This window comes from Gymnogyps californianus, chromosome 5, assembly GCF_018139145.2.
Source record: "Gymnogyps californianus isolate 813 chromosome 5, ASM1813914v2, whole genome shotgun sequence".
NCBI lineage: Eukaryota > Metazoa > Chordata > Aves > Accipitriformes > Cathartidae > Gymnogyps > Gymnogyps californianus.
Window position 1 is genome coordinate 21,889,814 of NC_059475.1, and position 144,179 is coordinate 22,033,992.

Below are 144,179 nucleotides of genomic sequence, written 5' to 3' on the forward strand. Positions count from 1 at the left end.
GGTTTTTATACTAGAAATGCCAGCTATTTTGACAGAAACAAAATTCCATTCTTCCCCCCTTTCAATTATTCCCATTTGATAGCGAAACCGATCTCCATTGTTATCATTTTTTTCATTGTAAATTCAGGTACATTCACTTTCTGGTCTGTCCATATAATGAAATCCAAATAAATATACATTATAGGGAGAGGCTGCCCCGCTGAATTCAGTGGAATTTTGGCCTTCGACTTCAGCTAGGCCAGACTTTCATCCTCGATGGGGATTCCCGCAAAAACATCTCTTTATATCGCTGTAAGCAAGCCATGCATGTTCCTTTTCTAGAGCTCCAACACATGTCCTCCCTAATAGGATTTTTATCAAAATTAATTGGTGCTGGCTACAGTTCACATATGTGATAAAATCACAAATGAGTTATTTTGGTGTTCCTGTACTATATTGCACCATCATAGATTCAGTATCCGCTGTGTCAAAGGCTTCACAGAAAAACACTTTTTTAGATGCTGGGGTTTTATCCTTTTTAGTTGTATTGTTTCATTTTCTTTTGAAAACTTAATTCATTTGGTACCATTTATTATTTTACAAATTTTTAGTGCCAGTAATTTAACTGCTTGTTGCCAAGGGAGCAAGCAAATTCCAAAAGCTCAAACATTTAAGTATGTGATTTGTGTTGTTAACAATAATGTCATGGGAACAAATCCATAATGGGAATAAACTGATAGGCTCAACTTAAAGCAATGCATTGCTGCATTTCCTCAGCTGAAGTTTTGCTTTAGGATTTTTCTGTTCCTATAGACTAAGATTATCCCAAGCTAAAGGAATAGTTATGTATTTCTCACAAAGAAACCTCCAAAACCAAAAAAACTTTTCCCAGAACTATACAACTCCTTTGACTAAATTTTCTGGGTAGCATCAGGCCCTGCACCTAGGCCAAATTTGGGCTGCTGTCTACCTCAGGCCAACATATTTTAGGGGAGAAATTCCATGTTTGGGTGGGAAAGAAGGAAATATTTTTGTGTCAGCTTTTTTATTTATTTGTTAATGGCAGCTCTTTGAAGTGCTCAGTGCGTTGGAATGCAAGTGTGTGTCCTAGGCTGGCGTGTAAGCAGGCAGATGGCATGTGAAATGGACAAACTTACGTGTTATATACATAAAGTTCATTAATTATTTCTGTGGTTTATCACATGAAATGATGTACTGTGATGAATTATTTTTCTTGTATACATCTATCTTTTCCTTTTGCATTAGGTACTAGCACATCCATGCACCCGGTCTAAACATGCCTAATCTTAGCCCAATTTTATAGGGCAACAAGCAAGAGAGAGACTTTCCAAAGTGCAATACCACCCACCCCCGCCAAACACATGCAGAAGTACTGAGAAGTCTGAGATGCATATCAAATAATATTTAGTATTGAGAAAACAACCTGTTCATAATCTGATGTCAGAAGGGCTAGAATTAGAAATTTCAGACCATGAAGAGACTAGGAATTTCCACTCCTGGTAAAATAAGACTTTTGCCTTTGTAACACTTGCCCACATCCCTGAAATGGACATTATTCTCCATTTACCTGTGCCAAAGGAAACTTATTTTCATTTTTTCATTCCATATAATTGTGAATACAGGACATTAACAGAGAGGTATTTTATGTTCATAAAAAAAATAAGACTCAAAGATACCTAAATTTTAATTAAATATTCCATTCTTTTGTTTCATCCATAGCAGCGAACTTTAAAAGTCATTTAGCAATTGAAGAAAAAGGTATGCTTAGTAAACTTACAACATGCATTAACTGTGCACCAGCATTTAAAATCCCACTAAACTTCATTCATATATTTCGATGCCAAAATATCTATAGCTATAAACATACAGGAATTCACAGAACTATTTCTTTTCCACTGCTATAAACAGTAAGGTGTATAGGAGATTGTTTTTTCCTTGCTTTTAAAGCCATTTGTTTAAAAAGTAGCATATTCACTAAATAAAACATTTTACCTGTAACTTCAAAGTTGCTAGCTTCTTAATAAAAAGATCCCATGTGTTTTAAGGAACGATTTTCACTTTAACCTTGTCCCATCAGATATTCTAAACCTGTAGGAAAAGCCTGTTGGAACCTGTTGCTAAAAATTTGGCTGATTGAGGAAAGGATAGCCAACCATCTCTAAGTCAAAAGTCAAAGAAAAGGCAAAGTCCTGAAAACCTCTTTGTGTAATGTTCTTGTGCCTGTGGCTGGAAAGACCTGTCTGTATTTTTCCATTGTTTGTGTTAACAGAGATTAAAAATTAATGAGAAAATTCTTTCAAGTGGGAGGATCGACAAAATGGTAATCTGATATAGAACTATTCACTTCAAATTTGCCGAGCGAAACTGAAATTGGGGCATTACTGGCTGTCAGTCATTGCCACATGTTAGTTGTTAAAGGTGAGATGTACTGGCTTTGGTGATCCATGACCAACCCCTCATTCCACTGCACACAAACCACTGTCACAATTCTGCAGCTCTGAAGAGAGGCCAGTGTATGGAGACACCACGAGAAATCGCTAAGGCACACAACAGACATGCCTTTCGCTTGTCTACAGAGGCTTTGAGGTTTTCACCAGGGATTTCATGTGGCATCTTGAATCACACAAAACCCCACACTGCAATGAACATATGTCCCTCAGGAACTGAGACTTTGTCTGAATGTCAAAGACTGTCATACGTTCTCATCCTGTTTCTCTGCTTTGTGAATTGGGAACAGCAGGAATAATTCCTTCTGTACCTCATACCAGCAGTACAATAAAATATCAACCTTAGTGCTCAGTATCACTGCTGGCACTGGCATTAGTTACCACTTTTGTTGGAGCAGCCTGTGCAGAGAAGCCAAGGGTAGAATGGGCTGTGGGAGACTGAACCGCCTCGACTTACCTTCTACATGAGGTTATCCTCCAGGGACGAACAGAAACATTTTAGAAAGTTTCATTGCAGAGCAGGCATTTTGCTTCCTCTAAATTGAACTGCAAAAAGAGAAAATGGTGAGATGGGACAAAATAAGCAAAATATTTTGGGGAAACAGCCAGGCAGGATGGGGCTTTGCTGGGGTTCAGAAACTATAGTGCTTTATGTTCACCTGGTTTGCAATAATGAGGAGATTTTAAAATGCAGGAGGGGAAGCTTATAACAAACAGTGCCTTTCTGAGCTAACTCACAAGAGATTACGCAAATTTTCCTGCAAGCACAATAAGTATAACTTTTGACTGTACTTGTGTAAGAACAGGAGGTTTAGTGCCTCTTTAAAAGTCGAGTGTGGCTGCTTAGTCAGTACTAACTCCCCTCCCACCCCCCACCACCCCCCCCCCCCCCCCCCCCGCTTCTTCCACTGCTGGGTAACTTTTGTTGCAGTATGGGTGTGACTTTTGATGGAGCTCCCCCTCCCAGTTATGTCATTACTTTAGTTGCTTTGAATCAGAATAAAAAGTGCAGCAAAGTTCAGACTCATTGACTGCAGGCTTAACAAGCGTCGGGGCTTTTCTTCTTTCCACAGCTTGCAAGGATCTCTGGTTTTTGCAAAACAGTTCTGAGAAAACAATGGCCAACTTCTCCTTATGGGCAACTTTTGGATTATGTTTGTTGAAGCTCTGTCTAACAGAAACACGTAAGTTTTTTATGAATGAAAACACTTATGGTTGCTACTAAATTTATGCTTCAGACAGCAAGAGCTCTTCTGTTAGATAGCTAACAGCTTTCTTGTGTCCATCTTTATATAAAGTTTTATTATTTGTAAGAGTTATCAGAGATGCTTTAGAACTGTAACCTCAGCTGTGCTGGTCTATACAATCACGGAAAGCTGTGTATTGCTTGTAAAGGGCAATTCCAGATCTATAAAAAGTGAATTGTAGATCATTAAAGTTAAGTTTAAACTAAGAACAGAAGTACATTAGGGAATTTAGAATAGCTCTGGCAAAGCTCGGTTCGACAGTGTGACTGCTGTTACATATTTAGTTTGCTCTCCCAGCTCTGTTTCAGACAGTAGAGAAAAGAGGGGGGATGGATCCCCCCCAGCAAACAGCAACTGCATTCTTGAGTTTACATGGGCTGAACTAACAGCTAAACTGCATTTGGACACAGCCTTGCTGAACAGAAGCAAAACTGCAGTGATCTGTGACTGAAATTTGGAGAGCTTTTATGCCAAGCATGCTTGTTTCTGACTTCCTAAGGTTTCTTTGGGGTTGACTGATGAGATTTTGGAACAAAGGGGGTTAGAAGTGACCATAAAACTCAGCTGTTTATCAATTAACTTTCTGTAGCTTGATTATCTGTTTCAAATATTTGTATTTAAAAATGAAATGTTAATACAGAGAAAAAAATAAAAATTTTATGTCCAAAATGACAAAATGCTTTTGAAATTTCACGTGATGCAGGCTCAACCATGTTTGAGGGAAGTGGCCATGCTTTTAACTGACTCTCACTGTGACAGCAGCTGCCTTGAGATATTTTGTGGTTAGGGATAACAATTACACTTCTACATTATTTTTCTACTCATTGGTTCCAGGAGTCTAACAAAATACATTTTTCATGGCCATTGTCACCCAAGGGCTGTGTGTGTGTATAGTAAATACGTATCTCATTTGTTTGAGCAGCAGTAGATACTTCTGTAATGGTTGCAGTGCTGCTGGGCTGTGAATGGGTGTGTCGCAGTGAACAGTTCCCAGCACATCTGTGATAGCTGAAGCACCTTCATTGCTTTTCTTTCTGAAATTGTCTGTCCATTGTACCAAAATGCTCTTGCTAAAATCAGGTATATGGATAAAGCCCTTAGAGAAAGGGCAGGGGTACTGTAGGCAAATAAAGTATGTCTGAGATGTGTTTAAAACCTTGGCTTGGTCCAAGTCTGTATGCTGTGTAAGTATTATAATTATTTGGTTACTGCCTGCTCAACTAATTTCTCCTTTTATGAGCTGCCAGGAGTGTCCTAAAGAAGCAGGGTCTGCACTGACTCTGGGAGTAATGCATTTTTACAGTGAGACATAGCAGAAAACCCCAACATCTAGTCTTTAGCATAGTTACAAAAAGTATGTCAAACTTCACATATGCCTCACAGGGAAGTTTCTTTAATGGCTTAGCAAGCTATTAGACTATAGCTACAATATATTTTAGTTGGTATCTGGTATATTCCAGCATGACTTCGTAGTCAGTAATGACTTCAAAACAGCAGCTGACGGTGATTTTATTTTCTTTTTTAAACCAGTGACTTTGCTGTGTATCACGTACCAGAGTACTGGCCATTGCTGTTGGGAAACACCTTGCTTGAAGACAAAATTCAGATCTGCTCCTGAACTAGAATCTTGATTCTCTTAGTACAGAATTTCGCAGAAATAGAAAGGATCTGGGATTACTGTTAACATGATTACTAAAGGAAAGATGAGATATAGAGAGCAGCTGAAAAACTTATTCATCCTGAGTTCTGTGCTGTTGTGACCATACTGTCACTGACATGTGAGCGAGGTGTATGCGATGTAACTTTTGTTGTCTAAGGAGTCTGGATCCAGGAGGATATAGATGCTGACATCTTGGTTAATGATGATTCTGGGGGAGATTTTCCCCTGTGAGCATTATGTATTTGTAAAAATATTTCTCTCAAAGTTTTCTGTGATTAACACAAAGCGAATCCTAGAATTTTGACCCCCAAACTGGAAGAAGCTGGAATAGAAGTAGTAGTAAAGATGAAATGAAAAGAGGGAGAAGAATTCACCAGTGGGAGGGAGGAGCTTAGCTATTAGCACTGGAGAGGTTGCCAGAGTCTCAGTACGAGGTAAGGATCTGAGACAGGGCTACTATAGCTATCAGTCAGTCACAAAGGAAGGGACCTGCCTGCCTCTTGGCTTATATATCCATCATGTAAATTTGTAAATAGAGCAGTTTGAAGAAGCTCTTTGTGCTAGTTTATTTTCACTTTGTCCTTACAGTGTGTATCTTGGCTATTTTCCCAAAGCTGCAAAGTAACTAGACTTTATTAAAGTTCACTTGAACTTCCATCATTGTTTAATGGAAAGGTTATATACCTGCCCTTGAAATACTCTCACACACAGAGTCAACAAACCATGGCAGAGGATTGTCTTGCAGTTTTTGGAGAAATGGTTGTTGATTCTTTAGTTACTGGTGTTCACCACAATGCAGAACCATTACCTAGAAAACAGGAAGTCAGAGAAAGGCTTCATGAGGAAAGATAGCATCATACAACTGAGGAAGAACTTTTTAAACTAAATACTTTTAAAACCACTGGTAGCTCTAGCCAAGGTTAAATGAAATGTTCCCCCATACCTGGTGTGTCTTTCTTTCCAGAACAGTTCCCATGATTTTTATAGGCCAGGACTTGAAGACAGTATTAATATTACAGTTATTCATCTAGCACCTAAACATGCATGAGGCTCTACTGTAGCAAGAGTGTGCCAGCAGGATGAGATGTCCCGAGATGCTGATAGACAGGTATAAACAGCAGAGAGAATAATGAGCTCATTACTGCTAAAATACTTGTAGAAAAGACAGGTTCTCAATAATTTCATGAAGGGGTAAAAAAAAATGCTTTCATTGAAGGACAACTGCCATCTCAAATGAAAGAACTTATGGAAGAGAGCAGGAAAATATAGTGAGGAAAAACTTACATCTCAAAGGGATGTTTGGTTGTATGGCAAGGAGCATGGTGGATTGCAGGAAGCCACTAAAATTAGTTACGTAGACAGCATGAAGTCTTGAAGAATTTAAGTAAGAGAAGAAATCTGAAATGTATCCTAGCAAGAACCTAGTGTAAACCTCCACTAATTTGGATAGCAACTGTCAGGAACAGGGGAAAATAAATGAGGAATAAAAAAAGATAGCAGCAGCAGCAGCTATCAAGTTAATGTATAATAGGAGTGGAGCCTATAGATATGTGAAAAGTTAGAAAAAGTAAAAACTGTGTTGCTGATATGGCAGAGGAAAAAGCTCTGGTGAGCTCTGTGGGATATAGGTTAATTAAAAAAAAAAAAAGGGCAAACAATGCAAGATGGTAGTGTTCTTGCCAGAGAAGAGATGGTATTCAGAGGGAGTGGCTAGACAGCAGCAGTAATCAGGTTTGAAAACAGGGTTGCTAAAAGACATTGTTTTTAAGGACAGATTAGATAAGGACAGACTAGATAAATATTTTTAAAGGACAGTTTGGGTATTGGTGATTGTGGTACTGGGTAAGAAGAAGGAGTAGAAGACCTCTGGTAACTCTGTTTCTTCTTTGATAAAAGGATAATTTTAGTTCTGAATGTAGTTGACTGGTAGTGGAATACACTGTAGAGAAGAAGGTAAAAAATGATGTAGAGCTTCTTATATAAAGAGAGCATAAGTCAGCCCAAGAACTTAAAAGTTTTTCGGAATTCCAGAGATGCTGTAAGCCTTCTCCATTTGCTTTCTGGTCTTTTTGCCTTGCATTTCTGTTCCTGCACTAATGGATAAGTGTTTGAAAATATAGTCAAGTTAGAAGATGATAATTCTCAACTTCATATGACACGTATTCTGTTATTTACAAAATATTGATTTTTTTCTTTAAAAAGATAACCCTATGCAAGAGAGCGAGGGAAGGTGTTCTGCCAAACTCTCCTCTAAAATTGCTTTTTCCAGGACCAAGGCTAAATGTACACAGTTACATGTGAACTGTAACTTCACAGAGAGGATAATCATGAAACAAACATGACCCACCACAGTAATCTTGCCTACTTTGAAAACAATACAACATTGTACTAGAACAATTCACGATGTTCAAAACACGTGATATTTTAGTATCAGCTGGTAACTGAGAGCATCTTTATCAAATTTCGTTTTTCAGCACTAAATTGAATTTTTAATCTATAGAAGCTCAAACTTCCAGTTGAAGACCAGCAAAGTGAGAGGAGCAAGACAGAGGTCACCAACACGTCTCTGATAGATACATCATGGTTGCTACCAAGTAAAACCCACATCCACAGTCTATTTTGTTCTTTGCCTTTACCTGTAAGGGTTTTTTTATGATATATCTGGTGGTTTGGACCATTCTTCATGGGTTATCAACAACTGTAGGCGTGAAGCCAGTTTGGCATAGCTGCTAGTCATTTTCCAGACTAGACCAGAAGTTCATCAGCTGTTAACATGCAGTTATCTCTCACTCCCAGGGAGGTAAAAATCATTTCAAAGCTATCAGACACTGTAATTATCAGTGACCATTATGGCTGCTGCTAATATTGGTGGCAGAGAAGATTGTGTCAGTCCTGAATGTTTATTAGTTTCCTCCCCACCAAATCACAGGCCTCCCTACAGTGGCATCAGCAGTAAAATCAGTAGCAGCTGGCTGTGATTTTCCTCCCTTGCTGCAGCTGCCAGAGCTGACCCCACCCAAGGGACAACAGAGCAGCTCGTCATATGAATGAGTTTGCAAGCAGTAATGTGAAATGGCAACTGAGAGAAAGAGGGGTTTTCCTTAGAGAATCTTTTCAGTCAGACTGAAAGTTCAGCTAATTGCGATTTAAAGTTCAAACCTCTGTGACTGTTTCCTGCCTAACGAAACCTGCAGTCATTTTTGGAGTCTGTGCCTACAATTAAGAACATAATTGAACTCTCTTTTGTACGCACTGGCTTTGGGACTTTCCAGTTCCTCTAAATGACAACACTGGCTGCATTATATAATGCAGCAATCTTATTTCAGTACAATAACCTTCAACCCTCACATTGTGAAACAGAAAAAAAAAAAGAAGACAGAAAGGAGTTGAAGAATAATCTACAGTTTTAGCAGTTACTAACATGGAAGCTCAAGCAACCACGCCAATTCAAAGTAAAAATCACAGAGAAGACCTGAATTTTACTTACATTTGCAGTTTGAAAAATACATTGCTTCACTTTTTTTCTTTCCTTCTATTGATCACTGAGCTAGGCTCAGTAGCTGGAAGCTCTAAGAGGCTGTGTTGTGTCTTTGTGAGGAAAAAAAAAAAAAAAGAAAAAATCAGACATGCAGCAGCTGTGGTAAAACTTCCGTCTCTGTTTCTGCTAATGATACTGTTCCAAAAGCAATGTGAGATGGTTATAAAAGAGGTTGCCAGGGTACAGGCTAACAGCTGCCTAGGAAAAGGGCATTCGCCAACGATCATCAACTACACAGTTAATGTCTGTTTTACTAAATACCTGCTTTCGTAAATAAGAAGCTACCCTTGACAGAATGTATAATAGTAAAAAAAATCTGCTGTGACATAGCTTTTGTTGATTATATATGTCTCACAGTGGCAGCATGTTAGCAAAACAGGTTCTCAGAAGTATATTTCCCTAGGGGGCTTTTTTATTGTTATTTTTGTTAATGGATAGGTGTCTGTAAAGAAGCAGGGTGTGGTATGTGTGGGTAGATGTAATGAATAGTTTCTTGCAGCATTCCCATACAGAAGTGAAAGGTTAACTGGAGCTCAGCGTATGGTCTATAGCCACCCAGGACCCTGTGGGCAGATGTGAGTGAGCTCTGTCCAGGCAGCAAGCAAGCTGCTATCCAAATTGGGGTCTAAAAGTCAAGCACCAATCTTAAGTTGGCAGCCTCTCTGAGAGAACATATCTTGCCGCCAGGGAGGCTTATCAGCAAGGGATTGGTATCATGCTTGCCAGAGCAGCATGACTGCAGCCGTTTTCAGAGAGCAGGCAGAGCCCACATGCCCACTCAAAACAGTCTAAGCAAGCTGGCAGCTGCTCTTTCTACAGCATGTAAATGCAATAGTTCAACAGTGCCATAGGGGTGATTGTGATGGTAGTAATTAGTTGTTTACCTACTCTTTGCCATTGGCCAATGCACGGTAAGATGGAGTATCCCTATCGCAGAATGAGGAGACTAAGGCAGTGATACAGTACGTCACTGCTAGGGGCAGCCAGGTCTTCCCAAATCCGTCATGGTGCTCTGGGTGAAGCTTCTGCACAAGGACTATAGAATAGTTAACTGGGCAGGTTCAAGGGAAAGTAGTATTTGCCAATTGTAAAGAAACATGATTCATTAATAATGAAGACATTGAGGGTGAGGCCTGAACTCATCTTAATGTTTTGCTTTCACTCACTTCCCTATTCTTCCTCCTCCTGCTTGATTAGGTGTCCTCCATTAATTTACATGTCCTTTCCCTTTTCCATCATTCACTCAGGCATGTAAGTGTAGAAAAAAAGCCTCTTTTGCTAATGAGTCTTCATATTTATAAATGTAGGTTTTTGTTCTCTGTTCCTATATATTGCTTATGCATAAATTCGACATATAGGAACATTTAGAACGTGGAAATGAAATAATATGTATTCTGTTCAAATCAATTTCTCCAGTAGCAGTGCTATAAAAATCAGATGATAGAATTTTTCTTTGTCGCTCTGACAGTTTTATCCTGTTTACTTGTGTGTGTGCTATCTATATGCACACTGAAGACTGGCAGCTATTTTCAGTTCAATAGCACTTGGTTCCTGTTAGACAGCAGCGAATGCAAAGTATAGTTTTCTTGAAAAGTTCTTATTCAAGACTTATCTTTTTATGATTAGGGATGGTTGAAGCTGTTTGGCAAATGAGAACTGACTTAAATCTTTTGTCCTACTGTCAAACTTAATACTGCTTTAGGTTCAAGAACTTTAAAATTGATTTAATAATTAACTGAAGAATGATGTCTTAAATTTAGTTAAGTTTCTCTCCTGTTTGAAGCAATACTTCCTAGTGATAACTATCAGCTGTCTTCTTGAGATCTTGGAGGTATTTGTACATAAAGGCTTGATACTCTGGGAAAGCCAAGTGCCGAGAGACATAAAATGACCCAGCAAGTCAGAGGAGGAGCCAAGAATAGACCCACTGTCTCTAACCCAAAGGTGGGCCACCTGGTCACGATGCCAGAAGGCCATGTGGCCAGAACATTACAAGTCCAGAGAACTTTGAGTGTCACTGTGCAGCAACTATGTATATCCAGGTGGTACCCAGGTATATCTTTTAAATGTCCACATCTTCTTTCCAACAACTTTTTCTGTTTCTCGCTCCTATTTACTGTTTTCCCCACTAATCCATCTCTGTCCCTCTGGGACATCTGGCTGAAGCAGTCCAATAAATCTGATAGACTCTTGTCAGCCTCTGTCTGTGATAGAAGGTTATATCCATTTGATCCAGTAAAACTTCTGCTCAGCAGCTTAGGCATTCTCAGGCACAATGAAAAGTAAAGACCAAGTTCTTATTCCAAGAGACAGGCCTCAGAGAAGACTCAAATGACAAGAAAATTCCCTTATTCATGTTTTTTATGATTTTCTTTTGATTTTGGCCTACTGTGCTGGCAAGTCTGACTTACTGCCATTGACTGTCATCAGGCTAATAGAGCAGGAGCATCCAGTGACTTCAGAACATTGGTATTAACAAAATACCACTCTTACATTGCATGAGCAAGAGTCACTTTGCCTTCTTGGGAGGAACAAAAACTCTTCTAGCACAGGAAATAAAAATACTTTTCTTGAAATCTCATATTGAGCTCTAAACTCTTAAACTCCTCTTTTCCAGAATGTAACAATATCATTTTATAACCTACAGAGAATAGATACGTGGTGGTTCCAGTTCATCACTGAATGGGCACAGCTAAGGTTTTAGACAGCCAGCTCTCCAATTCACAATTCCTATATTAAAAGCAGTAACAGGCAGATGATGTGAGCATGTGAGACACCTTCCCATGGTGACTGCCTAGAGAGAAGTTTCTTTCCTGCCTTTGTGGCTTGCCTCAGAAAATCCTGGATCCATTTACTCACTGTTGTGGTGTAAAATGTTGCAGAGCTCTTCTCAGAATGTGTATGATGATTTTTGTGTTTCCTGACATTTTTATTAGATCAGTCCTATTCATTCTTTTTCTTATGGCTGTAATTCCTGGCTGCTTGTTGGGTGGGAAAAGATTGCAGTAGTTTTGCTTTATTTTCTCAACATCTCCTTGACCTGCCAAGTCTCACACATTATCTAGTAGTGATATAGTTCATGTTCATGCTGAACAGAGCACAGCATTAACTGGCTTTTAAAACAGTGAGGCAGAGGCAATCTTAGAGCATCATGGAAGGGTAAGACCAGCACAGTTATTCAGTTTTTTCAGACCGTCTCTAGGCATACGTGCTAGACAGCATTTTCTGTCTCTGGGTTCATGTGGATTAGAGAAAAGCCCGATCGTCCAGTTTTCCAGGAGGAGGCATATCCTGTGACTTGGAGATTATTACGGCCAATGACTGAATCAAAATTTGTTTTCTGTTAACACTTTGCTGAGAGTATATTTTTATCCAGGTAGTTCATATAACAAGTAGTTTGTGTTTCTTTCTGGAGTTGGAGATCTTTTTTTCTTTTCTTTTATACTTCCTAACAACTCCTATTATTTATATACATGCCAGTGGGGGCCAGCCCTATCGTAAATTAGTGTAGAGTACACAATATATTACATACAGAACAATGCAAGACTGGTAAAATGTTGCAACAGTGCCCTTAAAGATCAGTGGAATTTCTATGCAAAATTTTGCATTTGCAAATGAATGAATTCTTTCATTAATTTCCTTTGCTGAGCAAAGGAGGAACAGTTCAAAAAAAACTCGCTCTACCTGACTAGGTTACCCTTCAAAATAAAATATAGGCAATGTTATTTTCTTCAATTGCTTCTATGTTGTCACAATCCCATTTAAAAAATATAGCATAGCCACAGCATTGAAAATCTTGGGCCCAGCAAGGGTTATATCCATTAATAACCTACAAGAGTGTGGATAACATCTATCTGATGATACACATCCACATCTTCAAAGCTCAAGCTGGGCATTAGTAATAAAATGCAGTGGTCTCTCCTCAATATATCCTACAGCACCTTAAACATTTGAACATTTTTACATCAACATATGTCTGAGATGTATTCCTTCCACTTGTCATCTGCTGGATTCTTCCGAGTACCATAGAAGAAGAACTTGAATTCTTCTTGAAAGAGATTTGACGTCTTATGCTTTCTCAAATTATCATTTCAGAAACAGGTGGTGTCTCTGATGAAATTTTGTTCTGTGTAGTGTTTCTTTTTCTTGTGTTACATGGAGTTCACATAAATATTACAACATTTGGTCTAGAGGGGGTTACTGTCTTATCTGGTGTGTTTCATCAACACATTCAGCACAGTTGGAATCAGGCTGAATGTGTTTAAATTACCATAGAACTTAAAATTTCAAGTCTAGATACAGTGTTATTTAACAGAGTAAAGATAATCCCAGCTAGTGAGAAAGAAATGAACTGACAAATATGCTGATAGCAGACAATAATAACTAGGGTTTTTTGTAGCCCTTTGGAAGTCAGTGATTTTATCCCCACCTCACAGGTGGGGAAACAGAGAGAAAGCAAAATAAGTTACCCAGCAACATAGCTGTAAATAGAACGTTTTCTCCTAAGTCCCAGCCTGGTGTTCCATCAACAAGATTAGTGCCTCTTTCGCTTGAATTTCTGAAAGCAGCTATGATTTCACGCACAGGGTTATTTCAGCTAAAGTAAGCATTATTATTATTCACAAGAAAAAAGTCCTTGTGCAAACGTTCTTCTACTGGTGCAGAAATGAACAAGAGTACAGAGGACGAGAGCATTCTCTGGAAAGCTGTTCTCTTAAAAACAGCAAACTCTCTTCAGTTACTAACTGTTTGGTAATCCATCATTGAGCCTGGCTATGCAATCCTTACTTCAGCTGGACAATCCATGTGAGAAAATACTCTTTATGAGTAAAAGCTAAGTATTTTCCTAATTTTTGATACACCCTTACAACCCATTGTTTGCAGATCTGCACTGAATGTCTTAACAGTATCAGTCAAATACTTTATCTGACTTTATTACTCATACTTACAGTGGTCAGGTCATGCCACTTTATCAACACCAGTCACAATCACATTACTGTTGACTCACAGCGATTGCAAGGCAACATATTAACACCTTTTTTCCACCCCTGACATGATACAAATATATCCACAATGATAGTCATAGCAACATGTTCAAGTCCGAATGTAAGTCTGTCTTTTGCTTTTTAACTTACTGGTTTGGTATCTTGAATTGATTGCTATATTGGGAGATATCCCAATATCTCCCATCCTTCCAGAGCAAATAGTTTTAAGAATCAGCTGAATTAGCAGTGTTTCAGGAATCGATCTAGTAAAGTGTGTCTAAGACACACTTTCAGACTCTTCAAGAAAGACAAATGGGATCTATACAGAATGACTGGTAGCAGATCATCTGGAAAAGTGGTTCCATGCTGTGTCAGCTACTTCTGCTGTTCCTAAGAGAGATCCCTACTTTGTTTAAAGAACTTCTGGCTTTTATTTTTTGCAAGTATGTGATGAGATCTTCTTACTTCTGATTTCAGAGTCCTTTACTGGCTTGCTTTCCTTTTCAGCTCTGATACAAGCTTACTGGTCTCAATCCATCTTTTGTACTGTATATAGCTCACTGTTAATACTCATTATCACATGGTAATAATGGGTCACACAAGATCAGTTTTTTGCTTTGTCTAGTGTACTTGACAGACAACTCAATGAATTTGTCTTCAAGAATGTAAGTAATTTCCTTGGTCGGAAAAAAAATCTTGTGGTACTTTATTAATAATAAATTACTACCTATTTAGGATTTTCTATTTATTAAGATGGCTTATTCCTGATTTGCTATTTGAATTGACTGTTGCTCAGAGTGAATCTGACTTCATGATGCTTTCCAATGTCATGAAACTCACAGTACCTGAATTGAGGTCTGTCACTGTATCATTTGCCACTCAAACATTGATTTAATTCTGGATCTTTTTGTAAAATCCAGCTACATCTCGTTAAAATAGAAGATTACTAGAGTCAACAAGCATCACAGCAAAATCACTGGCTTCACAATGATTCCAGCACTTTTGGGAGACAATGATGCTTCGCTATTTGAGGATGATTACATGCACACAGTAGTGCATTGCCCTTACATATCTCCACTGCCTAAATATATGTAGGATTTAATGTAGTATTTGAATTCACAGAATATCAAGGCCATGCTGCCAATGCCTCTTTCCCATTCTTCCCTCACGCAAGTGAATCTTTACTGCCTCTCACGAATTGTTGTTTAAATAAACTTTTTTTTAAATAGGAAAAAATATATTAAACCCAAGGCATATCATTATTCTCACCACATTTGTGATAGCAACAGCATTGTGTACATACTAATGTTAATTGCAAACTCTAGTTATTAAACATACCTTTTTATTAAACCAATTATAAAAGATTCAAAACTAAGACTGTGAGAATTATTGAAGAAATTTAACTGAACATCTAGCTTGGGATACAAATAATCTGCATGCATCTTAGGAAAGTTTCTTGCTAGTCAGTATTTTCAGTATGAATCTCAAGATTCTTGAAACTGTAGTATATGGATGAATAGAGTGACAGACTCCAGAAAATGGAAACATTTTGCCACCAAAAATTCCAGTAGATGTTGCCTGCTGGCCTGGGCATTCTGGCTACAGACTATGGGATCCCTGCCCTTCTGGTATTAGGGGAAAAAAATGAGTAGTGGATGTGATAGTGTTCTCTTCCATCGTCAGAAGCTTGCACTGATTTAAGGTAGCGTAAGACCTTTCTCATTGATTTCTGTAGATTCTAGATGAGATTTGATTAAGTAGATTGTGTTAATCATTACATGTTTTTTACAAAGTGATCATTTCCAAAGGTAGCTTTTTGTTTGAACTATACTTATTTCAGATCCCAAGCCAAGTCCTTCTGCCAATGAAAATCTTAAGTTTGGGGTTTTTTCATTCTTAGTCTGTCCTAGTATTTCTGGAGTAAAATTTCAAGGTCTTCAGCAAATAAAAATGAAATGTGCATTTCACAAGTTTTACTTTTTTCAGTAGTGTGTAGTATGCTTCCCAATGCTTGTAAGAGCACCATGGTTGCCATCCCTCTATTGAAAATGTACATATGGCTGGGTACTTCTTGGGATTTATGGAGAGGAACACATTGAGATCAACCCACTCTCCATCTCTGAAACTGCAGTAGCTTGTACACACAGCTGGATATGCAACTTTCATCTTTCATTATTGCCTGTGAATTAAGTTCTTCAGACTTCTTCCATGATCTGTTCTTCAGAGAACACTTTCTGCCAAGATTGTTTCTTTACTTACTTTTTCATATCCGGCATTTCTGATGTCTTTAAATCACGCCATTTGTAAGGTCTCGTGGATAACAATGACCAGACAGCACTGCTAGCAGAAGTTACTCAAAATCCCACTGTGGAAAGAAAGCAGGGTTTCAGTGTAACATCACAAAGTGAGTCAGCTGCTTTTTGCTAACCATTGAATCTAATAAGTAACTTTCTTCAGTTTTTGGTTTTGATTTGATTATCATTTATCCAGTAATTCGTTAGGACTTAGAACTCTGCCATATTCTGGAGACCTTCAGAATGCAGATGATGCTATACCTTATTCTGCTTTTTTGTGAAAATCACAAATATTCAAAAGTAGTGTTTATCCATGTTTAAAACTGCAAAGTTACATACAAAGGTTACAGCTATAATCTGAGAAATCTGAATTTAGTATGTTGTTAAATCATGCATTACATTGGAGGTTTCAGTTCTCCAGTTTGATTTCTAGCAGGCCAAATTCAACGGATTATGGGACAATATTTTAATCAATATGCAATTAACAACTATGATCCCTGATCTAAGTGTTTAATATTGTGCTACTTTGTACAAGCAACTTCTACAAAAAGGTTGGGTTTCATCTTAATTTTCCCAGACATTTGAAAAAAAATGGAAAGGGATTATGAAAGAAACTGGGAATGAGTTAATCTGCATTGTGGGGAAGCTGATTTGGGAATAAGTACTGATAGGTCTTCTGTTTGGGCAGTCCTGTCCTGCCATTGTTTGTCACTAGGAAGTCTGCATGGGTCATTTGTCCTTTGACGTGTCTTACATTATGAGGCATATTCTAAGCAGCCTTCTTCTTTTTAGTATGTCTGCCAGACTAATGTTATCTTTGTTTTAACTGGCTGGCTGGCTTTAAAAAGATTCTTGGGGTTCCTTTCTCTGTTTTCTTATGAAGTGGCCTTGTTAAAGTCAATAGATGTTCTACTTCTTATTCAACGTGGTTTTTTCTCTTTTTCAGTTTTGATCATTGGTTGCCTTTCCGTAATGAAATTATTGTACAAATGAGTTTAAAATGTTGAGAATACTTATTAGAGGTTTTCCTGTATAACTCAGAGGAGCAGAGGAAATATAAAAAGCATAGTTTTTTTAGTTTAGAAATTGTTTACCAAAAAATAAAAAAAATATTTTAATATCATGTGAAAAATAGTTTCAAATCACACCTGGTATTATTATTGAGTAGCAGCCTGCAAATAATTAAAATTCAAAATCTGTCATTTAATTGGACTTGTTAATCATAGGTCTGATTTTGTATTAATTTCTTATCTAAATAACCACAGAACTTAAATCAGACTTCCTGTGTCTTGTCAAAACTTAGATGGAGGCTGAATGTAAAAGCTGTAAGAACACAATAAAATAAGAATGTAATAGCTCTTTGCTTTTACAGAATTCTTTATCGGTAAATCTAAAATTGCTTTATTAAGGAGGTTAGTTGCAAACTGAGGTAAAGAGAGATTAATTGGGTTATCCAGGTTATATCAGCAGGTAAATGACAGAGCAGGGAATAGGCATAAGGTCCTTTGAGCTCCAGGCTGGGGATCTGTCTGCTGACCAACACTTTGTCTCACCTGCTTTTATCCCAAATGACTAAACGATTTGATTTCAGTCAAACAATGAAAATCAGACTCCAACTATTATTCACCAGCTTTGTTTCATGTACGTTTCTTCACCTGGATTGCATGGAACTGATCCCAACTGATTTGCTTCACAGTCCCTGTTACTCAGCCTTTGGGGTTAGACTACTCATTGTACAGCCTGAAGTTTTCCTAGTATCGACAATGATGATTATGTTTTCATCATGTCGAGGGGAGCATATCTGATAACTGTCTAATTCCAGGACTATGATTTCACTGCCTGCAATTTTTCCATTGAGGTGCTGCACAGCTGCACTATGTTCTAGTGGACTCTGAAAACATTCAACTCACTATTGGGTGAAACTATTACAAAAAGAATAATATTAATGTCAGCAGCAAGGAAGTTTATCGTAAGTGATGACACTGTATAGGCTCACTCAGGATGTTTAGCAGAGCAACAGTTGCCAAGCAGATAAAGTATGTTTGGAAGCTGCATTAGCAGACTTTTTTCTTCCCACAGCAACTGCTGAGGAATAAAACATATTTCTTGTACTTACTTGCATTTTGAGTGACTATATGAATGCTCTGAATGCTTGATTCATTAATAGTGCCACCCCCACTTTTTTAAATTAGTAGCCAGGAAAGCTATCAGATTAAGAGACTGAAGATTTTTGCCCATTGGTAAACAGATACAGAGACAATGACTTTGGTGGCCAGTAGGCAGATTCGTTAAGAACAATTTAGAAGGAAGTAAACAGCTTGAGCTTTGTCCCACATCCCGTTTCCAGTGTGCACTTACTGAAGTAACACAAAAATGTAAGGAATACTTACTAATATTTGGTGGAGAAAGGAGATCCTCCTACTGCAGTGTATCTCTCTCTGGCTACTGTCTATATTCCCAGCCACATCTCTCCTTTTCATTTCAGAGATCCATTTCAGCCCACTTGGATCACAGGGTTAGCATGGTTGCGTCATGACTTTTTATGTAGTTAACAGCATACAGGAGAGTGAGGAAGCTACTATCTTATTTGCCTTTTCAGCCCAAATTACTAGGTACCCAAATATAACTGGGTAGTAGGAACAGCTTTGGCCCAACTTCAAAGAAAGTTCTGATTTTATACCTTTGGATCTATGGAGAGACATCTTGACTTTCTTGTCACCACACTCAACTACTGAGAATATGTTGTCTCTATTTATAGCAGGCACTCCTTGCGACATTCAGGTAAATTCTTTTTAAAGTGTTTTCCTGGACTTTACTGTCTTTAAAAAGCCAGGTGTGCAGAGATTTTTTTTTTTTTTCCCCTGAATATCAGCAATCTATCATCAGGGATATAGCTATGTTTTGTTTTTCTCTCCCATGAAAATTTCAAGACTTAGAACATTTCCCTATGCCAAACTGAAATGAAAATATGAAATTTTAAAAAATTCTACAGGGAAACTTTGGACTGGGTTCCTTAAACTATCTACTTGTATTGCAACCATGTAAACATTTAAACTTAACTTTCTTAAATTGTTTTATTTTATTTTGTGCAAACTAATTAATTAAGTTTCAAAATGAAAGGCAGTTTCAAACTGAAAAACAAACCCCTTGTTTTGCTTTATTTAAGTATCCACAAGGGATACTTTGAAAACCAAAAATATTGTTTATTCCCACTAAATCTGGAAATGTATTTCCTATAAATCATTTTAGGTTTCACAACTTGGCAATACCGCAAGGAAAGTATTTCATGTGACAACTCCCAAGAATCTGTAAAGACTTACTTTCACTGTCACTGTTTGGACAAGCCTCGCTTATGGTGTAGGTGGCTTACTTCCAGGTTTGTTTCTCTTTCTGTAGAGAATGGTGGCTAGCAGAGCAAGAATATCATAACTGGGAGAACAGAAAACCATCACCCAGCCACACTAAATGACTACACATGTTGCTTGATCCTTGGTGCTTTTTTGTTGTGATGGTGAAAGACTGCAGCCTCATAGACAAATGCTTGCTTAACTCACGTGGATCCTGCAGAACTTGACTTCTAAATTTTGATCAGTGTGTAGTCATCCCAGTTTAGAGTCGGATTTTCCCAGCACAATTTTCCTTTCCCCATCAAGCCCTGAGGGATTGAGGTATAGGTGTGTTTTAATGATGTCGACACGTGTCTATTAGTGACTGCGGCTGCGATTAATGAATCATTTTACATAACCTAACAAACAGCTATCCAGTGGTTTTCATCACTACTGACCTGGGCGTTAGTCCAACTTCTGACATAAAGGTGGAAGCCTCTGTATCCTGTTACAGTTGTCTGGGCTACGAATTGCTTTAGTGAATGGTTTTACTAATAGCCTCTAAAGGAATGGTGGAATACTCAGCGAATAATGCCATCCAGGCCTGTGTGTATGGTAGTGTATTAGGTAAACACTGAATGATATTTTTGTACATCCAAGTTCTCCCAGATGTCAAAATGGTGGTAATTGGGCTATCTTAGTATATCTGTTGACAAAATGTCTTGGATCCTGAAATGTTTCATGAATCCATCCCGTATGAAATTTTGTATTCCGAGGGTATTTCCTCTACTCAGGAGTAAAATATGCATTCTTATTCAGACATGAAGTAGCTTTCCTGAGAAACATTAAAAAACCCAAACATCAACTGGAAATAGGTCTGAACTGAGAGCTGAGATCTGAACTGTCCAGATCTCCTCAGATCTTAGGACTCGTATGGCCCAATTTCTAGATTTGCCTGGAGAGGAACCATAGTTACTAGGAGTCTCTTTTAAACAGATGTTAATCTGTTTCCAGTATGCCACTTTTCTGTACTTCATTACTAGCACGCATTAAAGCAGGTGCTAATATTAAAAATGTAGATATCAGTGCTAAGCTAATGGTTATTCCTGTTCAGAAGTGTCAGTACAAGATTAAATAATCTGTGATCATAAGGAAACGTTTACCCATATATATCTGCCTAGACCTTGAAATCTGCTTAATAAATTTAGAACAAAGTTCTTACAATAAATGTAAAAACTATATTCTATTAAAGCAAACAGAGAATGAAAACTATCATCTACACCATCACACCCCTAGTTCTGTCCCTGTTTTCAGCCCCAATTTATCACATCCTGGTGACCTATCAATAATCTTGAACCACAAACCGAAAAGGAAAATCCCCATGAGAACAGCACACTAACATTTCCTGGTTGCCATGCAATGCAGACTGTGGTTTTACCAAGAAATCTGTTAACAACCTTGTGTCTGAGTAGTATTCTACAGGTTTTCATTTACGGAGGGCAGGGTTTTTGCAAATCTTCCACTTAATTTGCTTTATTGTATCTCTGCAGTTATTAAAATAACATTGTTTTTTTAATAAAAGACAGCATCCACCTTGAGAATGAAACCTCTAGGTGTTGTCTTGAAAACAATGAAAAGCAGGGAGCAGTGCATGAAACATCCATACAGTGGATCAAAAATCTTTATGGAAAATTGACTTCAATGGGAAGAGTTTGCATGAGTCAGTGTTACTCATTACACATAAGGGTTGCAGAACCAGTGTGAAAATAGAGATTGCACCTGGCTTCTTACTGTGACAGCTTCTAACAAGCCTCTAGTATTAATAATCAGGGTGTAACTCACACTTTCATGAAAGGACAATGCTCTTTAGTCTGTCTCAGCCAATTCTATCACACCAGTGGGCTCTAGCTAGCAAATTGTCTGTGGAACTGGAGTTAGTGATTTTGGCTGAAAAGTATTAATTGAGCCTGGTTTAGATACGTGAATGGCAATAGCACAGAAGGGCTTGCATGCAGCTGCTTGAGACAGAGCACCAGAAATCCCAGGAAAGACAGGGAGAAATGGCCTGTGTGAAAGTTAATGATGTTCTCCATGCTCATAAAACTCAGCGCAGGCTTAGGGGCATTCCATGGCTTTGGGCTGAGTCACTGAAGTCTCATGGTCTGGATGAGATTAATGATGATGACAATTCAGGCATGTCTAGTACTTTTTGCCTTTTTTAAGAGCTATTATTAAAAAATTTTGTCTTTCAGCTGTAGCAAATCATGTGGATGTCAGGTAAAGATCATGGCCTGTCAGCCCCGAAAGCTGTAAGAGGGGGCAGAATGGAAGGTTTGGGTGCTGTTTGTGTTTCCACTGTGAGTCCGCTCTGAATCAGCTCCTTTGAAACTTCAAAAGGGTTGAAGGTATCAGGAATAGTTTGGCATATGGTATGAGTTTTGCATTGCCTTGTCTCTTGAAACAAAGAAAAAAATCCTTCTTTTGCATAACTGTGTTAAAGCCAGCTAAGTGACATCAACATAAAATTAATGGATTTGACCTTCCTGCACTATGGGAAAAGGTGGAATATGTGTTTAGATTTGGATTTGGCAATCATGTTTCTTCCTTAACTCAAAATTAGTCTATAAGCCTCAGCATGGAAAAAAGAATTTAAGGTGTTAATTTAGTTTAGACCCCATCTTTTATTTTTGATAAGTTTTGTATTGATATGACTAGAAATGTTTTCATTAATTCAATTAAGGGTCCCCATTGTCTGGATGTTAAAATATGAGACCATAAAGTAAAAACTCTGGGTTCCCTGACAGCTCTGGGCAGTATGTTCTGCATCTGTATTTTGCCATTTTTAAAATGTGGTAATTACTGTCTTCACAGAGGAGATGCTAGGTTTATGCAATTTGCTTAGACTGTGAAATGTCATGCGAGTTCTAGGTACTGCTGTAGTCCTTTTCCTGCACTCACTGCTTCATGAACGGTGTCTATACTAGAGCAATGTTACAAACATTTTTAATAGTACTTGTAGAAGGTATCACCAAAATAAAAACAAAGCATGCTGTCTCAACATTACTTTAGGGCAAAGTGCCAACTAATTGGATGGCCTCAAAACCAGTTTTGAGAATTGGATTGCCACATTTTTACCCAGGGTTTCCTGGACACCCACGTGATCTCCCATGCTGCATGAGTGAGGCTTCCTGGGAACTTTGGCTGTTCTCTGCGTGCGTGCAGTGCAGTTGATCAGCACATGTGCAATAAGCCTGATACTTCCCAGAAGTGTCCTGGTGTAGAGCCAGGCTGAGCATTTCCATGGAAAACATACATGCGCGTAACTGTAGCCCACAAGTAGTTCCAATAAGCCTGTTTGTGTAAATAAGCCTATTTATTTTCAACAGTTGGAGTTTAAGGAATTGGCTGCCTAATAAGTGGGATTCTGACTACAACTGGATCTCTGGGTGGTAATGGAGCATATATTGTAGTGTTTTAAAACCATGAATGGGCTGAGGTTTGATGACAGCTGAATCAAACTCACTCTAAACAAAAGTGAACTTTGCTTAATATTTCAGTGAATCTGGGATGAGCTGCAAGATTCAAATGCAACCCAAAGCAAGCAGATGTGGCAGCAGCTTTCATAGTGGAAGTTCTTCAGAAATTAGCCTAAAGTTATTGGAAGAGATGTTGATGTTCCAAACAAATCTAGTTCCAAAATCACTGAGCTTGTTACTTTTAAGTGATCTAATAGATATTTGTGATCTGATCCCCAAATTTAATATTAAGTCTTGGGCTTCACAGGGTATGTTTAATTATTAACAAATTTAGGCCTGCCTTGTTCTACAGGGAAGAGGGAATCAAGAAGGGAAAACTAAAGAGAAGTCTTTTTCCTGTCTAAGTCATTTATGTTAAATACAGCTACTGACTGGACAGCTTCCAAAATAATGTCAGGCTTTGAATATGGAACATTCGGAGCCAAAGTAGAAGTCACTCATGTGGCAGCTATGAGAGCAGCTCCATCCCATAGCAGTAGCCATGAGCCACATCCTTCTGTGCAGAGTAGCTATATGTTGTGTTGTCTTAAGAAAACATCTGTTGGGATCTGCAGCCTGAACATCTGTTGACTACATTTGTGACACTGTGTACATGTGGCGATGGCTTTTGAGCATGCAGTGCTGTTCAGTGAGGGCTGTGGCCGCAGAAGGTCTCTAGTCCATCAACTATCCCCAGGACCAGTGCTGTGCACGTTTGCGTCTGGCACTTGTGGAAGCACTGCGACTATTTCAGAATCATGTGTGGGAACTTGCTGAGACTATCATTCTATGTTAATCCACTAGCTTCTCCTCAGACTGTGAAACTCAGCCCTGTTGCAAGACATTAAGTCCTCCAGGAAAGAAAAATGCATTTGTTAGTGTCCTCTTCCACGCAGGTTCCTCATTCTTGCCTTCAAAACCTCTCATGACATGGCTGTCATCAGAGAAATTTTAATAGAACTGTTTTTCTGTGGAAGAAAACAGCTGTGTCAAAATAAAGGCATTTTGAGAAAACATGTTCATCTTGCATAAATTTTACAAAACTAAAAATTATGTCCTCTTGGCATTTTTTATAACATATGATAATAAAAATATTAAGAACTGTAATCATCAAGACTGTTAAATAGCTATGCAATGTATATCAATTTTGTCCACATTAAATGTTTTTGTCAGCCTAAATAATTGGGAGGGCAGGTGGGAGAAGAGATATTTTTTATTTTTTTTTTTTTTTGTGGAAAGGCAATCCAAGTAACCATAATGATTAATTCTGTTACCTATGGTAAAAGTATTTAAGATTGGATGCACAGCTTTTGAGCTCCTTTGGACAAGCAGTCATCAATGCTATTGGACTCCTACCTATGCTGCGAATAATGGTTGTCTTCTCATACACCATACACTCCGGATCTAATCTGGTATTTTTTCTCCTTGATTGTTTCCTGTTATCTGTGGAAAGGAACATTCCTTGCAGTTTACACTGAATAGACACACTGTAGATGGAACAACCTCAGTTTACCAATGAACAAAAGCAATTGAAGGAAGAGTGTATGCCTTGATTACTATCATTTGCTTTCACACCTATGCTACAGAAGAAAACAGACTGTCAAGCAAAAATGACATTAGGAAAGTTGCTTGTTATTCACATAGAACGTGTCAATGCAAATGTGCATGAATTGCATTTCGGGTCTTTTAGTTATTATATGGCATCTTTTATTTCAAATAGATGGTACAGACACCCCCTTTTAGTATTTGAAGACTGGCCTATTTTTCCCTTTCTTGCACGTAGAACTCCCAGTAAAATTAAGATAAAAATGAGTCATGCTCCTCTCTTCACTGGGAATAACAGACTACTCCAATTAAGTGTGCTTTGCAGTTGTCATTCTAGTCTGGAGTTGCAACCACCTTTTTCTCTTGAGGGAAAGGTGGGGCAGGAGCAAAGTTAATTCTCATTGCTTTGAAGCATCTTGATCTTTCCCTGCTTTCTCCATGCACATGATTATTCTTATTCGTAGTATTATTATTATTAACTCTTTCTTAGCTGTTCCTGTTAAAAAAGATTATATACAAACATTTATTTTTCCTCTCATTTTACTCAGTCACAGGCTTTCCTTGGATTATACTGTTTTCTCACTGTACCTGTTGCATTGTGTAGGTAGTATCTTTCCAACATAAAGATGAACGGAGTGTGATCTCCTCAGAGCCTCTAGCCCTTATGCCTTTCATTCAGTGTCTGTAGTGAATTGTATGAGACTCTCCCCTCCCGTAGGCTTTGCATGTACTGCTTGTTCAGGGTTCCCAGGTTGAAGGCTGGAAAACAAACTGCACAACATAACTATGGCACCTAATTTTTTTTTTAAATTTTATTCATTATTTTTATCCTCATACTGCTTGCCATTGAAAGCTACTTCCATGTGCAAACCTTTACAGTATTATTAAATTAAAATCCATCTAAGACATCCTTTAACATTAAATAAGTTTACTGCAGTACATATTGAAACTCTGACATGGGTTGGCAGTAAAATCTTTGTGTGTGAGTGTGAACTCAGTAAGAGGAAGCCTTTCAAAATGGAGGGAAATACTGTCAAGATGAATGAACAGGGACCACGGAGTTCATTCATGTGAACTCTTACATAATGTGTATTTGATGCTTCTCTATCTGCCCCAGCAGGCTGAATAAGAAGAGCTTAAAGATTATCTTTCAGGGAGTATTTAACAGCATAATGTTGTTCTAGTTCAGAATATGTGTGCAGCTCACTTTTAGTTTTTGTCTCAGGTACATCATGCAACATCAAACCAGTGCAAGCTTTCTGCTTTGTCTAGCTAATAATAGGAACATGTTGCTTGAACTAGTTCTGAAACTGGGGATTGACGTATATAATCGTTTAAAAGGATTCACTGTGAAGGGATCGCAATGAGATAATTAAGGAACCTTATATTCATAAAGGCTCTGATTATACAACATTTCATCTTTAAAAAATGCTGTTATGAATTAAATATTTTGTTTTCAAATACATTTGAATATTCAGTTAGTTTTGCAGTAATGTGGCTTCCAAGACTTTCACAATCTATTTACATCTTCTGCACGTTATTGTTAATGGTATGTTAAAAGTGCTAGATACCTCACAAAAACATGTTGTATTGCTGTTTTTGGAAAGGCTGAAGATTTGGCTTGTGTCTCAGTCCAAACAAGGGAAGTATGAAGATGGTTATTGAAAGTGCTAGTGCTCTTTCTGAACGAATTGGTAGCTGGTACTAGTTGCTGGTTTGCATTGAAAGCACTGTACTTGAAAATAAATAATTTCCAGGTCTTCAGTGAAGCATTAAGTCCAACAATTTGTAATTCCTTTTTTCTTTTCTTTCGATGACAGAATTCAATGTAAGTTGCAGATACGGAGGAGTTTTTCATGTGGAGAAAAATGGTCGCTACAGTCTCACACGATCTGAAGCAGTTGAACTCTGCAGAGCTCTCAATAGTACCTTGTCAACACTAGAGCAGTTGAAGAAAGCTCATGAACTTGGATTTGAAACTTGCAGGTAAAGAAATTCTTGAAAAAATAATATATCACAGTAAGTCCATCATACATGCTATAGTATAATAACTACAGTTGACTTCATATAGCTGTTAATTAGATGGCCGTATCAGTCCTGAAGTAAGTTATATTCTATGGTGAACAAAACATCTTTGTGGATGTATATGTTTGCTCTGGGTCTGGTAATAAAAAGTCCTTGACTGCATATACTTTTTACCAATTATCTTTAAAAAATCATAACCTCTTACAGATAACATCTAAAGATAACAAAAGAGTGACAGTATAATAAACTAATTTGGAAGATGTTCAGGTCATACTGTATCACTGACTAATTGGTAAGATAAGTATGTGAAAAATTTTCCTATACAGTATAGGGAACTCTGTCTTGTCAAGAAACAGTAAAAAGCAGCAAGTGGTACTGTGAGGGATGAACTCTTGACATCCCAGTGAAAAATTGGCCATAGTATTCATGCATTCTTATAATCTGTGAATGGAGAAGTTTCAGAAGACAGCCATAAAAATGATTAAAAAACCCAAAACCACATTGTCAAGTGACTTAATTACCCTCTGTAATTAATGATGTATAGGACAACAAATGCGGATAACACAGACTCTTCAGTTTAGCAAAAAACAGCTAGACCAAGAGACTGGACTCACAGAAAAATCTGGATTCAAAAAATTAAGTTAATACTAATACAACAAAATATGTAAGAATAACAATTATTGGCTGAAACAGCTTACAAGGGTTGTAGTAGATTCTTTGTCACACCAAAATTTCATCAAGATGAAATATTTTCCTCAAGGATGCCCTCTGTTTAAACAGTAATCAAGTCAGCACAGTCCTATGGCCTGTAAATACATCAGACTAAATGATCATGTGATCTTGCTTTACAAAATACATAATACACTTAGTATGCAAGTCATCCTGAACATTCATATGCAGAAAAGAGATTGAACTCAGGAGCTGTAAATTTGAAGTTTTTTGTTTGTTTGTTTGTTTGTTTTTAATCCAATAACATATTCATGTTGGTAAATCATTATGGAGTTGAAATAAATTTCAGTAGATTTCCAACTTTACTACAATCTAAAATAAACAGCAAATATAGAGAAATGGAATTTATCTTCTGACTGGAGTAGAAAAGTTCAGTGGACATTTCTCCGATATTTTAAGACTTTCATTCTGGTACCATAAGAAATAGTACTAGCGTCAGTAGTGCCTGCAACTGTTTCCTGTGAATTATTTCATTTCAGTTTAGTCAGTGGTGCTTTACTTTTTTAATGCCTAATGCATGAATGTTCTTTCCCGCTGGCTTGCAAGCCCATGAGAATTGAATAAAGCTCCTTTCAAATTAGTAGTATCCATATGAAGTAATTTATAATCATGGAAAGATACATGTGCAGTGCCTTGAAAACATTCTTATACATATAAACGTCATGCGCTGCCATTGATGACAGCGTATGGCATGTTCATTTTCACAAGCATTACGCCCTGCACAGTGGTGAAAGAGGTGGACGATAGTGCCAGGGAACAATGGACAGAAAATTTTTAGAAGATTCTTCTGTGAGAAGTGGGAATGTAATTTAAAATAGTACCACATAAAGACTAAAGACAATTCTTTACTCTGAGGGAAAAGTTCTGCACAATATAGTAGGCATGTTCTTTCTCTAACATTAGCATATGAACGTACTTAGCATTCTGAATTGTCCAGCACTACACAGTATATACAGACTAAGGATCAAATCCTAACTAAACGTGTAGGGATAGAGATTTCTAGCGTTAGCAATTATGAGTATTCTGCAATGTGGAAAGTCTTTTCTGAAGTTAAAATATAAAGATAATTGAAAGAAGTAGCGGGAAATGATTTTTTGCAGTGGGGAGCTGTAGTTTTTCATTAATGTTACAATTCTCCCTAATTCACAGTTTAGCAGAGGACAGATTTGGACATGTAAGGCATGTAGATAGGATTCCTTCCTCCCTTCCTTCTGGCCAGCCCTCCCACCCTCTTACTTTCATTTGTTGATACTGTGCTAGAAGTCCTTGTCAGTAAGGCTAGGCTCTTATCAAGCTTGAGCAGGAGAGAAAAAATACACTGCATATAATCATCAAAATACATGTGGAATGGTGAGTGAATAACATGAATCAACAGACCATAACACAAGTAGGTGATTAATGGATTATAAAGTGTCAACATTGTAGGCTCAGTTGGAAGTGTGAGTAAAGCAGTTTATAATTCCACCTACAAGAGAGTTTCAGAATTGCAAGTATCTGCACGTTAGACATGTAACTGCAATGGGGCTCACAGATAAAAAAAATGCAAAGCTATGAAATTTACTCCTCCCTGATAAATTGTACCTCTCAAGAAGTAAAACAAAACCCAAATCAAACCCCAGTTCTCGTTACCATTCTATCACCCCTCCCAGCTAAATACATTGGAATTAATCAGGTGTTACAGGATTGCAAAATAGTAATAATACATTGTGCATTATGTAGCTCTTAACCACAGTCTTCACTAAAATTTGTGAGCTCTGTACACAATAGCCACATTGTTCGACTGAAAGATACAGTAAGAATTTGTGGATGAGTAAGTGTTGTATCTGAATATTTTACTAAGCTGTCAGCTTTTGCAGAAAGTGATGTGTCTTACAATCATTCTCTAAATTTGCTCAGGTACTATAAATTGAGGCCCCAGCATTTCTGTGTGAAATGTCACTGAGCAGTGTGTTATGCTCAAAGCAATGAAAATGTGACTCCCTGAAGAAAAAAGAAGCCAGTCTTTAGTGTCAGGTAATACAACCTCACACTGAATAAAAAGTGTACTTGCCTCCCAGTCCCTCACTTTCACTGCCTTGCTCTGGAACCGATCATCCGAGCTAATAAGAAGCTCACTTAATTAAAATGGATTTAGCTCTAGAAATTACATGCAAAATGGTGTTGAGTGGCTGGAGACTGATGTAGCTACATGTGAGAAAGGAACACCCTTCATATACAAAAAGTATGCATAAATGCATGCACTTTTAAAAAAAAAAGTCAGATGAAAATAATGGCTTCTCCGTAGCTTCTTCATGTTTGAGATATCTAGAACATTTATGCCATCTGCTATAATATGTAATATGGTGTATTTTCCTCTGTTCTTCACAGGTATGGTTTTGTAGTGGGGAATATTGTTATCCCACGAATCAATCCCTATTATCTTTGTGCAGCAAATCATACTGGCATTTACAAACTTTCAGCAAACACAACTGGTCGGTATGATGCATACTGTTACAATGCGACAGGTATGTTTATGCTTTTATGATGTGTTTTAGATATAGATTAACTAACATATGTAATCTCCTATTTAAGGTACTGGAATGAAGGCTTCTATACTAAATATCATCTGTTTTTCAGCTGAGAAGAAATACATTTTGTCAGCCTCTAGAAGTGTATCTATAATGCCAGCAATTAATTTGGCCCATTTTGTCATTAGTGTGTTTTGAACTAAACCATTTTCTGCCCTTGGGACTAACTTAGTAGCTTCAGAATGGTTCGTTATAACGGCTTAGTGCACTGAACCACTGCAGCAGTGGATCTAAAAGACATAACTGTTGTAGGTGATGGTGCTCAGCTCTTCTGTTCATGCACACATGAGCTTCTGTAGCGAACAACAGTTACTTGTGTTAAGAGATGCTAGGAGTGGCTGCCACCTGCAGCAGCTCCAAGGCCCAGGGTGGCCATCCCAGGCCCATGGACATGGCTGCTGCTCTCCTGTTTGCAGGTTCATCTAGTATTTGCTCTCAAGCAAATCTCCGTTCAGACATTAGGCAGTTAGATAGTGATGTGGGTCAGAAGCAGACCGCTTTCTTCTAACGTTTTGAACTTTTTAATAGTTGCAAATATTTTACTAAATTATTAGGAAAATATAAGTAATCTTATGACAGATGCTGAACACAGTATTTGAAGATAAAATCTGGACTAACTTCAAGTGTCTTGAATTTCAGTAGATTATTACATTCACAATGGAAACAGATCTTACAGAAAGCTGTAGGCAAAATTCATTGATGATTTGAATGGCAGTGACACTTTTTGATTTTGTTCTTTGTAGTCATATCATTAAAAATCATCTTTGCATTGGCATAGTATCAGGTGAGCTGCCATCCTCTGTCACCCACGGATGACTCTTCTCCTGCTACAGCAATGTCCATCCCCACCAGAGCTTTATAATGCCTTCTGATTCTTATTCCCTTCCGGCACTATGAGCAGGAGGGTCACACATGGGCCCTGAGCGTGGCCCTGCAGCCCGCTGGAGCAAGCAGTGCTCACCAGACCAGGGCACACTCTGCCTGTGCAGAGCCCTCCATGGAGGGGACAGGGTCTCTCCAGCTAAAAAGGATTAGACCTGCCACTGCTGCCATGACAGGGGGGCTGTCTGCATTGAAAGTGTGTCATAAGGCTATTTTAACTGACGTTGATTGCAACCATTTTCTGGAATAGTTATGGAAATGGAGAAACTCGTCATTGGCTAACAGAACAATCTTGAAGTGCCCCACCTGGGAAGGAGCAAAAAGGGAATGTAGGTAGATCAGTGAATAATGTTTGATTTGGAAATTTGTTTTCAATTGTCCACATCTGAAGCTGACATTTTGTGATTATGTACAATTAATATGGGTATACACGTGACTTTTCTCAATTTTCTCAAATCAATATTTTCTATTTTCCTTCTTTTACAGAAACAAGGGACAAAGCATGTGAGCCAATTGAAAGACTAGATACTTCTTTCCTCAACAATCAGGGTGAAATAGGTACTGTATTGATTAGAAAGACCTGCCACTTGTTTCATTTTTGGGATCTGGTTATCTTTTTTTACATAAACAATTGCTAATATTAAAAATCAAGCCAGACATAAGAAAAAAGTCAAGAGATGTTCAACAGCAATTAAAGCAATTAGTCACTTGTCATCCGCTAAATCCTATGGAGCTTGGTTTGTCTCAAGGTGCTACCAAACATTTTTTTTATATAGGTTTTTGACATTTTTTAGCACCTCAGAGCTGCTAGTGTTTCTTTGACATATAGGACTTTGCTTGAGACAGCAACTTTTCTACATCTCATTTGAGCTGCTGGTTAGGAAAGCAGCTGGAAGTAGAAGAAAACTCTCGTAATAAATTATTTGTCCAATTCTAAAATTCTGATTGACCTTACAGAGGCCAAGATTTTATGTTCAAAATCAAACTGTCTGATCAAAATATCATTTGATGCAGAGTAGGTCCTATATGTTTGACAAATATATACATTAGGATATATACATTAGACATAGCTTAGTGATGTATGATCTAGACAGATTAGATAGGATGGCAAAAATGGATTAACTGATATTAATCCACCATTGTTTCTCTTTAGTTTTTTGTTATAGGACTTGAACTGTTTAGCATTACTGAAATATAGCTATGTAGCTCCTTGATATTATCAGCTGCTTAATTTCCTCTTTCCAACAGTCATTGACAATGCAGATGGCTCACGTTATAATGCAGATGGCACACGTCATAGCGGAGAGTCCTCAACCTCAGGTGCAGATGATGAAAATGTAGGTAGTGGATCAACACATGACACAACTCCCATGGATACCTCCATCAGGAGATCCAGCCCCTCATATTATGGAAGTGCTACTCCAGTCTCACAGCTGCCAGATCATTCTTCTGGAGGGGGTGAAAAAGAAATTCCTAGAAAAGATTCTGGTAAGGACAGTAGGTTGCCACTATATCCCCTTTAAAATAACTGAGTGAAGGATTACATTGCTAGCTAAAGGATATCATGAGGGAATGAGAAGCACTGTCTCTAATTTGTATCCTGGAGAAGTAAAAGGAGAATGTGTGTCTTTGAAAGAAAACAGAAGCATTCTGAATTTCTAAGGATTCTTTTGATTGCACTGGAGTACAAAGCAGCCACACATCAGTATAGTTTCCCACATAAACCTTCCCAGAAGTGGAGAATAGATGGTTCTAAGAATTTGCTCTTGTTCTTATTAAAATACTTATTTCATTAAAGGCTCAAAAACATATCTAGCAGTGAACACAGAGAGGTTAGTGAGGCTGAGGGTATGGGTATACAGAGATAAGGATAACATTCTTATCTGTTCTCTGAAAGGATGAATTGACATTAAGTAATAAGAACAAGGAGGAGTTTACAGTACAAATGATTTCCCTGTACAAATACAGGGGGGGTTTTAGGCCATCTTCTTACTACAGCATATTACAGAATGCACAGAGACATAAAAATGTCAAATTAAAATGTTATTAATATCTTCTTCCTTTAGATGGTAAAGCCAGATTCTATTTTCATGAAGCCCTACCAAATACAAATGCCATACTCTTTTCTGGGGCATTCTGCAGGGTGGCAAATTAATGAATTAGAGTGCCTTGCCTCTATCTTGCTTTCTTGTGAAAGTGGCATGTATTTTATTTCAACTTTTATGTTGCTTGTGTGGCTGAAATTATCAGAGGTCTGAAAGACTAGCTCCCATTGAACCTAAGGGATACAAATATAATTCATTCTCTAAGTACAGTAAAGTTTACTGTGTGACCTCTGACTACAGGCTTTCTATCAAATCACCAATAACTTACCAGTAAAGGATACCAGTAGTTTGCATCATTATCCTCAATAAATACTGAAATTAAAAAAAAAAAAAAATTGAGCAGAAGCATTAGGATTATAAAATGACTTTTCACTGGTGGTATACTCATGATATGTTGTGCTTGTTTTTCTATGTAGTTAGCATCATGAAAGGTAAATTCTAACATTCTCTTCCGAAGGAACTGGGATCAGAGCCATTCCTCAAGGTGTATGCCATGTATTTCAATTGCTTGCCATGACAACTCATATCAACTCTGCTTACATGCAGAGTTTAGATTTTTTGGACTAACTCTCAGAATATATCTCATTAAAGAGGAGAATACAAATAACTTGATTCATTGCTCTAAAATCCCTGTCTAGATGGTATACAGGTACAATTAGAGCTTGTATCAAATGAACAGATCATTACCAGAATGTTCATTATCACTGTAATACATACTCCTCTTGAAATAATCTCTTTTGGTGCTATCCTTACTATGTTAGTAAAGTAAGGCTATTTGAGGTTGAATTATATGAAGAACCTAGTCTGTATCTTTCTTCTCTCTTGGACAAATAAATGAATTCCATGCTGAGGCTTGCAGTATGGAATAATTGAAGTAGTTGTGAGTACTGAGTTGCAACTCAGTTAATGAAATAGTAATGATTCATCCATCACCATACAGATGATGAAGTTTCTCCTGTATCACCTGACATCTCTTTGGTGACGGCAGCTGATGATTCCCCTGAAAAAGACGGTGGACAGTATCCTACGAGTACTAGTAAGATTTACGTTTTATAATAACTACATCAAACACAGATTGCATTAAAAGTGCTTTCTTCTTCCAGCAGGGCATTCTGGTAAGTGGTGAAGTATACATCATCTCTAATTTTGGAAAGACATTGAAAGACAGTACTTTCCAGACTGGTTAAGTCAGAAATAAAGTTCACTCTCTGGGACAAGGGGAGCAAAAACATTTACTGTGTGTTTACTTCAATGCTTATACATGAATTCAGAAAGATTGTTGTTTTGTGTTTTCCACTGCTTTTTTATCATACCTATTTACTCTATGAGGCACCACAAATTAGTGCACCCAATTATCACCTGAAGTCAATTTATTTCTGATGTAGAAAAGGACATTTTTGTCAATTTGTGATTAAAGTGTCTGTGATTCTAATATATTTATGGTTGTGAATGTGGGTAATCCACGTCAAAACCATGGCCTTACTCACCAAAGCAGTGCTTTAAGTGGCAGTTCCAATTGCCAAGCTACCTGTGCACTGCAAAAACTAATTTCATCCTTGTTGTTGGCAATATGCATGAGAAAAAATTGGGGCCTGTGGTGGCTCCACAGGCTTTCAGGGCTCAAAAGAACAGTAGCAATTTTCTCTGCTTTGCCCTTAAATAGCTGTACTGAGTGGGAAAAACTGATTGTGATGTTTTTATCAAATATGTAGTGCACAGCAGCTACAGCAAATAAAAAACTTTTAAAGTCATCTTACACATTTTAAAGTGGAACTGTACATATATTCACTCTAGTTCTTAAGTTTAGAGTGGTAAAGATCTTTGCCCCAGAAAATAAAGTGAACCTAAAGGGAGAACATTTTAATTATACAGAGGAGATCTACAGAGGCGTGTTGTAGTAAAGATTGAGCTGATAGAAATGAAAGTTTCTTCCTGCTGACTCTTTTTTTCCCCACCATGGAAGCCCGTGATAGTGAGGAATTTGCTTAATTGTTTGTTGGTTGCTGATAGATGGTCAAATGGTCTATGTGACTTGGAGGGACGGTGCCCTTGTTTCTGTATTTAGAAACCACAGGATAGAGTAAGAATGATTGTATGTCTTACACAGTTAGCAAAAGCTTTACTAAAAGACAGAAATCATTCAACCAACCATCTTGTCTCAGAGGATGTGAAGGTTAGTAACACCTTATAAATAGGTAGATGGAAAAAAGAAATATCAGGTTGATTTTCCCCCAAACCCTGAAAGCAAGTAAAGAATTTTCTGGTACTTGTTTCAAGTGAAAAGTTTTGCTACAAAGTATTGCCGGGGGGGGCGGAGCGGAAATCCCACCTGGTAACAGTGGGGAGTTTGTCTGGTTGACTCTGGTGGTGATTTTTCCTTCATATTCATTTGCTTTTGTATGCGTGTGTGACTTAGTGCTTCCTTGTACAGGTATTTCTGTACTCATTGCAAAAACCTATGCATTGTTTCTAGGCAGGAAAGCTTTTGGTTTTCCTTTTACTACTTATCAAATGTATTGATCCTAAATACATATGTCTCTTCTGGTTGCTAACAGTTCTCTCTCATGGGCATGACTATGTTACAGAGGGAAAACTAGAGGTATTTAAGATTTTAAAAGATCAAAATAACTATAGAGCTATGTAATAAAAGATGTCAGTACTGATATATGTGTATCACAGAAGTGATGGCATTGGCATGATTGCTTATTGGTTTAGGGTTGATAGATTGATTCTCTGGAAATAAAGATTATGAAGGTACTGCACCTGGACTTTTCTGATAGCTTTAGCTATTACTTAGCAACATCACTTTAAAGCCAAACAGACCCGTTTCATTTAATTTTACTGCATTACAAATGAATGAGTAATTTAACACTCCTTTCAGAAGTTAAGTATAAGCTATGCATCTTCATGAGAAGTCATCAAATATTCAGTAGCATAGGAGAAAGTTACATGGAGAACAAACAAAAAAGAAGATAAAGCCATGCCCCAATGTCTGCTATTTACATAGTGCAACAGTGCAGGCTCATTGGAATATCCCAGCCACAATTTAATTTCCCAGAGAAAAATTCCACAGACAGGACACTAGAAAATTAAGAAATAAGTAAAGAAAACTATTTAGCATATATCTTCAGATAGATGGCTAAAAATATATCTATCTAATTTTATAGTGTGTGAAAGTGAGAAACAAAACCAGTGGCTCTCCATCTATATACTACACACCATTTGTAAACTTAAAGTTTGGTGAAAAGGTGTCTAGCTTGATCAAAACACTTCTTTGCTATGGGTTTGAAGTAAACAATTGCCACAGCTCCTTGTTCTTCAGATGGTCCCCTTTCATTATTGGTCTGGCTTTGGACATTATTGGCGATGTTCTCCATCAAGTTCACGGTCCAGATTAATACACTGCCAGCACTTTGCCATTGACTTTCTCTCCTGGCTGAAACAAGTTTTTCTCTTTGTTATTAACAAGCTGTGATTCATCTGTAGATGTGCCATGGACCAGATGTCATAAAATTCTGTTGCTGATCGATGAGATGCTTCCCTAAGTTATCAGAGCTAGTTACTCAAACAGTAACTGTGACTGATTTTGTTCATCCATATATAATAGACTTTTTTATGCACTGGTGGATTTTCCTTTTATTTGGTTTGGAGCATTCCCTTAAAAAAATCTCATCAATAAAAAAGTCTTATGCCCATACTTTGGCTGATCTGACAGGAAAGCATCTGCATTGGTATTTTGTATGTGGAAGGAAGCCATGAATACATATTCATCAATTACGAAAATGAGCTCCTAAGGCTTGTTGTGGAAAGCAGGTAGAGGTGAGAATTTTGCTGTGATTACAGCAAGTCAGATGGCAATTATTTAGTTATTAATTTATTTTCTTGTTAACCAATTTTTTGGCATTATCATTTTGTTCACAGTTCCATCTCAAAGCTCCAAATCTGAGACCACCTGTGTTTTGATGGTCTGTTGCTCAGAGATCAGATTTTGAAAGTCAAGGTTTCCCATTTTCTGACACCAGTGTCAGAATACTACTAGTAGTACTAAGTTTAGGGAGCAATTAGTAACTGTGAGAAGAGACAATATTTATTCAGTCAAGGACAGCTTTTCAGAAAGGCAAAATCTGTTAGGTTTTACTGCCAAAATAGCTACACCTTGAAAAAGTGAAGTTCTGAGTTTAAGTCCATACACTTTGTACACTTTGGAGTTTACAGGTAAGCAAAACATAACTACTGCAGACTGAAGAACATCAGTTTATCCTGTTTGATCATTAGAACTTGATTCCTAGGCCTTGCATTTTCCAATGCTTTCATATATTGCACAAAAATTCATCAAAACCAGTGTCTTTGTTAGTCTTCAAGGTAATTTTCTAAATTAATTATTTAAAGATTTTTTTCTGAATGAAAAAGAGTACATGATATCTTTTCTTCATCTTGAAGATATAGAGTAAGATGGTCTAAATGCTGATAAAAATATTGCTTGTGCGGAATTGCCAGAATAAAAATATTTCCAGAGAAACATTTTGAAGTAGATTTTGCTTTCTTTTGGTGAATATGACTTGAACCGCAGCTCTTCTTGCAAACTCTGCTTCTCAATTTATTGATGAATAACTTACAGAGAGAAAGGTTAAACTATCAGCTGGCTTGCTTAAGGGATTTCAATTTCTATGGTGTGCATGCTTCTATTAGCTTTGAATGCTTTTTGTCAAAATATTGGGACATATGTCACATACAGTATATAACTTGATCTCTCACATCTAAAAATGCTGTGCAGAATTCATTGACTTTACTGGATTTTCAGAGCTGGTAACACACTCTTATACTTTAGTAGAATGTTTCAGACTTCACTTACACTAAAAGCATTGGATATTTCTGCTGTTGAAGGAATGTAATGATACCATGGGTTCATACATTCGCCTTGCACTCACATCCATCTCAGTGGCATGAGCATGCTCAGGGTGCCGGTGCTGGTGGACTTGACTTTGCTGGAGGAAAAGTGCTTCTCAAGAAATAATAACAAGATCTTGGTTGAATGAACCGTGTCCTAACAGCTCCAGGGCCTCATCATGACAACCTGGAGAAAGCCACCACCCAAGCTCGGTGGAATCCGTTCTCAAACCACTGGTGGTGGTCAAATCCTGGAGAGAAGACGCAAGAACCCACACAAGCAACCAAGGGTAAAGAATGTCATGCTTAAGAGGGCACTTTGATTAGGGGCTGAATAACCAGAGCACCAGGGCAGCAAGCTTCAGCAGCATTAAGTGGTGGGGGGTTGAATGTGTGGCACATGTCACTGCTATTCATTACCATATGTTTGAAGTGGGAAAAGCAAAGTACTGGGCTATCTCTCACTGACTGTACATTTGGTAGCGATTGAGCAGTTGTCCACATTGTTCATGTACTGCAGAGGTATTCCGCGTGTCTGAAAGGGATGAGTATGTGAGTCATTTTATAAAGGACGTACTTGGGTTTTTCTTTTTTCCTGTTTGGAGGCAATTTAGAAGTAGACTATTCCAATGGGAAGGAATTGTGCGAGAAAGGAAGAAAATGTTTTCAAGTCAGTACACTATGCTCACTCTGGTAGAAGAGGACAGAGTATGGTTAGTGCTGCGAGCATGCACAGGGCACTGAAATGTAGCTAAAAGAGCCACATTGGTGCAGCTTCAGCAAGGCCATGGCAGAGTGGTGAATCCCTTGTGGGTGGAAGAACCAGGAGAAGATATGGGCCGTGGGAAGCACGGTGCTGTACACTCTCCTCTGTGATTGTAAGGCTGCGTGCAGGGGAGACAGGAAAGCATAACTGCTGTCAGCAGAAGACCTTGTGGCTTAGGGGTTCATGGCAGATTTAACATCATCACGGCAGATGTGACCTCAAGTGGCAATGGTTCAGACGACGAAGACTCTTCAGAGGAGACAATTTACCCAACAGTGTTTCCAGGCTGGGACAGGAGTGTGGCCAAGGACGAGTATGCTCCAAGTACTAGTAAGGAACTTCCTTTCTCTTTGGATGGTTTCTTTCTTCTTTTTCCTGTCCTACTCGATGTTCCTCCTCCTTTGCCACGCTTATATTGTGTGAAAATTGAATGCTGTCCGATCGGCTCTTGTTTCAAACACATCTCCTGTGCCACAGGAAAAACCCGTTTAGATCTTGTGAGGTCCGTATCCTTAGAAGCACCATCTTCCATTGCTTCTAGAACTGATGTCTGGATTAGTCCCACGACCGATAATTTTATCGTACCATAAACCAGTGTTACATAGTACAACAAAGCAAAAACCTTAATCCACCTCACCTTATGGGTGATAAGCAGCAGCACAGGGACTATATATGGCAAGTGAGGTGATATATAACACAACTCTAAGAACGAGCGCCACAACACTTAAGAGCCAATAAATCAATATTGTGACCAGCGACTATTAAACTAATATAATGAATGCTTATAGCAAATTTGTTGTAACATGTTCTGGTCAGATCTGTCATTATCTCAACCCTTTGGGGCCCCACGTTGGGCGCCAAAAAAGGACTGTCCTGGTTTAACCTCAGCCAGCAACTAAGCACCATGCAGCCGCTCCCTCAGTCCTCCCCCCCTCACAGCGAGATGGGGAGGAGAATCAGGAAAAAATGTAAAACTCGTGGGTTGAGATAAGAACGGTTTAATAACTAAAGTAAAATATAACACAATAATAATAATGAAATATAATAATAATAATAATTGTAATGAAAAGGAATATAACAAAAAAAAGGAAAAAAAAAAGGAAAGAAAAAAGAAATAAAACTCAAGGGAAAAACCAGTGATGCACAATGCAATTGCTCACCACGTGCTAACCAATGCCCGAGTAGTGATCCGCCCTCCTGGCCAACTCCCCCCCATTTATATACTGAGCATGACATTCTATGGTATGGAATATCCCTTTGGCTAGTTCGGGTCAGCTGTCCTGGCTATGCTCCCTCCCAGCTTCTTGTACACCTGCTTGCTGGCAGAGCATGGGAAACTGAAAAATCCTTAACTTAGGATAAGCGCTACTTAGCAACAACCAAAACATGAGCATGTTATCAACATCATTCTCACACTAAATCCAAAACACAGCACTGTACCAGCTACTAAGAAGAAAATTAGCTCTATCCCAGCCAAAACCAGGACAATGTCTTGTCTCCATTCATATCTGATTTGTGGGCTTCCCTCATGGCATGTTGTGTCTCAAGGAATAATTCCTCTTTGAAGGGAGTTTCCAGCCTCTATACAAGTGGCACAATTATTTCTGTTTGCATGCCAATACCTGTTCGGCTTGCCTAGCACGGTGGATGAAAAGGCTGTAGATTCCTGTAATTTTTCTAAACAAAAATCTCTTTCCATCCTTAAATGCCTGTCACAAACCTATGGAACATTACTATTTGAAATGCTATGTTCTGAGAAAATATTGTGCATTGGTAATGTGATAGGAGTAAAGCTGTGCCTCTCTCTCCATGCTGTGCTGATGCCTAACTGGAAAGTGTTACTGGTGTGGATTTTGCTGACAGCATCAGGCCAAGGGGAATGCATGTGTCTTTTGAGTGGAATGGCCGTAGTTCTGAGCCTAGGTCCTTGGCAGCATTGGCTTCATGGGGTTGTCAGTAGAAGAGAAGGTTAAACTAATGGGTGTGCTTATCTCTGGATGTCCTTTTTGCCCATCGCGGATACTTCTTTCACCTTTTGTACGTGATTTTATGTCGTCTTGGTGGATGTTCCTCATTCTGGAGTCTATCTAAGGCTATCTGCTCTCTCCTGCTGGCAAAGCCTGTGAGGAACTCATTAACCTTGTTGAATGTGAAGGGCTAGCAAAGACCCACAGGGCTTTTTGACGACTCCTCTCAAGGGACTATGTTCTTTCTTGGGACTGGCACTAGTGCTTGCATCTGGCTAAGTGTTTGAGGAATGTAATGATACCACGGGTTCATACATTCGCCTTGCACTCACATCCATCTCAGTGGCATGAGCATGCTCAGGGTGCCGGTGCTGGTGGACTTGACTTTGCTGGAGGAAAAGTGCTTCTCAAGAAATAATAACAAGATCTTGGTTGAATGAACCGTGTCCTAACAGCTCCAGGGCCTCATCATGACAACCTGGAGAAAGCCACCACCCAAGCTCGGTGGAATCCGTTCTCAAACCACTGGTGGTGGTCAAATCCTGGAGAGAAGACGCAAGAACCCACACAAGCAGCCAAGGGTAAAGAATGTCATGCTTAAGAGGGCACTTTGATTAGGGGCTGAATAACCAGAGCACCAGGGCAGCAAGCTTCAGCAGCATTAAGTGGTGGGGGGTTGAATGTGTGGCACATGTCACTGCTATTCATTACCATATGTTTGAAGTGGGAAAAGCAAAGTACTGGGCTATCTCTCACTGACTGTACATTTGGTAGCGATTGAGCAGTTGTCCACATTGTTCATGTACTGCAGAGGTATTCCGCGTGTCTGAAAGGGATGAGTATGTGAGTCATTTTATAAAGGACGTACTTGGGTTTTTCTTTTTTCCTGTTTGGAGGCAATTTAGAAGTAGACTATTCCAATGGGAAGGAATTGTGCGAGAAAGGAAGAAAATGTTTTCAAGTCAGTACACTATGCTCACTCTGGTAGAAGAGGACAGAGTATGGTTAGTGCTGCGAGCATGCACAGGGCACTGAAATGTAGCTAAAAGAGCCACATTGGTGCAGCTTCAGCAAGGCCATGGCAGAGTGGTGAATCCCTTGTGGGTGGAAGAACCAGGAGAAGATATGGGCCGTGGGAAGCACGGTGCTGTACACTCTCCTCTGTGATTGTAAGGCTGCGTGCAGGGGAGACAGGAAAGCATAACTGCTGTCAGCAGAAGACCTTGTGGCTTAGGGGTTCATGGCAGATTTAACATCATCACGGCAGATGTGACCTCAAGTGGCAATGGTTCAGACGACGAAGACTCTTCAGAGGAGACAATTTACCCAACAGTGTTTCCAGGCTGGGACAGGAGTGTGGCCAAGGACGAGTATGCTCCAAGTACTAGTAAGGAACTTCCTTTCTCTTTGGATGGTTTCTTTCTTCTTTTTCCTGTCCTACTCGATGTTCCTCCTCCTTTGCCACGCTTATATTGTGTGAAAATTGAATGCTGTCCCGATCGGCTCTTGTTTCAAACACATCTCCTGTGCCACAGGAAAAACCCGTTTAGATCTTGTGAGGTCCGTATCCTTAGAAGCACCATCTTCCATTGCTTCTAGAACTGATGTCTGGATTAGTCCCACGACCGATAATTTTATCGTACCATAAACCAGTGTTACATAGTACAACAAAGCAAAAACCTTAATCCACCTCACCTTATGGGTGATAAGCAGCAGCACAGGGACTATATATGGCAAGTGAGGTGATATATAACACAACTCTAAGAACGAGCGCCACAACACTTAAGAGCCAATAAATCAATATTGTGACCAGCGACTATTAAACTAATATAATGAATGCTTATAGCAAATTTGTTGTAACATGTTCTGGTCAGATCTGTCATTATCTCAACCCTTTGGGGCCCCACGTTGGGCGCCAAAAAAGGACTGTCCTGGTTTAACCTCAGCCAGCAACTAAGCACCATGCAGCCGCTCCCTCAGTCCTCCCCCCCTCACAGCGAGATGGGGAGGAGAATCAGGAAAAAATGTAAAACTCGTGGGTTGAGATAAGAACGGTTTAATAACTAAAGTAAAATATAACACAATAATAATAATGAAATATAATAATAATAATAATTGTAATGAAAAGGAATATAACAAAAAAAAGGAAAAAAAAAGGAAAGAAAAAAGAAATAAAACTCAAGGGAAAAAACCAGTGATGCACAATGCAATTGCTCACCACGTGCTAACCAATGCCCGAGTAGTGATCCGCCCCTCCTGGCCAACTCCCCCCCATTTATATACTGAGCATGACATTCTATGGTATGGAATATCCCTTTGGCTAGTTCGGGTCAGCTGTCCTGGCTATGCTCCCTCCCAGCTTCTTGTACACCTGCTTGCTGGCAGAGCATGGGAAACTGAAAAATCCTTAACTTAGGATAAGCGCTACTTAGCAACAACCAAAACATGAGCATGTTATCAACATCATTCTCACACTAAATCCAAAACACAGCACTGTACCAGCTACTAAGAAGAAAATTAGCTCTATCCCAGCCAAAACCAGGACAATGTCTTGTCTCCATTCATATCTGATTTGTGGGCTTCCCTCATGGCATGTTGTGTCTCAAGGAATAATTCCTCTTTGAAGGGAGTTTCCAGCCTCTATACAAGTGGCACAATTATTTCTGTTTGCATGCCAATACCTGTTCGGCTTGCCTAGCACGGTGGATGAAAAGGCTGTAGATTCCTGTAATTTTTCTAAACAAAAATCTCTTTCCATCCTTAAATGCCTGTCACAAACCTATGGAACATTACTATTTGAAATGCTATGTTCTGAGAAAATATTGTGCATTGGTAATGTGATAGGAGTAAAGCTGTGCCTCTCTCTCCATGCTGTGCTGATGCCTAACTGGAAAGTGTTACTGGTGTGGATTTTGCTGACAGCATCAGGCCAAGGGGAATGCATGTGTCTTTTGAGTGGAATGGCCGTAGTTCTGAGCCTAGGTCCTTGGCAGCATTGGCTTCATGGGGTTGTCAGTAGAAGAGAAGGTTAAACTAATGGGTGTGCTTATCTCTGGATGTCCTTTTTGCCCATCGCGGATACTTCTTTCACCTTTTGTACGTGATTTTATGTCGTCTTGGTGGATGTTCCTCATTCTGGAGTCTATCTAAGGCTATCTGCTCTCTCCTGCTGGCAAAGCCTGTGAGGAACTCATTAACCTTGTTGAATGTGAAGGGCTAGCAAAGACCCACAGGGCTTTTTGACGACTCCTCTCAAGGGACTATGTTCTTTCTTGGGACTGGCACTAGTGCTTGCATCTGGCTAAGTGTTTGAGGAATGTAATGATACCACGGGTTCATACATTCGCCTTGCACTCACATCCATCTCAGTGGCATGAGCATGCTCAGGGTGCCGGTGCTGGTGGACTTGACTTTGCTGGAGGAAAAGTGCTTCTCAAGAAATAATAACAAGATCTTGGTTGAATGAACCGTGTCCTAACAGCTCCAGGGCCTCATCATGACAACCTGGAGAAAGCCACCACCCAAGCTCGGTGGAATCCGTTCTCAAACCACTGGTGGTGGTCAAATCCTGGAGAGAAGACGCAAGAACCCACACAAGCAGCCAAGGGTAAAGAATGTCATGCTTAAGAGGGCACTTTGATTAGGGGCTGAATAACCAGAGCACCAGGGCAGCAAGCTTCAGCAGCATTAAGTGGTGGGGGTTGAATGTGTGGCACATGTCACTGCTATTCATTACCATATGTTTGAAGTGGGAAAAGCAAAGTACTGGGCTATCTCTCACTGACTGTACATTTGGTAGCGATTGAGCAGTTGTCCACATTGTTCATGTACTGCAGAGGTATTCCGCGTGTCTGAAAGGGATGAGTATGTGAGTCATTTTATAAAGGACGTACTTGGGTTTTTCTTTTTTCCTGTTTGGAGGCAATTTAGAAGTAGACTATTCCAATGGGAAGGAATTGTGCGAGAAAGGAAGAAAATGTTTTCAAGTCAGTACACTATGCTCACTCTGGTAGAAGAGGACAGAGTATGGTTAGTGCTGCGAGCATGCACAGGGCACTGAAATGTAGCTAAAAGAGCCACATTGGTGCAGCTTCAGCAAGGCCATGGCAGAGTGGTGAATCCCTTGTGGGTGGAAGAACCAGGAGAAGATATGGGCCGTGGGAAGCACGGTGCTGTACACTCTCCTCTGTGATTGTAAGGCTGCGTGCAGGGGAGACAGGAAAGCATAACTGCTGTCAGCAGAAGACCTTGTGGCTTAGGGGTTCATGGCAGATTTAACATCATCACGGCAGATGTGACCTCAAGTGGCAATGGTTCAGACGACGAAGACTCTTCAGAGGAGACAATTTACCCAACAGTGTTTCCAGGCTGGGACAGGAGTGTGGCCAAGGACGAGTATGCTCCAAGTACTAGTAAGGAACTTCCTTTCTCTTTGGATGGTTTCTTTCTTCTTTTTCCTGTCCTACTCGATGTTTCTCCTCCTTTGCCACGCATATATTGTGTGAAAATTGAATGCTCTTCTCATCAACTGTTCCTTCCTAAATGTCTCTTTTGCTACTGTAAAAATCATGAGGTCCATATCAATAGAATGAGTATCTCTTCTATTACTACTTAACTTCTTAGTTTCATGCCTATTTGAATGCATGCATTCACTCATGATTTTCCAAGATAAAAAGTGTTTATCTTTTTTTCTATTTGTTTCTTTTTTGGGAAAACAGTGTTAAAATACTTCCAGTTCATGTTATTTTTATTCTATATCTATGCAAGAGTAGACTTCCTGTCTGTGGAAGATGATGTTCAGGCATAATTTGGGAGGTCAAACCTACATGCCCTTTTCATTGGGAAGTGTGAACAAAACAGTCTCATATTTGCTATCTTCCACACTCTTCTTATGCACTGTTCTAACATCACCTCATTTGTTTTGTGACCTCAGCTGTTCAGGCATGATCCAACACCACAACTCAGATATTTTACTACATAGCCTTATTTTTCTGATATGAATAGTCCCACAGTGATCATCTAATAGCTCTTTTTTTATCTAAAAAAGCCATCCATACCTAAAATCATTTTGTCTCAAAACCAGAAAACCACCACATATGAGGATCAAAGCCAAATGCTGTGTGTCACTGAAGCACACAGTCTGCTACTTGGCCTTATGACCAGGGAATGACCCCAGCCCTGGTGGTTTTTTTCAGTATAGATGTTGCCATTAATGACTATACTCTAACGCTATTATTTGTACAAAGATAATAATCTGTTCCTTTTTTGTAATTTAATTTAATTTGAGCACATCTTAGTGTGTCTTTTGTCTATGCACTTATTTACTCAGTAGTGTTTATAGATCACTGTTTATAAGCATTTTTCTTTTTTTTTTCCTCAAGATTGAGTATTTGGTTTTTTTCAGCAGCTGTCTGTTTTCAGAAGAAAATACAAAATAAGCAAGTCATCTTGCTTTGGGATTTTTTATTCTTTTGCCTAAGTTTTGGGTATTTCTGGTGTTAATTTATTTATCTTTGAGACTCTGCATTGGTGACTTATTCCACATGGTGTATTGCATTCCAACTACCTTCTGTGGCCTAGTGGTGTCTGCATGCTCCATGAGTGAAAATGTGTATACAGTTTCTGATCATAGAATCTTGTGGAGGTTTTATTTTATCTATTCAATTGTACTATAACTTTCTTCAACTAATATTGGCTTCCTGGTGGCTGTCAAGGTGCTTTCATTTTTTTGCTGACCATAGCTTTTGAGCTCAGTAGTGGATATTCTAACATGAATCTGCATACTTCTTGAGTACTTAGCAAGCATATTTTACATGTATTCAGACATCTACCATATTCTTTAGGTCCAGCATTATTCTTCAAACTTGATTTTAAATGTGTATAACTGCTGTAATGGTTTTGCACTACTCTCCCTATACATTATTCTTCTATTGTTTGTTTTCCCCATTCTTATTGGGAAACTTTGCATCTGTCCAATGCAAAGAAAAGAACTGGTTTGATGTAAAGGGATTTGATAAGAAGAGTAGAGAGACTACAGTTAAGCTATGCATGAATTTCCACTTTCCATCACCTTTATGGCACACACTAACAGTAGAGTAATAGTGGTAGATGTAGAGCATGGTCAGCGTTGAATCCTCCATTGTCCTAACAGCTGTGGACTCACAACATGAAACACTTCTGGAAATCTCCACGCAAGATCACTGGAACCCTGCCTATACAGATGAAGAGGAGCAGTATCCTAGCTCTGCTGGCAGGGGTAAAGCAATTAAGCATTTCAGATAATATTCAGATTTGTGACATAATTTGGTGAAGTGTAACACTGTTATGGTGCAGCTGGTTGTAATTCCCATAGCATTAGCTTCAGTTCAGTATAATACCTTCATATTATTTGTACTAGAGCCCTCAGAGGTGGCATCTATAACATTCATCTGTCATTCCAAGTCTATGTTTTGCATCTAATCTTCATTACTTGCCACTTTTCTTCATGTCTCTGGGATTTTTAAGCTTGCACTGCCAGTAGTGTAATAAAACTGAGCAGATTGTAACATTTGGTGACCCACCTCGGTGAGAAAAAAAAATTCCCTTTTTTCCACTTCAAAATTTCTATTGTAAAATCTGAAGACAAAAGACAAAAAAGGGAGCTAGTGATTCAAATACATGAAACTGCTACAAAGGATAACATACTACCTCCAGATGAATGTGAACATTCTGCTACCAATGTTAGTGCCAGTAGCCAACTGAGATACTGAAAGTGTGCTCATGTTCCTCAAGCCTAAAAACCTCTGTAGGCAAAGGCTTACAGAGTGCATTCCCCAGCTATTTTTGCTGTGTACCTAAATAGTTTCCAGTTAAAATTTTTTCAAAAGCATAGCCGGATATGAGCTTCAGTTTTAGGATGTTTTGGCTTTAATGCAGAGCTTTACCCTGTTAAGGAGAGGTGCAAAACTGAATAGCTGGAGGCACAGCTATATACAGCTGGATAGGGGTCCAGCCTTGTAATTGCATAAAATTAGATTATACTGAAAAGAAATACTTTTCACTGGGTCTTGTGGAAAGCCTTCTTATCCCTCTGTAAAAACAAGCATTTTCTACATCCTGTGATAGTTCTTTGGATTTATACAATCTGCTTCCAATAGCTAGATACCTGTCTTTCTGGTTCCAAGATTGTTTTGAACAGTGAAAGTTTATACAATTGGCATCAGAACAGGTGTTATAATCACCCAGAAATAATTTTTGTGATAACTTTCTTTTAGTTCTGAAGTATTGTTAGATCATAGATTAGTTAAACTTTTTTTTACAAGATAATCTATATGTATTGGGTTTAATTACAAAAATAATGAATTACATTTGCATGAGTGCCCTCTTTATGAACATTTCATTGCCTGAATGTGAAGATAAATATTCCTCCAGTTTTGCTTTTTTGGGGAAATAGCGTTTCTCTAGCTGGTGACTTACGGCGTATGTAACAGATCCAGCTCATTCTTTGCGTGCTCTGATTAAGGACCTTTGCTTTACCTTTAATACATCACTCATGGAAATGTGTGATACCTAAGGCAAATGTATTTCAAACTGAGTTCTAATGCTCATCTTAGTGTTACAGGTGTTCTTTTTTCCTAGTGTATCTTTTCTAAGCCTTTTAATGTTCATTAGAAAATCTCTTATGGTGGTGGTACTTCAGGTAATTTCTGACTGCACCTTCTGCTGTGTAAACAGCAGCAAATTAAAGAGTAAGCAATTAATTTATCAGTAAGAGCTTTATTACCGAGTTCAAAAGAAGTATGCTTTTCAACTTCAAATATATGAACCTACTTATTTCATGCATGCAGTCCCAAAAGAAATAACAATTTCCTTGTGTCGTGGTTTAGACCCAGCTGACGACAAAGCACCACGCAGCCGCTTGCTCACTCCTCCCCCCTCGGTGGGATGGGGAGGAGAAAATACAACAAAAGGGCTCGCGAGTTGCGACAAGGACAGGGAGGGATCACTCACCAATTACGGTCACAGGCAAACCAGACTCGATTTGGGGAAAAAGAAATTAATTTAATTTGTTACCAATCAAATCAGAGTAGGATAATGAGAAATAGAACCATATCTTAAAAACACACCTTCCCCCCAGCCCTCCCTTCTTCCTGGGCTCAGCTTTGCTCCCGGTTCCTCTACCTCCTCCCACCGCAGCAGTGCAGGGGGGCGGGAATGGGGGTTGTAGTCAGTTCATCACACATTGTTTCTGCCGCTCCTTCCTCCTTGGGGGGAGGACTCCTCACACTCTTCCACTGCTCCAGCATGGGGTCCCTGTCACGGGGGTCAGCCCTCCATGAGTTTCTCCAACTCAAGTCCTTTCCATGTACTGCAGTCCTCCGTGAACTGCTCCAGCATGGGCTCTCCCAGAGTCACAGCCTTTTCTGGGCCCAGCCACCTGCTGTGGCATGGGGTCCTCCACGGGCTGCAGAGGAATCTCTGCTCCACCGTTAACCTCCATGGGCTGCAGGGGGACAGCCTGCCATCTCACCACGGGCTGCAGGGGAATCTCTGCTCTGGTGCACCTCCTCCCTCTCCTTCTTCACTGACCTTGGTGTCTGCAGGGTTGCTTCTCTCACATCCCACTCCTCTCTTCACTGCAGCTCTTCTTTTCAGTAGTCTTTCCCCTTCTTAAATACGCTATCACAGAGGCGCTACCACCGTTGCTGATTGGCTCAGCCTTGGCCAGAGGCAGGTCCGAGTTGGAGCTGGGGAAGGTTCTAGCAGCTTCTGACAGGAGCCACCCCTGTAGCCCCTCCCCCACTACACAAACCCAACACACCTTGGAGCCAGCCTTGTAATTGTGTAATTGAGATAGTAACTCCAAAAGAGAAAGTTCATCATCTTTTTCACTTTTAAAAACCCAGAATACACAGACTCAACAGTTAAGTTAGTATTAATAAATATGAACTAGAGATGCAAGCTGTTGTTTCTATGTGTTCTTCCACTGCTTCTCGTATAGCTTTTCTCTGCCATTGGTCATTGGAATACTTTCTAGCACACTTAAATCTTCTTCCAATCCTGGTGATGCTTTTGTGTGATAGGGTTTCCAAAGGACTTTTGTTTTCTTTCATTTTTCATTTCACATCAAATGCAACAATGAAAAGAAAAAAACAAAACACAAAAGCTGAGCACCCTTGTTGTGTAGACCATGAAGATGAGAATAATATGACTGGTGTTGGGTATTTTGATCATTATTGATTCAATCATCATCTTATCAGCACTAGTTACAAGTGAAAATGAAAAACGTCAAGGACCAACCCAACATCCCCTATTACACAGTGTTCATTCTGGATGGATCAGTCAAGAACAAAATCCTGCAAATACCACTGGGAGTATTGAACAACATGAATTTACTGTTGCAGGTGAAAATGATATTGAAAAGGAATCTTCTCATACAGGTAATACTACAGGTCACACTTTAGTAAATTATCAGCGTTTACTAAAGGTTTAGTTTTAGGATTTTTTTTCTAATGTTTTTGCATTCTGAGGCCATAACAGAGGTTCTGCGAATAAACATGAGCAATTCTGATGTCATATTCTATTTTTTTAAAAAATATTCTATTCTTCAGACCTGTTCCTGGAGGTTTGCTTTCTCTCCGATTTGGATTGCTTGTCAAGACCTATAGTAGATTAATACTGTAACTGTCTCCTATGTTTTCTATTCTGTGTCATGCAGTCACAAGGTTTTAACAGGCTATCTACCAGGGTTTTATCTATAGGAAACAGTGAATGTTTAAGTGGAAAAATAATAATTTCTGTTGTATTTTTCACATATTTTGGAGCTGTGTTCACTCCCCTGTTGCAAGTCATTATTGGACCTGGGGTTTTTTTTCAGTTTTTGTTAATATGGCAGTTATAGCTAAAAAAATTTTTATCTAAAATATCTACTCACCCCACTTTCGAACTATGACAGGATGATACTGGTGATGAAGGGAAGAAATCAAAGCATAGTGTAGAATAAAAGAGAGCAACTGAAACATAAAAGATCAAATTATATTATAAAGCCAGTAACTGAAAATTGACATATTAGTTTCTGTTCCTGTGAGTGTACTAAGTTTACTAGTTAATGACTGATGTGCTGTACTAAGCACTGCCAACAGTGAATTTAACACAGTCATCATCTACTCTTGCAGATTATCAAATACAGGCCCCTGAAGACAAGCATATCATAAACATTATTTGAGATGCTGTATAATGTGGATCTATTCCTTCAACTAAATGTAATCTTATTAGCAAAAGTTTTGTGTAGCTCACTGCTTCAGCAGTCCCTAAGCCCACATTCCTCTAAGAGATCAACCCCAGGTATTTCATCAACATCCTTTAAAAATCTGGTGATGCAGTACAATGTATTACTGATATATATAAATGCTATACTATACTATACTACTATCGCAATATAATTTGGCCTAGTTGCAATTAAAATTTTAACATACTGTAGCAATTTTCTTGGGTTTTTTTGATTGGGTTGGGGGGTTAAGGAGGGTTATGCTAGTCTCTTGCTGTGACTGTCTAATAAAAGCTACAGATTGGTTGATATGGACAATATCATATTTTTCTAAATAACTGCAATATCAAATATTCTCCAGTTGAATGCTGTCTTATTTATTGTGTGCACCATTCACAAATCTGCAGCATGTGCTAGCCTTCCCCTCTGTCAGACTTCCTTGTCTATTTTCTGGAGATGCTGCAACTAATAAAATGAAATTTTGAGAGGAATAATTTGAATATAGTCAATACACTCAAATTCTACAATTAAAATCTTACTGAGGAGTCATATTCTTGCAGTAATTTCTGCCTTTGCTGTTCTTAATTCTGCATCAGTGGATATTGGTTTGATATTCAACCAATACAAAGTCAACAGCATAATTTGGCGAAATACTTTTGAAAAACAGTGAGATATCTTGATTCTGAAAACCGTGTGCTCAGTTTGAGGAAGGAGTCAGTCCTATTGGTGACAGTAGGCAGTCTTCTAAACATAAACCAGAATGAGAAGGAAATCTGCTTTACTTCTCTTTGCCGTTAAATGTAGTAGACATGTCAGCAAGGCCTGTCATAGAAACAAGAACTGAAGAGGAGAATAGTATGAGAAATGGATCTTTATATACTGAGTTCATAATTGCTTCACCATCATCATAACAGCTATGGCCTCCAACCATGGGGTCAAACAGAACGACTCGGCGCAAGACCCATTGGTGTATCCAGGTTGGGACAAGGGCGAGGATTATGCCACACAACCTGCTATAATGGATAGAATTATTCCTTCCAGAGAGAATAATCATGAAAAAGAGTCTTCCACTACAGGTACTACTAATAATGTCAATTATGTATATTTCATCACTTCTGTCTCTCAGATGGCCTGTCTTGGAAAAGGTATTGCATGAACTTGAGAGGAGTAACTTACTGATCTAAAAGACATTATACAGTGATTAATTTTCTCTGTGCTCTGCCTGGATGGTGGTGAGATAGAAGTTTTCAATTTTAGCTCTGTATAAAACATTTATTTTTTACTTACCAATACCACTTTTAGTGCTTTCTGTTCCTTAGTGAAGCATGACTGTGGAATTGTGTCTGACTCATTACATACATTATATTATTTGGTGTTGCCTAACTGTCTTTACCATAAAGTTGAATTCATACTTATGTATATTTGCACATTCAACGGGTTAATGCTTTTAATTTGTGAATATTCATCTGGGGAAAGAGTGTTCTTTTCATAGATTTTATCGAAACATTTGTCCCTCTGGTTCGTAGAATGATGAGAGAAAGGAATTTACAAAACTGGCATGACACAATATCATGATGCAGTCTCATATAACACATACCATTTATACCATCAAAATAATGTTCTAAACAATACGAGAAACACATGACTTATTCCTGAAATAAGAGGAAAGGTAACTTTAATCCTTTCTTAAACAGACAATGCTCAGAACCTATTTTTGATTTTCTGACAACTAAACGGTTGCTGTGTGTTCCTCTGATGGTATCTCTTCTGTCTCATTGCTCCTACCATTATACAGCATTAGCCAGTTATTCTGAAAAAGCAGGACAGCTTAGGTTACGAAGCTGGAAAGCTGATGACAATGAAAATAAATAGAAAAGCCTGTTTCCTTTTCTTCTTTATGATCCAATTAGAATAAAAAACATAAAGGCTACTCTGCATATGGAAGAGAAGAACAGTGTGGGTGATGGGTTCAGTAAACACCACACGACAAAGTAATCCTAATAGGTAAAATCCTTCAGTAATGCCAAAATTTGAAGCTGATTCTGGGAGGAAACCTAGTCTTACAACTACCATGAACAGAACAACGAATTATAACCATTTTCTGTAACTTGTCACCACTCACAGATTCTTGAGCAACAAAGGAGAATCCAACGCCTGTAGAAAGGGTTCTTTACTGTCAGTACTGATATCTATAACGTAAACCACACTGTAGCAGCACTTGACAGTGTCCCTGAAGCTGAGGATCTGTGGTCAGCCTGAGACGCAAGTCAGGGAATTCTCCTGACTGCTGTCTCTATGTCCTTTCCCTGTGTCCACTGTCCTTGGGAATCTTTTGGATTAAGTAAAAAAGTGCATGAGAATAGCAAGTGAAAATATCTGATGAATACATTGAGTGAGCAGAGATGATGTATGGGAGGACAGAAGGTCTCCCTTCTCTTCCCCTTTTGTGGTGAGAAAAGGGTAGCAGTGGTTTAAAGTGAACAGGAAACTTGAATGTGGTGGGAATGGGGGGGGCACGGCAGCACACACTTGGAATTCACAGCTGATTAAATCGTCATGGTAACAGCTGTTGCCTCTCCTGATGGTGCCCACCATGAAGACCCAACTCAGCCACCTCCACCTTCAAATAATGAACCACGACAGGGCACTGAAGGCATCACGCATCCCACGGACGCCCCTGGGAATGAGGTCCTCCACAGGACCACAGCTAGTACGAACAAAGCTGGTGACGACTCTTCTCTGACGGGTACCAGTAAGAATAATGGGTCATACTCATTTCTCATGCCTGTTGCGAAATGAGGCATTATTTCTTCTGAAATCAACTCCTTTCTCTGTCTGTCTCATCCTGGGGGGTCTACATTCTCGGTGTGGACTTGCAGTGCAAAAATCTGTGGTGGGATCCATGCTGTTGATAGAATTATCTTCTGGACAAGGCATAAGGGACTCCTTGCTGGTACACTTGGCAGTTTCTGTCCTTTGCGGAAGCATGTTTCTGGGTGGCCTCCTGACTGTTCTGCAAGACACGCACTTTGGTGATTCTGAATCCCCAGCGGCATCTTCCTTGCGCATCAGTGGGATCAGGCTTGATATGCTTTGGCACCGTGACTGGTGTGGTGGAGGTGCTCTAGTGGGTTAATCAGATGGCTTGCTCCTGTGACTCAGCAGCAGCACCGTCACCGGGGAGCGCTGTCCTGGTGGTGAGGGCAGGGCAATCATAGAAGAATTATGTCCCATAGATTCTGCCTTCAATTCCTTACTCCTCCTCACTGGTGGATTGCCAGGCAAGACCACCACAGATCTGGCTGCAGTACGGCCGCTCACTCCTGAGTTACAGGGTCAGGTTGTTGCTGCTGTGGTCTCTTCTTCTGTAGGTCTTCCCTCTCCATCTGTCACTGGGATCTGTATGTGTAGCCAATGCCTCCCTCCAACATGGTGAGCATGTATGTGGTGCTTAAGGATCTCTCAGAAGCCAGTGACAGTGTGGAAGAAGAAGGGGAGGCCTTCATGTCTTCTCTCCTTCTGTGCTTTGAATGAGGAAGATGGACATGCTTTCTGGCTTGCTGTGGTGCAGGAAAGAGGGAATAATGTGGGGGGTCGTTTTGTGAGTGCTCACTTTAAATCTGATCATGCCGTCATCATGGCAGTCACAGAGTCCGTGGATGATGTTAACCAAGAGAAAGCAACCAAGGAGCCACTGGCACCTGGCACTCCACCTGGAAGTGAAAGTCAACAAGCAAACACCACAGATGGTTCCCATGTCAATTGGATACCTGGAGTTTTTCCAGACATTGAAGATCATCTTAACCAATTGCAGACCCCTCTGCCTACGAGTAAGAACAACGAATTATAACCATTTTCTGTAACTTGTCACCACTCACAGATTCTTGAGCAACAAAGGAGAATCCAACGCCTGTAGAAAGGGTTCTTTACTGTCAGTACTGATATCTATAACGTAAACCACACTGTAGCAGCACTTGACAGTGTCCCTGAAGCTGAGGATCTGTGGTCAGCCTGAGACGCAAGTCAGGGAATTCTCCTGACTGCTGTCTCTATGTCCTTTCCCTGTGTCCACTGTCCTTGGGAATCTTTTGGATTAAGTAAAAAAGTGCATGAGAATAGCAAGTGAAAATATCTGATGAATACATTGAGTGAGCAGAGATGATGTATGGGAGGACAGAAGGTCTCCCTTCTCTTCCCCTTTTGTGGTGAGAAAAGGGTAGCAGTGGTTTAAAGTGAACAGGAAACTTGAATGTGGTGGGAATGGGGGGGCACGGCAGCACACACTTGGAATTCACAGCTGATTAAATCGTCATGGTAACAGCTGTTGCCTCTCCTGATGGTGCCCACCATGAAGACCCAACTCAGCCACCTCCACCTTCAAATAATGAACCACGACAGGGCACTGAAGGCATCACGCATCCCACGGACGCCCCTGGGAATGAGGTCCTCCACAGGACCACAGCTAGTACGAACAAAGCTGGTGACGACTCTTCTCTGACGGGTACCAGTAAGAATAATGGGTCATACTCATTTCTCATGCCTGTTGCGAAATGAGGCATTATTTCTTCTGAAATCAACTCCTTTCTCTGTCTGTCTCATCCTGGGGGGTCTACATTCTCGGTGTGAACTTGCAGTGCAAACTTTTTTATGATTTTGTTGCATGTGAACATCCCAACAAGAATTGCTAACTGTTAAGGATATTTTTTCCCTGGGTCCCCTGTTTTTATGTCCCCCAGCTTTTCTCAGTTTTATTTTTAGTAGAAGGTGATACTGAGAAAGCAATTGCTTTGTGGGGGTGGTGGGTGGTGTAAATGAATCATAGATTTAAAAAAAATTTTTCATGTCTGATCGTTCCTGGTCTTGGCGTTGCCACAGGTTCTCTTAATACTACAAACTTTGAAATAACTTACTGCAGTTTGTTCATGTAGTTCTGCAAGGTTCTAACTTCAATTCCTAAGCTCTGCATGTTATCCAATTAAAATTATCCCCAATCAAAGTATTACTTTTTTATTCTAATATTTTTATTGTTTATTAATGGATTTTTATGACATCGTAGTGCTTTGAAAGTTTTTGCATCTTTCTTGCATTTAAAAAAAAATTCTAAAGAAAAATTAGCATTTATGCTTTTCCTTTTCTTCTTCAAAATCCGTTTTCATCAGGATTATTTAATCTGCCACGCTTAGGATTTGCCAAAGAGGTATGAAAACCAAAGATGGTGTGGATTAAAATACAGTTCTTTTCTCTACTCCCTACTCCTGTTTTCTAAATATGGAAGAGATCCTGTAAAGCTTCACTGTTCATTGCCATCAGCCTGTTAAGCTTTATGTGGTTTAACAGATCAATTGCAAATATGAAAGCCCAAGTATGATTTTGCAATTTATTCGAATGTTTTCAATCAAGTAATTCTAATCTTATTCCTATGTGATGACAGGAATTCTTATACTCATTTTATTCTGAAAATACATTTTTTTTTCCTCCCTTCTAAATAGGATTACTAGGTATTTTCAAAGCTAACACTTTAGGCTACTGTTGTTTGGAAAGGCATCTTTTGGTTTCTCATTTTGCTTAGTGATGTTAACTTTCGTTGGTTGAATTTTGAATGAATATTAACCTTTATTATTCAGTTAATATTTTGGAGCACTTGGAAATTCTGAAAGTGCATTTAGTTAAGCTATGCCTATTTCTTTAGCATGCTTTTGTGATATCCTTAATCTTTTGCATCAGCAGCAGTCTTAGCACTGCCAGAATGATGTGTGAAGGATGTTCATTAAATAATTTCATTCCTTAATTTTCCATTTGAATTAATTTTAAATTCTTCTTTTGGGAGACCAGCACACATTCTTATGATCATCTCATGGAAAAAGAGAGATGCCTAAATAAACTTAAAAAGACATTTTTTAACATGATAGTATTGTCAGTCTCAAAAAGTCAGCTCTAAGTAGCTGCTACCTAGTCTTTGGAAAGTCTTTACGTGCTTTAATCCACACTGAAATTTAGGAAGTGAATAAGCAAGTATTAAAGAGATCAACAGAGTATTAGTGAAGGAACAGACAAACCAAAAATAATGTGACATATACAGAAGATATTGCTTGCTTTTGGGTTTTTTTTTTCCTCACTGTATATTCTACATAGGCTAAAAAAGAAAAAGGTAGAGCTTGTTAAATAAAATAAAGAAGGCAAAATACGTAAGGTGGGGGTTTGTAAACATCTTTGAAGTTAACATAGCCATCATCACAACAGTCACAGCCTCCACTGATGTTCTGAAACCAGAAGATATAACCCAGGAAGCATGGGCACCTCGCATTGTAGTAACAGCTGTTGCCTCTTCTGATGGTGCCCACCATGAAGACCCAACTCAGCCACCTCCACCTTCAAATAATGAACCAGGACAGGGCACTGAAGGCATCACGCATCCCATGGACGCCCCTGGGAATGAGGTCCTCCACAGGACCACAGCTAGTACGAACAAAGCTGGTGACGACTCTTCTCTGACGGGTACCAGTAAGAATAATGGGTCATACTCATTTCTCATGCCTGTTGCGAAATGAGGCATTATTTCTTCTGAAATCAACTCCTTTCTCTGTCTGTCTCATCCTGGGGGGTCTACATTCTCGGTGTGGACTTGCAGTGCAAAAATCTGTGGTGGGATCCATGCTGTTGATAGAATTATCTTCTGGACAAGGCATAAGGGACTCCTTGCTGGTACACTTGGCAGTTTCTGTCCTTTGCGGAAGCATGTTTCTGGGTGGCCTCCTGACTGTTCTGCAAGACACGCACTTTGGTGATTCTGAATCCCCAGCGGCATCTTCCTTGCGCATCAGTGGGATCAGGCTTGATATGCTTTGGCACCGTGACTGGTGTGGTGGAGGTGCTCTAGTGGGTTAATCAGATGGCTTGCTCCTGTGACTCAGCAGCAGCACCGTCACCGGGGAGCGCTGTCCTGGTGGTGAGGGCAGGGCAATCATAGAAGAATTATGTCCCATAGATTCTGCCTTCAATTCCTTACTCCTCCTCACTGGTGGATTGCCAGGCAAGACCACCACAGATCTGGCTGCAGTACGGCCGCTCACTCCTGAGTTACAGGGTCAGGTTGTTGCTGCTGTGGTCTCTTCTTCTGTAGGTCTTCCCTCTCCATCTGTCACTGGGATCTGTATGTGTAGCCAATGCCTCCCTCCAACATGGTGAGCATGTATGTGGTGCTTAAGGATCTCTCAGAAGCCAGTGACAGTGTGGAAGAAGAAGGGGAGGCCTTCATGTCTTCTCTCCTTCTGTGCTTTGAATGAGGAAGATGGACATGCTTTCTGGCTTGCTGTGGTGCAGGAAAGAGGGAATAATGTGGGGGGTCGTTTTGTGAGTGCTCACTTTAAATCTGATCATGCCGTCATCATGGCAGTCACAGAGTCCGTGGATGATGTTAACCAAGAGAAAGCAACCAAGGAGCCACTGGCACCTGGCACTCCACCTGGAAGTGAAAGTCAACAAGCAAACACCACAGATGGTTCCCATGTCAATTGGATACCTGGAGTTTTTCCAGACATTGAAGATCATCTTAACCAATTGCAGACCCCTTTGCCTACGAGTAAGAACTATAAATTACGAGCTTTTTCATTTATCCATCAGTCAGTTATTATTTTGGACAATGGCGATCATCAAAAAACATGTGTGGTAACCATAATTGTAAATTATTGTCATTTTATTATTTCCTTTTTGGTTTTTATTATTGTTTATAACCTGCTTATAAGATGTTGTTAAAGAGAATCTCTTCCTGTGCAAAGCAGAGGACATTTGCTAAAAGGCTGCAAATAGTGTTTTGCAAATAACCTTTTCTTGTATTCTGTTATCTGTATGTGGTAACACAACTATTAAAGTGAACAAGTGTAAACTTTCTCCTCATGCCCATACATGCATGATAGCATTTTGTCTTTCTTTTTTGCTGGGCACAAATGATAGCTATGTCACACTTAACTGTCTGTCACTTTTTCCCCCATCTGTATTCCCTCTACATTAGTTGAATATATATCAAAAGAAAGGTAATTCTGTGTGAAACCTTTTTTTCTAGGTGTATTTGCTGTTGGTATCTTGCCAGTGATTAATTATAGCTATGTTACTGGGCTGTAACTGACATTTCATTTGTGAACAACTTCTTTTTTTTAAAAAGGTTATTCTTCTGATAGAGTTAGTGCAGTTAACAGTAACAGTTTTTACTTATTACACTACATATAGCCTTTCTTTTTTTGTGTGTGTGATCACATAGTAATAGTACGGAAAATGAAGGGACTTTTCCTTATTCTGAAATGCAGTTTCCATACAAATAGTCATCCTAACAGTAAGGTTTTTCCAAATGCTACTTCTCATGCACACTAATCAAAATACTATTTTCATGCACTTTCTTGGAAGTTAGTGGAACCATCCCAGGATAGATTTTGGTCAATGCTGTGTGGACATTATTTGCATATAAGCAAGATTACATACCTATATTTTTATAGCATTATACAGCAAACACTTTAAAGATAATTCTGTTATTAATTCATTAATGTTAATTCACACATTGTCAGGTAGAATTTGGCCTACTTTTTTTTTTTTTCAGAATTTTATATAAACCCAGTAAAATCAACCCTATTAAAATTGCCTGAGTTATAGTATTTTGACACAGGCATAGCAATATAAATGCAAATATATATTTGATAGAATTTTATTGGAAAGTTAAATCTATTTTTAGTAATGGTTTCCTACTACAACAAGCTCATTTATTGACTTTTGCTGCCCTATTTGTTTGATTAATCCAAGCTGTGTCCTTAATTTTATGTGCACACATTACACACTATGAAAAAATGTTTGCTACCTTTCCATTTTGAGCCCTTAAAACCTATAAGAACTGGTTTGAAGATCAGTTTCAAGGTGAATGTCTGTGTCGAATCTTTGCATTGTCAGTGCCCAGGCAAAGGCTCATATTCCTAAAACTCTTCCTTTTTTCATTGATCTTCTTGTGGTGATTTTTAAAAACACAATTACTAGGACACTACCATCATCATAAAGCAGTTTATTTATTGAAGGGTTCATTCACTTGTAACATTGCCCCATACAGCTGTAATGGAATGGAGAAGATTCATGTGTGTATTGGCAGACTATTGTTAAAGGTTTTATCTGAACAACTGAATGGCTTGACGTACTATACTACGTTCTTTCACTTGCTTTTTCTCTACAGCAATGGTTAAGCTGTGGTCTGACATCACACTAATGACTGATCTGTTGTCCAAGTGTCCATGGAATAACAAATCAGTCCACTGAAGGAACCCAAAAAATAACTGTCAAAAAGAAAAAATCTAGTATGTCATCAAAATGAAATGCAGGGAGCTTTTGAGGATCCTTCCCTGCCACTAGCAAGCACCTCCGCAGAACCAGAACAGCAGGGGACATGACTGAATCCTGCTGCTTCTTCTCAGTGCTCAGGGGAGGGGAAGGGTGAATGTAGCAGTTCTCTAAGCACATGAATTTTAATAAATGTCTGAATGCCTTTCTAAGGGGCTTCGTGGTGGAAAAGCTCTGGCACTTCTCAAGGATGATATAAAGCACCTTAAAAAAAAAAATCTGCTTAGATGTGGGGTAGGCAAGTGAGTATGTTCCTCGTGGTCAGCTTTCTTGGAGGCTAAATCAGGACCCTTAGTTGCTGAATTAGTGCTTTGTCCTTTGTGGTAAGATAGCACAAAAAACCTCACCAGTCAATAAGTTTCTTGTTAATAAAAATAATGAAATTATCTGGAAGATTCATGAACTACTTGCTGGCTAAGCTTAACAGAGGGAGAAAATGTGCTTCTCAGTTTTGTATTTGTCAGCTGCTATTAGGAAATGAGATCAGAAATGCTGGCTAGGAATGAATTGCAATGTGTGTTGAAAAAGAAAAAGAACTTTACAGCTGATTAGATAAGTGCTTAATTTGCTCTCTTAGAATCTGGAAGAATTCAGAGAGGTAGAGATCTGTAATATCTTTTTTGTAGTGATAATGAAGTAGTAGTCCCAAATAAAATCACTATATCTATAGTCTGCTGATAATTTTAGACTTGGGATACCCATATGGCAACAGCATGGGCCAGAAATGTAATTGCATAAAAGTTCAAGTGGTATGGCCAGCACAGCAAATACTTGAGACTGGAAGTACGCATTTTGATTTAAGATCTAATACTGTCTTAGAACCAAATTACACAACTTATTGAAAAGGACAAGAGGATCCACTTCTAAGTTTACAGAGAGCATTTTTTCTATTAGAAAAAATATTTTTAATTTTTAAAGTCCTGCTCTATACATAGCTATCAAATTTAAAACCATTCAGAGAACTATCCTTCTATTTTATGATAGCATTAGAGTTTTAGAAATTCAATCTTATCCTGTGTAGGAATAAAATTAAAAGTTTCAAAATTTCTCCAATTGGTCATTTTAGGTTTAAATAAAAAAGTAAAGTTCTTTCTCTCTCTCTCTCTCTTTTTTTTTCTTTTCTTACTCTCTTTTCCCCATGGAACAGACAAGAAGTTTGACTTGTATGACAAAAACCTCTTCAAAAAGTTGCCAACATTCACATGTCTACGTTTTCTCCAGAAAATTTCTAGGCAATTATAATTCCATTTTGGTTCATGAAAAGTATCGCATAGTCAAAACTGAAACACATGAGAGAGACAAGAGGGGAAAACCATGAGTTTTGTTATTCAAAATACTAAAACTAGCCATAGTTCAGATGAGTATGATGATTATAGTCTATGTAATAGTTTTCAGTATAAATACTTTTTAATGACCTCAGCATGAACTTTCTAGAATATGGTTTTTTAATTGTGAAAGTCATAGTCTTTGTACCTCGCTGTTAAATATTCACTAAGCATATTTGGCCTAACAGATAGTTTTTTTTCTTTAGGATCTACCTCCAGTATATATGGTAATCAAGGACCACACAAGGGACATTATGAATCCACTACTTTCCCTGGAGAGACCACAACAACAAAAATAGTTTCACAACCAAGGTCGGCCCAGATACCAGGTAGGTTTTTGAAGTCATATGTTTTAACAATTTAAGTACAGAATTGTATTAATATGAACTGAAGTAAGAGATGAAAATGTAGTTCAAGTACAGTTGTTCAGGCTTTGTTCTGAGTGAGATAATATTCAGCATTTTCACTAGTAGTCTGAAAAATGGAGCATATTATAACTTATAATTTTCCAGCAATATCAAGATGAGAGAAATCATGCATTTGGAGAATGGGATTAAGATCCAAATAACCTTTATAAATTGATATGAAATCAGGCAGAATTCAGTAAAGATATATGCAAAGTATCATATCCCTGAGAATGTTCGGTGAAAATAATAGCTGAGGCAAGTGTTGCAGAATAGGGCTTGCAGATTAAAACAGAATAGAAAGAAGCCAACACGATGATACAATTGCAAAAGAATGCAAGTACATTCTGAGACATATTAACAGTAAAGTCATGTTTAAAACAGAGAAAGTAATTACCCTACTCTGCTTAGGCCTAGCAAGTCCAGAGCTGAAGCTCTGTGTTCAGTTCAAGGCATTCCATTAATCACATAGGAAAAAAAAACGGAGAAGAGTACAAAGAAAATTTTGGAAAGGTAACCTTTGAATCACCTTTTGAAGAACTCATCTTTTTCAGAGAAAACTGAAGGGAGATATGTGAAGAGTACACTACAAAAAGAATGCTTATCAATTTTTCACCATGGAGTAATAATAATTAACTAATTAGAAGAAGTAATTTGTTTCAAATGAAACCTAGGAGACTTGTTAAACAAGGGAGACTTGTTTCAAATAAACAAAATAAAGGAGTTGTTAGCTCTTAGGAGAGGATCTCTGTCTATAATGGTAGTACAGCGTGAAGAATAGGATACTGGGAAGGCTGTGAAATCTTCTTTACTAAAAATGTTAAGAGCAAATGGAATATTCCTCAGCCATCTTCTTATTGACCCTGTTTCACTGGAGTGAAATGTAGCTGATATGACCTCTTAGGGTCCCTTCCAGTTTTGTAGTTCCTTTTTTTTTTTTAGAGTTTGCCCCAAAAATACCCCTTAAAGTAAGATTTTAAATGAAAAAAAGAACATTTCACTCTACCTGAAAGTCATCCTGCTTTTGTGCCTGGGATTGCAGGTGTATCATTGCTAAGCCTTTTCTTTTGCTCTTGAAATAAATCAGTGATACAGTGATAAGTACAGTGCTTATAGGTGCTAACAGTGATGGGGTATTTCCTCTGAGTTGGCCTGTGTATAGCTGAATGATGGAAATGTATTTGATTTGCACAGAAGCACTTTGTAAAACAAACATTAATGCAAGCTAGTAAAAAAGTCTGACAGTTTAAAGAATGTAAAAGAGCTTGTGTTCTTGCAGTTTCGTGAAACGTTAACACGCTCTCCTCCTCTCCCTCAACTCTCCCCACAGAATGGCTGATCATAGTTGCCGCTCTTGTGGCACTTGCGTTGATTCTTGCAGTGTGCATTGCTGTTAACAGTCGGAGAAGGTAAGGTAGCCCCTTTTTCAAAACACACTGCCTTGCTATTTTCTTCATTGAGAGGCTTCAAAGCTTCATGAAAGAGCAGAATAGCATAACACAGGAAAGAGCTTCCTCTGCAAAGCTCTGTGACTTGGGGTGTGAAGGCCCAGGTCAGTGTGTCCTGCACAGGTCACACATCAGCCTTCACACTCACATGGAACCACGTGAAGTCAGTAGCTGTATAAACCGTTTGATCTTTACTTGTAGATGGAAACTAACTGTATATACTTGTAGATGGAAACTATCTGTATATCACAGACAGTAGCAACCACAGGATGAGCTGAGTATAATCCTCCACCATTAACAGTGTTGTCTGTGTACAGTGTGAAGGGCTCTATTAGACAGTCGCTGTCACAGGATTAATTTGTTCCTTCCAAACAAAAGGCAGTATCACAGCTGGCAGTCACAGGGATTTGTTCTAACATTGCTATCAGAGCACTCAATAGCTTTATTTACTCCACTTTACAGATGAAGAAGCTGAGGAATAGAAAGTTGCAGTGATCTGTGCAAAGTTAGCCAGGAAATTTGAAAAAACTCTAGCCTAAAGGATAGGCTATAATGTTCTTAACTCTTTCTTTTCTCTGCAGGCTGTTCTGAGGTTACTTCTCAATTGTCTTAAACAGCTTTTTGCTACTTGAATGTTAAAGTTGAACCCTTTAACAGAGTAACTATTTCCTACTTGACTGTTGAATTTGAACTTTTTTAATCAGAGTAACTATATAATATGTGGAGATTTTTGTTCAGGAAGCAGTGAGCAAATTTATTCCTAGTCTGCTGGTTGCAGGAAAGCACATGTTAACACTTCTGTGCAATAGTGTCAAGGTCCTCCAAAGCATGGTGTGCATGCTAGAATAAAGCACTGCCACTGTGGTGAGGGAACAACCCAGGCAGTCCCTGCCCATAATGCAGAAGGCTTCTGTGAGACAAAACAGTGCAAACTAAATGCCAGATTGTCACTGAGTAAACTGAAACGCTTTTGCTGAAGTTAGTAGTGAGATGCCACCTGGTATGTTTGCCTATGACTGACACAATATCAGTGCTTCTCTGACAGTATTATTAGAGACCTGTTGAAATAACAAAGCTATCAAGCATATGGTGAGACAGAAAACTCTGCTACTTTCTTTCTGTGAAGTGATTCTGGAGTTACACAGCCTGAACGGCATGGCTTATTGATGTTACTATGTTATGCCTTTAAAATTAGAGACTGCCATTGTTTCCTCCCTCTTAACCCAGAGTCAACATAGGAACAGATAAACAGGGCCACTATGGCTAATTATATATTGCATCTGACAAGAAATGAAGCAATCTTGGAGCTGTAAATTATGCCCTAGATACTGTTAATGGAAAACATATCTTTTACTTAGAGCTTCCATGCAACTGGGAGCGAGTCGCAAAGAGAGAAGGAGCATGTGGGTGCATGTATATGTACGAATGCATGGATTAGACCCTAGTAATATGTCTTCATCTCTGTGAGGGAAACTTTTTGAAGCAGGGACGTACTCTGGTATGCTTGAAACAAGTGGAATTTTTTCTTTCACTTTAGCAGGATCCAAATGATAATAAGTCAAGAATCCTTTCTTCATCTATTCTCATAAGTGCTAAAACATTGAAAATTCATAGAGAGGTAGTTGCTGTGCAGTCACCATACTGCACATGAATGCCAACTAATCCAAAACTAACACTGCAGCAGTGCTATGAGAAAACTGGATAGCTGAGAAAGGAGGATTGAGCATTTCAGTGTTAGCTGAGCGGTAAGTTGAGAATGTTTCAAGCATTAATTTATTTAAAAAGTGAGAACAATCTGTGGTTTTATTTGTGTAATGCTGTTGGTTACACCATTTTTTAAAAGAATGCTAACTGCAGCATCTCCAGTTTCAGTCTCATTCAGGTTGTCTGAAAAAGCCTAATGAAGTGTAGGCCTTAGTTTCAAGGTAGTTAACTTCCTGATTCAGAAATCAAAAGATTTAGCCTTTCTAGTTAGGAGGTCAGTATGGCACAGATTTCAAGCATTTCAAACAAGCAATTGGGCCTTCTCAGTAAATAGCAAAGTGCTTGGCTGTAGTATTTCCTTTTTTTTTTTTTTTTTTTAAATTGGTGTTGTCATAAGTTATCTTAACCAAAAACCAAAATGGCCAAGGTTCAGTGTTGTCCAGTGTTGTTAGTTAGTTAGTTAGTTAGTTATTCCTCTTGTTGCAAAGAAGACTGCTTCTGTCTGGTGCCTGTTGTAAAAAGTGTTAGGATCTCCTTCCAGGGTCCAACAGAAGATGCTGCCCAGCCTGACCATCACATCAGGAAAGACACTCTGAGCTGCTCTTTCGAGAGGCTGTGGAGCTCCAGAGCTCCTTGCTGGCCTCTCAGCATTTCATGGCTGCAGAGCAGGAATCATTCCCAAGGGTGTGTGTAACATTAGCACAGTGAACGGAGCTACTTCGGATAAAATAACCCTCATCTATTGGTCAGTAAGCATGAAAAAAGTAGTATTTCAGAAGGATAATAGTATAATTGAACTGCCAAATTAGTCATTCAGGCAAAATACACTTCATTTAAGAAGAAAGCACTTTAAAGTACAGCTTCACAGAGACATTGTCCCTCTTAAGAGAGCTGTATATTCAGTTTACACAAGGCTCGGCACTGTGTAGCCAGAGAACCATCTTAACAGTCTGGGGCAAATCTGACAGCTGTGTAACTAGTACTGTTTTACTGCCCTGAAGAATACCCAGCCCACATTAACCAGCATGCATCAGTTTTGGACTGGTGACTTTTTAAAAGAGTGTGTGTGTGTGTGTGTGTGTTCATTCAGAGCTACATATAGAGTTCATTGGGCAGCACTGCAGTGTGTGTAACTGTGTAAAAGCACAGCTATTTGCTACCTTAATATCATAAGGAGCTACGCTGTTGATAGTAGCAAGAGTAGTTGTGTATATTTCCTTCCTGTTGGCAGGCTTCTAGGCCTGACATGCTAATACAAAGAAGGAAAACGTTATCTGGTATAATAAGGTGAGAGCTTGATCCAAATTTTCTGCTATCTCAAGAACTTGAGCATTTTCAAAGATGTGGTCCCAAGTCTGGATTTAGAATGACCCTGTCCTTATAGTAGGATGTATAAGAAGTTCATAAATGTGGATATATCCATATGTTAGAAAACCTTTTCTAGCTTTCAGTGATGATTGTTATTCCTACCTGTAGTAACAATAGATACAAATCGAATAAGTGAGCTCCTGCCAAATTTTATGCATATAATGGTGGATGCTTTCAAAAATAAAATATGCAATATGGAGAAATTTTATACTTTGCATTGTATAAGTCCGCACTGGCAGACACAAGTTTCATTTCCTCTGCACTGGCAGACACATGTTTCATTTCCAAGCACCTTTTCCTAAATGTCGACTTTCAATTTTTTTCTTATTTCTGTTAGTCTCCATTTATAGTACTTATTTTCTTTTTATTTCTTTCTAGATGTGGGCAGAAGAAAAAGCTAGTGATTAACAATGGCAAAGGGACAGTGGAGGACAGGAAGACAAGTGGATTAAATGGAGATGCCAGCAAATCACAAGAAATGGTGCACTTGGTTCATAAAGAACAGTCAAATGACCGAACAGGAGCATGTGACGAATTCCTGACCATTAATGAAACACAAAATCATCAGGAGCTTGACATGAAGAGTGGAGTGTAATGGTACCAAGTTGCCAAGTGGATCAGAGCTGGGGAAATCAAAATCATATGGAACTTGGACAGGAATTCACAGATGCACTGTGCTACTGATGTCTTTTAAACATAAGTTTTATTCATTTTTAATCACTGTAAAATGATGTCTGAGTTACAAAATTGACATTTGCTTTCTGAAATAAGCCCCCAAGAGTTGCATAATGTTTTCAGTTCCCGGTTCTTACACAGAGGGCACTCCCTGTGTCCTGGGTGTTAGGAGGGACACAAGTTTACATCATTGTTCCCCAGATGGAGGGTCTTCGCTGTGCAGAGCTACAGAAGTATCCAGTCACTCCATCTTATAGGCATTTAAGGTACTAAATTTGCCATGGTACAAGAGTAAGTGAGGAACAAATGTCAAGAGCAAAAATCAAGTTTAAACCAAAAAGGCCTCCTATACAATGTCTAAAACATCAGAATCCTTCAGAAATGCCTTCCAGCCAGGAAGAGCAGTAGGTGCATTCAGAGTCTGCCAGTATAAACAAAAAGTGACATTTTATAATGATTTATGGCTTGGTCTGCAATGAGGGAAACCCAGAAGGAAAAAATTTATTTATGTCTATTTTTAAATGTCTATGGGCATACAGCAAGTCTTCTTGGGAGGGGGAATAAAGAAATGAAAATATGAGCTGATACATAATAAACTTCTATGCTTTATTATCCTAACAATCTGTACAGTTATCCTTGAGTTTTTGAGGTGTTCATTGCTCTTCCCCCTCCCTCCTTCATTGGTCACAGTTTGTGCATGTTTTTAATGAGTCAGTTAGGATAATGAATAAAACAGAATGACCCCAGCTCTATCGCACATGCAAAAATCAAGCAATTGGAGATCATTAGCGAAGATGACAGTATTTTATTCCTGAAGAATAGGTCTCTGTCTTCTTCTGCTCCATTTTACTTAGGAGATGCTGAGCCTAGTAAAACTTGTTTCCTCTATAACTATTATGTTACACCAGTTTGCTGATATTTTAAAAGTTGCCTATGATCTTGCTCACTTCCTCTGAATTCTATTTAATCCACGTTTTTGCCTCTGCTTTTTAAAAATACCAAAAGAAACATTGCTTGCTAATTGGTACCAGAAGTTCAAATTCTACAGAAAAGATCAAAGAAAATTAAAGGAAACTCTCCCAGCCATGTAATATAGTAAAGTAGCTGCAGCTGCATTGTTACATGCTTTTGTTTTGTCCTTATGTGTCTGTTACGTAAAGTATTTGTATTAAGCTATGATGCTGTGCATTATATTGATATGAATTGTCAGAAAGAAAATTGTTTACTACCAGTGGTCTGTGCCATTTTTAAGAAAGCGTATTGGAATGGAGGGAGAATGATAACTTCTAATTGGGCTGCCTCAAGAAAATGCAAGTAAAAACAATCTAAGGTAATTGCAACCAGTGGTTTGTGTCAGTTGTGGGATGGGGAATGTCCTGTAGCAGGGTTATTCAAGTGCTCCTGTTCACTGACCATAGCACCTGTCTTTGAAACTGTTCTGCTAAAGCATGTTATTTTATGTTCTCCATCTGAAGCAATTTAGAGGATGAGTACTCGGCTGGCTAAATACTAACATTAGCTAGCACTGATTTTTACTGGAACATAAATCACAAGACTGTTGATTATATTTCTCAGTAACAGCTCTCCAGCAGTTTCCCATGTGTTTCATCAAGTTGCTCAGTGCCCTGGTATCTGCAGGCAGATCTCCTCAGGGGCAATTTATGCCTGGGCAAAAGGTCCCAAGACAAGGTGTGATTTTAAAGTACACATAGGATGTCTTCTGACTTTATGTAGGTCAGTATGTTTCATCTATGAACAGTCACACAGGTCGTGGTCCAAAGGTGTTCAAACAAACTGAATGAAGCTAATGGGGTCAAGGAGGTGTACGCTATCAGTACTTATGGTCCACTGTCAAACTTCTCAGTCCTTTCATGTATTTTAATACTGAACTGTGTAGTGGGAAGTCTGTTGACTCTGTGCATTGATTTTTGTTTAATTTCTGTAATGTTTTTAAGCAAGCTTTTCTATTTGTCATTATAAATCAAAATGATCTGTTGAAGGCTGCGTTTAAACTGGTGTTATGTACTCATTTTACTAAGTATGGAGATCCAGAGTAAGAATTATTCTCTTTAAATCCTAATTGAATATAGGTCTTAATCTAAAGGAGATATTTCATTGTCTTGAAGGCTAAATTCTTCTTTAAAAAAAAGAAAAAGGCTGTGGCATGTTATTCATCTCCCTATTCAGATGTTTAATGGAGAAATCCACAAACTCCTTCCTAATTTATCTAATGTTCAGTAGCTATAAATGCACAGACAATGATGGTTGGCTTCTTTTTATATTTTTAAATAGGGAGATGCTCAGGTTCTCTTTACGGAGGCAATGCCATTATTTTATATATGCTGATTCTTTTTAGATTATATTATATGATTTGTGTGGAATTAAGTTTCATTATAGTTTCAAAACTAGATGGCCATTTCATGTGTAATATAGTACATATTTTTATTAATCTTGGTTTTATTATTTGAGGGGTTGTTTGTTGTGTGTATGTATTTTTTATATAGAGCACTTGATATATTTGCATATTTATTTAACAGATTAATCAGAATGAAAGAAAATATCGTCTCTAAATTGTAACTAGAAATAGTATTGCTAAAAACACATTGAACTGTAAAATAAGCTTCCAAAAATAAACTTGATTCCACATTGAGGATAAAAAGACCAGCATTATTAGTGGGAGAGAAGTATTCAGCAGGATAGTCGTGTTTAGTACTGGTGAGCCAGGGGTCATTTTTTCTGCTTGCAAACTCTAGGCGAGGCTCAGCTGAATGCTGTGTGACCTTGTCTGCTCTGCCAGCCTCCCACAGGCTCCCCAGATGCTCTGGGAGTTAGCAATTAACTCAGCTTCCCCCTAGAAGCAGACAACATGGTCCAATTTAAGATCAACCCAGTAAGATCTTGATGACTATTCCTGGCTCACTGAACCAACAGCATTTGGGAGAGTGTAGTACCCAGTAAGATCCAGCCCTTCCTTCAGGGTGCTGACAGACGAGTTGGGTCTTGGTCTACCCTTGGTGCCTGGGAAGAATGAGGATCTTTCCTAAAAATGCTGAGGAGACCAGGCTGGACCTAGAACAGACCCCATGATCAGCTTGTGTTATTCCTTTGTCTTGAACAATTTTAAATAAATGTAATCCAGACCACCTCTCTCATGGAAATACTGTCTAAAGCAGTAAGCATATTTAAGAGAGGGATTGTGTGTTTTATGAGAATGTAATATTTTCATCAAACAATCTGGGGTGATTGTTTCACCTGTATTTTCTTGAAGATCTTACAAGGAATGTTTGATTAAAGCAGAGAAAGGATATGTGGCCATCATGTTTACCTGCGTGGATGTTTTAAACCCTTTCCACAACATCAGTTCAAAATTATATTTCTGCACAATGTTTTTCACATTGGGGAAATGTCTGGTATGTATGGTAAAATGATAGGGATGTCTGTTGTTGTGTCCTTCGTTAACAACAACAACAGCCTCTATACTAAGTAGTTTGAAGCATGTTGCCTGGAATATTATTAGGAGACAATTACCAAGTGTCTCTTTAGCACATAGAAACAATGCTGGGCAGGGACAGAGGTCAGTATATCATCCTGATTAGGGCTGGTCCTAATTACTCTTTCTATAGATGAACGAAAGAAATTAAATCCTCTGACAACTGTGTTCTGCCTCAGCATACAGAGACGCCAGGATATTTTGTAAGCCAGCAGTTAGTGGTTTATTTTATGCTATATTAGGCCATTAGCCAATAATTATTTCTTAGCCTTATTAAACAATTCAAGGTTCTGACTTCTCTGGTTGCAAGAGATTTGATTAGTCAAATACAAACCCTTTGGGTAACCACAGGTACTGACTAGTTTTCCTCTGTGGAGGGGAAAACGACACAAAGGTGGCAGAAAAAGTGCTGTGCTGGGCTGTTCCTTGGGGTGCAGTTCCAGCTGTGTGGGAGTAGGTGACAAAACTCTCATTCCTTATGGGGGCTGAGAATTGTGTAAAGGCGTTTTGGGGGTGGGAGCTTCGAGGGATTAGGGACAGAGGGATGACACAGTGGCTGGGAGAGGAAGTAAAGGGAGAGTGAAATTTCTGTGCTACTACTGGAAAAGTCCCTTCAATACCCCCAGGACTTTGGCACTTGAATATTTCACAGCTCAGAGAAGGAAAAAAGAATTGGCCTTTTCCTGTGAACCTCCCACCTCCAAGTCACCCTCTACATTCACCACCTCATTTGCAAACTGATTTTGAATAATTTTCCCCTGGTAGCTTATTTCTCGTTATTACTATGCCATGCTGCATGTGGCAATCCACCAACACCATGCTGAGAGCAAGCAGCTGTTACGACGAGAAATGAGAGGCAAAGCACAAATTTAGCAAAGATGAGTAACAGTGTCTTTTGTACAGCACAGAGACTGTACTTTTTGTCTGTACCTATTTGGAGTAAGGTTAGCAATGGCAAGATTTTGAGAACATTTATCTTCTTACTCATCTTCCTGTTTTTAAAGTACCAGACTTACACAGATCTTCATATAGGTCAAATGTGCTGCTGCACAGTTTTTTGCAAAGTTGAAATTAAAGAAGCAAATCCATCATCAAAGAAGCCCTCCTGACCTCAAGGGAGATGATTATTGTTAAAGTGCAAGTAAAGCAGAGGCAGTGAAAGCTTTACATATGCTTTAAACACAGCCTTCTTTCAATTTTTTCTGGATGGTTCCAGCAAGCATTAGAAAAGTTTTGCCTGAGTGACAGCTTCAAGGAGTCTCAAACTTTTTATTAAAACTTCTTACTCTACAGCCATAAGGGTTTTGGATGAACAAGTGGATGGATGAAACCCATTTTCATACATTCTCTGCCACACAAATCTGTGCATTGAACGCTGATGTGAATGTCATCAGGTTTGTGTTTTCTTTCAGAAAAAAAGAAAAAAGTTAAAAGGATGAAGTTTTGGATCAAAACAAGTCCACAAAGACTGTCAAATGAGAAGATGAGTATTTTTTGTTTTCAAAAATAGACATAGTTTTAGCTATTTTTAATATCCCAGATGACAGAAGATCTAGCTGTGCAAAATCACTGTTTTTTGGAAGACTCACCAGGCCTAATACATAGTATAGCTTTCCCTTTGTACTGAAGTGAAATACTTACAAGTAATTTATTTCCCATTGGAAAAAATGTCTGTGTAAATTTACAGTAAAATAGGATTTGTCAAGTCAAATAGGATCTGACATAAATTTAAGTGCATCTGTCAGAAAACCCTCAAGCATTTTTTAGAATATTAGGGAAAAGTCTCACTCTGAAACATCCACTTAACTCAGACTTTAGCTCAACAGTAGCTTTCTTCTGGTGCTGAAGCTGAGGCAAGAGGCTGCCTTGTAAGCAATGCCAAACGCACAGCTGAAGTTAGGGGCGTGTAGGCTGGCAGTGGGAAATTGGCATATGGCTTATAGGCAGTGGAGGCTCTGTACATCAAACAGGTTCCAGGTCTGCTGAGTTAGTCCTGAAGTCCTTCAAAGTCCCAGAGCAACCCAGGACAGGGGAGGATGTGATAAGGCATTTTCCACCTCTTCTCCAGAGGCTGTAAGTTTACCTGGCACCTGAAAGCCTTGCCTCAGGCAATCGTGTTAGGGTGGGGTCAGCTTTAATGCCCATATGCTAGTCCCATGTTGCAGTGTATAAATGGTTTGGTTACAGCAGAGTTTTAGCTTTAAATCTAAATTTACTTGCAGTCGTTGTACATCTGGCTTCTGGCACCACATACTCAAAAGGCTTTTTTTTTTTTTCTGGCTTAATCTGAAAAAAAAACTTAGATCATTTTCAGTGACCACATTTTCCTCGCATGAATCAAGACTCCACGCTTGCATTTTACCCAGAACAAACAGTAATAAACTGGGTATGTTTTGCCTCGTGATAGGATGTTAAGTCTGAGTTTATATTCATCACTTTTTATCAGCCCACTCTTTTTCATAACAAGCAACTGGTTCAGGGCTGCTGCTGCAGATTGCTAGCAGCACCCTTACCGTAGCTAGCTCAGAGAGACAGTTTTCAGCAGATTTCAGCCTGAGCCTGCAGGATGTTTTTCTAAGATGAGCCCATCATAGCTGAGCCCTGTATCCAAGACACAGTGATCTCAGCTGACAACAGCACAACAAGGGAGAGAAAAGTCTTCCTGCGAGTGCTCTGGACTACAACCGTCAATGATACAAGCCTCACAGCAAATCTCTAGAAAAAGTATGTTGGGTTCATTTTACTTTTCAGATTTACAAATGATTCACTGTTTTGGCTTTGTTCAAGCACTGGCAATGTATGTCTAAATGCTGCCTGTCTATCTGTACCCTAGTGTGTTTGCTTTACTGTAAAAACTGTTTTACAAGCATCCACTCAATTAAGCATGTTTTGTTTTGCAGCAGTAGGTCATCAGATTCACCAACAGAGACAAGTTTATAGTTATCAGGTATTTCCCTGCGGTTCTTTTGTGGTTCATTTTCTAGTTAATGTTTCTTTCATTCATCAAGAGAAAGTCTGAAATGAACTCTAGGTAACGATGCTTGTTTGTTCAGCTAGTGACTTAAAAAAAACCAAACTTACCCGTTGTTCAAGAAGGGTGACTTCCCCTCCCTGTGCAAAGGACAGGTATAAAGCCTACCCGTTGGTTACCTGCCAGTGAAAAATGGGAGAAACTGGGTTCAGAGACAGCTCAGAGGGTCAGCCTGCTGCTGATTGACTGCAAAGGTGTGGGTCTTCCTCAAGGAGTCTTTTTCAGAGCAACCTTCATTCATATGGAGTAGTGCCTTCAAAAATCATTGCTAAAAAGTAAGCTAACAAAGCTTATTTGATCCCAGCAATTTAGGTAATACTGGTAACCTTGAAACAGTGGAATGAATTTTGAGTTAATTTCCTAGCCCAGTCCCTCTTCTTTCCCCTTCACAGAGTTGGGAGTCAGCCGTCTTCTCTCGCTTGCACATCTCCACAGCAGCATTTCTCAAGTGGTGTCTGTGGACCACAGGAGAGCGATCCATGGAGCACCTTTGGGCACCCCAGTAAGAAAACAGCCAAATGGAGGTAGATCAGTCTTACAAACGACTATGGGAAAGGCAAACATATTTTTAGTTCAGTCACGAGTCAGAATGAATAGCACAACCCTGTGAAAGACAGACCCTAGGTTGCTTTTCTAAATACTCGTCCTTGCACTACAGAAGCGCCATAAACAGTGTGAGGCCTCGTTCCTCTGGATCCTGTCCCTGCGAGTTTTGGTTGGCGGCAGTCAGCTTTGTAATTTATCTGTCTACGCAGACACATTTTGCTTATTGCAGCAGAACCTGCCTGCCTTGCTAACGCCACCACGACCGCAAGACCTGATCTTGCATACGATCTAGTTTCCTTCCTGCGCCTGCTGTAGCAGAAGAGTGCTTTTGTTGCATGCTGTCCACGTGAGACAGCAGACAGCTGCCTGCCGAGGCTGTGAAGCCGCCTCAGCTTTGTGCGCCCACACAGGGCTCTGCACAGCTCGGGGGAGCTTTGGCAGCGCAGTGGCACTAAACCCTGCTGGGGTATTTGTACGTTCTTGCAGTATAAGTGCTTGCTGCAAATAACTCTTGCTAGCCCAGCTGAGTGTCATTTTTAATGTTTTCCTCCTAAAGCACTGTAAGTTAGAGCCACCTGTTTCTTTCATATCCTTGTCCTGTTTACATGTACTATCTAATACAAAGGAGGAGACTGTTTAAGGTTTAGCAGTCCTGAAGTGTTCTCTTGGTTTTTCTTTCATGCCTGAGAGTGGATATAGAAATATCTCTTAATATGGGTCAATGATTCATGACTCACTGTCTTTTATAGCACCTTATAGCAGATGCTTTCCTGTAGAGAGGGACACATTCCAGATACAAAGACACTCCTGAAATAATCTTTTTCTCTAAGGCTGAGGACATGGAGAAAGAGGGGCACACAAGGGGCTTGCAAGGGCTTAGAGAATCAGCCTTTGGGGTATGTATTTTTAAAAGGGACAACTTCATATAATTGCAGAATTGGCTCCTACATGGGTTGGGTTTTTTAGGTCATTCTTGTAGAAACATTGCTTTGAAAAAAGCAACAAACATAGGTCACAGTGTCAAGCCTTTCATAGCAAACTTTTTGACATGATGTGTAACGAAAGAATAACCACCTTTTATGGAAGGAATTTGAACGTACACAGTGCACATAAAATATGTGAGTGATGGGGAATCTTGAGCACAACAAACTTCAGCAGGGAATTTTACGTCAGCAGCGTGCATTTATTAACAATGCTTGTTGATGAGGCCAGATCAGGATGTTTCTGCCTCTGGCAGAAAGCAGCAACGTGGTACAGAAACAGCAGCAGATAGCTGGGGCCTCAGATTTATCTTTTGCCCAAAGATCTTCCTAGCGCCGCATTAGGACTTAGTTTGTTACTGACTCAGAGGGCAGATCGCCAGCTGAAGTGCTGCCAAAGCCACTTCCTGTCATGCTTGGATTTTCTTTGGAAACTTCTCAAGTGGATGCTGGCCTCGGTTAGATTAGTAAGAAGTAAGCCCAGGGTTGTACAGACTGTTAAACCTCACAGCCTGGGTTTCGGCTATGTGTCTTGATCGCACAATGGTAGTTACGCTATTTCTGTAACGTGTGCTACTCTGAGCATAAATGTCGGAGCTTTCTCTCCATACTTAGCAACTGCCAGGCCTCTGGGCCATGGTTCACTCCATGAGCATCTCTTAATTCATGTATTAGAGTTGTTTTCTTTACAAAGTGCCCCAGGGGTTCAGCTACAGGCTTTATTTATTATTTTTTTAGAAAGGCTATGAGGAAGAGATTTATTTTTTATCAGCCAGGGGAGGGAAGTAGGTTTCTAAAGCAACTGCAACAATCGCATTGTATCCTCCTACTCTTCTAACATTTCTTCCCACTTCTCTAGACTTCAATACCAAGAACTGTAGTTAGTGTATCCTGGCCTTTGTGGCAAACAAGCTCAGTTGCAGCTGGTACCCTGGAATATTTGGGCGATACAGTGAGGGGTGAGATTTCTAACACTTCGGCAAAGTCAGGTCCATCTTCTACCCTGCCTGCAGTTTTCAGAACAGGCAGCCTCTCACGTCAGACTGCTTTATCTAACTCCTACCCAAAGCATTCCCATACTGAGCCCAGGCTGACATTAAAACTCACAGATATAAGCCATGAAAATTATGAATCAACATTTATTGATGGTATGTACATAAGAGGTACAACACTTAGTGAAATATTATATTCACGACTATTTCCAGTATAGAAAGAATGTCTAGGGGTTTTTTTATACGTGAAAGTTACAGAAATCAGTTCACAGCATTAAAAGCAAATCACTACTGATTGATTGTTGTAAGGAGGAAAGGATCTGAACTACAAAAATAGACTCAGTCTAATGGGGCATTCCAACTACAATATACAAGAACAGAGCCCAGAGTTGGGAGAAATTTTATCATCTGCATTCATTAGTTTTTAAACTAACTGTGCTATAGATACTGTACAGTATGTCATTTCAAAATCTGGGGAACTTTTTGAGTGTAAGGAAAAGACCAACCTTATCCCTCTTCCTTTTAATCCTTTTTACATGAAACATCTCAAAACATTCCAGCTCGTGCCTGGTCACTTTTAAGAGGGGGCAGGGCATGATGAATAGTCACCGCACAGTACTGTAGTGTGCAATTCATACTGAAGCATCGTAATGGGACTCACCAAGCAGGATACATCCTGTGCTTTGGGGCCTGATTTTGATGTCTTTCTGCTTACAGGGGATGATTGTATTTATGAGATCCAGGCCTAGGGTATCTAGAAATGAAGCAGCTTCTTCTTGCTGTCCCAAGCTCTTTCAGAACCACCTTCAGGTTTTGCCCCAGACAGGTCTTATTTTCTCACAGATCTGAACTGTAGCCCTGATTTCAGAAGATTTTTGCCACTGACTATATAGCTTATAAGTCTGTTTTATGATCGGACATACTTTTTGTGAATAACAAACAGGCCTGTACACCACAGTAGCTTGAGAAGCATTCAGCTTTGCATTTAATTTCCAATAACTATTAATATCCTTTTTTAACAATGAAAGAAACAGTGCATCTTCGCCCATGAGTGTATTCATCTTTCTCAGAGACTGTTTCTGCCAAGGGGATGAAGCAGAGGTTCCTACTTTGACTTCTTGGGCACTCTGGAGAGAACCAGCAGCCCCCTGCTGCCTGCAGCCTTGCCCAGTCACAGCCCTGTGACTGCACTTGCTTTGCTGGCGTCTGTGGTCAAGGAGGAACTGGAAGTGACTCAGGGATCCTGCGATGCCGTGACGTGACTAAGGGCTGAACGATGCACAGTGCACAAGGAGTCAAAAGCAGCCAGGGCATCCAGTGGGAATGCAGTTAGATGGATTTCCCCTTATTCATTGTCCCAATTTAAACAGTGACTTACTAAACTTCTGGTGATAAAGAGTCCCAACATTTCAAGCAAACAAGAAGAAAACAAAACAGAAACTAATCATTCTAGGTGTACATTAATTCTTAATGATGTCATAACAACTGCATTCACAAGGCAGCAAATCTATGCTGGGATCACTTTCACTCACTGCCAGGAAACTACACACATGCAAGTACTAACACATACCACACTGGTTAGATAGCTGAAACCTAAAAATAACATATTTACAATAAGTTGGCTGCATACATGATTCTGAATGTTATCAGAACAGGATACTCCATAACAGACAGATAAAGCAGTTACTAAGCTGTGGAACCTAATCAGTTGAATGGCCAAAAGGAAACAAACCCAGATGCAAATGAAAAACAGAAAGTAGAACAAAATTTTAAAAGACAGTCTGATTTTCTACTATGGCTCAATACACAGAAACCAATTAAATTAAATTAAAGCACTGCTACCCATACTGTATACACCATTTCACTGAAATTACATGTTGATAGCTACATTATCTACACTAAGTGCAGAGAGGCACTGGACATCATGCTTCAACAAAATGTCAAAAGTGGTATCAATAAGGTTTTACAGCTATTTACTTAGCACTATTCTACCTGTGGTTCCTATTAAGATAATACCTGGTACATCTGATTTAAAATACAAGAAAGATTAAAATACTATTCTACCTGCGGTTCCTATTAAGATAATACCTGGTACATCTGATTTAAAATACAAGAAAGATTAAAATACAAGGGTATATCAACACACTTCCTACATGTATATCTACTAGGAATTTAGACTCCAAAACCTCAACAGAATAACATGGCCCCATAGATTTCTGAATAGTTGGAGAGATACCAAGTATCAGTCACACTGGGACAGCAGTACTTGCTATTCAATGTTTTCTTTGTTTTGAATTACAGTCAAAGAGCTAGTAGGCCATAAAAGATTTTTTGTGATATAATTGTTATGAATATTTATACGAATTTATTTTTATTCCTCTAAAAACAGTTCCTTGTTAATTAAATCGAAATTATTATAGCCACAGCCTTAATGCTAACAGGTATTTGCCTAAGGGGAACAGATGACCATAATAGAGAAGCAACTCTCACTTGTCCTGGTCAAAAAATATAGTGGTTGTTCTCTTTAAAATACATAAGAAAGCGGGAGGTATTTGTATGGATGCTACCCAATTACATTGGTCCCATGGTGGTTCTGTTGATCCCTTTTCAAGAAGGCAAAGGTAGGTGGCCAAATCATGAACTCTTTCCACAGGCTGAACTCATATACACTGCATTGTAGCAAGACGGACTGGGTACCTGATATATTTTTTGCCTACTCAGATCTCCAGTTTTCTATAAACTGTATTCTGAGTCAGTCAATTACACATGGTCGGATCTCAAGAAAGAACTGCAGGATTTGGCAAAGGTAACACCAGGAAAAATGACAAAAATGAGCGACAATTGCCCAAGACAGTCAATCTAGAAGATTGTTCAGATTATTATAACATTGTTCCATAATGAACTGCAGCATTTAAGGACATCTTGAAATTCCTATTTGCTTCTTGCGCTTTGTGCTTTCTTTATAATTCATCACTAAAGATAACACAAAAATATTTCATCGATCCTAAATGTTATAAGAAAACCGGTTTTGTTCTAAGGTACAGATCACCTTTAAAGGATTATCCCCCTACCTTATACGGTCATATAGAAAACATTGTAAGAAAATATTAGTGTGTCTGTAAATTACAGATACTAGGTAATTTAGTTCAGTCTACACTGTAGTTTCCAGAGAACAAGTACAAATTCCTAAAACCTGTATTATTAACTAAATCAGTATTGAGCATATAATATTTAACAATATAAATACATATGCAGCTTTTTCTCATGCATTCTACAAGCTAGTGTTCACACCAGATCATAGGAAATGGGATATATTTAAGAAAGGAGCAGGATATGTTGGATGGAAGTGTATGCAATTGTCTTTAAGAAGGAAGGACAACCTGTAGCACACAAGAACTCACAAGCCCATACAAAACACCAAAATGGAAATGCTATAATCTACAATACTGACTGCAGAATCAATTTGTAAACACAGTTTGCATACAGTCTTTGAAAAACTGTAGAAGAAAAATAGAAAAGAATGATACAAAAATCCCTGCAAACTATGCTATTTATGTACAAAGCCATGTACAGGTACCAGACAATCCAGGTTGTGTGATGCTGCCTATGACAGTTTCCCTTCGTGTAATGGTGTGCGCTACAGAGCATCATTAAAAGCAATTGCAGGACTCCTGAATTTTGAAAAATCAGACTAGAAGGATTGGACACTGGCATCAATCAGCATTGGCTCTGTAGCAGAATGTAGTTAGAAGTGAAAGGGGATCAAAGGTTGGGTGAAGTGAGAAATCTCACAAGTCGACTTGCCTCCCCAAAGCCTGCATTAGCCTGTTGGTTATTTCCATCCTGGACTAGCAGAGTCCTACTCAGTGGCTCAGTGATATGCTCTAGGTTTTTTCAATGTTTGGAGCCTGGGTTTTCCATAAGACTCATAGTTGCAACTGCACAACCACCTTATCCGTTAGGATTTGTATCAACCTGATAGTGGCAAGTCACCAGGTTTCCCCTGAGCAGGGGAAGATGTCTCTGGGATGGTGGGCACATGTGAGGAATGGTTCCTCGGAGCCTTGTGCCAGGGAGCCCATTCATACAAGAATTAAAAGAATTACCAGCACCTGTGCATCAGCAGTGGTTTGACTCGTTCATAGCAGCAGATTTCAATTTAACATCAAACATGATCAGGAGGAAAAAATGAGGGAGGTACCCATTGTACAGTCTGTACCCAGGCACTGTTGCTGGGGTCTTTACCGGGAGTCATGCCTTAGGTGTGCAGAACTGCAGTCTGTGCTTTGTCTGAGGACCACAGAGAGACACAGCCTTGGTGTCTATGTGGGAAGAAAGATCAATGACTTTGGAAGGAATATGCACTAAATACATTGTTTCAGGTAAATTGTGAGCAAGCACATAACACTGTCAAAAATAACATGGCGAAGCGGAACAATTTGTTTACAGCTGGACTGCGTTCTTTGACACTTCAGTATTGCAATTCCTTTTTTTTTTTTTTTTGCAGTACTTGAAGCTACACTCTATATATCATTATTCAGACAAAGGAAATTGGGTAAATATTTTTCTTTCAAAGTCATCAATATGACTGGAGAGAAGAAAATAACTTATCTTCCAGAGAGTGCTTTCTACTTGGAACAGGAGCTTCTTACATAGTCTTATGTGGTGAATTATAGCCGACGTGAGTTGTCCCAATGGACTATACACCTATCATAATAACTAATATGAAAAATATCTTAATCGTGGCCTTAGAAGTCACAGTAATAAAATCAAGGATAGTCTTCTGGCTCATAATAGAATAATACTACAGTACATTTTTATAAAGTGCCCTTATTTATCCTTCTGTAAATTAATTCAAATGCAGCAATAAAAATAGATTAATTGAACTTAATGAAATGAGAAACAGTTATACCTTTACATCTCCACAAAAGGATTCTTCTGAGCCCAGTACTAAAGCTCAGAGCCTTTTTATAGAAGTGAATGTCAGAGGTGAGGTTTAATACTGCCTATGGTTTTGGGGATTTGTGCGATGATTGCTGCTGTGTTGCTACAACAAGGCTGCAACACAAGTGAAGGCGAGGAAGCAAAGAAAATCCAGGCAGCTGCCAGAATAAATTTGTTCAAACACTGTTGCTGCAGCTTCTCAGATGAACAGTCTGCTCTTCTGAGTATCTACTGCTGGGAAACTAATGACCCTGGGAGTGATGGAAAACAAATCAGAAATCTATATTACTCGTACGTTTTAAAGTGGCACAAAGTTTGGAATTCCATGTGCTTTCAGAAAGAAATGGAGATCAGCTGTATCTCAGGGAAGAAATGGAAAAAACTGTAACGATAGTGGTCCTTATTTTTGTGCTGAGTTTTAAATTCATTGCTGGACTTGTAGCATAGAAACAATTAGGCAAAAAAGAAGCATCCTGGCAGAAATCTTTTGGATGTGAGAATCAACGTCATTATAAATAGCAAAGACTATTCCCTAGGATGGGATTGTGAAATGTCTTATAACTTAATGGAGACAGGAAGGGACTTGACCTTTCCTGGAAGCCCGTGACTCCCATAGATTTCAGTGGGACTTTCACGTAGTCAGAGCATTGCAGGCACAGGTTTTACTACAGCAAACACAGTTTTTCAAAGACATACTGAGTTTCTCACCGATTCAAATGGAAGGAGCACATCCCATAATATGGTTCAAATGGCTTATCCCCTACCTATTTGAAGCACCTTCGTGTATAAGACCCATGCATGTTTCTTACAATGCTGGTGCAGCCTTTGTCTTTTAAGGGAAGCAATAAAGAAACAAATTCAGTAGCAAAGTGCTGCACCTCTTCTGTAGTTTTAATGTACAGTGTGCTTTAGTTTCAATGAACAGATATTACGAGAATGCTGACCTAGCTTCAGCAGTAAATGCATAAAGCAAATACATAAGCATGTACTTAATTAAGCATGCAATTAACTGAGTCTTTGCCTGGTCTAGACTTTTCCATGTGCCAGTGAGCTGTCAGCAATCCAAAGGGCAAAGGATATCACAGTTGCACAGACAAGGGTGGGGGGAACTGACAGAGCAGCAAACAAGATGAATGTAGAAAGAAGTGTTAATTTGTTTAGGAACCACACAGAAAACAAATCAGTTTCCACTGTGCTTTTCCTTTAACTTTGCCACCCCAGCACTGTGAACAAATACAAAAGATTTGCCAGATGCAAATTAATGCATCAACACTCCTAGTGAAACTAAAAAGAGACTGGCCAGTAACCAGCACTGCCTGCTGAAACATGAACCTTGTATTAGCTGCAGTGGCCAGTCCCTGGGTTATTTTCTGTTTATTTAGTTAAGTAGCAACACAGCCTCATGTGGAATGAGCAAATCGAGAAATGCAAGCCAAGAGTGAGTTACATTTCCCAGAGAAACGGAAAGCTTTTTGATGGTTAAATACACTGCTGCACTGGAGCAACGCTATATTAAATATTCAGTCAGGCCAAGAGCAGAGGAGTATACCAAAACCAACATTTCTCCTTCTCCCACATCCACATTTAAATAGAGAAATACCATCGTAATTATCTTTTGAAACATCCCTGAGTTACTGTATCTACAGAATTACTATTTTAAAATCACAGTCTGCTATTCTAGTCCTATCAAAAGACCCAAATTTTTTCTCCCTTATGTGGGTGGGGTTTCTCTAGCATCTCATTCCTTCCTCCTCTAGTCTCCATCCAAAGAAGCACTCTTCAAAGCACAATACATCCCAAGTGGATAAGTGTAAGCATACTCTAAGTGTTTCTCAATATGTAATTTTGTGGAGCTGCCTAGTCACATGTTGCTGGCATTCCTATTTGTTTCCAACTGCTAAACAGTTTCAAATGACAGCTAAAAGTGTATGGACCAGTTTTCTAAAGCTACTTTCAAGGCAAGCAATCGGTGCGGCTGCTCCTAAGAAACTGCTACAGTGAAGAGGATAGAAAGTCATCTATTAATGGGTGAGCTGTGCCATGAAACAGCTCAAGAATGCTGGATATAAACCGGGGTAAACACTGCGTGTTATTCTTGGATATGACTACCACCCAAGTCACAGTAAATTTCACTTGATGTGAGCCAGCACCCTCAGAGTAGGGAACATTTTAGAGTACCTACACATTGTCCCAGGCACATTTCTGGCACATAACTCAGTGGTAAAAATGTCTTCAAATGCAAATTGGGAGAAGCAGCAGCTAGCTATAGGTTAACTCTGGATATGCTAATACCAATGACTGAAGAAAAGAAAAGACAACCTGCCTACCACTTCTCTGAATATCCCACAATTCCATCCCTCACAAAAAAAGATCCTTAAGATGCTTCAGGAGGCCTCTGGAAAAGGTCTCTACCTCTAATACATCTTAGAGGCCTACAGAATTCACAGTGGTTCAATATTTGTTAAATTACATAGGCCATTTTGCTTAGGATTGTAGCCATGGCATGCAAGAGAGGACAAAAATACAATGGCAAGAAAAATATTCCATGACAACAAATGCTTAAATGAGGGATACTCTGACAATGGACTTGATCTTGCACATCATTAATCATGCAAGTAGCCTTGGCTGGCTCAGGTCTGTGTGCATTTTTGGAGATATTTACATGAATGCAGATGAGCAAAAGCAGATTATATTTATATTTTAATAGCTTCTACAGAGCCAAATACCGCTCTACAGTTAAACACATTATTCCTGTTTAAACCCATGCCAGCTCTGAGCACAGAGACTGAACGGCCTATTTCCGTACATGTTTCAAATCTGTTTTCTGCCATTTTTAAGTTCACCGTATGCTCATATTCTGATTCATTCTGAGAATCTCTGAGAGCTCCCCCAAAAATTGCACAAAGCTTGTTCTGTAGGTAGAGCCTCCCAAGGCCACGTGGCTCAGCTTTGCTACAGAACATTGCTAATAGTATAATGGCATTCACCAGTGTCTTAAAATTGCGGAGTATTAACAAGCACCTTTAAAAACACTTCACAGGATGATTATTGTGACTGTAATTTCTTCTGACAGAATGAGTCAGCTACAGTATGTTGACAAAACACCTTGTTAATTGAGATGCTGCGTGCTCTAAGAAACATTTCTCTGACATTAGAGAGTTATATGAATTGTTACTCTACAAAAGAGAGAGAGAGAGAGAGAGAGATTCAATGTACTGGTCTAAATCCTGTAATTCTGGTTTATTCTTCATTCAGTCCTAACCCTGGCCAAATTCTATTAACCTCATATGGAATTTGGCTTAGCAATGAATTCAGGATTTAGCCATTCTCTGAAATATCACATATACTTGAAAGACAGCTTTCACTTCATACCAAATGCTACTGATGATCACATTCAAAAACTCTCAATTTCTTAAAGTAATGAATTCAGAATTTGTTTATAGCTCATTATCAAGTACCAAATCATTATATCCGTGATCAGTCTTAGTAGTACCTTACTTGAGTAGTCCTGTCCACATGAGGAACACCTCTGACATCAGTGGAGCAGGGTGAATAGTAAGGTGCTACCTACTTTGATTAAGAATGGCATAACAGAGCCCATGGTATTCTGTATTTTGTACATCAGGCATAGATTTAGTGAAGGAACTACCATCCCTCCAATAATACTGCCTTGTATTATATGATGCATTGTGGTCACAAAGCAGCACAGCCCCATCATAAAATAAAGGCTGCACCTGCCCTGGGACAGCTGATAAAAACACATCACATGCACATACAAATCTAAGGTCTTGTCTTGATGCTAAGTATTAGTTGTACTGATCTAACAAAATGTCTGGGATAATTTATTGACTTCTATACATTAATCTTGCTCCTGGATCTAAGTTCAGTTTAAAGTACAACTAGGCACAAAAATACAGTGCTTGTTATTATTAAAACAAACAGAAATCTTTATGGATATTTTCAAAAGATATTTTAGCCATACAGTACTAAATAGATCAGGTATGCCACAAGAGTCACCAAAACACTTGAAGGTTTACGTGGTGTTATGTTTCTCTTGTATTTGTGACCCTGAGTCCCTGTAGTGAACCGTACTGGCACTTTGATCTTCCCATTTTGCAGCATTTACATTCTCTGTGTCCTGAATGAAAGGGCAGGCCGGTGAGAGCACATTGCACTGCATGGAGTATTCTCCAGCTGCATCATCCAAACAGTAACACAAGGGAGACAGATGGTTACAGATCATTGCTTGGCAAAGACACTACAATGACTTGATGAGATCTTTGCTAAGTTTCAGTTAAGAAAGTAAGTAAGCAGAAACTGTAGATGTTAAATAGAAAAAAGAGAAATCTTCTTTTATCGTCATATCTTTTGCCAGAAGATAGCTTCAGGGCTTATTAAAGATGGAGCTAGGAATCTCTTCCCTTAGTTTTCACATTTCCAAGGCTCTTCTTCAACAACACTGAAGTTTGCAGATTTGCCATTGGTTGCCAGTGTGACCTGCAAGTAATTATCACCAACAACTGACTTAAAGGCCAAGGCACTTTGACAAGAAAAGTCATGAGTTTTATATGGAAGATCATGATATTTACAGGAATTACATATACTTATTTTCTTAGCCTTTGCTGTAGTTTTTTTTTTTATAAATATTTCAGATTCTGCTCCTTTCTATCTCCTATAGATTTCTCTGGATTATTTAAAAAACAGATTACTTTTTTTTTTTAATGTTAAAAGTCATATTTTTTCGGTGGAATTCCTTAGCAAGGCAAGATAGCTGATGTAAGGACATGAAAAATATGCAAGGCCAGAATAATCATAGATGTGTATCTATACAAACTCACCTACAATTACACCACCTTTACAGAAATGGAGGAAAAGATATGCTATGAAAGTATTGTTCATCATACCACTATTTCTAACAATGTAGTGAAAGACTTTGACTATAGTCAGACCAAAAATTCATAATGCTATGTATGTCTCACACACAAGTACAGCAAAATATCACTCTTGCCTGTAAAGATATGTGCTAAAATTTTTAGTTTTTAAGTATGGTAGAAGACCTATAGTGATCTACCAACTCACAGTAAACACTGGCCAGTATGTTGCATCCCAGAAATCACTATAAATAAATGCATGCTTCAAGAAAGATAGCTCCAGCCAAATGACTTAAAAAATTTCAGAAAGGTAAAAAGTCAATTTAACTTTACAAAAGTGATCTAGATCTTTATAATTGTGAGAGAACCTTTCATTTAATTCTAAATGGATGGCTCACTCTTTCCTAACTTACCTTGTAAGTGAACATCCTCAGCTTCAAATGAAAACTTAAAGACAGAGCTGAAATTCCCCATGCTGGATAAACTGGATGCATGGAAGCATTGGGACATGGAAACATGACAAAATGCACTGATTTTTGAAACAAAGTCAAGCTTTTTCTTAGGTAATTGAAAGGGGGAAACACGCAAATACAGGAATGAACAGCTTATTCAGAAATGAAAATCACAGAGTTATATGAAATATGATATTAAAAAAATACAAAAATATCATGCAATAACAACCACTCTACCCCCATATAAAGGTAAACTACTTATTAAACATATACATTAACCATGCAAAATTATAAACTACTAGCATTATACATGGAATATATTACAGAAAGTAAATAGAAAGGACATGCTAGTAGATTAGCTTTTCCAAATTCTGACCAGAGTTGCAGTGAGCTTTTCAACCCACCAGTGCATTTGACAGGATGAAGAGATGTCTCTTCAGATTTAACAGCTGGCTGTTTTGAAGCCCCAAATCCTACACTCTGTTGCTTTTGCTACTCTAACACTTGGGAGCTTTAGACCACTTCAACATGATCCAAATGCTTTGCAAATGTCAGCATATATTCAGACCTTATAAAGTAGACCGTAACATCACATCCTTTTGGCAGCTTGCAGACAGACACACGGACAAGACAAGTGACCTGCTCAAAGTCAGTCTTGTGCTCAATCCAGTAAACCCTGGCTCTTTTCATGAGTTTAAAAGTGCAAAATGAGATTGCAAGCAGAGCAAACCTAAAACAATGAAAAAGGACAAACACTTCTAGCTCATAAATCACTGGTCCCAAATTTTAATTAAAGGGTGTGCTTAGGATGACATACAGCACCTTTAATCCATGTTTTTGAGGTAAGCTAATGCCTCAACTGAGGGAAATAATAAGAGAAACTGAAGGAGAAAAGAAAGTGCAGTAAGTATTGCATCAACAGGCTACTACTTTCTAGCTTGCCTTGGATCTCTGTGCAAATCTGAGAGACTGGAAGGAGATAAAATTATCAGTATTCAGTTCCATGAACCTGATTCAGACTGATATATGGTAGCTGCATTTGTCTTAAACCCACTGAAATTAGCATACTCTTTCACTGAAAAACAGTTTTCCAAAAATTCCAAAAGAAGTTAACCAAAAAGGGGGGGGGGGGAGCATGCATGTGCTTATTTTTAATGAAAACAATCTGTTCTCAAATGAGATCTTTCTTTTCAGGGATTTTCTTTTTTCCTTCAAATTTTTATCTCTTCTGTGTCCTTTCCTTTTTTGAGAAATATAAATTAATGACAATTTTTTAATTTTGTGTAAGCATGTATTCTCTTTCCATTTCAAAATTTTTTTTCTTTCATTTTTCTCATGGAAAAAGTGGGTCAGAAGAGGAAGGGGAGAGCCATATCAGAACAAAATGTTTGTTTTCATTTTAAAAAATCATTTTATTAAAAACTTGGAAGATTCAGGGAAAAATTGAGGATAAGATGAAAGTTTTTTCTTTCCTGAATTCAGTACTACTTTTTCCCCTGGAAATTCAGGTTTGGCCTGACATTATCTAGAAGTAAGCATTAGAAAAAAAATCTATTCTAAAGAACATTTCCAGCCAGGCTGGAGACAGGTGAAAGTGATAGAATAGGACTTATATTTCCAGTATATATGGTGATCTGCTAATGGACTTAGTGTACACATTCACAGTTAATTACTGGCTCTGTCGTGGCAACTGGACGATGCAAGAGAATCTGTTTGGATAAATGGCTAAGGTAGGCTCACTGGCAAATTCACTGTGTCAAAGACAGTGTACAGGATCAGATCAGAGTATTAATAATTTTTTAAAAAGACTATGAAATGAAAAGTTTCAGCTTGTTTCAGTCTCTTTCTCCTCCTTTTCAAAAATTCTCTCTTGATTTTAAACTGCCCCATCCTAGTGGTGGGTGCTTAGGAAACTTTTAACCACTAAACTCCCCAACCGTTTTCTCATTCAACTGGTGGGGTTTCTCAAGCTCACTTTGCTCTGACCAACACGTTATTATTACTATTAATAATCCATGTTAGTTACAGCAAGGATTAGAGAGAGAATACGATGTTTGTGTCTTAATGACTCAGGAACGATGACGGAAGCAAAGCGTAAGCATGCTGTATGAGTGCAGGAGCATTCTGATGCTAAAGTGCATTCAACATGTCCACCTCTGAACAGCATATCATGGAAGGCAGTCAGCAAATTACAACACCTGTATCTGAATTGCAGCTATCCTTCCTTTGGGTTGGCAATTAAGTTCTCTGTTGCCATAGAAAATTAAGTAAATGTCCATAGAAGGTGATGCCATATTCTCTGTGTCTTGGCATATTCCATAATACGCTGCATCTTGCCTTTTGATATGTAAACAATGTACATGATTTTTTCCCCTCAAATGACAACTTTTAAGAAGAGTGCAAAAAAACATCTTTTGAACTGCTCAAACTCATTCAAAATGTCTGGGGTTCATGGACCTTGTTGTCACATTGTTATTTGCAGAACAATTTGAAAAATACATGCACGTTAAAAAAAAAGATAAAATAAAGCATGCAGTGCTATATACATGTCTCAATATCCATAAATGTGAAAGGTACCTTGCACTCATCTACTATGACTGAGTTGTGAGCTGCAAAAACACATTGGTTTGAGTTGTTTTCCCTATGATTTTTCATGTCGTCATAGATTGACTGAGTCTTGGTCATTTCAATGTCTTCGTGCCCTTTATGATGGGAATCAATGGTGTCAAGTTCTGCCTTGGAAAGGTGGTAGACAATGCCAGCACCAAAAGAATCCCCCACTACATTGACTGACGTTCTCATCCGGTCCCTACAAAAGAAACAAAAGGCACAGGCTGAATGGCATGAGAGGAAGAAAAAGTAGGGCATGGAAGCCCTGTTAATGTTACAGTTACTGCATTTATTTCAGAAAGTTTAAGGAATATTTAGAACAGAAAGATGTGCGCTTTCAAGTGAAATTGAAAAAGCTTGCTTTCCCAGGGGACTTGTTCAGACAGGGAGGATGTGCAAACTCCCATGTCCCAGCTGCTCATACATGGATTTTGGCAAAGAACTTGCACTAGGGACACAGCCAAACTGCAGAGCTGTGCTTGACTGAGATCTCCCCAGCACCTGCTTCTGGAGCTGGAGGTTTCAATGTCAGGGTGCCAGGCTCACACCATTGCCCTTTGTTTAATCTGAATTTATCAGAGCACTGAACTTAATGCAGCCAGAGAAAAGGATTTTGGATCTGAGGAAGTGTTCTCATCTCTGGGACAGATTAACAAATGGCCTCTCCCTTTATTCTCAGTGAGCAAACTATGGGGAAAAAAATGCCTGAAATATCTCCATAAGGCTCAGGCCATCGAAGCTCCTCTCCTGGCACCATCTTTACAGATGGTCATCTGTTAGCATGGCAGCATGCCCACTCACACTACTGTATGTGAGAGCTCGGCATATGAGCCAACCAAATATAGGTCATGGTCTACAAAATGATAAGCCTGTGACAGCATTTCAGTAACGAGTGCCCCTCATTGTAGGAGGGTGCCAACAGAGGCTCACATGCTTCATTACAAAGAAATGTGTTTGTTGGCACTTCCTGGACAGGATGCCGTTGGACAGACACGCCACATTTCTCCTGTCTGGTTTTTAGAGTGTGGCTTTATCTGTCAGCAGTAAACTCATGGTTGTGGATTTTCCCTGATTTCAGAATTCTGCCCCAAACCTGCCCAAAATTCTGCAAAAATGGGAGATGGTCTTACAGAGCACTGCAGGACTATGGGCTCCTGCTATCCTACTGCAGGTAGGCTGTATTACATATGTTGAAATCATTTACAATCTAATTTGCCTCTTCATATCTGAACTAAACATAAGACTCCTAAAAACCTTCTGACTGAGGGTTGCAATTTAAAGCTACTGCAGCAACTGAGTCTAGCTTTGTCAAATAGGTCAGAGAAGCGATTACACTGATTAATTCTCAGAGGTATATCCACGAAGACTCATTTACACAAAATGGGCAGGTTGAAAGTGTAGACATTTGCCATGTGACAGAAAAGCCAGCATGTAAGACCTCATTTCCCATGACAGTGATTAATTTGAAAACACCCTTTCTAGTTACTAGATTTGTGCGACATCTCCTTTTCCTGTAGAACACTGAAAAAAACCCCCTAAATATATAAACCCCAAACTGATAAACATTCATTACACATGCCTATTCATGGCCATACAAACTTTTGAGCCCTTTTTAACATCTTTGCTTTAAATATCTGTAAATCTGCCTTTCCCAGCTGTGGAACTGTATTCCCTTTCAAGTTTCTCCTCTCCCTCTCTACATTATCATGCTTACATATTTGGAGTTTGTGGTGTAATATCTTAGTTGAAGCAGTTAAATTTTTTTTTGTCATCAAAAGAATACCCAGAAGGAAAAAACTCCTCCAATAATGCCCCCAAAAAACAAACAAACCAACAACCCGTAGGAGGAAAACATCCTTCCATTTTTGCTTCACACAAATGAAATGCTTTATACAGTTCGCATCCCACATGCCTGTGAAGAGTGTTTTAAACCTGGTCAGAGTAGCAGAATAGGAAAATATGACTTTCTGAGTGTAATTTTTAATTAAGACTATCAAATATACTGAACCCGGCAATATAGCTCCTCAAAAAGAACACCTGCTTAATTTTTTTTGTATGAGTAGTATTAAATTTTGAAAGGATTCACTGATGCTAGATGATGGAGGCATACTATAGGATGCCAAAAAAACCAAGGTGGAGAGAATACATAAATATAATTGAGGCAGAATTCAAATTCTGAAAGGGTCATTTGAGGAGATGCTCCAGCCCATATGCACGTACCACTAGCCAAGAGATTCAGCGATACAAACTGCACACTGCTGCAGAACACGCTATACTGCATGAACCAAAGTAAACAAGTAAGTTCCTTACAACAGAAAGGACAAAGTCTCGGCTGTCAGGAATAAACAGCGAAGTGCCACTGACCTCTTTTGGACCAAAGAACACCCTAAGAAGAACAAAGAAGACTGTACTTACTCTTTTGTTAGAAACAACCAACCAATTAATTCCAGCTATGCTGGAATGATGTAAACAAAATTAACATAGGAAAGTTGCAGTCTAGTAAATGACTTGCCCCAACACAGCTACTTCTGCATTGTCCATAACAGCTTCTAAGAGGAATAATGGGACTGAAAGTCAAAGTTCTCTCAAAAGCCAACTCAACATCTGCTAAGGATGCCCTTTGGAGTAACTGGGAAGTAATTCTTTGAATCCTGATAAGGGTTAATGCCTAATTTCCTCAAACTGGCATAAATCAGAAGAACTGGAAGCTTAACAATGTAGATGAAAGGAATAGAAATGAGAAGAACTGAATCAAGCCCCCTTGTTATTAATATCATAGTACATTTATAGCATGCTAGTACGCAAAAAAGTTACTCCTGTTCCCTGAAAGCTTGAAAACCTGTATATCAACCTAACTAGATTTTAGAAAGGAGATTAAAATCTTAGCACACCTGCTAAGTCAAAGACCAGGTGACATGTTTAACTTGCCTTACCTTTTTGGCATTATAGGAAAGAGCTCCTGTTTTCTATAGTTTAATTCAATTTATATAACGCCCTGTTCATAACATCCAGACATCAACTGGGTCTGAATATTCTGAATTTAGATCTAAGCCAAGGAACAGAGTCAGAACTCAAGCAATCTTTTTCTGAGTTATTGAATGAAGGTTTAAATACTGGATCAGCCGTCCAAGCCCATTTTGTCTAATTCCTCTCCCTTCACTGCAAAATACCACTGTATTTGAGGTTGTGCTATGATACTTGCTAAGCTTGTCAGTCTCACATCTGGAAAGTAGCCAGCTTCTGGGGAGAGCAAAAGAAGCTCCTTTTATTCCAGTTGTTAGCATATAATTACTGTCCTATTAAATGTCACTGCTGTGTTGTGCTTAGTTTTAAACTGAGAAACTATGAGAGTTGTGAAATCTTGGGAAACTTGCCTGGTGAAAGAGCTCACACTGTGTATGTATGCGTGGGAGGGGGAAAGGTTGAGCAACCTAATCTCTAGATATTGGAGACGCTTGAGAAGAAATCGATACAGAAACCTTTTGGCTCCAATTTGAAGGAGAGCGTGCCAAGTTTAAGGACAATCAAAAGTCAGCTTTGTGTTACACCATGACCAAATCGTGCAAAACTAGTTTTGGTAAGACCACAGTTTCAGATGAAATGTAGTATTGTAAAATCAGTTGATGTTCTGATATTTTCTTTCATCAGAAATATTGAAAAACTCATAGAATAGGATATTTTTTAAAAGCTTTCATTATCTGGAAACAAAATGTTACAAAAGAGCTATTCCAAATATTTCTACATGGCTGGTTCCATTTACACACTGGTTCCAGAAAAGTGGCTGGGATTGGGTCTTAAATATTTTATTAACTTTCTCTTCTACATTCTGTTAGAAATACTGCTGTAACATTATTTGATAATCTAAAGAAATGGAAGAAGACAATGTTTGTAAGTAAAGAAAATATCTTTTTATGACCTTTCGTTTCAGATATTCTTTAGGTCTGGTTTGTGTGCCCAAAAGCTTGCTCAGAAGTTGGCTTGTGTGCCTTTTCTTAACATCAGCAATGTCAGCAGCATTGTTTTCCATATCTCATTAAATCATTGTGGCTACCACAACACAACCACTGGAAGATGGAAAATAAAGCTATTAGCTGTTGAACATATGTTAATTAGCACAACACTTCCACCAACAAACTTTGTCTTAACTTCGCAGCACTAGTGGCATGACACAGAGCTTTTCATCTCTTTTTTTATCCCTTTTGTCTTTTCCCTCTACCTTTCAACTCTGAATCATGCTGCAATTGCACTGCTGATTGTTAGGCCAGAAGGATCCAAACCCAATCGTTTGTGCTGAAATGTTCTTTTGCCTGGCATTTATTTTGGAAAGATACCTTGAAATATTTCTTTCAGAAGTACTATCCTTCCTATACTTACATTCATCACCGCTACAGCTCCACAGTACAGATATTTTTATTTCCTAAGCAGGGTTGGATGAGCCAGCGGTAACAACGCTGCTGAAGCTGAGCCTGAAATGCAACATCTACTAGTGGATCAGAACTGCTGGTAAACTTACAGCTCTGAGGTTTGCTGGTGTGGGCAGAGCTTCTCAGTCCACAGGAATATTTTTAAATGACATTCCCCTAAAAAAACAAACAAACCACAGGCTCCTTTTGCACATCCTCCTACCAGCTGCAGAAACCTACCTATTTGCCTTACTTCGAGAGCCCGCAAAAACATATATTTAAAATGAGTATGCACCTCCCTTTTGCTCTCCTCCTCCCAGCTGCAGATTCCTACGCTGCCTTCCTGTTTTCAACCATGACCTCATAAATATAATAAACCCACAATATCACATTTTTCCCTACGCCAGCTGTACTCTGACTGCTGAACCCTGCCTCATTTCACCATTCTGAGTCATGATATCATGATGCTCAGTTATATATAAAATATGTAAGTCATCTTTTCCCTTTGCCTTCCCAAGCTATAAACTCCTCTTTCATTTTGTCCTGAAGCAGAAATCAGAGCTGCATGCTATTCTTCACAACTCTTACTGACAAGATAGGTAATAACAGACAGAGTATAGCAGTAGATACAAAATACATGTCAGAGGATTGACCAAGTTCTTGAATTCTCCTCAGTAAGCCAAAAGATAATGACACAAAATTAATTTTCTATTTTATCTTCACATTCTCAACTCTGCTATTCCTTCTTGCATAATTTTAGTAGTGTACCTGGGACTGACAGCTACCACAAGCTGGCAGCTGAGGCTGCTAGTGTAGGAGGAAATACACAAATAGTACAGAGTGGTATTTATATCTCCCCTTCTGGGCACCATGGCTGGCACAAAAGAAACATACGTCTTTACTACCTAAAAGAATATTAGGAGAGAGATGGCTGTTGACCAGAATATACTGTGCTGCAGCAGTACAGGACAATATATAAAAGCCTCTAGAGGCCAGTACAACTTAGAGGACTACTGAGTCCCTGTCAGCTCTGTGCAAGTGACAGAAAGATATCCACATTGTCAAATGACAACATGAGAAATTATGTAGCTTGGCATATGCTCTGTCTATATTTACAGCTTCTGTATTCAAATGTTGAAGAACAAAAGCCTTGGAAAACTATCTGTGAGTAGGTGTTTCTTGTTGGAGGACCTGCAATGGCGCTGAAGGACTTTGATCTCAAGTCCTTGAAAATGAGTCAGTCCTTCCAGTTTGAGGGATCTGTCAGTAAAATCAAACTAGGGAATAACCTTCTCTCTTTCAGTTTGCTTTCTTATTTGTCTTTGGTTTATATCCTGCTTTAGAACAGTTTCTTTCTTAAAAGCATTTTACTTTCTTATGTACAAAAAGAAATAGACTTTCCTCATTATGAGCATAAAGCATTTGATACTACAAATGCTCAAATCACCCTGTAACTTGCTGACAACATCCTGATGGAACCTGCATTTTCAGGATTCATCCTTAATTTTAGACCAGAACTATAAGAAACAGAAATATGAAAGCAAAGATCAGAAAACTGCCCTTGAGCTATGTCTGTGATGGAGAGGCATCATTAGGAAGAAGAAAATATATGAGTGTGAGCCCAAGAAGATCCTTGGCTCATAGAAACTGACTTCAGTGGCTCTATAACAATTTGTACCAGCTGAGAAGCTGCTTTCAGTGTCTCCTACTTCATCAAATAGCCTACTTCCTCCTTTGCTTCATCTGTAGAGGAGAGTCTTACAGTTCTTTAAGATCAACGGCTGAAAAGCACTACAGACAAGCATGACTTCACTACTTTTTCTGCACTAAGCAGTGGAGTCAGCACAACTTACAAAAGCCAGTCAACAGCAACAAGCAAACTGATGTCCTGGGTAGGGAGACCCACTGCAGTAAGGATCAGAAGCATAGTGACAAGTCCCGCGCTGGGAATACTGGCAGCTCCAACACTTGCAAGGGTGGCGGTCAAACTGCAAAAACAAAAATCAAATGGGGTAGCAGGAAGAGGAACATACACTTTCATTGCATACTCATGTGATCATTAGGAAGGTCTTATTTTTAATGAGTTCTTCCCAGAAAACTAACGACTATATGATAAATCATGGTAAGCTCAGGCCATAGTTTTCACACTTGTGTTTCTTCAAAAATATTTATTAGGGGAAGCCAGATCTGTGGGGTCTGTTCTGAGAGCTGTAAGAGAGTTGTCTGAGAGTTTTAAGTTCTGTAAGTTGGTTATGACATTCAAATCTTTGGCCTGGTGTTCTTTTCTGAGCTCTACCAACACATCCAGGGTGTTGAATCCTGAGTTTTGATCATCCAGACTTGCTGAAGTTTGGTGGCTACAGGTTGAATTTCCAGGGTGGTTCATTCCTGTTTATTTATAGTACTTGAAGACTGAATTGTGAGGTAATGGCTAAGAGAAAGTAGTTATTATCAAGTACAGAAGAGTAAAAGTCTTGGTATCCAAAACTCCCACAGTACAAGCCAGTGGTATACCAAGCCTAGATACAAATCACCCTAGATGAGAAAGCAAAATTCTTCTGCTTGTTTCATAAATCCAAACCTGTCTTTGTTTTTGCTTCTCTTATTTTTTGATGAAGACCAGTAGAGTGAATGTCTGTGCTCCAAATATTTGTAAAAATACAACACAGACCACAACAAATATCAACATCATTGGGCAATCCCATGAAGAATGGAAAATAAATTTGTCAGAGAACAAGCCAAGGGGAGAAAAACAGAGAAGAGAAGGAGAGGGAGAGGGAGAGAGAGGGAAGGGAAAAAGGAACAAAGAACAAGGAAAAAGGAAAGAAAAAGTTATCTCTGTCTTTTTAAACACGGAGATGAGTAACATGGTTGTACTTCTGTGGGTGTACCCAAAAAATCTGAAAGTGCTTCCAACACAGAAGCAGGGGAAAAAGGTCTCTGTGGGGGAAATCCCTGACTGTTAGCCACAGAACTAATCTGTGAGGATGTTAGCCTGATTTGGAGCTGGCAGATGGCTGGGTCTGTCCCAGACAATCCAGGTTGCAGTGTGTGTGTCAGGTGTCTGGGTTAGAGTGCAACCTGGCCTACTAAACACCCAGATAGGTCCAGCAGGTATGCAGGCAGGATGCTCTGCTCTGCTGTCAGGCTCTGTGCGTGGTGCCAGCTCCTCAGGCACTTCCAGCCTGAACTGGTAAGGGATTGCTTCCAAGCTCTGTGAAGAAATGCTCCTGCCAACCTTCCCACAGCAGCTCTTACAGGCCTGGAGGAGAATGAAGCTAGCACTGTTCAGGTCTAAACAGAGTCTGGCTTAGCTACCATTTCCAAGATCATCCTCTCCCAAAGAACACAGGAAATCAGAGGATCTGGATGACCGATATGAATTAACTAGGGCTGGTCAAAGGCTAATTAAGTCTTCGTGAGTTTATGTCTGGGTCATTTGAATATCCTCAGTATCACAAACTGGATTGGACAGACAATTACCTTTTGTTCATTTGTATTGCCTCCTCAAGAGAGAGTTCTTGTCATATTGTTGTACCAAAACTGCTATACTGCATGAAGAGGAGAACCAATGGTTTTCTCACAGACAGCCCAAAGTTGCTGCCTGCTTAGTAAATGTGAGTCACAAAGCTGGCTACACCAGCCTTGCAATCGTGAGATCAGGAAGAGCTAATGGGTCAGTCCCTCAGAGGAAGAGAAGAGGAGTAACATGGGTTCAAGCCTACCAAATCTCTTGGACAACAGCTGATTCCTGACTTCAATTTTCCTGGTCTCAATTTAGTTTAATATGTGGCATCTCTGAGATGACTGTTCTCAGTATTAGCAACAAAAATGCATCATGCAGGTCTACCATCTGCCTTCATTAGAAGCAGCCTTGAACCTTTTACAAACCTTGGCTTTACTATTTCAGGGGTTGGGGCAGGAAATAAAGAAATGGAAAATGTGGAACATTTATATTTTCCACATTTATATATATATTTATATATTCTTGCCCAATAGCTGGGCAAGAAACATAGAACTAGACATCCCTTTGCAGGAGTTTCTTTAGTGTTAAAAGGGTTTAATAAAAGAAAGGTGGGTGGGTGAAAACCACAGGAAGAAGACAAGAAGGCAAACTGGGCAGCCTTCACTTGCGGTTTCCATTTTAACTATTCAAAATTTTAGGCCTGGTGTCTTCATCAAGTTTTCCATTGTAAATTAACTTTAGCTGCAGCAGTCATAACTTTGCCATTGTTTTTTATTAGTCACCCTACCTAATAGATCTTAAAACTCTATTACAGTAAACAGTCTTCAATCACTCATCCATTTTTAATGGGTACTTTCCTTTGTCCTTCCAGATACTCAGCTTAGTCCTAGATATGACAATTTGATATGAAAAGACTAGAGCTAATATTTGCTGGGTTAGAGATAAAAAGTCTGGGAGTATCCAGACCATGCTGCAGGCAATCTCACCCTCAGGCTGGGCTATTCTCAGTCCATTTTATTTGCTGTTCACCAAGGTCACAGAAAAAGTACAAGCAAACACAAATACATGGATACATATTTTAGGTAAACTTTTTTTCTTCCAATGTACATAAACAGATACATTCTAGAAAGTTAATGCCCCATATATCACTTGTAGCATCCCTCTGTACTAAAAAAGGCATTGCATTGGACAGAGAATGCTGTATGTCACATTGTATTGTCAACTGCAAAACTGTGTAAAACACCACCAGCATGCACTAAGGCTGCAAATTATAGAAAACACACGTCACCAGAGAATGAGGACCTATGTATATGACATTCCTTTGCATATCACTATTAGAAATCCATGGATTTCACAGTGAATCCCACAGCTACTGAGAAGACATCCAACCCAAAGCTTCACATTTTACAGTCTGTAGAAACAAAGCCTACAAGAATTTTGAACTGACCTCACAGTAACTATCTGGCCTCCATCCAGCTCAATTCCATTCATCTGTGCTATGAAGATGGCAGCCACAGCTTCATAAAGGGCAGTTCCATCCATGTTAATAGTTGCTCCAACAGGAAGAACGAACCTTGTTACACGCTTATCAATGCCTAGATTTTCTTCAAGACACCGGAATGTGACAGGTAATGTTCCAGCACTGAAGGGGAGAAAGCAAAAAAGTAGAGAAGACATAATTACAATATAATATATACACATAAGGGAGTAAAGTCAGAAATTCTGCTATCATTGTTTACATTTTCTACTTCCGCTTTCTGCTGTGATTCAAGCCTTTATTAGCCAATTTTTAAATTAAGCCTACATTTAGCTGGAGGTGGGACTGAGGCCAAGACGTGAACATGACTTGAAGTAGAGGTGAGAGCTTGAGAGAGTGTAGATGAATTTTTCAGACTCATTTATGAATTATTTCTTGCATGTTGTTCAAAAAGACAAGTTCCAGATGTTTTCTGATGGACAGAACTATGAGCGTAGGAACAAACCCTAAATTTCTCTGATTGTGAATTTGCTCTGAATGGAGAAATCAGTGTTGCATTAAGAAATGAAAAACCCAGGCAAAAAGATACAACCCATGGAGTTCCCAGACAGTGGAGGACAGGAAAGGATATGAAACACAGCTGGAGGATAGGAAAAGATGCGAAAGATGGCTGGAAGAGGGGAACAGCTCCTTGCACAGATCCACGGTGCCTTGCCTTTGTGGGGATAGCTCAGGCTATTACCTTCACTTGCTCAAAATAAAACACCTTCATCAAAAAATACTGGTGAAAACAGAATATACTCTTTTTCCCTGTAGACGCAAACATCTTTACTTCTTCCTTTCCCTAGCAGGTCTGCCTGCCTCAGGCAAAAGACTTGCTGCAATAAGCATGACACCCAACACAGGAACATGTTTTGGTTCCTTACTTTTCTGTGTTATCTCTGGGGTCAAGTCCACCACTAAATGAAGTTTGTTGTTGCCTGAGAAGCTGTTCTGAAAAGAAAGCTGACCTGGAGAAATTCCTTTTAATTTGTGTTTCATACAGAAGCAGCTGGAGCACATCCGTTATGGTTTATTTGCTTTTCTTCAGCTGAGTTGGCAGAATTTCTCAAAGGTCTTCACCACTAATTCTGGTGTCATTGCCCCTACAAAAATACTAATTTGCTCATAGAAGAGCACAGGACTAGACTCACAAAATTTTCTCAGATAAATACTCACAGCATATTGTTGCTAGTGCCTTGCAACTTCAGGGTCTTTCCAACTCATTCATTCATCCACTACCATAGAGATGTTATTGGGTACAAAAAATGTAATCCTTCCATTTTATAGACAATTAAGCCATGGAAGAGGGAGATTAAGGAATGATTGAGATACCTAACTATAAAAATGAAGTGACATAATAAACTTCCTAGATTATCTGGAACAAGCACATGAGGCTGACCTATCTTGCATGGGATCTATGGAAAACCCAAACCCTTCTGGATTAGCAGATGCCCGAGTCACTTACTAAATGACTCCTCTTGTCCCACATCTATGGAAACATGAGTTAGAAGATATGAGCTTCTAGATCCCCATCTTGTGCTCAAATGACTCAAATGATTCTTTGTTCACAAAGGCGATTTTTTTAACAGATGTCGATAAGCCAGATACACGGTACCAATCATTTGTGTTCTAGCATCTTTACAAATATATTTGTAATTATGATTTATTTTACTGTGTTTTTAATCAAAGGTAATCAAATGCTTAATATTCTGTGGGTTTAGCCAAATCAGAGAGAATTCATACTTTCTAAAAATGATGTAGTATATTCTCTCGTAAGTTACTCTAGCAGCTATATTTATAGCAGATAGCAGAAAATATCTAGTGAGTCATTAACCAATAACTACTAGTCAGTTTTCAAGTCAGTTCCAGGATCACTTTGCCTCCTGCAGCAAAGATATTCCTATATCTTATTAAAAGAAAAATAGAATAGAAAATGTAGTACACTGACACACATTGAAACTCAGTCAGATAAGGCTCTTTTTCTTTAGAAATACAAGTCCCACCTTACCTTTACTGTTACAAATCAGATCACCAGCACAAGTTGTGTACCAGCCATGGCCTACCATCGTTACCATGAACCCCGGCGGGCTCAGCAGGCAGGGAGTATGCAAATATCTTCCCCCTTCAGTTCTGCCACCATGAGCAAGGAGAGGTGGGCAGGCCATGGACACAAGTTTTTTTTATTAGATGAGCAAAACATGTAGATGCCTTCCATGGTTCCTCAGCCTGGCAAAAGAACTTTAATAGATCCCTGAATAGGAAGCATTTGCAACTTCCAGAGGTACCAGGTTAGACCATCTGATGGTGATTGTTGTCATGTGGTCACTTGTCTGCAGTGCTACGAACTGATCCACTTCTGTTTAGCCAGTAATTCAGATCTGGATAGCAGTCAGGTGGTAAAGCTAGTATCCAGGTAAATCCATATGCTGGAATTACTTAGAATCCCCTACTTTTTTCCACTTCAGTACTCCAGCAGAAAAATATTACTTCACGCTGAAAAAAGCCCACAAATGTTGTGTATGGACATGGTAAATTTTGTATTGAAAATCTAAGCGGAAACTCGAACATGTCAATGAACAAAAGCCTTAGGGAAATTGTGGTTTAGTGAAACTCCTGGCCAGACTATATCTCCTGTAATCCCGCATTATTTATCACAGAGCCACAGAATTGTTGAGGTTGGAAGGGACCTCTGGAGGTCACCTATTCCAACCAGCTTGCCGAAGGCAGGGGCAGCTAGGGGAGGTTGCCCAGGACCATGCCCAGTCAGGTTTTGTGTATCATCTCCAGGGATGGAGACTCCACAGTTCCTCTGGGCAACCTGTGCCAGCATTCAACCATTGTCACAGTAAATCACAGTAAAAAGATTTTTCTTGTGTTCAGATGGAATTTCTCATGTTTCAATTTGTGCCCACTGCCTCTCGTCCTGTCACTGGGCACCACTGAGAAGAGTCTTGCTTCACCTTCTCTACACTGTCCCATCAGATATTTATGCACATCAGTAAGGTTCCCCCAGAGCCTCTTGTTCATCAGGGGAGAAGTTGTTCAGCAGAGTGGTTTTGGTTGACCCAAAGAGGCAGATGAATTACAGTTCTTTCAAGGCATTCCTGAAATCAAGACTGCTCAGTTTTCTGATGGTCAGTTTTGAATTAGGCTTTTTTGTTTTTACCTTTTTAATTAAAACGGAAGATTTAATTTTCTTCAGAAGTAAAACATTTATTGAAGAAAAACACTTTAAAATATGGTATTTAACTGAAAAATATTTTCAACACAAGATCTACTGACTGCCCCAATGCAAAGCATCCATTTATTACTGAGAACTGAGTTGCCTACACACTTTGTTGAGTCTATTATTTCGTGCATTAACAATAAGTCTAAAATGCTCAGCTCTTCAATTAAGTCCCCTTACTCTGCCAAAATTCTGAAAGAATAAAATGAGAGTTTTTTTCATTTCCTTCTTGAAAGCTAGCACTGTTTGTATTTCTTTTTCCCCAATGCAACGAGACTGGTCTTAACATGCTTTCAAAATAAATAGAATTATCATTGTTTCCTAGTTGAGGAAACAAGTACAGAGGTAATACCATTTGCGCAAGTCATTCGGCCAATGCCAGAAAACAAAAAGTGGATCTCCCAACTCAATGCAGTTGGCTGTACAACCTCTCTAAAAAATCCCAAAGGTGTGTGGTTATTTTTATTTATTTCAGCATGGCTGGATTAAAAATAGTTTTTATTCAATGGCATAAAATGATTTTTCAGTGAAGCTCAGAACAGCAGATATATTATCTCTAAGCAGCAGCTAATAATCTGCTAAAAAATAAAGCAAGGTATTATTTCTCAAGTGTACCTGGAAGCTGTGCCTAGTGCTGTAATCCATGCCTGGAAAATCCCAGCAAGGAATGAAAATGGGCTTTTTCTTGTTATCACAAAGTAGAGCAGAGGCAGGAAGATCCCTCCATGGATGAGAAGACCCACAATCACAGTGACCATGTACATGCCAAGTTGTCTAGCAACTACTTCCAAGTCCTTGATTGCAATGATTTTTCCACAGATGAGGCAAGCAATGCCCAAAGGGGAATACCTGGAGAAAGAGAACAAGCATAGACAGAACTAGTCTTTGCAGCATAGTCATAAAAATTGTGCTTAACAGAGTACAGACTGGAGTAGGGGGCTCTCAGGCTCAACACTGAGACGCAGATCAGGAATTGATGGAAATTCAATGGATAGCTTTCACATCTTTTTAAAAATTAATGGCCATCTCCAGTGAATTCCCCATCTACTTCATTTTATTCCATCCCATCGAATGGAATATGCATTTTCTGAAGAGTCTTTGATCCTGGAATAGCATCATACAAGAATACTATAATGTTACACAGACTTGGATCATTATGAAGAGTGGTGTAGTATTTGTTCTTAATACATAACTTTTACAACCCATTGCTTATCTGGTTTCAAGGAGTTGCATTATTTGCTTCAGTTAAACTATCTGTTGAAATGAATTGCTTTTATCTTGAAGGCTGCAAATGTTTCCATTATGTTCTTTCAATAATTTGGACAAATGCTTTTTAATTTATGGATTCTTCATTAATTATGTGCTTTTCTTACTTAGGGTAGGGTTTTTGTCACCTCAGTCATGTGATTCCTCGATGGCATAAATGGAACCTTTAAATAGGATGATAGCGGTAGCACAGTTTGGTAATAAAAAAATTTGAAATGAATGGATATTATATAAAAAATGTAATAATCAGCTATAGTGAAAAATGCCTGAAAGTGCACGGATAGAAGACAATATTTATACCTGCACTGGTAAAGGTTAGTATATTATATAATTTCAAGTGACGTTCACTTTCTCTATCTGTTTTATAAAACTTAAGCTGGGAGAAAGTAAAGTGTGTAACGCGGAGAAAGAGTAAACAAAATGCCTCTTTGAAAATAAATGGTAATGTATATTTTCAAAAGTGATTAGTGATTTGGATTCTTAATTAAAGACAATACCAAGGAAACTGACTTTCAGAATAAAAAGTGCTTCATGTTTTCTGTAAGAAACATCTCATAGTCTCTCAAGCAATGTGCCCAAAACCTGGAAAGCCCTCAGTCACTTGAAATGCAAGGCCAGCTGTTATACCAGTTATCATAAAAAGCCATGTTACAATGAACTTGACACAGCATATTTCTTGTAAAGAATTACATGGTGTCAGAGCCAGATGTCTAATTTGTTTTATGTTTGTGTAGCAATGCCATGCTCCTGAGAGTCTGGAGTTGCCACAGGAGTTACAGCTCTCCGTGCAGAGAAATCATAAACCAAACAAAATGTAATTCTACATAAAGAAGTGCATTTGTCTTTATAAACACACATTAAAAAACCTGCTTCTGGCCACAATCATTCTTTAAAAATTCTAGACAGAGATGAACAAGTGGAATTCCCAACATCAATCTCCTTTCTCATGAAAAGAGAAATAAAAAGCACATCAGTAAAAAATAAACATTTACAGTGAATTTCTTGAAACTTTAATGATTTCCTGCCATTGCAACACTGACTACTAGAGAATATTTATACTGTAGGCAAGGTATTAAGTCTTGGATGTACCAACTGGTGCTAAGCGAAGTAAGAGTAAATTCTAGCTCTTCGAGTGTTATGAGAGTGTAGTCACTGTCTCTCCATAGAGTCGACAGCAGCAGGTTACAATAACTATTGAAAGCAGTAGGGCTTTGTGAATAAAAACAACTGTGTTTTTATGCAGCGAGATCATCTACAGAAAAGCAGAAGCATAACAGGAATGCAAAGTCTTCAAGTTCTTTCTTTTGTTCTACACATTTCCACATCGCTGTTGCTATCTGCATCACTCTTCCATAACAATCTCCCTTTGAAACACTGATGATGATGAAGACTCATGCTTCAGGCACCCTGCTCCCTTTTCTATAAACTGTGTCCATCTAGAGCCTCAGAGAAGAGGCATACTGCAGCCTTGTAACTCAGGAAATCACTTCCAGGGACACCAGAGAATCACAGGGAGCAATGAGCCATGATACGTGTGTTGTATTGGAGTGGCTATTTCCGCTCTCAAAGACCTAGGAGATATGAAACACAGTAGTACAATGCCAAATGTAGCAATGCGTTTTTATGTTCTGAAAAAACGGTTTTGTGTGATGTGGCCATGCTTGGCACTGCATACAAACAGCTCTGGGGAAGCCCTCAGAAGAAATTTCTCAAAAAAAAAAAAAAAAAAAAAAAGAAGACGGAGAGAGAATCCCCTTCCAGACAGGTAAACAAGGGCTCAGTCTTAATTGGGTAAAGTCACCCCCTTGAAGGCAAGCCAGGCCCCATTATTACGAATGGATGTACTTCAAAAATAGGATGGATACCTTCCAGTGACCCCATTGCGGCGAGGTTGTAAGATGCAGATTCTGCAGAAACTATGGGTGGAGGGACTGCATATCACTGAAAACCACTGGAATTTTATTTAGTGGTAAAGTATTTTTACTACAGAACACAGTGAATAAAGTGTGTCTCCAGGCTTCTTTGTAATTATACCTCCTAGCTAATACCTTTGGATTATGCTAACCTCCCAGGAAGATTTGGATGTTCTTATGTGGGGCATTCTTGCTTGCTTAGGTGTCCTTCTATGTAATGAACTTCCATAATCAATGCGGCATTTGAAGGCCTTTGCTGGTACCTGCATGTCTTTGATTTCAGTAAACAAAGAACAGAATACCTTCAGAAATATTTCAAATCGGGTCCTAAATAATCCTCACTGAATAGAAATAATGCTGCTGTAGTTCTAACATACCTGTCAAGGCTTTAAAAAATGAGCTACTTAATTACATTGTTTACTAACAAACTGTGGTCGCTATATGCTAGATTAGAGTTTTATGAGTTTTTTTTTAATCTTTTTTGTTCTAGAAGCTAGAACTTCAAACTTACCACATGATCATAGTTACTAACTTCATTACAATCTCATTCAGGATGTTGAAGAAATCCACCATCATCTTGGCCTGTTCTCCCATCTTCCCCATAGCAATGCCAAAAGCAATAAAGAATCCTATCAAACCTATTGGGAAAAAATTGCAAGACAAAAAAAAGCAAGTAAAACCATGTTTTTTAGGAAGTTTTTGCACCTAGTCAATGTCTTGATACTACCTGCTAATCCAGTTTTCAGAACTATAGTCTATTACACATCCCTTGGGAGTTTTTAATATGGACTCACTCTCAACTTTCATGATCATATTCAGAACATATTTTATTCTTCAATATTTTACTAAATTCCAATTTCACAGCCCAGCTACATTTTTTTTCTCTTTTCCTGAATTGATCTGATCATAAAAACCCCATACCTATACCATAATCTTCTCAGTGCCACGCAACTGTTAGAAACCTCATAGCCCCTGGCAAATGGGAGAGGCAACACAGGGCCATATCATGACTCTTCTTTGTTGCTAAAACAGTCACTAGAGACCAAGAGCATTTTTCTCAAGCTTTACAAAAGTCCCTTGACAGATACAACCTATAGACTAATCAGTCCTGGAGTACAGGGAAAGGCAAAAGCAGCCGCAGAACGTAACTTTTGCAGGCCAGGAGTATTCCAGTTAAACGAAGAAGGTGGGGGTAGGAGGAGAAGGTAGGTATTGCACTTTAAGCTAAACCACAGAACTCCCATTAAACAGATTAACCTCACTGAAACCAGCTATCAGTGGATGCATAATCATAGAATTCAATACAAATTCAACATTTGGCTCCTAAATTTAAATGCTAAGGTGTGAAAGTCTGGAGTATTAGACTATCAGTGAGAAAAACCAACTGAGTGCAGCTGTCATGTATTACTTTGGAGCTGTGTCTCCAATGCTAACCTTTACCATCCAGCAATTTTCAGTGCCCAGAGTGGAATTATTAACTGATACTGATAGATGGTTTGGATCTTCAGCCACCCTTTGAGGCTAAACTTTCAGTCATGATATGAGTTCAGTATTTAACAAATGTGTGAACTCAGCTGGGAAATTCCTAAGGAAAAACCCATCAGGACACAAAAGAATTCAAGAGAAGAGAATTTCAGCTACCAGTACTCTGAGAAAAGACAGGCTGTCCCATATCCTCATACTGGGTTTAGCAATCCAATCTCCTGCATATAAAGTCATTTTTTAGCACCAAGCTATCTTTGTTGAGTCACTTGAATAGGGAAGTGAAGTGTATGTTTGTGTGCTGCAGAGCATAGAGAAATGATGAAAAGCTTTTCAGTCAAAGACCAAGTAACTTCCTGGCATTCAGACTCTGCATCAGAAAATGTTAGTAGGTGGTTTTGTTTGTTAATTCCAAACGAGCTGCTACATTAGTCACAAGAGTCAAGTCGGTTCATATTTGCAGGAATTTGCCTGGCTGGTAGAGTTTATGCAAGCTGGATGGCAATTCCCCAACATTTTCACTTCTTCATTCAAAACCAAACCACACCAAACCAAAAAAACTCTGCAACATTTGAGAGTCATTGGTCAAAATACTATGGCAAACTGTTTCAGTTTAATGCATAAACAGAGCTCCAGGAGAGAAAAAAGCAAGTGAGGGTAACAGCATGAGCAATGAGCTTCTGCCTCACACAGGGTGCAAAATGCCAATTTGCAGCTTTGAAAGAAAGCAGCTCCTCTGCCCACAAATATTGAATGCAAGGAGGAGCCATGGAGGCAGGCAGAATACAGTGGCTCCTGGCTCTTGTAGAGCAGGCTGCTTCACAGAGAAACAAATCATCTCTGATCAGCGTACTGATGCTATCATCTCCCCTATGTCTAAGCAAAGCAGCCGCTGCCAACCAACTCACCAACACCTGGAGAAGCTCTGCAGGCACAGCAGCCACTGTGCCAGCAGGAGCAGCTCATCATCTGTAAGGAGTCTGTAAGGGGCCATTTGCCCCTAAAACATCATGGCCTAGTGATGAGATAAAGCAGTGGTTTAGGTACTGCCACATACTGTCCCACTTTGAGGATGACACCTATAAACACAGGTGTCAGCCTCAACCCTGTGGACACGCTGCCACAGAGCATGTGTATCTTCAACTGTAGGCATGCCAATGAGGCTACAAATTGAGGGCTAATTTGTGACTGACTTCACCCACATCCAGAAAGTAAGAAGGTGAAGAAGGAGCACTCCTCTCTGGGCTGACAAAACAGTGAGTCTAGGCAGAGGAGAAAACAGAAGTGGTGTGGCAGCTCTTCGTTCCCCCGCGCCCCCGCCCCAGTCTGAACAGGTGCTTCAGGAAGGGGTGGGAGATAGGCAAAGCCTTCGTACCACCCCCACTTGCTGGCTTGTCCAGACAAGATGGCACAACGGCAGTTGTTCGTAATGTGCAGCTGGTAAAGGTCAGCAGCCAAGATGAAAGAAGGAGGGAGTTGTGACTCAGAGATGTGTCAAGCCTCTCTGGGATTTTTCTTGGGTGGTGTGGTTCACACCCCACCTCTCATTTCAGGCTCTGCCTCAAGCCAAATTCTAGTTCAGCGTGCCCGAGACACCTACTGGAAACAACTGAGCTCAAATTCATCAGAGGGTGGGTAAAGCACTGGCTCTTGAAGCTCTCCCCCATACTGTTTTGCCAATATGCATTAGTATTAGTCTAGGTAGGCTATTTCTAGGATGAAAGGATATTTTGGGTACCTCCTACATGCCTCCCCACTGTACTCCAATTAATACCTGCAAAGCTGCCAATCCAAAATAATTCACTTGATTGTTTCCATGATACAGTCATATTTCTAGTAAGACCATTAGATTTTCATCTCAGAGACCAATGGGCAGCCAGTAGGTGATAACATTTGATGATTATCTGGGGAGACTAAACTTGCACTGAAGAGCAGATCAGACAACACTGGCTACCTAGTCACAGCCAAAACCTGTGTCATACATATGATGCACATATTTGACAGGCAAAAAGTTTTCCTACCCAGGACATTCATGCCGTCCTTAAATTCAAGTCCCTTCTTAATGACCAGCTGGACTTCTGGTGGTGCTTCGCGCACTGTCTCATTCATCATAGCAAAAGCAGAGTCAGTGACATTAGGTGGTTCTTCAATGGGTGGTGGCACCAGCACCTTCTTGGTGACAGTTTGGATCTGAAGGCAATAAAAAGGGAGGATGAGAATGGAAACAGACTGAATGTAATCCATATGGGAGATCAGGAAATAATAATAGAGTCTTCACTTGAAATTCCAGGGAACTATATTTTTAAAGGATTAGACAGGCATTCCACAACCTCTTACGCTCTCTTCCAAAAATAAGTTTGTTTTTCAATAGTTCCAAGTGTCACAAAGTCCTGGGAGTCTTCCTTATGACTCTAGTGTGAAAAGTATGGCAAACACTTGTTCTTTACCACTATGATGTAACATTTTACAGATAGTTAGCCCCTTTGTCCAGATGGTTCACAAATGGTGCTTCACAGATTGTATGTTACATGTTGATACCATTTATTTAGCACCAAAAGGCAGGCACCTCTAAGATCAGTCACAACAGCAACTCTGCCCAGCTCAAGTTATCATAGTTTGATGGTTAACTTGAATCAAAAACTTAGGACATTTCCAACAGTTCACTTGGTGACTGCGAGAACTCAAAATGAAATAGACAGTCCCCTGAGCTCTCTAATTAAAATATTGCAATTGACAGATCACAGAAAAATTATCAAAGCTGCCAGATACCTATTAAATCAAATCTGACCACCTCAAAAAAGAAGACATCAGCATCTGAATGGACCTGGACCCCTCCTGGAACATGAAAGGCAGGGTCAAGGGAAAGCTGGGAAGGAATGGTAGGGGGAAAAATGGGCTTGAGTTTACAGCTAGGAAAAAAGGGAGGAGGGAGTGGAAAAAAAGAGAGATCTGTGACTTGCTGCTTTTAGAAGGGACATTTTCCTCCCACTTCACGTCTTGAGCCTTTCCTGCCTCTTCACAGCTCTGGGACAGGCAAAATGGTTAGGAAGCTACGACTGGTTTGCCATGGCTTCCCATCTGCTCCCTACTTTCCTTGTTCCTAGAAACATGTTTGAGCAAGGCATCAGAAATGGTGCATTAGCCTTTCAAAGAACATTTGCACCTCTTTCCTGTTGAGATGGACATTGTAGTACTATGGATGATGATCCAGATTCGATCCATATATTTTAAAACCTTAAGGCTTTAAAATACCTTACATCGCTCCTTTCAAAAGCTGCTGTCTAAATCTAGAGAGGGGGATGTAGACAGAAAACCGACATAGCTTTGTATGAGAAACTCTTCAGTTGTCCTGAAACAACCCAAAATTCCTGCATGTTTACATTTTTTTCAGTTAAATTTTATCTGACGGATGTTGTCAACACAGTATTTTTTACGTGAGGTATCCAGAATGTAAGAACAGAGTCACAGAAACTAAACTTAAAACATTAGACTCTACACACTCACAAATTCCACTACAGTCACTTAAGTCAAAGGTCCTCAGCTCTTCTTTGCACAAGGCCACAGTCACTAAAAATGCCAAGCCTAACATCAAGTTTAGATTCTGACAACAACATCTGAGGCCAGAATGTCACAGTCATATTTACAGATGATAGTCCCATTCTCTTTCACGGCACATAAGATCTTAAGTCTCTGCTGGAATGGCAGTTTGCATTATAAATTAAGACTTTCTTGTGGACCATACAAAAATTCAACAGATATTGAAATCCCACGATGGTTCAGAGTTCAGTTTGCAAACAAACTATCTCAAAATTGCAAGTGAATCACTTCATTGTTTTCTGCCTGGTCGCAAGGGAGGGCGTGTAAAACTCCCCCACAGACGACGGCTACACAGTACCATTGCTGTGCACCCTTCAAAATCATTCTTTGCAGGATTTCTGCAAAAAATTGCTTCCTCCTAAGGCAACCTGGAAACACTGAATGCTCATGGAGAGAGTCTGTATAAATGTAGGAGGAGATAATATATGCTGACACCATTAAAAGCAATTAATTTTCCTCCTAAATAAAGAGACAAGTAAAGCCTAACTCCTTACTGAGGAGTTAAGGGCTAATAGAAGGTACAAGTTCCATCTGGAAAGGAGCATGACTTACTTTGCAAATGAAAGGTGGCTTTGTGACAGAGGCTTTCACTGGCAATTAGTTTGGAATCTGATAAAATTAAACACTGGAAAGCCAAAAAGCTCAGTAGCTTTTTTGACTAAGTTTAAAAAACAATCAATGGAATTGGTGATCCATAACTAGTGAAGTGACCTGAACATTGATATTACACATACTGAAAAAGCAACGTTAAGATTCCAAGAAAACTATCTGACACGGGTAGCTTAATTCTTCTTTCTCCCACTTTTTGTCCCTTTGTTGAGATACTTCACCACTTTCAACTGACCAGAAATTTAATTCTCCTCTCTTCCACAGTCAAACGAGGGAAAGGAAGAAAAAACCATAAGCACCCTGTTCTCCCCTCACTCATTTTTGCAAAAATACATTTCACATTACATGTGATGTTTAGCCACCCACAGTTTGACCACATGACTGACATTCCCCTGATGATTTGGAAATATTGAGAATGTTCTCTCTTTAAACCCCCAAGGACTACGTGTTTTCATGTGGAACTCCATGGAAGAAGTGAAGCAATCCAAGTCCTTTTGGCAGCTTAGGTTGCACTCCATTCTTGCACTCCCCATGGCCTCTTCTCCCTTCTCCCTCTTCACTTTATTCTTTGGCCATAACCACAGCTCCAGCTATCATGCCCTTTCACATAGGAACACTTAAGAACAGGTTTGGCAACAAACCCTGTTCCATCAAAAAAAAAAAAAGTCTGCACTGTTGCCAAACAATTTAGTTGTAGGAAAAAGCAGCTTACATACAAGAAATATGCTTAAGCAGAAATTGGGAAGCATGCATTTTTCATTTATTTTACCCCTCGAAGTGAAGCTGTTTTGATTAAGCATTGATGAAAAGCTTTTAGACAAAATTATCTACCTATAGAGTAAGCAACACATGGTGCAAGCATCCTTCTTTCCCAGCATGCTTCAAATCTGGTCTGATGGAGCCACCTGTAGGTGGGTCAGCCACTTGACTGTATTATCCCCACCTAGTCTGGACTCTAATACAGTAATAGAAGTTATGAGAGCTTGGGTTTTGGGGTACATTTCCACTGGCAACCAGCTGGAATGAAGATCATCCATATGTTACAAACAGGGCATTGCAAAACCATCAGCTCTGTAACTAACAACCAAGATCAAATTCAACCTGGTTGAAAGATCCCATAATTCATCAGCTGTTCAGCCCCAAGCCAGCATTCATGACCATACATATTGTATAAAAAGTGAGGAAAAAATTTAAGTTTACTTAATAACAAACTAAAAATCATCTTTTTTAAAAAAATCTAACACAACATAACACAAAGCAGCTATAAATAATGTTCTTTCATTTACCTGCTCAAGACTTAAGACCTGTATTTCTCTTTGCATCATCATTTCTGTCATTCACCTAAACAATGACATTAACTCTACAGACATCCCTGGTAAGTAAAAGATGTAAAAAATACTACCAAGGAGTAGAAGGATTTACCTGCTGAAAGCATGCTTGGACTAGATTTTCAGGGAACAGGTTTCGGATCAGATCCAAGAAAGCATCCAGACTAGATACTTCATCATTCTTCTTCCCTTGACCAAGCTGTTTCTTGAGTTTCGGATTCCCTGGATGGATGGCTAAAACCAAAATCACGCCCAGCACAGCAGCAATAATAGTGGTGGACATGTAGTAGACCATGGCTCTTGTACCCAATCGGCCACTTGCTTTAGCATCTAAACCAGACAGTCCTGCAGGTGTTTTATTTTAAGAAACAAACAAATATATTGAGACTCATTACCCAATTCAATAATCATCAAATAAAACCCTTCATAATTTGCAAAATTTAATGACTGCCTACAGGTGCCTACTTTTGTCCTTGTGAAATTCTCACCACTAGATAGATTACTGAAGTTTGTCCCTCCAGTTCTTATGTGAACAATGTCTGCTGCTACTAATTTGAAAAGAACCATTTAAGATTCCATCTAATTGCAGAGAAGGCATTATAAAATACAGAATATATCATACCATCTTTTGCCCTTGATTGCTGCAAACTGGTAATGGTCTGGCTGACACTACAGCTTTAAGAAGGCTAGGCTTGCTAGTGTCATGCCATCTTATTTGCAAGGTCCAATCCAGGAATTAGGTGAAACAGCATATTAAGAAATTTCTGATGTTCAAGAAGGTAGTGTGTGTGCATGTGTTTGAAAATAAATCCACTGGAGCATCTACATATTAAAGCCAATGAAGTTAATCAGAAATTAACTCCGAAATACACACTGCAACTGCAAAATTCCTGACAGGATCACACTACTCCTCCTACATCACAAAAAGCAAATCAGGTGATATCTGTAGCAAGCATCTTAAAGTATTTATGGCTAATAGTTCATACCTGTGATTAAACTGGAGATAATTAAAGGGAGGATCAGCATTTTTAGCATCCTCATAAGTATATCTCCTGGGAAGGCTATTAACATGATGATGTCAGGGTCAATAGGTGTTGCTAGACGAAGAAGACCCCCACACAGTGCACCCAGGATGACACCTGGAAGAAGAATAAAAGAAAGCAGGTACGTAACATAAATATACCTGAATGTGCATTGATTATCCAGAAGAACAGCCTAGAAGAAAAATGGTTACACAAGGCAGCTGATTTTTGGTACAGAGACAGATTTTGGAATGCTTAGCCTTTTGATTAATATGAGGCTGTAACATGCTTACCATGTATCTCATGACTAAAGAGAAGTGGTCCTGATGTAGAATCTTCTGCCAGCTGCGCTTATACCTTATGTACTACTCTGCTTCTGCAGATACAAATTTGCTGCAAACCACAATGTTATTGAGGTTTACTAATACTGTGTAGGCCTTGCAATACATTGAGGGATAGTCAAATATAATTCATATCATTGTTCTACAGCTGGCAAAATTGAGGCACCAAGAGGTGAGGAGATTTATATAAGGCCATACAGAACTGACAGAAGAGCCAGGGTTAGGATTCAGCTCTTTCAACATCTACCTCTCAATGTAAGAATGGTTCTACTTGAAAACAAGGTCAGCATGAGTAGCTACTTCACAGCCTAAGAAAAACCCTGGAGGAAAGCTAGAATAGTCTTGTGAGGAAAACAGATTCAAGTATCATTTGAGGGGTTTTGGAAGGGAGTGCCTGATCTGGAATACTGCACATTGAAGAAAACTTGATTCTTAGTACTCATTTATTACTCCTTCCCTTTGATGGTCTGCATCCTTCTCTTCTCTTTGTTCTCAAATCACAAACAATCCCTTCATCACTTATTTAGATTTGTACAGTGATAACACCTAAACCCCTCTCTCAGGATTGAGGCTGTTAAAGCATAGTCTAGGGGAAAAAAAAAAGGACATGTTTACTTTCATAACATGGTCTTTGTGAATGGATATTTTATGTTTACATCCAGGATGCCTTTGTTATCCTGATCCCAAGTCTCAAGTGTAATAAAACTTGACAGCAAAGCCTGAGTTGTGATTTGCAGCAACTACAACTCTTTGAAGTATCAGCTTGATACAATGGAAAATATATGTGTATTTAAAACTTTTTCTGAAATCACATCAGGCACCTTCTAAAGATGATTCAAAGCAAATACTGTCTAAACACTTCAGCAGTATGGGTTTTGAAGGCTGAAAAATATGGATGTGAAATTTGCAGCTCAAGAGCAGCTGCAGCTGGTCTTTCAAACAATAACAAAATAGACTATGTCTATGAATTTGCTGCATTTGGCTGTTAGGCTTTCTGTGAAAAAGAAAGAGGCAAAGAGCCAGTGAACCACAATAAAATGTCAAACTGTTCCATATTTGGAAGCTGCTAAAGCCAGAGGCAATATTCAGGATGAGATCACAGAGTGCTGGCTTACAGCTACAGAGAGGGGGACAAACCTTAAAAGCAGTGGAGCATGAATTGAGAAATAAAAGATGAAGGAAAGGAAATTTTGAAGAGTTTTTGTGTTTTTTCAAATAACTGAGAGAAAAAATATGTAGTGCATTTAGTTCTACTGAATGACATTGATCTGACTTGCCTTGGGACTTAGATCACACTCCATTCAAAACCAGATATAGAATGTATCTCAGTGGTGTGGATTTGCTCTGTGTTGTGTCAGTAATACCCTGCACACCTGAACTAAAGCGACAATGCCTATGGGTGTCCTATTTACTCTCTGGCTCTTCAGCTGGAACAGCTGATGACCACAGACAGGGTCTGTGGTACTACATGAACAAATACAGATACACACAGAATGTCCAGACCAGCACATGTAGCTTACCGAATACAGTAAGAGTCAGGAGCAGATTCCTGTGGAGCGACTGGCAGAACTGCACACATATGTTCCTGGATCTGTGCTCCACTGGACTTAAATGACTTTCATGCATCCGCACTTCTACTTGCTTAGGCATAGTGTTGGCACTAGAATAAAAAAATGAAAATCAAGTAAAAGTTATAGCATAAGATGCAAAAGTGAGAGAAAAGTCTGGATTACTTTCATCATATATAACTGGGGAACCTGATGCATATTCCATTGCTTCCCACATTTCACAAACACTGTATATTTACTGCTCTGAAGAAGTCCCTGAAATGGCGATGGTTTGTCCTCTAAAGGTGAAGCCTTTAAGGTATCTTTTGTGGTTATCTCGCAAACAGTGGAGATGTAAACAGAATTAATTCACTGGACACATCATCCCAACTGTTTCATGGACTAAACTATTGATCTTCAGCTGGAAAATTCAGTTTCCCCAAAGATCATGGCTGTCTACTTAAGTAGGAGAGATGGCTGAAGAACAAAGTTTCTATTACCAGGAAAATGCAGATTTTAATACCTTATTTAATTCCAATTCAGGAAAAGAGTTTAAAAATAAGGATTTATTTGCAAAATAAAGCATTCCAGAATATTTGGTTAATCTTCCCAAAATGTTTCAATTCATCATTAACATTTTATTGTAATATAATCAGAATGCTGAAGTCAAAAGAATCTTTTTCAACTTGGTTCTAATGAGACTTGAACAACTGCCACTGAAAATTAGTCAGAAAATTATGCATTCCCCAAGAAAACCTTTGGTTTCATTGAACTGGCAGTGTTCAGAGGAAAAAGGTTTTTGACTAACTCTGGTTTATACTTGAGTAAGTGATATGTGCATGTGTGCAGGACTTCGAAAGCCATGCCTCTAACTTTCTCAACGCCTGAGAAATCATTAGCAATAGACTCCCTTTTTATATACAAAATATTAAAGTGTACTTGAAAAAAATACTAAAAATACTACTACAAATAAAACATAAAGTTTCCCTAAAAGTTAAGGCTTAACTTTCCCTAAAAGTTAAGTCTACTTGACTATGAGAAATGGGTGAAGAACAAATTTATTATTATCAAGAAAATATATATTTTGAGATCTGGTCTTATGCCAGATTAGGACAAGATTTTTGAAAAAGGAAACCAAATCTTCCTCTACAACAGTAGACTGAGGTCTACAGACCTAAAACAGGTCTGAAAAAGATATATAAAATTTTGATGTTCTCATTTCCAGGGAATCAAAACAGTTTTTGTTATATACAGTAAGCTTGTTGTCTTCATAAAGTTTCTTAACAGAAAGTTATGATTAGACCTGCAATAAGAATTCAGTCATTTTGACGCAAACAGTTCCACGATTTTCCCTTTCAAAGGGAAACAGCATTTCTTTCCAACACATTTGGTTGTTAAAAAAGTAGCACCAGAAGAAAATGCATTAGAGGATACTCTTTTTTTTTTTTTTTTTTTAAGGGGGGGAAAAAACCCTCCAAGTGTTGTAATTTTTATTTCGTACCTTTTAAAATATTTTACAATGGTGGTTGCAACGAAATGTACTACTGATGGTGGAATAACAAACAAGAATATCCGTGTACATTCTGACAGCTTAAATGTGAAGCATGCCTACTTCTTGAAGACTTATGAATGCAAGTATCACAGATACATAAGGATTAGCCAGGGAATAATGTGCATAGCAGTTATTTGAGGAATTATGAGAAAGATGAGACAGTGTCTGCAGTTTTCATGCACATGGGCCACAAAGCCATGAAATCACTAGTGGAAGCATGCCACAAAATCAAGGAACTTGGGATCCAAACTTTGCAACTGGGGATTACATCTAGTTTCACTTGCATTCTGAACATGAATGTATAACTTGTTTAGACCTATTATTCACTACAGGTTGATTATATATTCCTCTGAAACTTTGAAATATGGACAGCTGAAAGTAATTCAAACGAAAACCTTAAGAGGCTCTTCCATTATCAAATAATTAGGCAGAACTGGAATGGATCAGTAAACAGAAGCACTTGACGATGTTATGTCTTTCTAGAATTTTGCTTTGGGCTAGGTTTAGTCTGGTTTCCTGGACCCTTTCCCACCTGATGCCATGCCTATAGTTTCATACCGTCCAAATGAAAGCCACCTCAGAAATATCTGCTTCCTCAGCTGTGGGCCCTTTCTCTAATTCACAGACAACACAAGCATATCATTCCCCTGACACCATTGCTGAAATAAGTCCTCCCATGCAGAAGCAGGGGTCTGGTCCTGCTCTTGTATTCAAGCCTTATTTCTATTCCCATCCATTTCTAAGTGACAGCATGTTGTTTGCTGGCCAGATCCCCCTTCCACTCCAAGTCTGGTCAGCATACAAAGGTTCATAAAGGGAGGGGACGGTGAACCTACTCCCACAGCTGCAGTGACTACTTCAGGATTATATCCCAAGTGAACTGAAGCCAGCCCTGCTTGAGGTGGTCAAACAACACAGAGCTTTTACATGATAGCAACCATCTTCTTCAAAAGTTCAGCCATGTAAGACATAGATATCCAAATACCCTCTGAGAAGAGAAGGAAATGAGGACACAAAGCTCTTTAAGGACATTCCTAAATTTCCAGGAACTTAATATCGTATTGTGTGCTTCCCTCAAGTGCAAAATATGGGTTTTACACTCTCCAGCTCTTCAAGATTGTAAGTAAGTGAAGCTTCAGCATGGACTGAAATTCTGATTGGTATGGGGTTTTTAAACAAAAAGACCCAATACTAAAAATGCTAACCATGCAGATCTGTTACAAAAAGTGTTGACAGATGAATATCATCACATGAAAAATGGTACCACAAAGGATAATAATCTAAGCATTTGCACTGCTAGCACTGCTCCTAGCACTGAGATTTTTATCACCAGACCATAAACAAAGTATTGTTCCAGGCTTTTGAGTATGTTGTGGGGAGGAGAGAAGGGGAAACAATAATGAAATAAAAACCTTCTGTGAAGGATAAGAGAAGCTTCTTGTGTAGCACATGACAAGATCAGTATTTTGCACCAGAAATTTTCTATCCAATTACTAGAAGACAAAAATCTGTTTGACCTCTGATTCATGGAAAATGAACTTTTGTCTTATGGACTGAGTCATTCTCCTTGTGCTGTTTTTGTGCCTCTATTTGCATCTTGTAAATTATATTGAGCTCCAGAAGAATGCAGAACTTTTTGCACCTGAAACTTGCAGTCGCATAATGACATAACTGCAAGAAGTTCCTGCTGAAGTCAATAGAAGATGCACAGATGTAAGTTAGGGCAGAATCTGGGCCCTTATGGACCAGATCGCCCTGGATCTGTCCTACTCCTCTGCTGTCTGTCACTGACATGAGTGCACGCTCACATGCACAGCTCTCTCCATACCATGAAGGCCACAGTGCCATGTTAAAGCATGCAGGGATGGGGCTTAAATATGTGTAAGGCTTTCTTGTGCTTCAGATTTTCTTGCTGAAGGAAAAAATTAATGCATGACAGAGTGGAGCTTGACTGCACCCCAGCTCATGGGCAATGCTGGGACTCAAATTCAAAGCCAGAAGTGTACCAACAACATGAGCCGCTCCTACGCAACTGAACACTAATATAATCTCTGTGTTAATGGTACCTCTGTACATAGGCAAGTATCACAAAACAGTGCAAAACACATTTTAGCAGCTGTGATCTTTCAAACATGCAAATGACTACCTTGGTTAAACAAATCATTGTTCCACTGCGCTGAGCTTCTGTGACTATTCAAACAAATTAAGCATTCTGAATGCTCGTCTGAAACCCATCAGACCGAAACCTCTTTTAGTCTAACTTCACTGAAGCCAGAACATGATAATATAAATTAATTCTGCTCATTATTTTCATATGTCATAGTGACAAGCAGCCAAACAGCTAAGCTCCAAAATAGGCCCACAGAGAACTGTAAGAACTGAGATCTTCAAAGAAGATAATACTTTCTGCCAACTACAGGTGCCTGAAAACATTGACAGGACTTATAAAGAAATAAACCAAATATTGGCAAATGTGTAGTCACATGAAACAGCACATCACATGAAACAGCACATACCAAGAGCTAGACGTATGTGGTGGCTTTTGAATGATTGAGTATGATCTGCCTTGCCCAGCATCACCTATCCTTCTCCCTTTTAAGGCAGCACTTATCCCTACAAAAGGAGAGGAACTCCTTTGAGCCCAGGAGATTTGATTTTTATTCACCTTAGGAGAGTACAGAAGTGTCTCAAAGTGAACACAATCTGTATTTTCACTGACTTCAAATACGCTTTACTCTGCCAAGGCGACATGTAAATGCATTACTAGAAATGCGTATCAGAATTAAACTGCAATTTTACTGCTTTTTAAGCAAAGAAACAACCTCTTGCCTGAAAATCAAGAAGTTAGCTACTTGCTCTTTCCACTGTCCCTCATCCCCACAGTATGCACAAGGTGCAAGAAAAAAATCTGTTCATAAGCATTTGATTTTAGATTATCTAAATATTTACAGTTAGTTTTGCATGTGAGATATACAGTGCTATATGAGATAATGTATTTATCTGCAATTTTTAAGCTGTAGTCTGTTTCTCTTGCTGGCTGCTATGCATAATGGTGTCAAAATGCAGGAAAACAATTTATTAAAACACCAAGGTCCCTGGGATTTTTTGTTCCTGTTTCCTCCAAGCATTTTTCTTAGGTTTTATTTTACCTCCCTCTGGGAAAGTCTGCTATTCAATTTCTTTTCAACTGCTTCTTTCTTTCTCATATTCCCACTGAAGTTTCTAGGCCTAAAAGTTTGGAAAAACTGTTTGCTTCTTTTCCTTGGTTACCAAATATAACTCCTTTCCTCATAAAAATTAAGGGTTAACAATTTACACAGTGCTTGAGTGACAATGCCCTTTTATTTTCAGTCAGTTATGGCAAAAGAACTCTGCATCTCCCAAATACTTACCCAGCTTGGCAAAAACCTAGGGTACAGACTAGAGGGAAAAAATAATCTTTCATCTAAATGAAAAATGTATGCAAAGATCATAACAAGTCTAGTGAAAACAGATGCTGTGGACAGGGTAAATTAGCAGACACTGTGTTTAATCTGTGTAAGATATTTCAGCTGTGTCAATCAAGCAGGTAATTCTCAGTATAAAAATCTGCTTTGGTTAGCACTGCCTGGAGATTAATTTGATCTTTAGTTTTGGGGATGGTGTGTTGTTTAGAGGAGAGGTTCTTGTTAGCATAGCAAATGGCTATTATTTTAGAGTAGGACAACAGAATGGGGATAATCATATTTTTGGGACCTGGCAAAATAGCTCTTGGAGGTTTATTAAGGGTTATTTAGTAGAAAGTCAGGGTTTCAGCAAAATATTTCGGAAGGGTTTAGGGAAACAGCATTTTTGTCCTGGAATATAATGAATAATGCACCAGTTTATGTTTTGTAGTAATTACTTCAATCTAGGTAGCAAGAGTTATTCTTGAGAAAACAACCTTGAGCAGACTGGCTTAAGTTTCAGTTCAGGGTCTAAGAACATCTCTCGAGCTACATGTTTGCTGTCAAACCAAACACCGCTCTCTTCTGAAGCAATGAGTAAACAGCAGGCATGAATGTCAGTACTTGTTCAGTTGTTCCTAGGAGGACTGGCCTTCTTAAGGGGGGGGGGGGGGGGGGGCAGAGAGGGAGGGGTAGAAAGTTGAACTAGCTTTCTTGACCTCAGAATAAAAAGTGAACAAGCTGCAAATGCCTTCTTGCCAACCACCTAATACTTAGGTGGTTCAAATGTAGTCACAGCTGAAAAGTCATGGCAAAAATGGTATCATGAAGTTTGGTGCATAGCAATCTTGGTGAATCCTCACTGACAGAGCTCATCCTAGCAATCAGTGGAATTGCACAGGAGTAAATGAGAGCTTAATCTGCCCTGAAGGATACTTGTTAGCAGCAAGGCTTGGATCAGGATTGTATCTCTTCCCCTTTCCCTGGAGAGACAGTGTAACACTGATGATTCAGGATCATGTGCTGTGTTCATGACAGGGAGAGAGAGTATGGATCTGCTCCACCCCAAACGATCAGCTTACTCCTATCCCATATGTAGGAAAGGGTCTACTCTGGTTGCTAGATAAAAGACAAGTGACTAGAAAAACTTATGAAACATCACCAGGACAAGAGGGATTTCACTAGCTGCATGTGAGAAGTCTGGACTGTCTGCTACAACTCTTGTGAAATTAGGGCTCAAGCATCAGCTTACCAAGAAACTTCTAGTTTGAGTTGAAATAGTTGTCTGCTACTTAAAGTAATTATATCAAGATAACAGCTGCTGAGCTTCTTTTGGGAGACAGTCTGGGACTACATTGTTCCACTGTGCCATGGCATATGCTGTAGGGTAAGGGTTTATTTTCTTAGATTAGATATATTTTTCAAACCACAGTGGAGCTGGTAAAGCTCATCATATACAGCCACAATATAACAGGCCATGCAGGGGAAACAGCTAAAATACTTCTATTGTGCAAAGCATACATTAGCTTTGGCATCACTCCTGCTGCATGATGTCCAGTTGTTAAACATTGTATTTTAGATCAATAAAATATTCTGGTCAGGTCTCAGCCTGTTCACAAAAATAAAAAAAAATGCAAAAACAAACACACAAAACTACTACAAACAAGAGTAACATAAGCTTTAGTCTGCATTAACAAGGGGTTTATTTTAAGCCTCTTGCTGCCACTAAGCCCTTCTATTGAATTTTAACTGCATTATGTAGGGTTTTTTTGTGTTATTTGTAAGACATTAATGAATTCTGAGTGGAGATTTAGTCATTTACCATGGAGCCTGGTTTGGCCTAGAGACTGGTATTACAAGCAACACACTGAAGCATGACCTGCCTTTTTGCAGTGGGAGAAGAACTTTTCTCCTTCAATCACTTCACAACCATGTTGTTTCCTCTGAGTTAGCATTTAGTATACATTCTGTGAGTTTAACATCATCATATGAGTGAGTTTAATCATAACCATATCAGGACAATGAGGTGGTCAGGCCCAGTCAGCATGGGTTTATGAAAGGCAGGCCCTGCTTGACTAACCTGATTTCCTTCTATGACAAGGTGACCCGCTTAGTGGATGAGGGAAAGGCTGTGGATGCTGTTTACCTGGACTTTTGTAAAGCCTTTGACACTGTTTCCCACAGCATTCTCCTGGAGAAACTGGCTGTTCATAGCTTGGATGGGTGTACTCTTCGCTGGGTAAAAAACTGGCTGGAAGGCCAGGCCCAAAGAGTTGTGGTGAATGGAGTTAAATCCAGTTGGTGGCCAGTTACAAGTAGTGCTCCCCAAGGCTCAGTATTGGGGCCAGTTCTGTTCAATATCTTTATCAGTAATCGGGATGAGGGGATCGAGTGCACCCTCAGTAAGTTTGCAGATGACACCAAATTGGGTGGGAGTGTTGATCTGCTTCAGGGTAGAAAGGCCCTACAGAGGGATCTGGACAGGCTGGATTGATGGGCTGAGGCCAATTGTATGAGATTCAACAAGGCTAAGTGCCGGGTCCTGCACGTGGGTCAGAACAACCCCATGCAACGCTACAGGCTTGGGGAAGAGTGGCTGAAAAGCTGCCCAGCAGAAAACGACCTGGAGGTGTTGGTCAACAACTGGCTGAATATGAGCCAGCAGTGTGCCCAGGTGGCCAAGAAGGCCAATAGCATCCTGGCTTATATCAGAAATAGTGTGGCCAGCAGGACTAGGGAAGCGATCATCCCTTTGTACTTGGCACTGGTGAGACCGCACCTCGAATACTGTGTTCGGTTTTGGGCCCCTCACTACAAGAAAGACATTGAGGTGCTGGAGCACATCCAAAGAAGAGCAACAAAGCTGGTGAAGGGTCTAGAGCATCTTATGAGGAGTGGCTGAGGTAACTGGGGTTGTTTAGTCTGGAGAAAAGGAGGCTGAGGGGAGACCTTATCGCTTTCTACAACTACCTGAACAAAGGTTGTAGCGAGGTGGGTGTCAGTCTCTTCTCCCAAGTAGCAAGTGATAGGACAAGAGGAAACGGCCTCAAGTTGCGCCAGGGGAGGTTTAGATTGGATATTAGGAAAAACTTCTTCACTGAAAGGGTTGTCAAGCATTGGAACAGGCTGCCCAGGGAAGTGGTTGAGTCACCATCCCTGGAGGTATTTAAAAGATGTGTAGACGTGGTGCTTAGGGACATGGTTTAGTGGTGGAGTTCGTAGTGTTAGGTTTACCGTTGGACTCAATGATCTTAAGGGTCTTTTCCAACCTAAATGATTCTGTGATGCTATGATTCTATATTTAAATAACTGACTAGCAGCACCCTTACTGAACCTGCAAGGAAGAGTAGTCTGTGTGAACCCACTCCTGTCTCCGAATTAGTTAGCGGTTACATGTATCTCTTTCCTCTGATTTTTTAAAAATATTGTTCCATGAGGTCATTTAGGAAAACAGCTCTTCATGATCTACCTGAGTTTGCAATCTTTGAACTTAGGCTCCATTTGTTTGTGTTTTTAAAGCCCTATTAGAATTGACAGGAGGTTTCTGTTCACTAAATGCTTCCCTTAACAGTTTCTCCAGCTTTTGAATCTGGCTTGGGAAGCTTAATTGTACAGTGGAGAAAGGGTAGTCTAGAGCCCATTTGAAAGCAGGAGCAAAGGAAAATGAAGTATAACGTGACACGATTTTTTTTACAAGTACATGGTCCTTTTTTACATATCTATCAGATCTTTCCACAAATACTTATCACTGTGGAGCAGAGACTTCTCCCCCCCCCCCCCCCCCGGGTTTCTTTATATCTGATTGACTAATGTATTGACTTATGTATTAACTGGGCTACAGCAATACATCTGAACAATAAGAAAGAGAAGTAAAGGTGATGGATCTGCTGGGCAGGAAGGACACATCCTGTGTATGTCCACATACATGGCTTTGAATAGTCTCTTTAGACAGACTGCAGTGTGTGGATAAAGCCTCTTCCTGTGCAAGATTTTTCCTATTAACTTGCAACTTAGCTTTTACATAGCATTTTATGGCATATTATATGGAAAAGAAAATGAGTCCCTATGGAGAGGTTGTGAACTAAAGTTCACTTTTCATGGAACCCTGCACCATAAACCACATGAAGCCAGCAGATCACATTGAATCACACTGGTTTTGTTAGAAAGAAGGTAATCGTATTTTACACAAACAGCTATGTAACTGCATACCTAGAAACGTTTTGGCAGTTTCAGGTAGACAGGGGAGAAAGCAATCAGAGTAACACCTAGGTGTTTGAAAGGAAGAGAGATGGAAATTTCTGCAGTAAGTTGCGAAAAGGAGATCTGTAACATCAACTCTCTACCCACCAGGTAGTGGGTCTGATGGTAGGGAGCCACAGGAAGCTTTACAGGTATCCTTCCACTGGGCAGCCATGAACCTGCTGGCTGTGGGACCCCACAAAGCAGCGCCTTCAGGCGTCTCTTACCTTGTCATATGACAACCTGATTTTAACACCTCAAAGAGAGTGTGTGTTGGAGCGTCTCTGTGTGGGCATGTTAGCGAGTTAACTAACTTTCTAATTTAGTGGCATGACAAAGCCTGACAAAGAGATTAAGTTACAGTTCCTAAAAACAAAGCCAAGGTAGTTATCCAGACCTCACACAAGACAGGTGTCCCATGAACTTCCACGGTCCTTGGCAAGGAAGACCCCCAGCACTTTAGTAGGACAAAAGTTTCAATAATTGAAAATCCACTCCTTCCAGAAATATCTGAAAGACCCAAAGGTGCTTCTTGCATCTGCACACGCTGACCAGTCTACAAAGCAGAGTGAGCGACCAAAGACTTATGTTACGCTCCTCTCCTTGTGAGCATCTCAAGGGTGAAATAACACTGCCTTGGTAGAGATTAGCTGTTGTTTGCAGGAAGAAAGAATTTGTCATATAGCTCACGCTTTAGCAGACAAAGAAAAAGCTTCCATAATTCTTCCTATTTGCCAAGTCCTCTGATTCATACCAGCTGAGGATCTGGACATGAACTTTTTTTTTAACGGGTCTTTAAATTTGGCACTGACATAGTTATGTGAATCTCTGGCTCTGTCTGTTTACTATCTCTGCTTTTCTGATCCTGAATCTCAAGCCTAATCAACCTAAAAAAGCAAATCCTGCTATGACATGGTAAAGATTCAGATTTACTCTAAATTTCAGGCCTTAAAGGGATATCAGTTCTTTGTGGAAGGAGGGCTGCCGGTTTGTTTCTTGTTTGGAAAAAACAAGGTGCGTTTCTATCTACAGGGATTGTATTCTATCCATCATTCAGAGTCTAAAGCAAGGAAGTGTGTTTTAAACCATACAGTATAATACCTACCATAAAGATGATCATTTATTTATGTAATGATGCACATGTGGAATATCTTTTTTAACCGTCAAATTTCTGATAGGGCTTTATAGTGGCGTAACAACCTGGGAAGTCGCACGCTTCATTACCCCAGAATTATGTACTGAGGCTGAGATGAAAAGTAATAGAGTTAAGGATGAATCATATTATTATTATGGCAAAGGATATAATAACAATGTGCTTTCTGCAAAAAATTATCTACTTGCAGGCTCAGAAACTCAGAGACAAGTAAAATCATGATCTTGCATTTGCTTCTACCCGGGGTGTGCCCGGTAGCACAAAGAAAAAGGCTATGAAATGACTGGGGATTAACGTAGTTTTCAAGGGCACTGAACAAAGATTAAGCCAGTGAGAATGTGAGAAGATCAGAAATGTAGCAGCTCCTAGACATGCTGGCTAGGGACAAAAAGGAGTAGAAGTGTGGGGTTTTTTTATATAATTCAGAGTAGTTCACAGAAAGGCAGACTGAACAAGGAGCTCTGATTGAGATAGATAGTAAGAATTAATTTTGTCATGACAATGGGAAACAAAATGCAAGTTCTCCTATGAATTTATTTCTTGAGTGATGGCTCTTGAAACACTGTTTCCTGCAGTAAATTCTCACAGGTTTGTCACTGAAAGCAGCTACACCAGTGATTTTGGACTACATCACTCGCACAGAATAACTTTCTAGTGGCCACATAAACCCCCATGGCTGAATTGGTGCATCAGAGCTCTGCAGTTAAGTAAGTCTTAACTAAATCCAAACACAGTTATTAGCATTCATCTAGACCTGTTCGGGATAAAAAGACCCAATCTTAATTGCTTAATTTTTTTCTCACCAAATCTGTATATTAACCATTTATTAACAAAAGTATGGTATGTGTCAATGAGCAGAAAAAAAACCCAAGGAAACCCCTCCTTGCCTGTCCCGTAATGACTATTGTTCTTGGTATCCACTTTGAAAGTTCCCTATAGCTTTGATAGCAGCATGGAAGTACCCATCAGATACATTAGGAGTCTTATTAATGCTGTGCTGTAAGGAAGTGCTGTAAACTTCCAGGTGATTTCAAGAAATACAGTTTCAAAGTATCTTTCAACTGAAAACAGTGACCACAGATGATACTGCTTTAACCTGCAAACAGAAGTTCCTTCTCACACCAAAGCTTCATCTTTCTTTTCCAATATGTTCCAGAAGCTATATATCCAACTAGTTGCTTCTCAAAGTACTAAAAACCCTTTAGTTTGTAAATGTTTTCTGAGAAGTGACTGGATAGTGCTAGGTTTGCTATACACATTCAACCAGAAAAAACAGAAAAATCAAGATGGAAAAAAAAAATAATCAGAGCTCCTCTCCGACTTCCAGTGGCTAAAGTCTGAGATAGCTGACCCTTTACATTTTCAGTATTTTCCTCTAAACCCTGCAAAGGGCACAAATAGATCTAAGTGTGACTAGACTTCAGATCATCTTAATAAAAAGCAACCAATTCACTTGAAAATGCATTCAGTTCCATGGGATGTTTGTCAATGAGCCAGCACACAACATTGAATCCAGCACTAATTCAGTTCTAAAATATTTCTCAGTGCTTCCTGTGGGGCAAATCTCTCTTCCAGAAAGTATTGTGGATAGAGTCAGAAACTGTTTGCACAAAGAGCAACTACTAAGGAGACTACAAGAAAACAGTTGAACTTCTATGCAGAAAATGTCAGAATTTGGATTAGTGTACAGAAACTCAAAGTCCCAATTTTCTCCTACGTACCCTAACTTCTGCTTCGACTATAGATAATGGTGTTTCTCAGCTGTTTTCCAAAATTTGACTTACAAGGAAATTTTAAAGAACTATAAAGCTGATTTACCACTGCAATCTCTGAGTGCCAGAAACCTCTATGAAAGTGCAGAGGTTTCGTAGCATAGCATTATAAACAGACTATATTTGTTCACCAGTACAATGTTATCTCACAAGCTGAAAAACAAAAAAGATATTTTAAGCTTTTTCTCTCACCATATGGCATAGTCTATCTTAAAATGCATCCTGTTCAAGAAACGTCTAGTCATTGTTTTGGTTTTTTTTTTTCCCCAGAGTCCCTGCTTCTCTTTTTATGCTGATATGCTTTTATTATAGCCAGATATTCAGATTGCTTTAATCACAACTATTGCTCCGACAAAATTGCTTCGGCCAAACTCTGCTCATGTTCCTTGAAAACAGTCTCAACAAAAATTACTTGGGCTGGGCCCTGAAAAAGCAAAGAAACTGAGTTGTGAAGACATACTAACTTCCTGTAGTATGTTAAAGAGATTACAGAAATCAAATGTAGCATAATAGAATTGCTTGAGACGCATTATTTTAGCTGTACAGCTCAGCATGCTCCTTGGAGCAGTATTTATGATCACACGCAGCAAGCTTTGATGAGTGCATGCCATCTGCTGGAACCAAAAAGGTTTCTTACAGAGGAAATCCTAAAAGGCAGCAGTAATTTTCACCCAGTGTAAAGCATCTTCTTCATTGTCTCATGTGCCTTCATAATTAGGGTTTGGAGCCTTTTTTTCATACTGTACCTTTAAAACAAATGAAAAACAGTGGTAAACACACTGCAACCATATTCTTGGGAAAGGAGGGAAAAGTTTCCTATTCTCATGGACTAGGAATTTATTCTAGCTGTATGAAACGGAATGGACGTTCAGATAGATAGGTTGCTCAGGTGATGTGTTTATATTGTTCCCTCCTTATCAACATATCAGAGATGTGTGCTAGGAAACTACACCCAGAAAACCAACAGTATTAAGATGGGCGCTCATAAATACAAAATAGCTTTCACAAAGAAGTGTATATTTAGGATTATGGGCCTGAAGATGGATGATTGGGTTGTCCTGGTTTCCAAAACACTGCACTATACCAGCTACTAGGAAGAAAATTAACTATATCCTAGCCAAAACCAGGACAGTTGTTTTCTACTTTATATATTAGACATGTGATGCCCTCAGGGCATGCACCACTCCGTCAAAGGATCTGCCTTTGTCTCCCCCAGGTCTGCTTACGCTCATTTTACGGATGCAAAAGAGTTGAGAGAATTTCAGTGCTGGCAGGAATAAGATTATTTTTGGCATTCCATAAGCCTCTATCCTAGCAAGACATTTTCTTGAACGTTTTATTTTTGCTGCTTATTTAGTATTGTCCACTTGACTGTAGTATAACACTTTGGGTAGCCTTGGCTGAACTACTTCAGTTCAGCCTGGTGGTGCCTTCTTAGGGAGATGCACCCTTCAAGACAGAGCAGCACAGTTACTATGTATGTGTTGAAGACAAATCTTTATATCCAAAAGTTGTGAGGCTCAACAGCACGATGCATTACTCTGAGCTGCAGCTGTTGGTTTTCTGCATGATACAACTACTGTCACTGCATGAGGATGCAATAGCTTCTGTGAAAACTAGGATGGTTTTTCTAACCTTGGCCAAATTCAACCATGGAAACTTGAATTTTTCAAAGTTAGTGGAAACCTAAAAAGGTTAATTTTCCAAATTATTCTGTGCTCCTCACCCTAATGGCTTTTAATATGGGCTAGAGGGCTCATTTAACCCAGTTTGAAATCTCTGACAGCTCTAGATACCCAGGACACGACTGTAAGATGAGCATGTAGCACAGTATTTCCCAAAGTATTGTCCTGGCATTCATCAGCCTGTGGGTTGTGGATTTCAAGTGTTATCCAGACATAAACTGTAAGAGTCCTTCAATAAAAAGTTAGAAAAAGAAAGCACAAGCACACATCACAAGCAATTTTTCCCATTCTTCCTTGTGAGACTTGTAATCCAGATTGCTTGAGGAGAGACCGAGCCTGAGATTGCATTGGGAATCTTTGTAGAACGTGCTGTACAAGTAGAAAGCTTGCAGAGTTTCAGCTTGAATTATGCTCAGTTACATCTCAAATCATAAATTACAAAATGATCTTAACCCCAACCACATTTACTATGTCTATGTTTTCCATGGTGAATTCCAAAGCGTAGTATGTAAACATAATCTCCAGCAAAATGGTGACGTATTGCAGAGTGCTTTAGTCCAAGGAATAAAAAGTCTAAGCCCAATAAAGAACTTCCATGAGGTAAATTCTAAGGCTTTTATTGAGTTTTTACTGAGATTTCTACTAAAGTCACTTGAATGTTTACCTAAAGTTGGAGCTATGGAAAATCTCATTCACTTTTAGAGGAAATCACTGCCAAGAAATAAAAAAAAACCCACACCACTAAACGTCTAAGCAATGGACGTCTTTGAGTGAGTTTGAAAAAGGCTAGTAAAACTGTGTGAAGCAAGACACCCCTCAGTGTCAACTGGCCTGTCCCTGGGCCAATGTCAGAGTAAATACACAGAACTGGAGGCTCACTTTACAGCACACGTCATACCCAAACACAATCTTTTGGTCTTTTAATCTAATGAATAGTGATCTCCTGGGACACAGCTGTGTGTTAACTCAGCAGCTCTTACACATGTCCTTAAAGTTAAGTATATGTTTATCTGGTTGGCTGAACTGGTCCCTAATCAATGAACCCCAGGAAGATACAGTCCTAGAATTTACTAGGCTATTTTTTGTAAAAAATAATCTTACAATAGAATTGCAAACTGAAAGCAAACACTGCTTAAATAATGATCAAGGGAAACACAGATTTTTGACTAACAGGTGTACGTATCCTAGCTTATCTTTTTAATGCTGACTAAATATTAGGTTTCTAAGTACTTAGGAACTTTGAAGCCAATACTACTTTAAAAGACCCAAATGTTTTTTTCATTATATGCAGATCATATAGAAAATTCTGACTTTTAGGACTATGGGAGGCTTTAACATACATTGCTTTTATTTATTGTATTTGTATTTTATTGCTTCAAAACTTTAATAGCAAAGGACACTTCAAACAATAATTCATTGCCGTCATATTGTCGTTTGTAGCCAGAAGTGAGCTGGAGTCCCAGCTGGCCATACTGCTTCTGACTTCCAGCACTCTCACTCAAGCTCTGGCTGTCAATAAAGCGTACCACGACTGTCCTCAGTGCGAGCCAGTAGACATTTTGATCATTTACATTTACAGCTTATTCCTCGTCAACAGAGTTTATTCTGTCAAAAACAATGAAGTGGGGAAGCAGCCACAATGGACACACTAAAAATACAATGGATTAGGTAATGCTGTGGTTGTGCCCACATTCTAGGGCAAGACGATGCTCAGGTTAGGCTGAATTTGTAAACAGGCATAGATTAACAAGATCATGTGCTGAAGTTACAATGCAGAGTTTTATAACACCTTACAGGGACTTGTATGTTGCTTTCAGATTAGCGAAGAAATCGATATTAAAAATCCACAGAGTACACAACTTAGCTCTGTGTCACTGCAAACCTCACAGTATGTGCTAGTTTAACTATTTGTCTTTGGCTAAGTATTTAGTATACAGATTTAAGTGGGAAAATTTGAGACTTTCTTTTGCTTAACAAACCTAACTGAAGAAGCATTCTCTTCAAATACTCTTTAAAACGCTGCTGCCCTTTCCACGTATCCTGCAGTAACAATGAGTCTGTTTAATCTCCGGGATTTTTCTACCTCATTAACAGGTGACACCAATCAAAGGACAAAGTTTGTACCACTGAAATACTTGAAAAGCTCTAGGAATGAAAAATCTGTGATCGTGCATTTGTGTCTTTCCTCAGGCATCATGGAGTTACTGACTTGAACTTACCACATATTTTTGTTCAGTTCTCTTCCCTGCTCTCTTTCTGCCCAGCTCAAGTCTCATACACTAACCTCGTTACTTTCCGATTACTTAAAACTATAGTTTTTCATGGTTGTATTTATTGTTACACAATTAAACAGGCCAGTCTGGCCATTCTTGAAATACTTAACTCAGTTTCTTCTGCTGTTAGTGCTTCTTTAGGCTGTTTGTGCAGCCCAAATATCACCCCATTGCTCTGTGAGTGGCCAGAGGTCATTACCCAAGCAAATATCTCCCGTGACCGTATACCTTTCAGTCACTGCACCCTTCATATGGCACTGGTCACAGTGTGTCTCAAAATACACAAGTGTCCTTGAGGACATTTACACGAGCACTGTGGCCATCCCCAAATGTGATGAGCAAACTCCTTCAGCTGGGGAAAGCAGCAGATTCATCAAAATCAAGATGTTTGCCCCAGAGAAAATACCAAAGGATTAACTTCTTGAAAAGGTGCCCTCAGCATTTCTCTGACCAGTTTCTCTCTCTGACTCTTGTCCCCTTCATCTGTCCCCATTGTTCTCCTCCACAGTTGTAGGTGGCCATTCCCCACTCCTTGTTGTCCCCCACCACCTGCCCGCAGAGAAACTCCAGCTGCACTGTGCTGCACGCACAGGTGGGCTTCCCAGCACTCAGGTAAAAGTCATTTTCTAGGAGTGTATGAGAGCGACATTTGGGAAATTTCAAGCCAGAACCAATGCATTGCTCCTCTTACAATAATTATTACATTTATTATATTTCTTGACAGGTTCACTTGACCTTTCAAGTGGCAAAAGTACAGCTTGTTTCAATTGGCTGCAGCGAACTCGCCCGGCCAGCTGCAGTAAGGATAAAGTCCACTGGAAACAATACTGTCTTCAGCTATCCTGGCATGGTATGAAGTTTTACTTCTAGCGGTCTTCAGAAGGGTTTTGCCTGGCAATCATGGCACCACCTACAAAGAGAAAGATCTCTTCTCCCTCTTGCTATGCAGTAGAAATCTGTTGGAGATTAATGGGCATACCTTTTGCTGGTAAAAAATGATGTGTTTCTTCTAAAATGAGTATCTTATGCATTGATATACAGTGCCAGAAGGCAAACCAGGCTAAGCCAAAATCCCGTTTCCTAAGGACTGCACGGAGCTTGAATTTTGGCCCCGACTAATATAAATTTGGGGACACTCAGGACTTCCTCTATTTTTTTTTCAGTTCTGGGCTTTAATGGTCAGGTGACAATTAAATCATTTTATAATACAATTCACTTTATTTTAAGCTTGGATTTATTCCTATTCTGCCTCCTTCTTCCTTATTGTGCTTTAAACTCTCCAGCAACTGGAGTTTAAAATGCCTAATGAAAAAAAAGCATCTTCAACGGAGCAGGAAGACGTGATTCTTTCTAGTAACCTGAACAGCACAAGGGCTCCATTTCAGAGGAAAGACGACTGATCTGAAATGGCCCAGGTAAATCCACTTTCAGAGTGACAGGAGCTAGAAAACATGATTTATGGTGAAGCTATACTCCTCATAGCTTTCTTGATGTACCTCCATGCTTGATTCCCCACAGTGGTTTGAGAGCTGGCGCAGACTTGCAGAAAGCAGCAGAGGCTTGGGCAGAGTGGCACTGAATAGCACCTCACACCGCCGCATTTATTGGTGTCATATGAGTCCAAGTTACCTAACAGGCCTTGCCTTCACAAACCAGGCAGCTAGTGAGAATGATAATTAATGACCTTTTTGCCTCTGGCTCTCAGTTTTAGTAATTTGATCACTTTCACAGCAAAGACTAAAGCAAAAGATTTTTATACCCTTAACATTTTCCATGCATTACAATACTGCCTTGCTTGCAAATTTATTAGTAGCACAAATAATGACTCACAGGTGTTTTGGAAGTGATTATTTATAACAGGAAGCATAGGTGTTAGATGAGAAAATACAAACATTCTTCACCTATGCTTAAAAAACCCCATGAAACATGAACAGTAAGGGTGAATACATATGCTATAGGCAAATAAGTGGGAAAGTATACAACAACAGAGCAAAGTTACAAAACAGAGCCTTACCCTGTTGTATTCATGTATGAAATTCCACCTTTGAATGACAATATAGGACCTTTGTATTTTAACTGTATATTTTTATCAAATAAAATGCTTCTCAGCTTCTCCTTTTAGCTATTCATCTCTAGAAACATGGAGCTTGACTACCCACTATACTAGAATAGCTTAGCGCTAATGATGGAAAAGTCAAAGGCCACATGGTCGTTGCCAACAACCCACTCCATTAAACAAGACCACCAGAGTACCTCGGGCTCCTCCGTACCACTGACATAACCCTGGCAATTCCCCAGGCTATCCCTGATCTCTCTTTAGGTTGCAGACTGAGAGCCACTAAGGTCTCTCCAGGGCACAAAGTGATACGTTGGGTGCACAGGCCAGCCCTGTGCCAGATGAGGATAGACCATGCTCAGTTCTGCCAGGAGACTGCTCAGAGTTTTCCTTAAGGTGACTTAACCTCCTCTTGTTGAAGATCTGGCCATGCTATGCCCATTCAGGTACATGCAACTTATTGTGAATAAGCTATAAGCCAAAAACTACTCGGAAAAATAGAATAAATATTCCTGAATCAGAAACACATTAAGCACAAAAACTCTCTCCATGACTAATCCTCTCTACCTCTGTAGTCAAATATTTGCATCTTGCTCACCATGTAACACAAAAAGTTCCCTAGCTAATACATTCATTTGGATTCACTGGGACATGTTCTAGTAAGACACAACAACGCTCTGCAACCCAAACCTGCCCTTGAATTTATCTGAGAAAACAAAGCTTTAGTCCTGTTCCAAGAATGACCTTCCCACTCTGTCATTCTTCTTTGCTTTTGAATACTTTCACATTTCCAGGTTCCAGAAGACAGACTTGAGAGCCACAGGAATCTCTTGGCAATGCCTGAAGGAGCTGCTTCAGACCAAGCAGCTTCAGCAAACATCACCCCAGTTTCCTTCTACCTAAACCCCTGAATAATTTGTGCTCCTGCATCCCCTGGTAGCTCATGCATCCCAAAGCCAGAGAGAATGGAGGTATGAATTTTCCTGCCCTTGCCTATTTTGGCCTTATCTGTATCAAGTAGAACTTGGAGCCTGAGTTCTGCTCGAGTTACATCGCCTCCTGCAAGCCTCTGCATACGGTTATAACTCTAACCAGCTCATGCCAGAGCCTGTTACACAGATTCCTGTACTGTCTATATGTCAAAGAAAAAACATTATTCTGATTGCTTTTCATCCTCTTACACATCACTTGAGTTGAAAACAACTTGGCTTATTATCACGCTTGCAGGAAGTGTGTCACAGATTGTCTGGGATGATGAAATGCACACCTGCACTAGCAGCCAATCTACTTTTAAACTCTTTAAAAGGGAAGTTGGTTTGCTTTTTTAACATAGTATTTTTCTAGTACAGACATATTTTTGTCAAATGTGTTAAGCTCAGGTTTGTTTTTACATTCAAATAGAGTTTATCTGCATGTAGCCTAAAAGAAGGGGAGGGTTAGGAGAATTCAACAGAATGTTACTACAATTTTTAAGGGTAAAACAACACAGTTGATATCCATCACTCACCCATTAGACACATGTGAAATATTGCAAACACTTCACAGCTCTCAGAGCTGCTGAGACACTCATATCTGACTTGCCTGTTGCTAAAATTGTTCTCAAAGTAGACACAGTCTGCTCAGCCTATCTTCTGCTAGCTAATGGTGTCTCATCATTACTCATGGAAACCTTATACCCTTCACTCTGGGTACACCTGGTAGGATACAAATTGATAAAGGACAAGCCTACATCTTAAAGGCATAGGCCAATTACTCTTCACCAGGAGCAAGGATGAAATTATGTTCTTTGAGTACTCCACAACTGTTTGACAGAGAAGGTTTCTTGCACCTTTCTCAGGACCACTCCTATGGGCTGACATCAAACATTGATTTAAGCAGGTACAGCAGTAAATAGGCTTCCTAAAATTAAAGGGGTTGTCGGCTATAAAAGTTTCCTTCTATTATTTTCTCAGAACTAAGAGCAAAGGGAATATTTTACAGTCCACCTTTGCACTCTGGGATTACTAAAGCCTGCATGAAGCTATCCAACAGTAGCTCGGGCTTCTTTTCTATGGGTACAGTTGAGGCCTATGCTGGATTTTCTATCTTTGAGGCAAAAATCTTTCTCTGACTTCTTTACCCCTGCCCTCCTCTCTGCTCTCAGATCCTGTTGGCAATTCTGGCTTTTGCACAATTAAAGCACTTAAGCAGTTTAAAGAACTTCAGTGCAGGATGCGCGTGCATGCATGTATAATGCCACTTTCTCTCTCTGCTTTCAGTAGAGGATGCAGTAAAAGTGAAAACACATCTAATTGAGCACACAATCTGTACGGGGAAGATTTTGCTGTACTCCAGTGTCCCCCATATTTAAGCCACCAATGTGCCGGAAGGAAACCCTAACAGACCCAGCAGGATTATTCATAACCTTGCAAATTTGTATTGCCATTTATATTCGTGCAAGATAGGTGCAAACCATTCCTGGGTTCACAGTTCTCCATAGGTGAACCCTGGCGATACCATTTTGTTTCCACTGTGCATTCCCTGAAGCTTTACTGTGGACTACAGCAACCAACCTCTGTTGACTCTAAGAGCATCCCCATCACACTAGATCTGATGCATTAGAGCTTTTCCTAACGTATACAAAACTTCCTCAGAAGTACTTTGTACTGCCACATATCAGGAAACTATGGAGAGGAGAGGAAACTATGCTAACCTAAGCCCCCACAGCTATCCTTGATGCCAACAGGTTCTGCCCTGACTTTACACTAATTACCATTAAAATCTTTGCAGAAGTTTGAGCAAGAAGTAGAGCCCAGAATCCGCTTTTGATACCTGCTTTATCAAGATCTGCTAAATGCCAGAAGAACCAGAACAGCATTAGAGAGACATCTTATAAAAGTGCAATAGTTTTAATAGTAATTCTTACACTGGATTGTTGCTGGGTCTTGCACCTCTGACCTTCCTAACAAACAAAATTTTCTAATGCTGTTTCCCTCTCTCTCCCGTGTCCTAGACCACTTTTGTCATGATACCAAGAGTCCAGATTTCGGTACTGAGTTTGCTAACAGCCGCTGCAGCAATCAGCAAGACCCAGTCTGCTTTAAGCAGGTGCTGCTGTTTTGAACAAAGCAGGCATGGACAGGCCACATAGTTTTTATCTTGTGAAGGCTATCTGGACTTCTTCCCTGATATGCATTTGTACAATACAGGGTCCATTAGGCATCAAAACAGTTTAGCTAAATTCCAGTATTTCGTGGGATCAGACTGTGCCCTGAGTGCAATTATAAATAGTCTAGCCTCAGAGAATCTCCGTAGTGTTAAGTACAATTGAAACTGTCTTTGGTCATTTCCTAAATCCTTTCTTTCCTCTCTGTTATGGGTGATACGGCTACATGTAATCTTGTAATAAGCCAGAAGGCTCTTCACTGAAAGCACAAAGGCTTCTTGAATGGTAACAGAGAAGGAGGATTTCTTATACAAAAGGAAGCATCTGTCCTAGCTGGAAAAGGAAAGCTGACTACAGAGAGACCCCTTTTGTTTAATTTGTAAATGGCCATTGTGTCTAATTCAATTACTTGTGGTACACTGATATAGCAAGAGACTACCAGTGAACTGAGTTCATCAACAGTATAAATAAGAAAAAACAACTGTTAAATAGCAGAAGCTGATGTTTGTATAGAAAGATTTTAAGTCCAGCACACACTTGTCTTCAACAGTAACCCAACATATTTCATTCTTTTCCAAAGGCCATTCTTTTCCTATGTGCCCTGTGGCCTGAGCACTTGTTCCTTAGGCAGGTTCCCTAGATGACTGATAAGTCTTATTACAAGTTGTTTATGCTGCGTTTTATGTCATTTGAAGAGGAAAGGCACTGAAAATCAAAGCTCTTCACCTAGGCACAATATAAGTGTGTAACCAAAAAGCCACTGCAGCTCATCTTAAAAAAAGTGCTTCAAGTATCTTCTGGACTAAAAGCCTATTCCTTAGACCGCATACAGCCAATAGAAATTAGTCCACGATCACCCATTCTTCCACATATCAGCTATCCCACCAACACTTTCTATTAGCCCTCTCTGCTGGTGCTACATTTGGGTCACTGCCCGAAAGACTGAAAATTATTCTACAGCAGCAAATTGATCGCAATGACTACCTTGTGGCATAATCTCACCTCCTCTGTATAAACCAGTCCTCTGCTGCCCATTTCAATATCCCTGGTAACATCTACTTGTTTTTTATCTCTTCTTGTTTCCAGTTCTGTATTTAACAGAAAGTGTTATTGTCATTAAGACTGTATAAGATGGACACAGTCCAATTAAAAGAGGAAGTCCCTTACTTTATTCATGTGTATGTCAAAGATCACATTTCAACTCCCTTTGCTCTTACCTTGGAATAGAAAAGGTTGATCCTCCACACTTCCCAATTAGAAGTTTTTCTGCTTAGAAGAGAGTCTAAGAACAAAACTATTCACAGGTTTTCTACGAAGTCACTGGACTGGCACGTTACAGTCTAGCCCCACTTACTTCTACTAGAAATAATAGCTCTTCAGACTAATATTCTGTACAGTAACGCCCCAGACTGTTAATAAGCATCACCTAAAAGAAAGCTCACCTTCATGCTGAATCCTGAACCATGTTTTTCCTCTTTATTAATTAGCTTTTCCAAGTTAACCAAGGTCAGTACACCTCTTTTTTGTCTCTCACTTGCCTGCCTCTTTAATCTCCTCATGTTTCATTTCTTTTCTGAGCTGCCATCTCTCACGCACTGACAGAGACATATGGTTTATACGATTTTTTTTAAGGCCTCAGCCCACTAATGCATTGTCTTGGGTTTTTTCTTTGTCTGTTGGGGTTTTTTTCCCTGTCACTTCTACAGAGGAAGAGATTATTTCCTTCTCTTGGTTGGGTAGATGTGTATGGGAAGGAAAGACCTAGCTCTATGAGTGACCAAAATTAGGAGTACATAAAGCTCAGCAATAATCTCTTTCCCCAAATGCAAAGGAATTTATTAGATGAGACTTTACTATGACTCTCAATTGAGTGCCTATTTACTCCTAATTAGTCAAATTAATTAGGCTTAGTCAAAATTCAGGGCTTGAGAAAAATCTAGCGAGAGAAAGTTCAGAACATAGTCCCAGAACAAAATATTTCAGTTCAGATACGCTAAAATGAAGGTCTCCGGTTACCTCAGGTCCATGTATTTTTATCTGCGTAAGGGACATTAACATGATTCACTCTTCCCATCACAAGACATAATATGACCTTTAGCCTAGCCTATTAAGAAGAATGGGAAACCATCTGGGTACCCAAATTACAACTACTATGGCCAAGACAACAGCATACCACACTGTGACAGTTTGATAATTCAGCCAAGGTAGTTCTGATCCAAGTTTAGTTTGAAGTGATTAGATTTCCACAGGAGGAAAAGAAAGCATGCCTCAAGATCTCTGTCTACACATTCCTTCCTCACACAGACTCTCCAGGCAGTTTAAACGTCTGCTATAAAATCAGATTCACAAAATTACCCCAATTTTCTTAAACACCCTTCATCCCTGGGCCATATCTCTATGACAAAAGAAATAAAACATCCTAGAATTCTGGAAACCCTATGTTTTAGTTTAGTTGTGACTTACAACATTATTGATGCAACGTTATGCTTTTCTCTCTAAATCATAACCACATCAGTTGTCCAACACAAATAAAGCAATATGTGGCCTTCACGCGCTCTTTGCATAAAATATAAGCAAGAAAAATCCCAAGAGGTCTACCAAATGCAAATATGCAAACCCAAAACAAACATGTCATCACTACTTGCCAGGAGACATGCTCATAACACCACTCCTCAGTGTATATCCTCAGTGAGAAGTTAAATTAGCAGTAGATTTACAATTTCTCCTCTTCAGATTCCTGACTAGGGGTCACATGAATTATGATGAAGGTCAAAGTGTAACGGATCTTCATACTAAAGCAAAAAAAAAATTACAGCTGCTGATTTTGCTCATTCTTGCTAAAAAAAAAAAAAAAATTATATATATATTATATATATTATGTGCAACCATATATATGGTTGCACATAAATCTAGGAAAATTTTTCCCCTCAAAAGCAAAATCTGTAAGCAATTAAAAATAAAGTTATAGTGGAAAAGTTTCAGCAGTCTTAAGAGTTACTGTCCCTATTGGTCATGATTAAAATTAGCATTCCTAAACCCAAAAGTCATTATGTTAAAAAAGATAATGTTAGAAGTTGTTAAACCAGATTAAATCAGGAGAATGGACATAAAAATGAATGTTAATATTTTAAAAGTATACCAATAAGCATGTTTATCATCTGTAACAAACCAAGACAAATAGGAGAACCCAAATTATATGTAATACAATAAACAATGTCACATGCCCACATCTTCCAGCACCTTCTTTTTCCGCCCCCCGGGCAAATCTTTCACTGTGTAGGAATATTATAGTAGTATATGTTAGAAAAGATTCTTTAATGCAGAAACGCTTTGGGCTCTACAGGTTCTCAAAGAGCTTTTGAAACTCTGCAGAGTAAAGTGTCATAGCAATTTTTTCACAGAAGCGTGAGATGGAAAGCAGCACATAATAGAGCTGTATTCAAGTTGTATTTGACTGTGGACAGGAAAGTTGGAAACTCCTTTGCAGGAAAATTAGACAACACAAAACCGCAATCTTACATTCAAACTTCCTCACCTCTCCTACAATTTGTACTTGACCCTGACTTTTTGCAGGCAGTTCCTTTCACACATATCTCTTACAGAGAGCTGAAGCAAAATAAAGAATCCATATGCAACTGAAGGAGAGAGCACTGAAAACACGCTACCGAGTTACATCATGGTAACCTGGGTCCTTCAAGTCTATCTCCATGCAGCAGTTGTGGAGAAAAGAGCAAATAGGATGCAACGAAAAACAAACCTTTGGTTTCTCCTACTTACCAGAAAGACAACAGAACAACCTGTTACCCATTCCATTTCATGGTCACTATGCTGGATTATATGTTTTCTTGTATGAAAAGCTGCATCCATTCTATGTTATTTAGTAGATTTAGCCCATAGACTAGTTATGAACTTAAAAACAAAACAAAAATCCCAACAGCAATTAGGATTTAAAAATGAAATATATACTAATAAATTTACTATGCTTTATCCGATATAAGTCCAGCAACTTGAAATTCATATGGAAAATTGCGTTGAACATAAACAATCAGAGTTTAAAAAAAACAGAGCTCAGTGTTTCTATTCACTGTTTGCTTTTGTCCATCTCCTTATGTCCAGCAGCCCAACCTACAGGCCATGGGTTTGGCTCTTTTAAATATGAAATGCTTCTCTTACTTCCCTTCAATGTAGAAGGGGAAAAAACTTCCAGAGAGGAACCTTTCTCAAGGTAGTGTGAGTGGTGCTGTGAAAATGGACCTTAACATAAAGCTTAAAGTGAAATTTGGCCAGAATATCACCTGCCCCAGTGTCTCTCATTTGCCAGTTGCCCATGGCTTCAGCATGTCTTCCATAGCAATACACAGGCTCCAGCCCAGTGGTATGAAGAAAACGTGTATTGCAGATATGTGAAGGAAAGAGAATTAACAACCAGACATTTCCTGTCTGTTGCCATTTTCAACAAGCAAATATTCAGCCTTTTCACACCACCCCTGTGTGAGGTGCTATTGGGGCAGGAGAGCTTATTCCTAAAATCCTTTGCTAGAAGAGGATGTAGGGCACTGCAGTGGTGAGAAAGGTCTTACAAAAGCACTGCAGCTGTACTGCCCTGGAGAGACGCAAAGTCTGTTTTCTTCTACAGCCAGTTGTGTTCCCTTTTGTCTCTTCTGGTGCAGGCTGTGAGACACCATTGTGCTACACAAGACAGCAGAAGCAGCAGCAGCAGCTCACCTGTGCTTCCTCTTCCCTTTCCATTCACCTAGAAGCAGGCACAATGGGGCTCTTAAAATTAACCTTCTTACTAGGGCATGATCCTGAAACCATGACTAATGCCCGGTGAGACTCATTCACCTGAGTAGTTTTAGTGTACGAGGTGGTATTTGAAGCAGGAAAAGTGACATGTCTGGCTAGCAAGGGCTGCAGCATTCATATAGGTCTGAAGGAAGATGGGAGTCTGGTTTGGCCCTACACTGTCCAGAAGCTTTAGAAGAAGGGCTGTCTCACAGTGCACATGTATTTAATTCTTCCTGCTCCTTGCTAGAGATTTTCAACCTTAATGTCCCTACAGCCTGAATTAGCATTTTTATTTTACTGCAACCAGTCATGAGGGGGGGGAATATTTATTTTTTTTAACAGGTGAATTTGCTATACCTATGCCAAGCAACCTGTAACCAAAGAAGAGTATGAAATGTGGGATAAAGACTCAAAATGAGAGATTAATAAAGAAGTAAGAAAGTAAGAAAGCAAACATCACGAACAACTGGAATGAATGCCAACTTTGTTCTGTGCCTGTGAATGTCCTAACTCCAGTTTCACAACTTCGCATTCTGACATAAAAGGGGTGTACACAAGGAAAACAGAAAGAGGGAAATTTTAATGGAAGCTATTAACTTCTAAAGATAAGGACAGGACCTCATGAAGAAGGACACTTTCTCTCACTTGACTTTAATATAAAAGGAAAAAAAATCCCCAAAAGCAAACTTTGCCACAGGTACACTCAAACCTCAAATCTTTGAGGGGCACAAAGCTTGTACTATTGTGCAATTAAAAATGCTGGAGTGAACACAATGTTATTTACGATGGAGTAGCTTTGGTTTAGATCCTGTTTTAATAAAGTTTCAGGAGGTGCATCTGTGACTGGTGCTCAGGATAAAGGTCAGCAGACAGCAAACAACATGCCCTCACTGTGGTCACTCTCTCTGCTTAGTTGCTGTTTTTTGCGGATTTCTCTCTTGATTGGTTACCGATGAAGTAATACGTACAACCTTGATTCACACTTCAAAACAAATATGGGGGGAAAACCAACTGCTGTTTCAAAAGGATTTGCTAGGGCCTGCGAAACCTCTGAGCTGATGCAAACTATTGCAAGTCTGAGTCTGCCCTAGTCCAGACCTGGTGAGGTCTAGGACTGTCATACTTTGCTTTTACAGACTTCCATGGGTTCATTCAGAGGATGAAGAGAGGACAAGATGGATGGTTTTTACAAGGATGCTTTTGCTCTGTGATCTACTTTATATGCTTCTGCTCATGCTCGTAACACAGTTTCACCTCTGATTTCGAAGGAGCAAGACACTACCTTGGAAGACCTTCCTTACGCTCAACCATTACAGATTAAGCTCAGCAAGTGGAGGCTTAAGTGCTGAAGTGCTTGGGCTGTGTGATATGTGCAGCTTCCTAGTGCTGGGTCATGTACACAGGAGACAGTGTCATGATCTCATGGGCTTGTCTGAGATGATAATGCTAAACGTTTTAACAAAAGAGCCTGTCTGGTTACTTAGCCTGACCCAAACTGTCTTAAAGCTCACTCAGCTATCACTGGATGCATTCCCCTTGAGCAGATGCCCCAGGAGCCCTTTTCCACAGCCAATAAAAAGACTACAGACAGGAAGAGTAACTGGATATCACAACAACCAGAACTGATGATTGTCATGAAAACTGCTTGGGACTTGGGGCAGTTGGTATCATTTAAAATATTACAGGAGTATAACAGATTTAAATCACGCCATCCTGGGCTAGTACTATGGTCCTGCCCTCTAAGGCACATCATGCCGCTGCATGACCCAGTCAGTGGTTGATTTCTCTTCTGAGTCAACTGCATGACAATTATATTTTAATGAAAAATCCAAAGCTAAAGTTACACAAGGTGAGTTCTTTGCAAGCAGTAGCTTCTCCAACGGAAGCAGAAAGGGACTTGAACGAAGGCCCCCATTATTCCACGCCAACCGAGATGACCAGGTGCAGAAGGCAGCACACCATGCATCCTCCTACATGTGTGAGCAGAGCATGTTTCCCTTGGGTACAGTTCTCCAGAACTGCGCAATCACCTAGAGCCACAGGGCTCCAACATGAGTGACTTGCTAAAGGTTAGACAAGTTGAGACAGAACCCAGATCTTCTCTCTTCTTCTAAGACTCCATGCTTTTGAACCTGAACCAAACCATACTAAAGTTAATGGAGGATTTCTTTTTCTTTTAGTGATTTTCAGAGAAAGTACTCAAACCTCAGGGCTGCCTGATAGGAGGATGTGAGCTCCTTGCTCTCTGAAAATCTTGAGCTGCATGCCAGGAAAGAGATTTACCTGAGTAGGAAGAAGGAGCTATCCCATTCTTGCTTTTGTAGATATAAATCTCATTCACTCATTGCTGGTTGTATGCACAATCTCTCCTCAGTTGCTCAAGCATAACAATGCAGCTGGCAATAGATTTTGTTTTATATCTTGTTTGGGAAAAAAAAAAAAAAACAAAACAGATGCAAGCACATCTGGAGAGCATGCCATCCTCCTTCTGGACATAAAAGAATGACAGTGATGGTGGGAAGACTGCTCAGAAGTTTGGCTATGCCTCACAGTACATTTTGTCACACTCAGCAATTGGGTTCTTTCTCAGTAAGCTACATAGGATGGCAACTGTAATATCCTGGCATTTGTAATGAAAAACACAACACTTAAAGCTGAGGGTACACAGAACAGAGAAGCCTCCACCTCATTTCTTGCACGCATCTTAAATACTGTGTAACAATTGCATTCAAAGTACATCTATGCCTTAGCACTCCCTCACACACAACAAAGAATAAGAATGTGGGAAAAAATCCAATTTCTTCATCCCCATCGCACGTTATTGGCTTCATTATATAAAGCTCTGTCCAAAAAGGCAGACTAACTAAATTGTTAAGAGCAGCAATTCTGCTTCTGTCTAGTATGGAAGTTGTTCCCTGCAGTCTCACAGATACTAATCCATTCTTTCCCTCCCTATGAAAACTCTTCCAAAGACTTACACTATACACCCCAGCTCAGTTTTCTCTAGCTCAGTTATGAAGCTTTCAGGTAATAAAAAAAAATCATTCTGTATTGATATACTGTACAGGGAAGCTTCAAACCTTTTTTTCAGCAATTAGGATCTGCAATGCCATCAAAGAATACTCCCATCTCCAAACTTTTGTTACTGGAGCATGAAAATAATTGGCTATGCAAGTTCCTTTTGGGGATACTGAGTGTAGAGGTACAACATCTTGGGGAAAAAAAGGTTCCATACAATACCATCAAACAAATACCTAATTACTTCCTTAAGCAGAATACCCTCTGACTTTTTGGGAGTGTATAGCTTAGCTCCAAACAAAACAACAGATTCATTTTTAAAGCATGTAATATTAGCGTGAGCTGAAATAAACTCAGAACAATCAGTCCCCTTGTTTCAGGCAGCGCTCTTGCGAACAGAACAAGCGGAGGTGC

The 144,179-nt window shown here is 39.3% G+C and overlaps 2 protein-coding genes across 3 annotated transcripts; one reads left to right on the plus strand and one right to left on the minus strand.

Moving 5' to 3' along the window:
* Nucleotides 1-3,500: 3,500 nt before the first annotated feature.
* Nucleotides 3,501-69,063, plus strand: CD44 (CD44 molecule (Indian blood group)). Its single transcript, XM_050897002.1, has 22 exons — nt 3,501-3,631; nt 26,378-26,543; nt 29,679-29,815; nt 31,247-31,318; nt 32,009-32,248; nt 33,806-33,901; nt 37,917-38,042; nt 38,729-38,848; nt 40,941-41,066; nt 41,753-41,872; nt 43,967-44,092; nt 46,637-46,741; nt 49,725-49,904; nt 51,646-51,807; nt 53,298-53,483; nt 54,376-54,561; nt 55,053-55,238; nt 56,972-57,232; nt 58,125-58,310; nt 61,632-61,754; nt 63,160-63,238; nt 66,728-69,063. Exons 1-22 carry the CDS (start codon nt 3,565-3,567, stop codon nt 66,942-66,944), a joined length of 3,267 nt encoding a protein of 1,088 aa, XP_050752959.1. The 5' UTR covers nt 3,501-3,564; the 3' UTR covers nt 66,945-69,063.
* A 16,366-nt stretch (nt 69,064-85,429) lies between these two features.
* Nucleotides 85,430-114,765, minus strand: SLC1A2 (solute carrier family 1 member 2). 2 transcript variants are annotated; one of them, XM_050897304.1, is made up of 10 exons: nt 114,633-114,765; nt 112,736-112,888; nt 111,844-112,094; nt 108,237-108,405; nt 105,245-105,371; nt 102,170-102,403; nt 98,257-98,451; nt 95,197-95,331; nt 88,908-89,139; nt 85,430-85,504 (listed from the first exon to the last, which is right to left on the minus strand). In XM_050897304.1, exons 1-10 carry the CDS (start codon nt 114,760-114,762, stop codon nt 85,430-85,432), a joined length of 1,701 nt encoding a protein of 566 aa, XP_050753261.1. In that variant the 5' UTR covers nt 114,763-114,765. The 2 variants fall into 2 exon arrangements, with proteins under 2 accessions (XP_050753261.1, XP_050753260.1); XM_050897303.1 differs by lacking the exon at nt 85,430-85,504 and having other exon boundaries at nt 88,793-89,139; nt 114,633-114,762.
* Between the last annotated feature and the right edge of the window lie 29,414 nt (nt 114,766-144,179).

What these genes read in the sequence shown, in the direction of transcription:
- CD44 (XM_050897002.1), top strand. Translation starts at nt 3,565, where the DNA reads ATGGCCAACTTCTCCTTATGGGCAACTTTTGGATTATGTTTGTTGAAG. An exon ending in CTTGGATTTGAAACTTGCAG is followed by an intron (nt 26,544 to 29,678) that starts GTAAAGAAATTC and finishes TGTTCTTCACAG; the next exon opens with GTATGGTTTTGTAGTGGGGA. An exon ending in CTCTTCTCTGACGGGTACCA is followed by an intron (nt 53,484 to 54,375) that starts GTAAGAATAATG and finishes TCATCATGGCAG; the next exon opens with TCACAGAGTCCGTGGATGAT.
- SLC1A2 (XM_050897304.1), bottom strand. Translation starts at nt 114,762, where the DNA reads ATGCCTAAGCAAGTAGAAGTGCGGATGCATGAAAGTCATTTAAGTCCA. An exon ending in TATCTCCAGTTTAATCACAG is followed by an intron (nt 112,095 to 112,735) that starts GTATGAACTATT and finishes AAACACCTGCAG; the next exon opens with GACTGTCTGGTTTAGATGCT. An exon ending in TCATAGTAGATGAGTGCAAG is followed by an intron (nt 85,505 to 88,907) that starts GTACCTTTCACA and finishes AATTACTTGCAG; the next exon opens with GTCACACTGGCAACCAATGG.